Below are 121,896 nucleotides of genomic sequence, written 5' to 3'. Positions count from 1 at the left end.
CTTCTTTCATAAGAGCATTAAAACCGATTTTTTTTTCCAAAACCCTTGACACTGACAGTCATTATCTATCCTTCCCTTTTCGGTCATTCGCTGCATATACTATGTAGACTGGAGTATTTAGCCTGTGTTGTCGCGTGTTGTCTCATGAAGTGTTGCATAACGTCCTGGCAGAGAGCAGTGTTGGCTGCATCCCTCGCGCAGCATTCAGCCGGTCGTGGGGCGTTAGGAGGTAGATCGTTATCCTGCCATAAAATCTAATGCAGCCTGCTTTTTCTTGCATGTCTTCAGAGTCGTATTTGAAATATTTGCGATCGTGACGATACGGAGCGTTAGTTCAATGGATGCTGCTGGCCATAGATGTTGACGCAGCGTCATCCGGAAGGGGTGTATGCACAGACATCACGGGCTGCTTCTGCGTCTGCAGCCTGTGCCCCGCCCTCACCGACTCCCAGCAGCATCACCGGCAGCTGCTGTCACAAACGGGAGAAATAGGTTCACCGCTTACCGATCCTGGCGGGGGGGGCGTCGTGTTTTCTCAATGCTTATCGTGGTAGGCTTCGTCAATTTGCAAGTAGCCTCCAAAAATATTAATATAGGCCTATGAGACCCTGTCGAGTGGCAATATCCAGCGTGTCTGCTGTTATTTTACCCGGACTGATTCGCGCGTTACAGCCTCAGTAGTGTGATCGCCTCATCTCTGTTGCTCTCGGAGGTTGTAAGAGGTTTTTTTTTTCGAAGGGCATCATTGAGCGACACGGTGCGACAACGATGTGCACGTTTGACGGCTACACTAAGCAAGTGGGAGGGAACCTGTATCTGCTGCTGTAGTCATTGAGTTTTTTTAGAGTTCCGAGCCATATCCAGGGTTCAAGCTCTCTGCTTCAGCGCCTGGCTTGAGCCTGCAACGTCATGAGTTGATCGCGTCTGACAGATGTTACTGTGTTGCAGTTGCACAGGCGTACGTACTCCGCTTGTTCTCGCTGTTTTGGGGATGATTCTGTGAAAAACACAGCTCATTTCATAAATGTTTAGTCCTCGCTTTGTGCTCGTGCTGATTGCAACCTTCTTGTAGTCTTCGCGTTTACATAAAATGATACCTGGATCTGCCGCATCAATGCTACCGTCTGCAGAAGCGGCGAAATTGTACCAGACCAATTACGTCCGCAACTCCCGAACCATCGGACTCTTGTGGGCCATCTTCACTATCCTGTTCGGCATCGTGAACGTGATTATCTTCTCACAGCCCTATTGGATTGGGGATGGCATGGATACGCCGCAGGTCGGCTACTTCGGCCTCTTTCACTTCTGCGTCGGAGACGGAATCGCCAGAGAGCTGGACTGCCAGGGCAGCTTCACCGAGTTCGCGGCTATCCCCTCCACTGCGTTCAAGGCCGCCTCCTTCATCGTTGGAATGTCCATGATGCTGATCGTCACCTGTATCGCCTGCTTCAGTCTCTTCTTCCTCCTCAGCACCTCAACCGTGTATAAGATCTGTGGCTGGATGCAAGCAGCATCAGGTAAGAACCTTTAAGTCCCCCCTTAAGTGGAACAGAGACTTTGAAAGGAGGTTCAGAAGATAGTTTTCATTACTGATAAATGTAGGGAGAGCACACACTTTCATATACTCACTATAGCTTCACTAAATAGCCTACTTTTCCATGGAAAATACAAATTTTCCAAAGATATTTTGACAAGATCCCATCAAATGAGTGTCTCTGGGCCCTCATTTTTTGTAGAGACATTGCTTTTTTTAAAAATACCTTAAAATACCAACCACTTGGATTGATTTGAATCTGAATGAAGAGTTCATTTGATCAAATTAATTTTCAATGGGTGCAGCAAAAACTGCAGATAATCCCATAGTGTCCTGTAGATGTCAGCCAACACTGCTGAGCAGGCAGTGCTGTCCATGGTGCTGAATGGGTAAGGAGGAGACGAGGGCCACTACCTAATTAACAGGGCTACAGGTGTAGTCACGTTGAGGTAAAAACTGAGGACCAGTATTGGACAACAGCTATGTATCAGCAGTTATGTTGAGGAAAGGGTTTGCACTAAATTAATAAATTGGATGGGTGCATTTCAAGTTCTTATCCTGTGTTTGAATTATGATGGGGAAAAAGGCCCATGTTTACAGTAGCATAAAATGTAGACCCTTCAGAGTAATATCAGTGGTTGCTTTACATAAGAGCAACCAACCAATGTAATTCTGATGTCAATCTATCACAATGCATCTTTGTTGCTGATCAAAACCATTTCTCCTAATACATCAGCATAGTACATAAGCAGTGCAAACCTCTCAGAAGCGTGTATCTCTTTTCCTTATTGCAATGCATGAACATTAATTCGATTTCTTCTTTTTTTACTGACACCAGCGCTGGTAACAGATGATAAATTATCAAATGTGGAATTGTTTTCATAAGAACACAACATGGTGTATACGCTTATTCACATGAGAAAGCTGTTAAAACAATACCTTAAAGATGAAGCTGAATACAATACAAACGGACTTTCTGCCACCAGGTGTGTTTGTGCGGTAGCTTTGGGAGAGTTGAGGTGGTTTTAAATCTCATAGAGGTCAGTGGTCCTGCTGCAGACAACATTTTGTCACTGTTACTGTAGGCTAATGTCATCTAGTGTGAGCGGAGGCCTCCGTCAATCTGAAAGGAGTCCAGGCGCTGCCAAACATCAGTCCGCTCAGCTACACCTCTAGCCATCGCAGCCAGCTTCATGTTTGCAACCAAGGCAAATGAGGTGGGATTTTATTTTGGAACAACTCCAGCTCAGTGTGTTATGTTGGGCTGCATTAATGCAACAGGCCTGTCTAATGAGGAGACCGCCGGGGCTTTGGGCTTCTGTAGCTAGGAGATGAAAGAGAAAGCCAAGAGGAGAGACCCTGACCATAGAGAGCTGACACAGGGAGGCCTAATGAGCGAGCCTGGCTGCTTAGCGCTGTCAAACTTCATCATGCTTAGTCCAAGGTTACACTCATGCTGCCTTCCCTTACTAGCTCTGTGGAGGACAGGGGGCCCACTGGCATCTGTAATGGGCCCCTTACTGTCAGCTAATGTTTGGATAGGAAGGTGCAAATCATCAATATAACAGGGAAAAACTGCAGGCCAGGCAGGTTGTTTTTTTGTGTATGAGAGAATGAGAGCAAGTGAGCGAGAAAACATTATCTTTATTCTGTTGTTTCTGCATTTTCCATTTTCCTTCTAGAAACATTTTTTGCTGAAAGAAATGTAAGTCACATCTCATTGGCACAATGGGTCAGCCTGAGCTTGTTGTCGCTCATCCCTGATGAATGACACACAGTCAGTATTCCAAGCACTGCTCTCTGCTTCAGCATTAACCATTTGGTCGTTGTTGTTTTCTCATTGTAATGCTTCATTTAATCCTTTTCTTTAGCTTGTTTTTTTGTCTCCGATGCAGGTTTATGTGATGCAGAAAAAAAATCAGCCTATCACAGTCCCACCCCTCATTGGGCTATGTGTACATGCTAACTCATTATCAAGGTCATGCAAGTGTTGGCTGCCTGTAAGTTATTTAAGAGATACACTGTGTGCCACTCTGGCAGTAGCGTTCACAGCTCCCCTTGGGCTGAGGTCAGAAGTTTGTGATTAAACACTAAACAACAAACAACTAATTCACGCCATTGCACAGAGCGCCTCATGAGGGAAGCAGTCAGTGAGAGCATGCACATAATTCCTGCCATCTCCAGGAATAGCTTTTAGTTTTCCGTGAAGCTCAGGTAAAAGGACTGCATGTCTGATGAGAAAGCAAAACCACCAGGACACATTAGAGCTCTGGAAACGTCTACCTCAGCCAAACAAAGTGGAGTGCAGAATGCCTCCATCTTGCCCTAGATGGACTTGTATCCTTCTTTTACTTTCCGCTTGGGAGCTATTTCTGTATGTGCATCTGCTCAAGTCTATGTCAGGCAGATGTAAGTGTGCGCTTTTTTTCCGCTGAACTGGGCACAGCAACAAACATAATGCCCAAGCTTCCTATACCTTATTGATTTCTGCTATACCCGCATACAATTTCACCTCTCTGTGCATCTCCACCCATTTCTCTTCTTCATTTTGACCTCATTGTATCGCTACTTTCCTTTTTTTTTTCCATAAACACTCTTCCACTTTTCTCCCTTCTTTTCTCTTCATTATCGTGTTCTGGGGAGCACAAAATGTGCTGTCCATTTCTCTCTCCATCCTTCATGTCCCGTAACTGCAGTTCTTCAGGGGTCTGCACGCCAATTAACTAAGAAGTCTTTGAGGTCAGAGATAATTACTGCACCGTTTTACAACCCGTCTACCTACTCGTTATGTCAGCTGCAGCCTTTTCTTTATGCGATGAGACTGTTCCCTCTCACAAAACATATGAGTCATACCTGTGAATAAGCAAGACATAAGCTTTGTAAAGTCAGCAGACCAAATAAGCTGTCTGAGGGTGGCCTATTTGGATAGATTGAGACTGGAATGTTTTCAAAGGGGCTGCATTTGTGTAGGGACCTGATTTCTGTTCTTTTTGTCTTCATCTTTTGTTTATTTTGTTTATTTTTGCTCTGCTCTGTTGGTTTGGGCTGGTTGTTGTTTTTCCCCAAAAAATAATTAGGAAAGATAAGATTGACTTTAAAATTCATACGAAAAGCAGAATTACAATGTTGCACCCTGAAACATCCTTGGCTTATTCTTTGATGTCTTTGGTAGTTGATACCTAAGGGATGACTGTTTCACGTTGTGCACAAGCTTTTACTTTCTGCCGCATTTGCATGACTTCCTCCAATTTGTCTAATGAGCTGCTCTTGGCAAGTGAGTATCTGATGGCAGCCTGATCCAAAACTGACCATAGTTTCTGTGTCAATGCCATTTGGCAGTGTGTTGTAATAAACACACCTCTAATTTTTGTTATATTATTGGGGGATTTTTAAATCATATTAGATTCATGGAGATGGTCAAGATGCTGCCATGCATACATTCTTTTAGGAATTTACCTTTTTAAATGAATTCATTTTGACTTATGTGTGCAAGGAATAGCACGGATATAAGAATACAAAAAAAAGTCATGGTTGAGGTCCGTTAAGCTCCGTTTGGTGTCAAGCTGCTGGTTCTAAAACTCTGGATGAGAGAAGAGCCTTTGATTATTTTATTTTATTATAACACCTATGCTGACATAGCCTACAGGAAAAAGAGCAACATCACACATTTTATATATTCACGTTAAATGCATTTTATTTGCTCAGATTAGCTGAGTGAGGCTCAGTAACTTTATTCAAAAGTTGGTTAACATGCCTAGTCCACCCCTTAGGGTTCATTACCCTGCCCTTTTTAGCAATCTGTAAGCAGTTGAAATATTTTTTCTTACATTTGCTCTTACAATAACTGTCTCACTGACTTGGCGGTTGACTTTCATTGAAAAATCAAACAAAGTCTGAGGGCGAGCATGTTGTCTTGAAACTCACTTATTAATAAATCCTTCAAACGGGAGCTTCTTGGTGTGCGGCTCTTGTTTGCTTCTCTTCATCTTACTTTCTTTGCACAGTTCACAAATCGTATTAAAAATAGGGCTGCCAACGATAGTTTCAATTGCCAATTAATCACTGGTCATTGATTTCAATTAAACACGGGGGTTGACTTGTCAGAAAATAGAGGAGAGACATCTTCGAATTTCCAATTTTTCGGACCAATAGTTCATGAGCTTACTGTCACATAAGACAAAGTTGAAAGGCAATCGTATCGTGAGCCTTGGAGAGTTTGGCGTTAATTGCTTGCAAAAAATGTGAGTATTTGATTAAATGTAAAATGATTGCTAGAATACTTTCTTGTAACCATCAAACAAATGCGTAATGTTCATGGTTTCCGAGACAACTTAGAACATACGATTTAGACCTTACTGACCTTATAGTGACATAAAGCTAATCATATGAAACGAGCTCCTAGACTACACACAGTCCTTCACACTACCTGAATATGCATTAACTAATATATATATGTATGTAAATGAGGATGCCGCAGCTACAAATACAACCTTAACAAGATAGAGATAAAGTTGGATGAAGATCAAACCGGAGCATTCAACACTTCAAAACTTAATCGACTGCCATTAGTGAGAGGGCAGTTGGAAGATAATAGGGGACCAGAGATGACAATAACGAAAGGAAAGACCGTGGGAAATAACATATGAGAGAGAAGTATGCATTGTAAAGACAGACAGAGGAAACTAAATGTGCAGAGACAACAAACAGAGTTCAGAGAAGACACACTGATTCTCTGGGTCACCTCTGTCTTTCCCTCAATGTATCATTATCAGTGTTTCTCTCTGGCTGGCTCTCACTCTCATGCTCCATTAGCTCCATTGAGAGGCTTGTTCTGAAGGGAGCATTAAAGCCTAGTTGAATGCAGAAGTGGAAAGTGGTCGAGTTCGGCGTGCAAGCAGCCGTCACAGAGCTGTATGCATTTCACTGCAGCAGATACGGACCTGTGTGCTCCATGCCCTTCACTATCAATGCTGCAAATGAGGCCTTTAGTCTGGATACCTAGCAGGTCTTTAAAAACATAATAGAGCTTGACTGAGGTTGATTCTGTTGCTTTTGCCTGTTGCTGTGCTTCTTGTGTTTGTGTTGTTTGCAGCCTGCACTGCAGACTAACATGCAGTGAATTTGGTAGAAATATCAAAGGCATATCCTTTGTATGATCGCAGATATGACCTTCCCTGCCCCTGAGTAATCATTAACTTTCTGCCGCATGCATCTCCCTGAAGCTTCCAAACAACAATATGATACAGCAAATATTAGCATATAAATGAACACTGCTGTCAAAATGCAAAAGATTGTTGACTTTAATTTGATGAAGGCGCTCTAAAGCTCTGTCCATAATTGCCTCAATCTGGGAGTCATAAACAATGAAAAATGTCCCCCTATAAATTTAATATGGCTGAAACTTTCAACACATATTTTGATCTTTATTAACTTGTTCAGCTTTTTGTCATTCATCCGTAATTGACATGCTGCATCTTTACTGCATTTAAGTCAAGCACAAATATGGCTTTTTTCTGCATATTTTCACATACAGTAGATTGTGTTTCTTTAAAGATTTAAGTCATCAGTGCCGGAGAAATATGAATTCATAGTTAAGTTCACTTCATTTGGTTTGAGTTTGAAATATTGTGAAAAACCAAGCAACGCAGTGAAGGAAAGTTATTCCGACATGCTCTTGATTTTTTTTTGTGAAAACTGTCTCTACATCTTCCCCGATCTCCACCATTTTATAAAACCTCTCTGATGATGTTTATTTTATGGTTATGGTTTCTTTAAAAACAAAACATATTTGGGCTGTAAATTGAATGTGTGTTAACGTCCTCTCTTTAAAAATGGATAGCTAGAACTGCAGTCTATGACAGGACCTTATTCTTACCTTGGGCATTTCGTTATTTGACAGCAGTCTGTGCTAGTTTAAAGCCTGCCAGTTATCATCATCATGTTAGAAACAGTCTGATGTATCCAGTCAGTCATGTTGCTGCAGCTATACGTGCAAAGAGAGAAGTAATGTCTCTCTGCAGCACATCAAGTTAGATGCCCAGTGGGGTAGAACTGTGTAACCCAAAAAAAAAAAACATGCATGAGGACTGTCTGCTATTAATACAGGAAGATGCACCAGTGCTATTAACTTAAAAACAAATACTGACATAGAAAACCTTATTTCTGTGTCCCATGTGTACCAATGAGAGAATGTAAACGTATTATACGTATACGTATACAGATACGTATAATAATGTAGTATTAATGTAAGAAACATCACTTCTGAGAGATTAAAGAAGCATAATTCTCTGCAGATTTATTCTCTGGTCTTTGAATAGGCCTCTGAGATCTTTGGCTGATATCTACACTGGTTGTCTGCTGGTACAAGTCAGTGGTGGTGAAGAGGTAAAGAGAAGTGATGACAGCTGGTTCAGGATAATTGCAGAGCCGATCTGTATTCTCAGCGGGTCTTTTTTAGGGCAGATCTACCTGAATGTGCTGACCTACTACTTTTTTTTGGTATCAGATAAAGTGGATACACTAATACTTGCACAAGCTACACATGGGGATGATCTTCCAGGGTACAAACCTCTTGCTGTGGCTCTCCGAGATATGTCAATGAATCTACCTTTTTCACAAGTTTTCTGTCGTCTACACGGATAATCTGAACCACCCACCAGCATATTGCTCACTGGACAGCAGGAGACAAGGAGGATGTTGGATTTCTACACACACACACCATCACATATATTGCATCCACATGCATAGGTATTTGCCTAGATATACTCTTCATATGTTTTTTAAAGTCATTCAATTTCATGGTCAGGTGATATAAATAGCTGCACATGCTGTTTCCTTAATGTTTTATTTTAAAATTCTCGTTTATGGATGCAGAGGGTCTTGTGGGTCTAAGAACCTTTTAAACATGTTTTTTTTACTTCAAACCAAACAAATAAATTCTGATCAATTAGCACCCACCTAGTGAGTTTGGGTGTAGCTCTGTGGAATACAAATGATTAATGCCAGCGAAGTAATCATCATGCCTCCCCCTGTGTTTTGTGTCCCTGTAGCCCCTGCAGGACTATAGATTTAACAAAGTTAATCCCTGCGATTTCAGAAGTCGCCTGGCTCAGTCCAGAGCTTGGCTGTGATGGCCGGTAATTTATTCCACAGGGGGAGGACGGGGAGGGACAGCTAGGACACTGTGACAAATGAAAAAAAACTTTCTAGGACACAGGAACAGTGACATCAGTTCACATATGGGGTATGACCTATGTATTATTATTTGTATTGTAGCTTAGTACATTTGATTTAGTACTTTCCTTCATAAGAATTTTCGGGTAGTCATTTAATACAACAGAACTAATTACATAATGATATTTAATGAGGTTCATATATATGAATATGTGACTGGGCACAATTTCATTTTTATGTATACCAAGTTTTTTATAGTTTTAAACTTTGTTTAGTTTAATCTCAATGAAAATGTTAATGGAATCATTGTATACATCCCCTTTTTAAAAAATCTGAGCTTTAATATAATATGTTTTGAAAACTGAATTTGCAAAACTTAAAAAAAAAACATAATTAATTTCTGGCTTCATTTCTCTGCAGTAGTTTTGCAATAGACTTTTGCCCTGAAAGCATATTTTACTGAAATGGTGGCTGGAGGGAGAATTCACAATATCTTACATTTTACTTTAACAACTGTTTAAATTTTCCTGTTTTCCTGTAAAATGTTGTTGTTACTATGGCATCGTGGGTCGGTGCTCTGCTGCAGCCCCTCTCAGCCTGTCCCAGGTGAAAACTCTTTGTTACTGTCCACAGAGAGACTGCAGCCCTGCCTAAGCTGTGGCTGTTTGCCTCCATCATCCCTGGACGGGTGGCCCATAGTCAGAATTTCTACAGAGAATTCAAAAGGCTCTTTTGATCCTCATTGCCCTTGCCAATCTTTATCCTCTGTGGAGGTACAGGCAGCATCTAAACCTGTTACATAAGCCCTTCACCCCACCCCGACTCCCTCCTGCTACACTCACTGCGGTTTATACAGCTCTCCTCCCTCCATTCCTCCCCTTTTAACTCTCTACCTCTGCACCCCTACGCTGGTTTTAACCTGAAGTGCTACTTTTATTATAGATTATATACACTTCTGCGTCAACTTTATATCACTCGAGTGTCATCACTTGATGATTTTAGAGCACACCGTGTCCTTGCATCTGTATGTTCTGTTTCAACTGAAACATTCACAGCTTGCTCTCCTTTGTAACACCCACTTCAATGTGTAAAAGGAGCACGGATTTCACAGGATGGTCTGTTTGGACACTAAGTGTCTGAGCACGAACGCTGCAGGAATATCTACGGAGGAGCAAAGTGTGCAGAATTTAAGATAAAGCTTTTAAAGAAGACATAAATCAGTCTAATGATGTAGATAAATAGAAAATAAAGAAAACATTTAATTAAATATTTCATGACGTTTAGATTTGAAATAGCTTTGTTAGGTTACTGAAATATCTGACAAAGTAGCCAACTAATATCGATTTTATAAATGTATAGATATTTAGATATTGTTTCCAAGTTAGATAACTCGATGGATGGATAGACGACTAGATGTATATATTAGAATTTTGTTATTCATTCACAGTATTTTAGGTTAATTGTTAAAATATACAGTTACAGTGTAACAGTTTTGTAGCTAGCTAAGCCATCTGACAAAGCTAACATCAGTTTGCCAACTAATAGAGGTTTATAAATGTAGAGCTCATTGTTTCCAATTGCTAACACATACTGCATGTAACTGTTAACTAGGCCTAGCTAACTAAAAGTAAATGATAAATTGATAGACTGATAGATGTGCAGATCAGGATTTTGTTATTCATTAACAGTATTTGAGGTTAATTGTTGTTAAACATTCACACAGTTACTGTGTAACAGTTATGTAGCTAGCTAAGCCAGCTGACAAAGCTAACATGAGCTTGCTAGTATAGCCTGCTAGTTTAATGTGATTTCTTCTTAATCTAAAGGATATTTGTAGTGATATTTATTTTGTGGTCACTGGGATTTTAAAATACTTACACATGTCAACTGTCAATAACAAAATGATGACAAAAATGTTGCTAGCTTGCCAATAATATTTAGATGGATGGATAGAACATATATGCACTCAGTATGTTACAATAAATTGGGCAGAATCATATTGTGAACCGAGCTTCACAAATCATATGGTATTGTTGGTTGAGTAAATCGTTACATCCCTACTAATCCGGTTTAACAGTTTTTTAGCTCCCTGAACCACCTGACAATGCTAACATTAGACTACTGACGTCATAGTCATTAAAAGTTCTGAAGAACATTGCGGGGAAATTTTTTGAAAGACACACTCTTTGATAGCAGGTGTAACAAAGTCCTGTTGTTTATTAAATTGACTGAACAGAAGTTTCAGTACTTGCGTGTGGGTGATGACAGAGACAATTCGTTCTTTTCATCTTCTCCCGTTGGAGAAGGGTCTTTGTTAGCATCTATCCAGGATTTATACATCAGACTTGTTCTGAAGCTGTACCTACAGGTAGACTTGTATATGATATGTACAAGTGGAGAGATTATTTGCAGGGTCGCAGGAGTGATCTTTTTTTTTTTTGTGAAGTCTTGTCCTGGCACAAAATCAAAATGTTTTGTTGAAACAAGCCATTTCTTGCTCATCCCATCCTTTGAATTGAGTTGGTAGGTAAGCCGCGGGCATTATGTACTCATGGTGCAGAAAATTGCTGAAGACGTTGACAGAGCGAGAGACAGAGGATGCCTGGAAGCTTTCTGCTCCCCTTCAGCCATCACCAAGTTTTGCCAGCAACTGAAGCAGAAATAGATTTGGAGTGTAGACAGCTCATCTCAAGATGCATGTTCCTCCTTTTCCAGGGGAAATAGTTGGAACCAGTTTTTAAAGTTTCTCTTGCTCTACTTTCCATCAAGTCTTTGACACTTTGGAAATATTTTTCAGAAAACTGATTTGAATGTGTGTCCAATATACTGTCTAACTCTCCTGCCTAAGCTGTGAGAAACTGCGACTCTAACTCTTATGTATTTCTCATTATTATACTCTCACGGTCACATGAGCTGATATAATGACATATGATGAGTTCAGTAATGTCCTCCATTTATAACCATTTCCCTTTGTTGTTTCTTAACCCCATAAACCTCTTGGACCCTATGGACCATGAATCAGACTAAAGTGGCGACACATTTTTGCACTCCACTTGGTTCCAATATAGAGATAACTCTTGTTTAATTGGCCCTTTTATCTATATGCAGTTATGGCACGTCATTTTAATGGCCGTTGGCTATCCTTGGTTCTTTTTTGGTCATCTTTGAGCCTGAAACAAGTATTCATTTTCTTATTAATTGTCTGGCATGAATGCCCTAACTTAATTCAAGTCTGGACTGGCCATGGGAAAGAAAAGATTAATTAGTCTCATTCTATACCCTGATTATTTAACTACACACAGATCACTGAATAAGCTCTGTAGGTGAACCAGGGACTAGATTTTCTGCAGTATTTAGGGATTAGACATATAAGTGGAACATCCATGTAATTATAGAGGACTGCATGGATTTCTGATGACAACATCTAGAGCTCAAATTGCAGGATGAGCCCATAGATACTACTGCAAAATGCAAATGTACTAACACCAGAATAACTTGGGAGCCTACAGAGAGTGAGCATGCAAATGTGAAGATCAAACCATGATGACACGCTCCCTTGGCAGCAGAGCGAGATGAAAGAGTTTAGACTTTCACTGTCTCAAATTAGGTACTAAAATCCATTTGGATTGTGGCAGATAATCATGTGCAATCCTGGAAAATACTAGACCGGCATCGCTTGACCTATTTACTGACACAAATTATTCTGGATTCTAGTTTTTGATTTCCATCAAGTTTCTTTTAAATGGGGCAAAGCAACAATGCTACAAAGAATCCAAAACAGTTTTACCTTGAAATTTAAGATGGCCTGGGATCCTGTTTGATTAAAAGAAACTTGAAAAGGGCGTCCAGAGTATCCCTCCATAATATGCAAAAGCTTTGATGTGACCATGCACATTCGAACATCTGGATGTGAAAAAATGTAGCTATGTACAAAAAATATAGCCTAATATATAAATAAAATCTGGTAAAGTAAATATAAAACAACGTGTTCAATTAGAAACCATCAATGGCATATTGACTTAACAGGAATAAAGTGAGATTAAAGATCAATTGGCAACTCACATTGTGGTTGTCATTTTTCTTCCTGACTTGCCTGGCTTGGTTTGTAGGGAAAGAGGGAGTCACAGGCCTGAGGGCAGGCTTTTATAATGTTGAGGGGAATGGCTTGGTCAGGTGTGGTACAGTATGGTGATGCAGGTAGGTTGGAGGCTTGTGCTATATCAGTAGCCATCTTGGTTGAGGGAGTAGCAACATTCACTTCTGCAAGAGCAAAATAAAACATATTGCCTCACGGATTCACTTGAGATAGAAGATACTGCAACAATTTATAACCCAACAATATTGGGTAAATAAAGATAATCAATACAATCAATCAAGACCGTCTTATCTTAATACCAATATGGACATACAAGGCATTCACAAACATGCGTCATTCACACAAAGCTGTCAACGACACTTGTTTTGCAGAATTTTTGACAAAATTTTGAATAAAGGTAAACAATATTCGAGCCAAATGCAAACAAAGAACTACAATGGGGTAACAGAAACTGTAAGCAGGTCACTACATACAGAGCTCCTCGGCAGTAAATATATTTTTCTTATTCTAAATTAAAATTCAGTGAGAAGAATGCTTCATTAGATCATTTTGTATTTTTCAGCCCATTTAGTACAAAAACGCTGAATCACCGAATGGTACTATGACGCACGCCTCTGAGCAAGCAGTGTTTTGTTTTAAGCTCTTAGTGTCGGTTTATCCAAGTGTTTGCAGGAAAAAACCCAACACCCAGTATTCTTTTATAAAAGTCTGAAAAAATACTGCTCTATGTTGTCAAACCATTCAAACCTGCAGAATCTGTTTAGGGCCTTGAAACTTTGGGCTATTATTCCACTCCCACCTCTTTCCCCACAATGTGGTGTTTGGACGTGCCTGCTTTTCTCCAGTCTCAGCAATGTGAGTCATCCAAGCACCCAGCCACACTGTCACACAGTGCCTCAGCACTAGCAACAATCTCACTCTGCCCGGAGCTTTACGTGGAGAACAGCAACGTAGACAACAAGCATCAGAGACGTAGCACGTCTTCAGGGGCGGTAGATCACATTACTCAACCAATGAAGAACAATCACAGACTGGTGTTTTGTTCCATTTGGAGGTGAGTAATAATGTTACTGTCTTTTTCTATCTCTCCATTTTCCTGTGCTGCATTTTGTAAGATAGAGACTGTAGAAGGAACCCTTTGAAATGAACGAGGAGGACTTTTCCCAAATTCAGGTCACTATTTCACCTGTGGGAGTGTAAGATTAGCTGTAACATTAAAGCAAACTTACCTATGCATATTCATTAGAAGCCCCACAGGGATAAACACTCAAAGCATCGGTGCTGCATTTCTTTTCTGAGCTGATTTTTTAGCTTTCACCTTAAATGTCACGTTGCCTGCTGTGGGCTTTCTTACAGAGAGGCTGATGAATTCAGTAAACACAACCTTTTATTCATCAGCACTAAGATGTGTCACATTGAGAAGTGACTAATGCTGTTCAGCACTTAAGCTACTGTGCATATTCTACACAAAGAGGTTCAGTCTTTACAGTACATGTCTGTGCGCATGTGTTTTGTGTGTGTGAGGTATGACTGGATGCATCGAGCAGTGTGGGATGTGTGTATGTATAAATTGGCTTGTTAAAGCTGTTTAAACGAGGAGAGGCAAAAATGGCATGCATAAAGGACACTGGGAGATCAAAAATGTGAATCCATTTTCATGGCAGCTTGGATGTGCTGCTGATGTACCAGTGGTGAAAAGAGCAGGAAAAACACATGACTACGTACTTCCACCTGCCACCCAGAGCAATCAATGACATGCCAAGATACTGAAAACACAGTACAACGTCAAAAAGCACGCATTCCTTCAGTGCAGTGCTCAGTATGTGTGATTTAATTTTCTTTGTTTGCAAACAAGATGCATGAATCCAATCACCGTGCTTCTTTAGAGGACACGTTGGACCTGCAGTCACCTGCAGTTTACATAGATGACACAAAGGGATTATGTGTGGCAAATTCTTTCTGTGTTGATGGGATTAAGTTGTCTCTTTGGTAGAACGAGTTTTCTTCTGACCAATCTACTGCCATCACCATCCTGTACCATCTGCCCGTCTGTCCCAGAATCTGCCCTATACCTACAGCCTCTTACATAAACCTCTGTTAGCCAACAAGCTTTTCTCAGTCCAGTTTTCCACTCCTATGATGCCAGTGTTTGCAGAGATAGAGAGCAGAGAGGTGTGTCTGCGCGAGAAAAAGAAAGAAACGAGTAAACACTGAGAATAGCTCCGGCCAGGGGCTGCAGCATATGGTGGCCAGGGCTCATGACGTGAGCGTGGTGCTGGGTATACTCGCTGGCGGCCACACCGAGGCCACATGAGCTCTGTCTCTAAAACCCTCTCCTCTGCCTCTCTATGTTTATATCCCTGCCTCGCCCTGCCTCAGAATCTGTCTGTCCTCCCTCTGTGCCTGTAGGAGACAGCAGGAGAGAGACGGAGAGAAGGGCGAAGCTGAAAGGGTCGGATAATGCCGTCAGTTAATATTTGGTCTCTGCTCCGACTGACAGCTGCATTCTGTCAGGTGTGCTGCTATTTCTGCAGCCGGCATCCGGAGGAGCGGAGCCGTTGTTACTGCAGCAGGAGGTTCTGCTCCATTGCAGTGTGAGTGAGTGAGTGAAGCCAGCAGACACAGATAAAGTGATCATGTTTTTGTAGGATACACTCTTCTGTAAGTCCCTCTATTAAGCATTTCCAAGGACTATATGAAATGTTTATAAATTATTTTTAACACACTATTTTGCAGTCTTAAGCAGCTATAAGGTCATTCAAATATTTATAGATATTTATTTTTTTGTCAAATTATAACTTCTCTTAATGCATATTTCATATAATATCAGAAGCATGTGCCTTGATTATCCTAACTTATCAGTTCATAGAGGCCTCCACTGATGGTATCCTAACAAGAAGTTGTAGACATTGAAGAAATTCATGAATAAATACATGTATCTGCCTACATCCACAATATTGATTAGTATTAACCTTTATTAACTGTTTTTATGCTGCTTATAAATTAACCATATCATGGGACTTAATTACCAGCATCTTATATATATTTTCCTATTGAAACTATAAAAGATACTCACTGTTTTTTTTCTACACTTGTATCTTCATCTGAATCTTTGAATAACCTATTAACTGTTAAGTTCATCAAATTTAAGAAAAAAATAAAAGAAGCCAATCATGTTTTCCAATGTTGATGACCTCAGAGATTTTGTCACAAAGATTTTCAATTGATAGGGATTTTCAACAGAAATTCACAGTCAATTGAGTAAATGAGATGAGTGAGCTAATCAACATAAAACAAAATATATATAAACGTATTATCAATTTTAGTGTCATACTTAACTTTTCTGGTGACAGTTTTCCTTATTTTAAATGAATTCATCATGCACATAGGCCAAAAATGTTCAGGAAATGTTCAACAACCTGACTTCATGCACCGTGTGAACCCTTCTTTTCTGTTGCTGACACGGGCACACACTGACTGTGTACGCAGTGAATTTGGATTAAGCTCCTCATTATGTAAGGGGATGCAGTGATGAGCCTGTTGAATTGTGATGTTGTGTAGTTATGGATTAGTTGTCACCAGGCTTACTGTTACTGTGCATGGAGGGGACATGTGCTCCTCCTCAAACCACAAGCTGCTTCTGGAAACAGGAGCGGCATATGTGGCACCCTCTGTTGGTTTAATCCTTGCTGGTGCATTCCTCAGAGAAAAACAAGTGCAGCAGCAGGCTTTGGGGTAGACATATCAGTAGTGACTAGGAAAAGATATCTTACTGCTCTTGTATCTCTTGTTCTCTTTTGGTATCCCTCCCCTGATGATATCAGCTTTTGTCGGTGTACACCTAATTTATTCGTCTTTTTCCTGCATCCTCAGTCTCTCTCTCTCTCTCTCTCTCTCTCTCTCTCTCTCTCTCTCTCTCTCTCTCTCTCTCTCTCTCTCTCTCTCCTCCCGAAGCTCTATGTAATATTCATGACGCCGCTGAATTCAGCCAAAGGCGTGCAGGAGACACCCAGAAGGATCTGGAAAAGCTTTTGTTGTCTTTGTAGTAAACGCATCATGAGGGAGAGAGGAGAGAAATGGGAGGAAAATGTTATTTGGTCCTCTGTGTCACTCCCTCTGTGAAGTGAAAGCTGTTACATAAACCTCCATGATATACACAGCATTCATGCTGATCCATTCTTTTTTGTTCCGAAGTGAAAATGTTATTGATGCCAGTGCAGATCTATTCATGATTGCCCATTCCCCAAATTCCCAAATGCAGGGACACCCAGAGGATGCACGCACAGCTTCACCCTCAGGTCACCAGATAACATGACAGATGACCGATGAGTTCATCTTTTCAGCACCACATGCAGCTCTCTAAAAGAGCAGATGCAGAGGGCACTTCTATTGTCATATTATATTTGTAAAAAGCTTTGTATTTTTCAATTTCATATACATTTTACTACTTGTCTGTTGCTCTTTCTAGGCAGCATCCTCTTTAGTTTTGGATCTTTTTTAACTCTATTCTATAAAGGGATGAGCCTACAGGGAATTATCACTTGTGCTTAATATAGCTTTACAGTGACTTTCAGCTGGATGTTTACCCGTCTTGCCCAATAACGTAACTGTTTGCAATTATTCTCATCGTCTCAAAGTTACATTTTCAGCCACAGCAGATCACTGTTCTCAGCAGAAAATCTTGAAAGAACTTCCTAAAAAGCCTGTTCCATTACTCAAAGGGGAATAACTACAAATACAGATACCAATATTTGCCTGGGGAGTTGGTGATGACCAAAACCCAAATGAATGTCATCATATTAAATGAAATTATAATTTCAACTGATTAAAATAAAAAATACAGTTATGGCAAGTTAAAAGCATTGATTCAAGCGGATGTAGCCAATGTGACGTCATAAATTGGTTTGTGAAGCCCATTTTGAGGCTTGAGCTCAAAATTTAGGACGTGACCTTTTTGGGTTTTTTAACCATATTTGAATGTTGGATGTACATCATTACGTGTTTATCCTGATTATGAGGTTTACTGTTGTAACAACAAGTCATACAAAGGTTGCTAATCCTCATAGCATATCCTGATTAATCACCGTTGAACCGGCCTGGCCCATGTGGTCAAATCAAGAAGAACTGATGGAGCTCAAATTGTTGAAAATGTTAATGCTGGTTCTGTTAGAAAGACACACAGTGCTATGACGGGTCAGGGATGTTATGTTGGCAAAAACGGGACCTACTCAATATTGGCAGCTGGTCATAATTTTATGGCTGATAATTATTTGGAAATGTTTTTTTAAGTTAATAAAATCACTTACAAGCATCTGGTTTCATACAATGTGGCGTGTTTTTGCAACTAGTGGTGTTTCCCCCCTGGTGGTCATTAGAAATAATGCAGGATGAAGGAGCTTTTGCCTTGTCTTTTAAAACCACAATTTAAACTTCATCCACTCCTTATTTACAGTCTTTTGTTAAAATAGAGACTTACCAAATGTGACTTAAAGTTAGGGTCTATAAAACCAAAATAACATCAGTGCACACTACACTAAAAAACTATTCGATAGCCACTATTAGTTTTTGTTAGCGGGTGGTCTTCTTCCTTCTACTGACTGAATCAAACCTCTTCTTGAGTTGTCACAACCGTTTCTTTAGCCTCATCTGTTTTTCAAACACGTTGCATTTCCTTAAATAGAGTCAGCGATATTTTCCCTGTTCCACTTTAAAGCAAATATTTAAAGGTGGTTTGATTCAGCAGCACTCCAAAGTCAACCACTGTGTTTGTTTATGTGTCAATAAGTTTGACATCAGAGAATTGTTAGCAAGAGGTGAAGAGGCAGCAGACAGACTGATGCAGGTAGAAGTTGACCTGTTCACTGTCTGCTCCCTCACTCATCACAATGTTTTTGTCAAGCCCTCAGTGACGCTCACTCAGGAGCTGAATCATGTACTAGAAGACGTTTGACAGACTGGTCTGCTCTACTGCATAAAGCGCTGCGGTGGGCTGAGTGCCACTGGATCTTGTGAGGCCGTATCACAACCTGTCAGGGCCCAGATGAGTCTTGGTCGAGTGAAAAGAAACTGGATCTTTATTCGAAGGTGCTGCCTTCAAAGGAAATTGGATACAAGCCATTGTCATTCATAAAATCTGTTATTGCAGTAGTATATTCTGCAGATTTGCTCATTTTTTTCCTCACATAGCTAAAAAAAAAAAAAAAAAGCATATAAAGGAATACTGTATTTCACAAAAAGCATTAAAACATCTGCAGTTGAAAATTCCATCGCAGCGCTCCTCCATCCGTCTGAATAAGTACACGAGTCCTTGCTCTTTCAGCCTCCGTGTGGACATGAATTTGTTATGACATTAAGAGCCATGGGGTGGGAGCGAGTCTTCTGGATGCTCTGCACGGTGAGGTATGCAGTTTGTCTGCAGCAGATATTGCTCTGTAATCTTCCTCTCACTCACTTTCTGAAACCTCTCTCAACACCCTCCTGATGTCTCCAGCACTTTTACACATTCACTGCAGCACTACTGTAACAAACTGCAGTGTGTTGCCTATGTGGGCAGCCTACGTATGCGTACAAGAAGACTATAGAAAAAGTCAAATAAGGACACTATCACTCAAATTATGTGTTGAATATGCTACTATCAAAAGCAGCACACAAGACCTTAAAAATGCAGATTGCATGCTTGCATTGCAAAATAAACCCATGTGTTTTGGGGATAAATAAGTGGGGAGAATGTTTTATTATTAATGTGCAATGCTCTCTGGATTACTGTGCAGTCAGCTTCTTTTTCCAAGTCGTAACGCTGCTCTGCTACAGCACCAACTCCGAGCAGAACTTCATCCAAATTGAAGATGAGAGAGAATATTCCCCCTTGAGCAAAAGCTGAGAATGAGGAGTGCTTTGTTGAAATTCAAAGAGAGGGGGAAAATGGGCTTTGGTTTTGCTTGTGCTTTTTTTTTTGCCGCAGCATCCCCTCAGAGAAGAATCTCTTTTAAACCGAAGATGAGAGAGATCAAACACGAAGATGAGGGGGACTTAACCCCCGAGCGGGAGCTGGTATAATGACATTAGCACTATTTAAAATCTAAGAGGGAGAGAGTTTCCAAACAAGCAAAGTATATGTGAATGGGAGGAAATACAAGGATGTTTTTTTTGGGACAGGTCATATTGTCAGAGCTGTTACTACACAGTTGCTGTTGGTGCATCTCACTCTTGCAATGGTTGTTTGTTTACTACAGTTTTTACTGCCAAACCACTGTCACTCATTGTGTCTTAACATTTCCTTCCTGCTTATATGGGAAAAAAATTAAAATGTGACAAATGTTATAAAACAGCAACAAGAGACTGACGCTCTTGACTCAATCATTCCTCTTCCTTAGCTTCCATTCCCCCCAAAATTCTCATAACCCCTGACCTCCTTTGCAACACTACACTCTTCCCCAGATCATTATTGGTCATGCATGCTCCTTCCTAATTTGAACAACCCTCTTGTCCTTCTTTCTCTCGTTCTCTAGGTGTGTGTCTGGTGCTGGGCTGTATGATCTATCCTGATGGGTGGGACAGCGAAGAGGTGAGGCGGATGTGCGGTGAGCAGACGGACAAATACAGCCTGGGAGCATGCTCAGTGCGTTGGGCCTACATCTTGGCGATTATGGGTATTCTGGACGCCCTCATCCTGTCCTTCCTGGCCTTCGTCCTGGGGAACCGGCAGGACGGACTGATGACCGAAGAGCTGCTTGCTGAGAGCAAGGGTGAGACTGTGCCATCTAGTCTGATGAATGTTATATTTTATGAATCTCTTTTTGGAAATTTATTCTCCTCTTGTACTTTACACTGGAAGTCAGAGCCCGGGTCAGAGCAGCCCTCAGAGAGCATGCTGGGATTTATTATCTTAAACTTCAACAAGGATACACCTTGCTTACTGAGGAACTTTATGTGATTCCTTTTGGGTTTGTCAAATTCTTCACAGAAATCACATGTTAAGAAAAACAATCTAACTTGAATTGTAAAATCATTGTCACTTTTTTTTAACCATTCTTATTTTTGCTGAGTTGTAACAGTTGCACTGTCAATACAGTATGCACATTACTGGACTGGCAGAAGCATGCACTTAAAGAGAATGAGAATACTTTTTGCTTCCTATAGCAACATCCTCCTCTTTTATCACCACTTTGAGCCGGACTAAAAATAGAAAGTGTGCACTCATTAGGGTTGTGATAAAACATTCCCTGGTCTGGCAAACACATTAAATGAGCTGAATTTGTGAAAGGATCACTTTCAGAGTGCCTAAAGCCAAAGTTGCTGACGTAATGAGCTTTTGATGCAGGCTCCAAAAAACACAACTTAATTTAGGAAGCTTCAGATGAATTGGCACACAACCATAACGACTGCTTCAGAGTTATGTTTGATCTACTACAATAACCAGCTGCCATTTATGAGCAGCACGTAGACTTAATTTTAAACCCTAATAAGACCATTTTCCCGCTTTACAAAAAAAATGGTATTACAATCTTCATCTGAAGTTATACTAATCAATTGTCATTTTCAAGTGCCTAATCTTTTACAATTACTGTCCAGTATTTTAAATGTGACGATGCAAAATTGGGGCTAGCTTTAAATAAATCATAACAGACTAAAAGGGTTGATGTAAAGTGGGTGGTCATGATGTGTTCACATGTTGTATATTTGGTAAGTGTGAAAATTTGATTTCCAGACAAGGTGCAATCCCACTATAAGGTGAAAATACATTTAAATGATTATCTATCAGTATCATTCCTGCACTTCACAGATCTGCTTCACACTCTACTATGACTGTGCAATGATCCAAGGACAACTGAAATGTGAAAGACCTGTCATAAAGATTCAGGGAATGTGATGTTTTAGTCATGGAAAAGCCCCAGCCCTTTGCACAGGTGTCCATGCATAAGTAATAGTGCATCACTGCCACAGGTCTACAGTGATTTACCATTAAAGGGTTGGGATTGAGGCATGTCTCCCAGTGGGAAATGGAAAAACTATGTCCATGCCCTGTAGTTTGTAACTGAACCAGACAAGCATGGATGACCCATAAAACAACGCCTGAAAGAAAGAATGTGAATGAAGGAGAGAAAATAATAAGTCTTATATTTGAAATTGGCATTATGTACCAAAGGAAAGCCACTTTCTTTGAAGAGAAACACATTTTTATTATCACCATGGTGCCACTTTTAACCATCTGTGATTGTAGCTGTTGCTGTCTTCTACAGAGTCATTCTCAGAGTTGTGTGCCGTTTTCAACATAACTCTGATGACTTTGGAGTAGCAAATGTGAGATAAAAGGACAAGATGAAAGCTCAATGGATTGACAATGTCATAAAAGAGTAAAACTTGAATGGGATTATCAGCAGCAGCACAGGTCAATAAACAGCCTCATTGTGCAGTCTGATGAAATGCCTCAGTTCAGGGCGCTGAGAATGTATCATTTATGAATAATTCATGAAATTATTACAGCTAGAGAGACTTTTAATATTTAGCTCATCTCTGGTGCCATCTACTGGTGATTACATGCCACACAACCAGCCTTTTTTGAAGGATGCTTGTGTTTGGCAATGTGTGAACACAGGAGTCTATTAATAGTATGACCTTGAAAATTGTGTTGTTGCGTTGTTTTCATATTTGTCTCTGTGTTTTTGTTTTTTGCAGAGGGAGGCAACGCCTAACCAAATCTTTAGGTAAGGACAAGAGATGCATGATAAATGATATATGTTGAATAGAAGAGGACCATTATGAAGGCCTTGCGTAATGGTCTTAAATATTTGACTGCAATCTGCAGTGTAACAGTAAAACAAAGGAACACTGCATTTTACTCGTCAGTCAGATCCTCTCAGCAAGAAATCTCAGAAAAATATTAATTAAGAAGGTAAAAGAGAAAGGACGTAGTTTTTACCACACATTTTTTGCATTATAGCAGAGACTTTTTCCCAAATTATTAATTAAGATGAGAGGGCTAGTCTTTGGTGGATCTACCAACCCCTTTGGCATGTGAAATGTGACCCCAAAAAGGGGAGTGGGGGGGGGGGGGGCGTTTGTGATTCACAGTCCATTACACCTGTGAACTAATTAGTTTAATAATGTACTCCGTAAACTGATCATGTGTTGTGTTATGTAAAAACATACAACAAAGAAAATAAATTATGTATTGGTGTTCAATGTGCATTATTTACCTTTGATTTGTAGTAAGAGTTCAAAGTACAACATAGTATCATATGGAAATACTAAATGACCTGGACCTGAATCTTTGCATGTTTTTTTTTCTCATTGTTTCCTTCTTCTTCAGGTTCCTAAACCCCATGTGTCCATTGTCATAAAGTACCTGTCCTTCAACATCAGCTAAGAGAAGGGAGGCGTTCATGCCTGTGAAGAAGAAGAATACCATGGAACCAGCCAGCCTGCCTTTCACATCTCCCAAAAAAACCCAGTGTAACCTTCCCTTCAGGTCCAGCCATCTTGCTTGCAGTCCCTTCATCATCTCCAGCACTTTGACAGAGCCCAATGCACTTTTACCCCCCCCCCCCCCCCCCCCCCCCCCCAACCCCCCTGCTTCTGCAGAGATCCACCTTGCACTACATGTCATACACTATAACAGGGGCAGAGACTGTTTTCAAGAATATGGACCACCCACTACCCACTACCTACCTGAGAAGGCACAGGGATGACATCATATACCTGCAGTACGAGCACACAAACACACTCTCACACAAACACACACACAAACACACACACACACACACACACACACACACACACACACACACACACACATTCAAATGCACTCACATGCACAAACACAACCCTAAACACATAGCCTACACATGCATTACATTCAGACAAAAAATGTCATCAAAAAACTCTGTAATTACAAGTATTAAACTATGTTAACACTTAGCCGTGTGTACCACCGTCAGAATGTGTGTCATGTACGTTTTATTTGTGAAAAGAAGAAACTGCTCATTTTCAGATTATATCAGGTTAATGTAAATCTATTGTGTTTCATATGTAACGTCTGACAATGAAATGAAAGTCTTAGTTTCTTCTTTGCCCATACTCTCTGTTTTTTCCTCTTCATTTACAAGTACAAAATATATTTAACACTGTTTTATAAAATATTATCACCCGAAAGAGGTCAAAGCTTGTATTACAAAGTATGTACAGTGAATATTAAAGATGTTCTAGGAATTTTAACGAAATCCATTCAACGGCCTGCTAGCTAACTTTGCACAGCGCTTCAGTTTGAGAAGAAATCAATATTTTATAGTCTGTGGTAACTATCTACACTGTGATGGGGGCTATTAGGACTGAGTGCTGCAGGACTCGTAGCTGCTGTGTGAATGTGCTACAGTATGTGTGTGCGTGTTGGAAAGTGTGTGCGCGTGTGAGAGTTTCTGCACATATGTGAGGGTTTGAATGTGTTGCCTGCATTAGTTCGTTGGGCTATAGAGAACAGATATGCCGGCCTCACACACACTTGTGTACATAAATCAGTCCGTCTGTGTGTTTGCTTCTTTGACTTCCTTTCTCTCTTTGTTTTGTTGGGACATACAGGGTAGACTCATGACGTGGTATCTATAATGATCAGTGTGACTGAGGAGGGAGGCAGTTGTATTGGATCGGTAAAGCTTGTCCCGGCCTCATCTGTGGATATATTCATGTGTAAATAAATATTCTATAGATTCAAAACAGTTTAAAATACAGAGGAGAATTAACTTAGAGCAATTTAAGAGATTCATTTAAAGATATATGACACTTAATAAAGATTTTCACTGTAAAAATGCTGTTGTCATGTTGTTTTCATTTTGACAGAAATCAGGCATAAAGATAAAAGTAGTGGTAATGTTCAGCCTATAAAATAAAAGTGCACATGGTGACTGTGATGTCACACATCAGTGTGTCGAGTCGACTGCTGTTTTCAAGTCTCTGCATGTAGTTTGGCACTGTTGCAAATATGATTATTTTAGAAGAAGTGACCGTATTTGGTCAAAAGAATGAAAGAAGGGAGAAGAAGGCTGGGAAAACACAAATGTATTTATTTTATTTATTGAGCGCTTATATATATTTAAATGTAATATTTAAATGATTAATTTATTTTCATTTTGATGCAGGTTCATTATTTTCATTCTTGCATTTAAAGGGCACACGGTTTAAATAAAGCTGTCTTGTGACGGGCCACTATGCTCATATTTTCATGCAACACAAGTAAGAGAACACAGTTTCTTTGAGAGATAGCATGTCTTTGAGATTATGAAAGATTAACCTCTGACTCACATGTCACAATAGCCTTTATATCCAAGTCACATGTAAAGACCACCTTAAAGACAGGAATGTTGTGAGTGTGACAATAACACAATTGATGCTTAAGTTCATAATGGCAAAATCCAATTTCTGTGTTTCAATGTTTTTATCATTTGTGTGGTTGTGTGTGGTTCATTGTCCCCATAAATACAGGGGGTGATGGAGAATAAAGGCATGCATTTACTTTATATTCAGTGGTAGGTTAAATGTAAAGTTTTAACTTAAAATTAGTGAATGTAAAAAAGGAATTCCTTTGAAGGATTATTGACCTTATTTCGACTGCCACTGTACTTAATGAAGCTATTTTAGAAAAGGGAAGAGGTGAATGAATAGTTGTACTCGTTCAAGTTGATCCGTGGAACTATTTGAGAATTTTCATATTTGTGTGGTGAAAAGTGCAAATGTAATTGACAACCAATAAAAAAAAAGTTAAATAGGCTTACAGAACAGATGGCACTCATACTTATGCTAGTTATGCTTCAAAAACACTCTTAACTGAATTGCTTTTTGGCATTACCCATCAGTTTTCACAATTAGCATGCTTCCCAGCCTGTTCTTTAACATTACAGCTCCAGATAACTCTGTTGGCAAAGTACAAAGAGAATCCCAGTTTGTGTTTGTCCTGTGATGACGGCACATCCAACTCTCTGTATAGACACTACCATTGCACAAGCTTTGACCACAACAAAGTATGAACATTACCAAGTAGTTTTAAACTTAAGGGTATGCACATCACAGAAAATGACTTTTATATTGTGTAATACTCTTTGAATATCTTTTATTGTTTCCTCGCTGGTGTGACTTGTAGGCCAGCCCCAACCCAAGTGTTCTGAAAGCGATAACCTACTTCTATAGGCTTATTTTCCCTATTTAAAATGTATCTGAACTAGTGTTTCATTAGTGTAAAGACAAAGTGTGTCAGGGTCTTTGCTTAGCCTGATTTGTATAATCTTCCAGGGACTTCAGGGAGTGGTAGAAATCCTGACAACTATGGGCCACAGGAACCTTTTAGTTCCTTGAAAAGAAGCACCTAATGACCTTTAGTCGAAAAAGGGCTGTAGAGGATGGAAAGAGGTAATTTTGAGACTATTTCCTTATAAATCAACATATCTACTAATTCATTAGCTAAAAGCAACAGATTGTTTCAGCATATAGCCACTTCCTAGTTAACATATACCATTAGCTAAAAATGTAGCCTACCCCATCGCTGTGTTATTAGGTCCACACAGTAAACTTGCTTTTGAGTTTTGAGGTTATAAATTTATTGAAAAAGAGACAAAAAAATCTTGGCAGAAGTTTCTCTGTCTTGGTTGTCCAGAGAGAGAGATAAGAAAGAGAGAGAGAGGAAGCCAAAGCTCTGAAAAGGAAAAGAACAGTATGCACACATGGCCAGGGTCGTCACAGATGTTTAAATGTATAACCATAATAACCCTATGACAAGTTAATATCAGCATTCAGTGTATTTCTGGTTAAAGTAGGCCTGTAGCTTCATAGGGGCTGAATGCTTATGAAGCTGTTGTGTAGTGCAGGGTTTCGCAAACCTTTCAGCTCGCAGCCCCCAAAATAAGGGTGCCAGAGACTGGAGACCCCCTCTGTCCCTGAAGGTGGTTAAGGTAGCCTATTTAAAGGTAGAGCACATAGCCACACCCAGGCTCTAATAATCCTATCCAAAACTGGTTACAAAAGAACAACACAGAGACTGTATAGACTTCTTTTTACAGTCTATGGTATAGACTGAGATAGACTGTAAGGGCCTCCTCCATCTGTGAAAATTCTGGCACATGGCATTATCTAGGCCAGGGGTGGGCAACTGGCGGCCCGGGGGTCACATGCGGCCCTCGTCAACCCTCAATGTGGCCCTCAGGTCAATTTTTATATATCAAAACATGAAGAAAACTTGACAAAATCTGCCATGAAATCATGAAAACCAGAAATATGTCCATAATAATATTAGATCACTGGTATATGTTGAGATAAATTTGAGACATAATCGACTGTAATCGTTTTTGTATTCTACAATTTGGCCCTCTGGCAGTGAGAATTGAATGAATGTGGCTCCTTGCTGTGACCAAAGTTGGCCCATCCCTGATCTAGGCTATGGTAAAAACACCACCAGTGTAAAAAAACAGCAAAACAAATAAAGTATAAAAGCCTACTTTTGGAATACTTTAAGTAGGCTACAATTCGTTCTGTTTCCGGAAGAAAGTTTTGAAGAGTCGTTTTTGACTTTTGGTAGGCCTGTATTATCTCATTACTTACCAGGCACATGTACCTTTAAGAACAAGCTCTGCAGGGAGGTGGAGCGGGATTCAAACACGAAGCCCCGCCCTCCCCTCCGCCGCCCGGAAACAGATAGATACCAAACATCAGCCAGAAAAACAAAATGGGGGCATCGTTGGACACCCCAGCCAGGTGTCCTCTCTGCAACGAGCTGACAGGGGAACCGGTCACTCTGAAATGTAACCACCAGTTCTGCCAGCGATGTATCGGTGATTTGTGGAGTGTAACCCCAAACGGGCCGTACCACTGTCCGGAGTGGAAGTGTAAAACTGTGTATCAGACTCTTCCGTTTGGGGACAGTTTGACACGGATACCAAACACCAGCCGACGAGCCAAACCTCGCAGCACAGCAGGTAACTCGAAACATTATTATTATTATCATTATTATTATTATCATTATTATTGTTGTTATTATCATTATTATTGTTATTATTGTTATTATTATTGTTATTACTACCTGGTAAACTAACGTTGGCTTTGTAACCTTATGACGGGGGTCAAAAGTGAAGGTGTGACGTCATGTATTTAAGCAGGATATAAACATTTCAATATCGTCATTTGGTTTCTACTTACTTTGTAACCTTTTGGTATTTTTTTATTGAATTTACCATAAAAATAAAGTAATACAAAAATAGAGTTAATATGGCTAATATCAATTGAAAATGCCATTTTATCCAGGCCCATCTGGTGTTACGAAAATCTAATCTGAGATCTAAGACATATGCTTACAATGACCTCATTGAGTGGATCGGAGAAATGCAATTTCAACAAATCACCAAGCTAGTTAGTGACATGCTTAACGTACCCTTAGGGACACTGCTCAGTCTGAACTTACATCTGAGTGTAAACATGCTGGACAGTGTTTGCATTATTGTCTCAACACTGCAAAGTCCACCTTCCTGCACTAACCAGTTTTTCTATGTTTGTGTCCTTTTTTTTTGTGTGTGTAAGGCTCATCCAGTAATGATGACCAGAGCACGTTCAGCTCACTACTGGGGAGGCCCTCAATCACCAGCCGACTCCTTGGGAAGAGAAAGGCCAGCACCCCTGCACCAGAGCAACCTGACACAAAGCGGTCCACCGTGGAAGCTCCCTGTGAGTTGCGCAACGACACAGAGACTCCCTCTACTTCCTTTTCCGGTGAAACTGATGTAGCAAGATCCAAGAAAGCAGTGTGGCCTGTGTCGTCACAGTCTGGGCAGGGGGATGGGACATCTTCAAGTGTCAACTCTGACAGCAAGGGAGGGCCTTCACTTGTTGTACTTCCTGCAGGTGATGAGCCACATGACACCCCAATACTGCAGAACAAGCATAAACCAGTAGAAGAAATCGTATTAGATGACTCTGACACCTCCAACGAGCTAGATATATGTGATTCACCTCCTCTCGCAACTCCTAAGAAAGACACACATGTGACCGGAATTCAAGCATATCCAAAGAAACCTGCCAACTCTGATTCCTTCCCTGGGGTCTCAACTCCAGGTAAAGAAAAGCCTCTGGAGAAAAATGTCAGCAAATTGTCTCCAGTATTTGCAAAACATCCTGCAACTGCTCCGGGATCTCCAGGTTGTGTTGGCGTCTTCCCCAGGTTGGAGAGCAGAAATACTGGCCCTGTGCGCTGCCATTATTGCCCAAAAACTGGGTATCAGTCCGCTGTGAAGACCTGTCTGGTGTGTGGTGCTTCCATGTGTAAGGAGCACCTGCGACCCCATCTGGACTCCCCTGTCTTCCAGAATCACACCCTGGTTCCTCCCATGGACGACATTTCTTCCTGGAGGTGTCAGGAGCACCAAGAGATCAACCGTATCTACTGTCGGCAGTGTGCAGTGTGTGTGTGCACAGTGTGTACTGTCATAGGCTCACACCGCGACCACGTCTGCATCAGCATCAGGGAGGCAGAGAGAGAGCTGAGGGTGGGTGGTAACTTTACAGCACCTTACATACGAAAGATACAAAGTTACCGCTGCTCTAGTTCTGAATGATGTAAACTAGCAACAAAAAAGTGCTTTTTTTTTTTTAAAGACACAATATCAAATAATATAATTTTTTTTTTAAATTGTGTGCGCCTTTCTCCAGGGGAACCTGAAGGAGGAGATCAAGCAGCTACAAGAGTCTGAAGAGGAAGTGAAGAACAAAGTGTCTGAACTCACACAGAAGAAGGAAACCTTTAGAGTAAGAGTTTACCTTTTAGTTCTCACTAAATCCCACATGTATTCATTGCTAACCATTAAATGTATTTTTTTCCCCTCACTACTAAACATGGTGATGTGCATATTTCAAGTAATGATTTATCTGCACATTTAGGAGGGGGTAAAGTAACAGTATGACTGATTTAGCTGTGCTAATATATTGGGATTGAAGATTTGTTGTTAAGCCGATATAATCAACTGCAAAAGTGTTACAAATGCAGCCGCCTGTGCCTCGCTCACTGCATTATTTCTGCCTTAAAAGACTAAAAATGTCTCATACTATAACTCTTTAAAAAGTTTAATCTGTTACTAAAGCAGATTATTTGATCAATAACTAATTTAGGGTTGAATATGACATCTGCATGGAACACCTGGTATCAGGAGTTGTAGGTATGATTGGACATTAAAATTACAAAAGCAATCTTTAACAAAGTTGGGATGTTTAACAATGATTGTACGATAATATTTATTGAGATGTCCTTTTTCACATTTATTTTCTGTTTGCTCAGTGACCAACATATAACCATCAGTGTCCTCTTTCTTAAATGCAATGTAAAGAGCCTCTTAGGAACCAACTTTATTACACCATGTTGATTTAAATTGTGTCCGTCCAGGTGGTGTTAAGTGAGGCTCGAGCGGGGGTGCAGCAGCAGTATGGGGCCATCAGAGAGGCCCTGGATCAGGAGGAGCAATCTACTCTTAACTGTGTGTCAAAGGAGGAGAGTCGGGTTCTGGGGGGATTAGAGGAGAAACTCGGTCACCTCCAGGGCTCCCTGCAGTCAATCCAGCAGGGCCTCCACACGCTGGAGGGGCTGGCTGATGCCAAGGGAGACGAGCGCATTCAGGACCAGGCCTTTATCATGGTGTGTTGGAAGTCAGGAGAACAACTTGTCTATTTTCTTTTTTTTTTTACTAAAATACAAGATATTTTGAGAGTTTATGGACAGTGAACACTAACACAGATTTTTTTATCTCTCACTTGACAGGAATACAGCAAGGTAGCCCAGCTGTAAGTGACCTCCTCTTCTACTTTACCCTGTTTATTTTTGTATTTGTCAGATACAAGTACAGTGAAAGTACTGTCCAATGCACTATAAACTTCTCTCATCAAAAGGTAATTTGAACAACTGTTTAAAGCTGCTAGTGGATATTTTCATATGAGTATGAGGCTGATCCACATCTGCTTTTTCAGGTGGATCGTGGTTTATAAAGGGAAAGTAGGGAATGCACTGTTTTGTCAATTTGAATATTTGTTGCTGCCAATTTCATATTTTACTTTCAGTATGTATTCTACGCACTGTTAACAAATAAGACCCACAGACATGTTTTGAATTGGGACGGTTTTGATGGCTGTATTCAAATCCTGAATTGTCCTTTAACTGGCAGGTGTGTGACTTTCAGGGTAGTTTATGGAAATGAATGGGTAATATTCAAAATAGAGACACAATATCAACTGTGTGAATTTTTAAAATGCTGTCAAACAAAATGATAACAACAAATTTATGTTGGGGTTATGGCCGAAAATCTCAAGACAGGGTTATCTTAAAACCTTTGAAATTAAACATAACTACCAGCATGGATAGAGACTACAATGGATACAGGGGAATTTTTATGAAAACATTTAAGAAATGAAAAGTATCTTCCCCTTTAGCTGCAGACTTTTTACATTTTGAGTGTGTTTTTTGTGATTCACTTTCTACTCCGAAGCTTTTTGCAGCTTAATGATCATTTCTAAGTATGCTTGTTTGCTCATCTGTTTATGCATCCTTTACTTACATTGTTCTGTGCTAATTTGATTTCATCTGCTCGTTTCTGGGCAACAAGTGCTGCTGTCACCTTGTCATGTTAAACTGCCCCCTATAACATTTTAAAATGTCATCAATGAATTGGAAGTTTCATCGTCACTCTACACTTTTGCATCAGGGCGAGTAGCATGGGGAGCTGTGTGGACCAGTTGGGGGCTCCCGAGGAGGTGGATGGGGCCAGGCTGAATTGTCTTCAGAGGTGGACTGAGAAGCGTCTGGACACAGTCGTCATCACTCTGCCGGGGAAAGATAGAGACCTCTACAGACTGCTCTGTGAGACAAAGTGTTTCCTTGTCTCCACACCTGTTTACTTTGCTCTCACTGATGAATCACAGCTAATTACACCAAAGCACTCAATGCATTCTGTCGACACAAAGGTGGCATACTCAATTAGTGTTAATCTTCTGATCTAAATTCCTCTTGATTTTCTATCCTGCGTACAGATGGTACTGTCCCTCTCTTGGATGCAGACACGGCTCATCCCAAGCTGCAGCTGTCTGATAACAACAGGAAGGTGATGTACAGTGACGCCCAGCAAGTCTTCACAGAACACGAGGCCCGCTTCAGCTCCTTTCCGCAGGTCTTGTCCTCCTGCAGCCTGGAGAGGGGTCGCTGGTACTGGGAGGTGAAGGTGTCCGTGGATGAAGGCCGCTGGAAGGTGGGGCTGTGTGAGGGTCAGATAGAGAGGAAGGGCCAAAAGGACAACTCTCGTCTGGGCTTCAACTCGTGCTCCTGGTGCCTGGCCTGCGACAGGAAGAAGGTGGAGGCTCTGCACAATAAGGCGGCTGTCCCTGTGGATGCAGATGAGCTGCAGAGGGTAGGAGTGTTCCTTGACTTTGAAGACGGTGTTGTGTCTTTTTTCAATGTGACACCAGGGGGCAGACTAGCTTTGATGCACTCCTTCACGCACAAGTTTACTGAGCCTCTTTACCCAGCCTTCTCTGTATCTAAAACAAGCCTGGCTGTATGTGATCTGTTTCAGTCATAGCTCATACAACACTGGAAGTCATTTCTGCTGGAAATTTACAGAAATCATATAAGCGCTGTGCCTTTAAAAAACAAAAAAATCTTTCAAATATGCCAGTTTTAAAAATCCTCTTTGAATTTTAAAAACAGCTTTGTGCTTCATTTGATATTACTGGACCATGCAAGTATTACTGAACATCATGCACTATACAAGGAGGCAGCATTTACATTCCATATTTTTGGTATCAGGATTTTAATTTTTATATGCATTTTTAACTTTAGATTGCCTCTGTTCAAATTTACAAATTGTTTCTTTGACATCTTTTCTCCTTTGATGACTCTTTGTCTTTTTACAGCAATAAATGTCAAAGTTTCAAAAAGAAGTCAAACCTGCTCTCCTTAATGCTTTCTATTTTTTAGAAACTATCAATGCAACACGTGAGGTTACTAAAAGGTCAGTGGATTTACCCTCAGCAGATGACAGTTGCTGTGCTAACTTTGAACTCTCACTGCCTTCACTGCATTTTAGCTTTACAAACTCTTAAAGCTTCAACGGTTGCTTCAATTGCACTCCTCCTTACAAAGTCTGAGGCTTATTTGTGTTTAAAGGGGGTCTGTGTGCTTGACGTCATTTAGGAGGGATCAAAGTGGTGTTTACATAAACTAGTACTGGTTGAGCACCAGTGTGCCAGTTGTTCAGGAAAATACTGGACATGGATCAAGATTGGTCCAAACTTGTTTTCTCATTGAGCAGCTTAAAATCCTGCTAGAATTAAAAGTAGTATTTGTTCTTTTGGAAATGAGTGAATGAAAGACTAAATAGAGCAGAGGAGAAAAACACTTTGTAAACTGCAAGGTCTAAACAACACCTGCAATTACTTTTCCATTCTTTAATAAATACCTTCTTCCTTTGGCAGACTTTAATTTGGCAGGATTTCAGACACTTGAGTAACCCGAATCTACGAATCCACGCAGGTGCAGCAGTCAACCGTGGCAACAATTTCACACTTGCAGCCGCATGATCCAAAGGTAGTCAGAAACCCTCTGTGGGTTTTGCTTCCTTTCTTTCTTCCCCCAGCTGGCAGGAGAAGGCAGGATGCAAGACATGCCTGAGAAAGAGAGAGAGGAGGGGGCTGTAACCGTCAGGGACTCGGGGCAATTAAATTCTACTCTTCCTGTCCATCCAATGGTGTTTTTTTTTTTTTTTTTATAGAAATGTAACCCTTAAATGAAACGAGCTCAGGGCGTATAGAAAGATGGTGTCAATGGAATAAATTGTACGTGATGGAGTATTGAGACCTCTGACCTGATGCATTGGCTACTAATGACACATCAAATCAAGAGACAGGCTCTTTATTAGTGATCCTGTAAGACTCCCATATGCTAAAGGTAACCTGCCAAGTTTCTACTTGTCAAAATGTCCTTTCAAAATAGCATCCCCTACCTATTACTGGCTGGGGCAGTGACATGCAGTGTGCACTCAGAGGGATTTGCAAAGAATCAAATGCTTAAATTAGCATGATGGTGGCTTGGTGTACGGTGATGTATTACTCTGAGGATGTTTCTCGCCTTGCGGCTGAAAATTTCAGTTACGAAGATGGGAAGCTGTTAGAAAAATAATAGTCAATTTAAAATACCGTTTCTTTCTACTGGTGCTCTCTCAGGCAGATACAAACTGTTGTGAAAAAAACATTAGGGGGAGAAGCACAGGTAGCTGGTGCTATTTGCTTTTTTTTTTTTTTTTAATCAATACGTAATTAAGGGGATTCTAAACTCAAGCACCTGCTCAGATTAGTCCTGTATTAATTTTGCATCTGCAGGAATTGCAGGTCTCCTGAGGTGGATTCATACTGGGGCAGTACAGCAAGTATGTCAAAGTGGGTCTCATTTGCAAAAAGCTTTCCAAGTCAGCGCTCTCCTTTAGATTGCATGCTTTTATCTCAATTCATTGTCTTCAAGATGGAAAGTGGAGTGGCATGAAATTACAGAGGTCAGAGATTTTCAAAGAGTAACTCAGCGGCAAGCCTTCCATTAAGACGGTCTCCTTCAGTGTAGACTTTCTGATTTGTCGTTGACCTCGTGTCAGACTGCTCAGAGGCCGAGCAAGTTCAAGTTTACTTTTGTATTTTATTGAATAGACCATTTGATGACAGCCCCTGAATATTTAAGTTTGCTTTCCTGTATGGGTTAAGAAATAGTGACTGTGTAGCACAGACTGCTGTTCCTCCTTGCATGAGGACGTCAAAACAATTAGCATTACTCCATTCGAGAATCTGTCCTGAGCGAAGATCTACCGTCTGGAAAGAAATTACCTGAAATTTGGTCAATCGTAAGTTGAATGTGTACACAATATTTTGCAACAGGTTTTCCCGGGTCAAATTCAGCAAAGACACATTTCATCTCTGGATACTATCTTGGTTTGAAAAGGGGACAAAATCTGTTTTTTTTTCCCATGCAGCAGATGCATGTTAGAAAAAAACAAACTTCAGGGACTAAACTCAATCAAATGTATATGATAGACACACGCTGTACTAATTACAATTAAAAGAAAGAAAATATAAGTGATTACTTGAAATAATTATCTATTTTACCAGAGAGGAAATGTCTCTCATCTATATTTTAACATAACAAATCCTCCATTTACTTTCATTGAAATGATGTCAGCAGCCCCTGCAGCTCCCTAGTTGTGTAATAGAGCCTGCTACCAGAGCGATGCAGTAATTGGATATGCTAATTTGTGCACATCATTAAAAGGCACATACTTTATTAACTGTGTGACAGGACAACATCTTCCCCCACAAATCCACTCAGGGTCCAATCTACCAGCCTCTAACAGGAGGAGAAATGTTAGTAGTCACGCTAAACAAACCTGCTAAATGATATTAAAGTTTTTGAAATATCACTGTTGTCACAAGCCTCTTAATGAAACTATTTATTGATACTTGTCGAAATGTTTACACAGGTTTTTCAAACCACACTAACATGAGAACTATTTACCTATATTAGAAACGGGGCTTCTTCTATCTTTAATTGATCCATACAGGAGTACATTTAAATATTGGATAATTTGTATTATCAGCATTAACAATGGAAAAACCACATTGTAAAATCATGTTATCACACAAACACATTTAGTCTGTGTTGGCAAATTTGAATTACATATTGATGCATAGATCTTTATATTTGTTTTATCCTCAGATTAGGACAAATTCACAAAGGAGATCCACCATGTTGTCTTTGGGTGACATATTCCACCGGTAAAGAAAGCAAGTGTTGTTCCAGCAGTGTATTTGAAAAGGCCACCTTTTGCATTAAAATACATTTTTTTTAATCATCATTCATGTCACACTCAACATCTCAAAGACTTTCTGTGCTAAAGGGAGGAATGTAAATAAGTGATGTCAAATCTAAGAAGCATTTCAACAACAATCCACCCACCAAACCCCTTTAGATTTCTGGTAAGATTTTGTTGTGATTTTTTTTTACAATACCACATATTATAGTGCAAAAACATAAACAATGACTCTGTCCTTTCTAATGATGCATCAATGTATGTTCTGTGAAACACCTCAGTAATGTAAGTACTCGACTTGTCCAAGTACCATCAGCATTTTGCTCAATTTATACATACACACACACACACATCATGCCCTGAGGCCATATCCGTTGTTGGCATGGCAACAGGTGAGCTCAGGTTAGTGGGGATTCTGACGTGTGTGACCCAAACACCTGCCAGTCTTGGCACGGTGTGTGGAAATCTGAAACACAAGAAGTGATGGGCCTATTGTTGAGTGACATTCCTATTCCTTTTCTTTCACCTTTCCCCAGGCAAATCAATTTACTCTCAAATGTACCAGAAAGAAAAGAAAAAAAAACACCTCATGACTTTCATGAGTGAAGCTATCTCTGTATCCCTTCAGCCAGCCGCTGGTTTGATTAAATCCAATTTGAAGAGAAAAAAAGTCTCCCATCTTTTTGCACTCATGTGATTAGAGTCTGTCCTGGAAATGTGCAATTACTAAACACCTGAAAACATTAAACTAAGATTGCTGATTGAACAATTCATGGTGCAGTGTAAACACTTGAATTACAGTTTGTAATTTGTTCGTGGCAAAGTGTCTCTCCTCTGATGCCACTAAGTTACGTTGCCCTTCATCCATTAACATGTCAACACAATGATTCAGAGCAAACAGCAGCATCTATATCATACACTGTGTGCTGTCAGCTGTACGGTGCCTGTCTGTCTCTGCCTCCTCCTACTCCTCCTACACTCATACTGTACCCACCCCCACTCCTTCCTCGAGTGCCTTTAGCGTTATTTATTTATTTATTTGTCTGTCCTACTGCTCTTTCACTTGGCCCTTCTGAAGGGAAGGTCAGAGTGCAGGACCAGTGTCCTCCAGGACTTGGCTGGGATTCAGGGTCTTTTTCAAGGACATGTTAGCAGAGATTCTCGAGAGGGTGAGCCTTAGTTACATACTGTATATTTGATGTCTTTCTGCCCTGTAGCGTCTAATCATCTCGACTTTGACAGTGGACCAGTGTGAGCGTGACTGCACACCTCTTCTCTGTGGTCACCAACACAAAACAATCACTACATTACAAATACGCTCCAGGAAATTCCTGGCAAAGATCATTTTGTTCTTAAAACCATCATGTAATAAAGTCTAATCTTGTTTTTTGTTCTACATAAATGAATTACCTGGAATGAAATAACTTTTTGTCGATTGAATTACTCAGAGTTTGTGATAACTCTTCAAAGAAGGTTTCAAGCACATAGACCCCCTGGACTGCTGGGATCAAATATATACGTATGTCTCAACCTGGCTTTGCAATAAAATTTGTATAACTTTCATTATTTCATTGTTTTTGAAAATAATCCTTTTATCCAATCAAAAGATATACATAGTGTTGTTTAATAATCATTTTCAGGGCTAAATACTTTATGTTGGATTTATCCCACAAGGTTATAAAGATTGACTCAACCACTGAACCATCGGGAAATAAAAAATATTCTCTGTCAAACCTTCTGTGCTTTTTTCTTAACTTTTTGGCTCACTTCAGATCTCCCATGGGACTCCCCTATGACCTTACTTGGAGTCAACTCAAATGTTTTTTATAGCGATGAACTGAATCAGTTCTTGGAGCTAATCGTCCTGCAACTTCAATTTTTACACACACACACACACACACACACACACACACACACACATACTCGATGGTGTCTCATCCTGTCAAGAGGTCACTGTTTTCTACACAGAAATAAAGTCACCAGAGAATCCAATCTATTTTAGGATACTTATCTCTGTACTGCAGTGCAGTGATGTTGGATTGTTTTGAATCCTTCCTTTGTTTCAATGTTCCTTATGTCTGACCCTCATCATCAGATTCTCTGTCTGAAACCACACAGACTGAAATGCCATACTCAGATTACAGCAGAACAGTTACTGTGTTTGAAGGAATAGTTTAGCTTTTTTTGCAGCTGGAATTCTTCTCCCCATATTTCTCTGCCAAATAACGTCAGCGATCAGGTGGTTAGCTTAGCTTAGCGCTACGATTGAAAACCGGGGGAAACAGCCAGATTTGGTCTGTACTGTTTTAACCAGAAATCAGCCTTTTAACATAGTGATTTAGTGTCATTTTGACCTATATTTGTACATTAAAGGTATACGATATGAGTTTCAATCCAAGCTTTCAACATAGTCATTTAAGTTTTTCTAAATGTTCCTTAAATTGTGCTTAAACTGAGCGGGGTTAAGGCGGTTCAAAGATGTATGATCAAATTATGAGCGTAGTCATGCTTCAGCTTATTGAACATTTACAACCAGCAATGAACAATCACTAATAGACATGTTTACAGTGTTGCCAGGGTGTTAAGTGATGTAGTTTAGCTTTCTATTTACTAAGGCCACAGGGGGGAGTTCAATTAGGTCATAATACAGCATTACAGACATTATGGCATTCACAGCTTTGAGAACAAATAGGGGCATATCCGCCAACGCTGCATGTGGTAACTGCTACCATATGGATACTAAAGCATGCTGTAGCTCATCATTCTGTTTTAATTCTGCTGTATGAATGAACAACTTCATATTTTTTAGAGGGGAGAAAAGATGTAACAGTGAAAAGAAGACAGTCCAAGCACTGATATACACAGTTTTGCTTGTGCAGTCAATAACCGGCTCATTTGCATTGGTTTAATAATGTTTCAGAGCGCCACAGGGGTAATGATCAACGAAGCAGGATTATATCAACAGCCCGCCTCACTGTGCGTACAACTTCTGTTTTTGGAGGTAAACAAAATACTTTAGGAATACCATTTGGGTTTTTGAGTATGTCCCTAAGTATTTCATCCACCTAAACTATCAAAATGTCAATCAGGAGAGCTTTCGACCCCAAGCAGATGCACAGGCGCTGAACCATTATGGACTAGTAATCGCCTGACATTTCCAAACACAGCAGCTTTGTGACCGCAAGATGAAGGCCTGACACCATCAATTCTTACCCCACTGCAATCAGGCCTTTTCAGTGCCAAAGTATTGCATCCTCAGTGTAATCATCCAACATTTTCATTTCCCCCTTCCCCTCCTCCTCGGCCTGCTCTGAGCTGTCTGGAATGTTTTTCTCTCGCTGATGGAGACGAGGGCTTTACGCCTTCCCAGTAATTGATATATTTCTTTTTGAGCCGGCTGAAGGAAAAAATATTCGGTATGAATCATGATGTCATTGCTATTTTTAATAAATGCTAATAATAACAATTGCACATATTGCAGTCAGGGCATGATTGCTCCAGGTGTCTCCAAAGCTACAAATCATTATTGTGTGCATGGGTTGTTTTATTGTCTTTTTAATGAGCGGGTCGTTATTTTGGCAGATGCTATTTCTGTGTGAGAAGAAAGCCTTGATATATATACCGTATATATTCTGCGATAGTTCCAGATGATTCCCCCAAATCCCTCAAATGAAGCATCCTCATTAAAAATATCTTCAACGCTTTCACTGTTTATCTCATGTTAACTTGAACTTTGTGTTGGCCTATAATACATTTACACAGTTCGCTCACTCTGTTTTCTTCTCATGCTGTTGTTTGTCTCCCCTGAGCTTTCCCTGACATGTTTTATTCACATCTTAAATTCAGTCTCATTGTGAAACGTGGATAAAGTCTGTGTCCCTGTGGGGGAGCCGGCTGGCTCATTTAAACCCTTATTTTACATAAGCTTCACTACAAAATATCTCCTTGTATAAACTAGGAAGGTGTTTGATGTAACAAGATCAAACTGTATTACAATAGTGTTACCTGATTTTAGGCATCTCTCTTTTACAGTACAAGGATTAAACAAAAGTTTCCCTTCAGCATACTTTCATCATGATTATAGTTCAGGTGGTGTTTGCCACAAGATTTCATTGAAGTACAATAAGGTCCCTTGAAGTGCATCAGACGGGATATTCTTTGTTGAAACGATATAATTCACCCAGCACTTATCAAACAAAACACTTATTTTGCCTCCCTAAATCACCAAAAAGGACTGAAACAGAGAGGACTGTTCTATGGGTGCTGCAGATTTGCTACATACGTATGATAACCTTTCAGAGCACAACTAGAATCGTCCTTCCAGTATCGTTAATACAGCCAGTAAAATAATTGGCACTCAGCAGCTTCCCTTGTCAGATATCTGGGACAGACACATTTGGAGAAAACAAGGTCGATCTCGTTCACCTCTGATCATCCTCTCTTGGAGGAATTTGATCTTCTCCCCTCTGGTCGGAGGTACAGGCTGCCAGAGGCCAACAGCAACATACACAAACTTTAATTTGTTCCTCGTGCAATTAATGCACTTAATCTTCTTTAATCATTGACACTTTCAAGCAGCACTATAGCACTTTGTTTATACTGCTACCATTCCAGTGAAACTTTTGACCAACAGTGACACTTTTTATTTTTCTTGGTTGTATTCCCTCAGGTTGTGTTGCACTATCCCTATGTCTTTTCATCCATTGTGTTTTTTTGTCCACTGCTGTAAACAACAGTCTGAACTGAACTGATAACTACAACCAAATGAAATCCTTGTTTCTGATATTGATTTAGCTCCTCCTAAGGATTGTTCTAAAACACTCTCCAACATGCCCACAATGACATCAGTCATTTTGGTCAGGAGCTCTCTATTGTTTTAGCAGTTGGGAGGGACCCCTCTAAAATCCTTGTGATCAGCCTATTCTTTAAACACAGTTGACAGAGACTGTTCTAGCTCATAGAAGATAATGAGAACCTTCCTATGAAGTTATGTATGGTGATTGGTTCAGAAATAAGTCTACACTGATTGGAATAACACATGAGCCAAAACGTTGAGAATTATTAATAAGTAAAACAAGCTGACAGTGACCTCTAGATGGCACATATCCTCAGTTATTATAATAAACATGTGACAGAAAACACAACAAGCTATCTTGTTTTTTAAGTTATTGTTTGTCCCTAACTATAAGAATCTTTTTTTTTTCACTTCAGCATGGTATCGGCTGGGCTGCATATGGATAAAAGGCCTCTTATGTAGTTCCCAGGGCAGATCTCCAATGAGCAGTATACCTCAGAGCGAGTCCACAGAACTGCATAGTCTGCAGTTTGCTGTTTACATTTTACTATGTAGCCTACTCTTTCTTCAACAATAACCTTATGTCTCACTGTTATATTGTTTCCAAATTTATTCCATTGTTTTTCATTTTGTAACAGTGACAAAAAAAGGGCACTAGAACTTGAATTTGGCATATTTTTAACCGAAAAGTATATCGGAAGTAGTCCTTTCAGCAAACATTCTCATAATTTCATCCAAAATACTGTTTGAGTCAGAGATGATAAAGACATTGTTGGCCTGAAATAACATTTTCAAGAAGCTCATCACATTGACTTTGCCTTTAGCTTTGAGTGTGCTCCAAAAGAGGACATATCCTGCTCCATATAGATCAAGTGTAACTGGGGGGAAGAGACGGGTGTTCTCTTCAGCCCGGAGAGCAAGGGCAAAATCTCATATACCAGAATATATAAATACACTTACACACAAGGAACGTGATGATGCTGGTTTTTGGGAAATGAGACCTTGTCTGTGCTCATATGATCCCTGGTCTCTTACCACACTAGAGTCAGCAGACAGCATGGCTCCTTATAGAGGGAGTCTCATACATTAGTTTGAATGAAAATTGGCATTTATGCCTCTGAGATGCTTCATGTTGTATGTTCAGTTAAGCACAGAAAAAAAAAGAATGCCAATAAGGACCATTAACGGGCAAATGTTCCATCTTTCTTAAATTGAAGGGGACGTGACCCTCCTGTCCCCTTTGGCAATTATGTTCTTGCTGGCGTGCTGTGATAGACTTCAAGAGTGTCAGCCAGGGGTCTTGTTTCACCTCCTGCTGGGGAGGAGGGACAGAAAAAGTACTCTCAGTCCTCTATGTTCTCATCAATGCAGCGGCCACCCTGTCAGCAGGATATGAGACCAATCAATGTGCTCCTTTACATGAGAACATCTCTGATGAGCTGAGGATATATAAACCACTCTAGGTTGTATATCAAGGCAGCAGATGAGACTGATGCAGACTTCAAGTGGCTCCTGATTCACTCACTCTTGAAAATAAACCAGTTTGAATTCATTCACTCTGAGATGAACAGCACAAACCTAGACTGAGGAAATGTTTTGAAGCAGTAATGTTTTTGTGCCCATTGCAGGTCCTTCATCACCCTTTTTTTTGCACTTGAAGAGTTGAATTTATTGTGATTTGAAGAGTTATCTGCATTTATTTTTTCCATTTCCTATATGTGTGCACTTGTGGGCTTTGTGATTGATTGTTGAGATGTAATCACTGACAAAGACAACCCTGTTCACCTGCAAACAGCTTCAGATCTATTGCCTTGGTCCAGACCTTTAAATCCACAAACTCCTGTAAGATGTATTCTCTCTTTGAGACACTAAAGAGTAATCTCTTGGGTTAAATGAGCCATTGAGCCGATAAGAGCTGCTGGGAGACTAGCAATTCACCCGTCACTTAGCAACTGTCAAGCTGTTTTTCTGACCCATTAAGAATTAATTCAAATGAAAACCCAATTCTACAGACGGCATGATAAATATCAGCCGACATTAAAGTTAGTTTTGTATTTTCACTGCTCAACAGTTACAACACCAGGAAAACTTTTATGTTGGCGTAATAGAACATAAGTTTTAAATATAATTAATCCAGATCAACCAATATAACATTGGTCTCCACTGATTGTGTAAGTGAAATGAAATACTCATCCACAATGGAATTCAATGGAGGCAAAGTCAGACAGAAGATGACGCCGTATTTTAAAAGTAGATGGCCAGGAATTTACACAATTATATTATATATATTATATGTCATATAATTAGGGCTCTATGTAAATCATTTTTTAAATTCCTGCTGCTTAACCCCTGTGGGTCACCGTTCAGGATGTTTTCCAAATGGCTTGATTGTATTGAAATTTAGGGGCTGTCAAAACAATGTGATCATTTCGATGAATTAAACACAGAAAGAATAACGCTAATAATAATGCTAATTAATTTAACTCTGACGTCACTGATCCTTCAGCAGCGTTGAAAACTTGATGAAAACACAAGCCAAAAGTTCCCTGGGCTTTTGGTTTTTATTATTTTATCAATCTGAGAGATCAACACCACCCGGGATCGAATAATAATGGAGTCTGCCCCTCAGTCTCTCCCTCCTGTGCCTGTCTGCCTCTCCCGAGAAACACACACACACACAAAGGTACAGAGACATACTGAGATATGTCCAAACTTTGAATTCATCAATGTGAAAATTGATTCCCGTTGAACCATACTTACATACATACAGTACTTCTTATTGAATTTTATATACAATTAGCTGTCGCCATAGTAGTATAGTCACACATTATCAAGCGGTGTTGTTCTATAGCGCATTGCACTGAGCACAGATTATTCTACATGAGCAGTGGGCAACAGAAAGCGGTTGTGAAAGAGATTCAGAGGTAAGATGAAGCTTCTAGATGTGTAAGTCTCTGAGGTAAAGCAGGGTCAGTGGATGTGTTTGGAAACTGATGGAAAGAAGAAAAATAGCTGGGGGGAACAGTTGAGCATGGAAGCAGTCAGGTTTAGACGCATGCTTGAAGCAATTGATGATGTAATCCCATCTCCCAACAAGTATTGAAAAAGCTTCCAACAAGTTTTTTTTTTTTTTTTTTTAAGGTATAACTTCAATTTGGCAAATTTGGTCAGGATATGAAAATAAAGCATTGTCACATTGATAACTTGCCAGAAAACACAAGCGAGGACTGAAGTGTATTGAAACAGATACTGGAAGACAAACTAAAAAATTAACTCACTGCATGTGAAAAATAAACAAGATTTAATGAGTCAGTCAGCAAAGATTTTGAACAGGCATGATGTAGAGAAGCTGATGGGAGGGAATGGGGAATAAGAGCAGGGCTGCAGTTACTGTAAAAATGATTGCCTTCAGGAACTTTTTCTCAAATTTTCTCACATTTTTCTCATCGACCATGCAGATCCATGTTGTGAGATCAAAGACAGATGTGGTGTAGAATTCATTACTTGTTTGGAAAGGATAAAAGCAATGTTAAGATAATCCAACAGCACATACACAAGGCTCTGTAAATATGCCACAACAGATGTAGTGACATTGCTGTCACTGTGAAAATAGAAAGTTTTGGAAATGTTCTATCAATCTTAAATTCTTCTACCTATGCATTCTAACCATGTTGTTTCAGACAGGCTGTATATATGCAGAAAGAGTGGAGAGTCATTAGTTGTATAGGTATTACAGTAAAAAATTAATATAAACTACCAGTCACAAAAATGAACCAGAATGGTTGCCACATAGAAAAAAATTGTCCACACTCACCCTTCTGTGCAGATATAATGCATGAAGCCCAATATGTTATTATTCTATGAAAAATAATAGATATAAGATCAGTTGTTCTTGCACACGGACTAATGGTAATCCACTTTAAATATAGCTGCTGAAGGAAACTGCAGCACTGTGTCATTTCCTTTACTTCATGAAGCATGGTCCAATTAACCCAATGGAAAAGTACTTTTAATAAGGAGCCTTTAAATCCCTTTGTTAGTATTAGTAGTTAGACCCTCAAGGTTATTTCATGGAACACTCATTATCATGGTAATGTTTAACAAAGAGGAGACAATGGAAACACTGATAAGCACAATGCAGAACAAATGACAACCATAAAAATGCAGGAACACACATACGTAGGACTTCTGTCCACAGAGTGAATGCCTCAGTGCATGCTGGGATTGTTACCTTGTATAACTGCAATCATATGTCAGCACTTTGTTTACCTCGTCATATGGGTGCTGATCATGGTTGATCATTTGCCCTTTTAAAAAAAAAAAATTGAATTCACGATTGACAAATAAATACAGACACAGATTTACAGAAACAAACTAAACGATGGACACAATTCTGAATGAAATAAATTACACAGTCTGTATCTGGAGATTGGGTCCTTGAACTGATTGGGGTAGTGTATGTTATTTTATTAAGTAAAGGAGTTGAAGCTATGCTTAAGTGTGTGTTATGTGAGGACCAGAATGGTGTTGGCTGTCATGGGTTCCAGTGGATTTATGATTCCTTATACCCCTTGCACCGCTTCAAGTAATACATCATTTAACATGAATACAGCTTTCTATAGGAATTCCAGCCCACCTGCCCAATTAAGCAGAGTATTGATCATTCATTATACAATTGTAATACCAATAGCATGAGAACGGCAACAATTGATGTGTTATTGGTGAGCAATATCTGTTATTTCCAGCACTTGGATTCTCTCTAGGCTTGTTTGCCGGATGACAACGTACTGTAGTGATGATGTTGAAATGATGTGTTCACTTTGCACCCATCTGAGTGTGTTTCAACAAGACTAAGTGGCTGCAGCTCTATTGCTCTGTAAAGACCAGGTCAAGCTTAAGAGTATCTAGTCTTTTTGTCGGAGAGAGTACAGTAGGAGTAAAAGGTAGCTTTAGCTTAAATGTGAGATTTTAATGGCTGGAGAAGTGTCTGAATGTGTATGTGGGCACAGTGGCATAATGGCAATGGTTACACGTAAAGACAGTACAGCTGAGGCTTATGGGATTGTCAGGGGTTTTGCAGGTTAAAAAAAATGTACAAAATGATTTGATTAAAGTACAAGAATAAAAATGAAGGGTTTTTTCCAAATCTGCAACAACTAATGCCTAATAGTAAACTTTAAACAGAATAACTACACTGTGATAACTTCTCTACTTGTCAAGAGAAACAAGACAGTGTTGATTTTGGCTGGGGCCTTTCCATGTGGAGATTGAATGTTCTGACTTGTCCCCACAGGAGTATTGCCATTGCTTTTTGAAATGCCATAATGTATAGGAAGTTCATTAACCCCGAAAAAAAGCATTGCACTGCAGTCCAGTGGTGTTGCAGTTAGGACTGACGCATCACAGCAAGAGATTGAGGATCCTGAGCAGGGCCTCACCCTGTGTAGGTTGAATTTTCACGTCTTTTAATCCCGTCATGTCAGGTAATGGTTCAGACTGCAACCTCACAGCACGCTGGTTCATGGATAGATTACCAGCAGGGTATTCTCTTGTGGAGATTAAATTTGCCGGAGTCTTGACCACTTTGAATTGCCATAATGTATGGAAGAATTATGGGAGAATTCACAGAAGCAGGGCAGTGGTGTTGTATTTAGGATTTAAGCATCACGGAATGATTCTGGGTTCAAATCCCATGCAGAGACTTTCCCAGTGAAGGTTGAGTATTTTGGCTTGCTCACACCAACGTGTGGATCACACTTTGAAAATGCTGTTTGTGTTATTGCAACTGAAATAGAGGATACTTCTCTATATGTCCTGAAATGTTTGGTGTTTGTATGAACTAACATAACTTCAGATGCCTCACACTTTCACTCTTAAGTTTATTGAGCCACCATGTTCAGGATGTAACACAGTTTTAGTTCTTTAAAGCTTTTAACGGGCCATAAGCGTAATGGAGGTGTGGTAATATAAGAACTTTCAATGAACTTCTGTTAACAATGAAATACCTGGAAGTTATCAGACAATCCTTTTTTTGTCTCCTGCTGGCCGTATTCATTAATGAACTTTGCATAACGTATTTCATACATGTAGAAGGTCTAAACGATTGATTTGTTTCATGCATGATTTTTTTATTTCAGTTAATGTCCTTAACTATTTAAATTAACTATCATCTGAAGACAAATGTTGCTACCATATGATACTATGGCTTTATTTTATTTAAAATTCAACAGAAAGTAACTGAAAACCTGAAAACCTGAAAACAAACCACTGAGGTTTTGCTGCTGTGAGGCCAGGACAGAGAGTGAACCAATCAGAAGGCCCCACATAAATAGACTCAGCCTAAATGTCCACAGGTGCTTGCAGCCAGGTGACATCACCAGAAGTCACCAGAGGAAGCATCAAAATAAAACAAGAAACAATTTTGATGTGACAATAATCTGCCCTAAACAATAGTCTGACTAGCTTTTGGAGACATAGTAGATCAGTATATTTGTGGTACTAAACATAATACAATATCTCATCAAACACTGCAAGTCTGAATGAATGAATGAATATTTTATTTTTGTGTCAGGCCATTTACATGACCCATCCCAACATTGAATTATTCAGCCACATTAGCTGAGAATCAATCAAATGTTCCAGCTTGTCATTTTGCCAACATTACAGCAGCACCATTAACATGAACATGAACCACGCTCCAAATAATAACACTCCAAGAGATAAGAAACAAACAATACCAACACATCCCCCCCCCTCCCCAACACAAGGCACAATACACCAATACAAACAAAACAAATAAATCTACTTCATCATAGACTATCCCTTTCAAACCGTTGGCACATGATCCAGTTCATTAACCAATACATCACTTGATAAATAGACTCTGAGACATTCCATCTGTCATAAGTCACTTTTCTCCTCCTTTCCCAAGTCTGTCTTTTTAAAATATTCAAGCAGAGTGCAGTTTTTGTTCATGCTGCAGCGTGTTAGGCAGTCTATCTGTGTTGTTGTATTCCTCAAGGATGAAAGATCATGTAAATGAACGTGCTGCTGTGTGCAAGAAGTCAGTCTTTCCAGAGGGTGGATATTGTGTTGATTCAGAAGGAAATCCTGCAAAGCCCAGACTATAGTCTATTTGTGGTAATTTCATGTTGGTGTTACAGGAGTGATTTTGAAGAATTAAACTTGCATTCACGTGTTCAAAAGGTTCAAACACTGTTGGTGCTTTCTAGAAAATCAGATTATACCACAGTCATCACAAGTTATTATCATTGCTTCTCACAAAAACATGTTTGCACTTCTTATTAAAGCTTCACATTTCCTGTTTTCTTTTTCTTTATTCCACAACAGCCCTGGATAACCCTTCAGCTTTGAGACCTTTATGTCTTATACATCAAATAAAATCTGATTAGGCTCCTGTTCAGTCAACTATTCCGCGTCTTACCTCCCAGTGTGAGAGGTAAATAGCCCTAAATTGTAAATTAAGCCTATGTTTGGGTTAATGATTTTCTCCTGCTTGGAACGAATAAGAGCCAGGTTCTTTAAATAGCTCTTGGCTGAGGCAAAGAGGAAATTTAATTATACTTGAAAGAAGGGGAACCTTTGTTTCCATAAAAAGAGCAGCTTAGGTGCTAAATATTTATTTGAATCCCACGTCGAATTAAAATGTGCCAAAGCCACGGAGAGATCCTTCATGTCAAATTACTATTTCCATTTGCCTAATCAGTTATACGATCTCTGTGCAGTGTGTAGGACGCACATTTCCTGAGTGTTTCCTGACAACAACACCTTGCTTCTGCATGAAAAAGATATTTATCTGCTCCTATTTTTTTGTCTCCTCTTAGTTACCTTTGCTGGAAGTTATTCAGTGGTGAGATTATTCTGTTGTGTCCCCCTGAATATTATTGGATCTGCAGGTTCTCTTTAATTCTCTCCAGCTTTGGCTTGGGAAAAATAATAATGATTAATCTCAATGGAAAGGATGAGCCGTGGAAATGATTACCTGGCTGTGCATTCGTCCAGTTCTGCGTATAAGTCAATTGGAGGTCAGGTCGATAAGCCTGCATGCATGCAAAGTGCAGGGGAGAGAGAGGGACTGCATTTCAAATAATACTTCACCTTTGCCTCCTTCCACTTTAAGTAAATGTTGGGCTAAAGCCACATGGCCTCATGGGAGATTCTCTTTGATAAAAACAGCCAAGCAACAGCTGACTTCTGCTCAGACTCAGTCTGGTCTTCTGTGGTCTGTCAATTTGAAAACATAGCCATATTTTATTTTAAAGAAAGATCATGTTTTATGTTCTCTGGCAGATGCCATAGGTCCCCCCTCTGTTTAGGTAGCTTTCATATGTATCTGGCTCTCTTCTGACCAATCACACTGAAGATGTCTGCAAAGAGGAGGGCTGCTGAGGCATATTTCTTTTTCTAAATAACCAAGATGGCTGCCACAGATGTGCAACTTTCTGAATAAGTTATCACGTCAGTATGACATGAACTGGATCCTTGATTAAATATTCCAGGATGTCATTCAGCCAAAATCAAAGAGCTATTACTCCAAGAAAAAATCTATATACTGTACATATAAACCCAAGATGCAAAACACAAACTCAAACAAAACCAGACATATAAATAAAGTTCACCTGAATACATCACTTCCAAAAAGTACTTTTGAACTAATCAACCAATGCAATCTACCAATACAGCCTGAGAAATGTGTTTGTTATAAATTACTTCTCGCCTCCTCTCCCATGCTTTAAAGAGATATTCAGACAAAGAAAAACAATATCTAACATGTACTCACCGTGCTATGTTGAGCAAAAAGAGCAGAAAAACACATTCAATGAGACTCAATTATTGTAACGGTGTAAGATGAGCTCTTCCTGTGGTGATTGGACAGTTCTGTGTATTTTTCCTTGTTTGGCGCTTGTGTTTTTGTTCTTTCAGAGGCTGGGTGTGGCTTATTGGCTGCTGGAGCTCTCTGCAATCACTCACCTGTTCGTCATCTGTAATCACCAGCTGCAGCATTTCTACCCTGGTTCAACTCTCCCAAGCTGCCAGATTATTTCCGCCTACACCGTGGTAGATCGGCTTCACAGTATCAGTAAACTTTTTGTGCTTTGGATACCTGTCACTAATTATTCCCTTGTCTTCTTTTTTTCCCCAGTGCCTCCAACCACCGAGCTCCAGCGCCTCACCACCCAGCCTCTTATTCAAGCCTCACCAGCCTTCACCAGCCTCACTTCAATAAATACCCCTTTACCCACCACCCTGTTTTCCGGTCTTGCTTTTGGGTCCACTTAAAAACCTTTAAGATCATAACACTTCCAAAGGCACCAGGTATCAGCTCATTATATTTACCCTGATCGTGGGTTCAACGCTACTAATTTTACATACATAAAATATCTTTATTTAGTGTTACTTCAGATATCCTCATCCCAGTTCAATAAATCAATCAACAAGCTGCTTGTAGAAAACACATTTTAGAGAAGAAATACATTTAAAAAAAAAGGAAGAGAGGGAGACGGAAATGGAAAAGCCATATTTATCTGATGATGGATTAGTTAGCCTGTGGCAGTGCGTGCGTGCAGCAGTAAGGCGTTTATATTATTACAGAGCAGGAATATTTAAGCCTTGACGCAGCTGGTTAGTCTGAATTAGTTTGGTCTCCTTTGGAAAAACAGGACCTTTGACTGATTCATACAGCTAACTTTAATGATAACAGTAATTCTGGACTAGAATAGAAAGCTTTAACCCCTCTGGTTTACTTGTCGAAAAACACACTAAATACTCGTCCCTTCATTTTCACTAATGTTTAACCCTCTTGTGAAATTTAATCATGTTTTCTACCAAGTCTGCTTTACCACATCCTTACAGGTGGTATTGTTGGCTGTCAACAGTATCTACTGTTCTTTTTCTTTTCCTGCCACTGTCTTTGATCGCTTACCGATTTCCTGTTGTGATGACTGGTTTCAGTTTCCTCAGACCTGTTGTGGAAAACCCAAAATAATCCATTCCTTGAAACGAAAGAATTATCACAATCTTGCTCTCAAGCAGCAAATCATGCTTTCCAAAGGCAAAGGTAGGATTAAGGGGATATGATTTTTATAACATTTTGATGACATGAGATTAGCATATGCAAGAGATATCTGAGTGCTTAAAAAACATCCTGCAAGATGAGCCCAGCAGGGGAATTTAGGACTAATGCCTGCAGGACTCTTTAACAGGATTAACTGAAGTGATGGGATGACTGTAATGGAGCTGCTATTGAGGAGTTTAGTAGCCTATGGATTAGATCTGTAACTCATTTTAAGTATTATATAGGAATTCTAAATATATACAGTGTATATAAATATATATATATATATATATATATATATACAGTATTTCTTCTTTTTTTTTAAAGAGTTTTCTTTTGGGCCTTTATGCCTTTATTTAGGGAAAGGCGGTAAAAAAATTAGAAGCATAGAAAATATGTCTATCTACTGGGTGACATGTGGAACGGATCCACAGGTTGGACTTGAACCCTGGCTGCCCACTTTCAGAACTTAATACGGAGCTGTACACCGGGCATGCAAACTAACCACTAGGCCACCGGCACCCACTCTGAAACATTATGTCAGTATGAATTAAACCCGATATTGGTGGAAAGCCTTATCACTGTTGCGCACTCCAAACGCCTTGTTGACTTGACATCCTACATAAAAACCTATAATAAAAAAAAACAACCTTATAACAGCTTCCTGCCTTCATCCTCAATAATCCAACACCACGGTCCAGACAATCATATCTGAGAATAGACCAGGCAACAGGCAAGAAATTGACTTTTGTGATGTTCAAACCAATTACGTGTCTACGAGTCGGGGGTGGAAGAAGAATGTTATTTGTTTGACAGGTTTGAGTGTGGGTGAAGACAAAGCACAGATGCCTCCCACATATCCGCCCCTTTCTTGGAATCCATATTATCTCTGTCATTGCTCAGATTGTCTGCAGCATGTTTCTGTGGCAGCAGGATGGAAAAAAAAAATAATGCCATTATAAATATTTCTATAGTGAGCGAAAATAAACACATTAGTCTCGAACCCACATCCAACCAAACCAGAATTCAGTCCACACTACCACCATCTACATCTCGCTCTTACATGAAACTCTGCAAGAATTTAAGTGAAATCACCTGATTGAGTTGTTTATTTTTTAGCATTTCTATTATTGTTTTTTGTTTAGCTGCAATGGCTATATAATAAGATGAAGATGTTTTCAGCTAAGATTTGCTTATAACATATTTTCTGTTCTGATGTGATATAATTCCGCTTTTATTGCCAATTGTTGAGTTCTGAGTTTATTGATTTATCTTTTTCATCAAATACTGTGTTTTGATTTCCTGATATGCTTCTTCATACCACATGTATTCAAATTGCCTTTTGTATCTCCCATTGCTGGCTTCTACTTAGATCTGATACTTATTCTCTCTTTTACTCTTATTTTAACCCTTCGTTTTGTTGTTGTTGTTGATTCAGTCCAATTTTTTGCTTTCACTTTATTCCCCTTGACACAGATCATCATGAATTGCTCTTATTGGTTCATAATAAATAACTAAAGATTCAATAATCGAAAATCCTTCCTGTCTGTAAGGGCCCAAAAAATCTTTGCTCTTCTGACACCAGACCTTACCCTCCTCTCTCTCTCTCTCGCTCTCTCTCTCAGTCACTAAATTCCCCCTGCTTGCATTTCACCTGTGACATCCACCCACTGCCATTATCTGTCCCTCTCAAATGTCACAGTTTCAAGGCCCAATATCCTGATAAAGCTCTGAAGGTTGGATGTCATAATCATGCATGGGGGCGAAAATGCCACTGAAACATGTCCACAGCCTGGATTCAAGCCTCTCAATTAAAAAACAAATCTTATCTTTTAATAAATATCTTGTGTAATAGATCAACATTTGAAAGGTAGAAATAGAAACTATTACTGAAAACTGACTTGGCTAGCAAGACAATAACATTCCAGCACAACTGTCACAACAATCATCACTCTGTTAAGTCTGTTATGTGTCAGTGAATCTTTTCCTCGAAAGATCATCATCTTAATGACAGAAAACATAACACTGAACAAGCTGAGTGTTGCCAGCTCCTGGATAACAGCCTTAATAAGTCATACGTGTACACAGAGGCGCTGCCTGTCAACAGGCAAGGCAGGCAACTGCTTGGGTCCCCAGGCCAGTGGGGGGGGGGGGAGGAAAATTCATTGGAAGGGGCCCCAAGTGAACCTTTGCCTAGGGCCCCAACAGACCCTAGAATCGCCCCTCCGTGTACATTCCTACATGTGCAAATAAACAATACCAAATATGTAAAGACGCTCAAGTTGAATGAAATGACCTTGAAGTACAATGTTAAGTAGCTTTAATATCTACTTTGTAAACAATGTCTGATTAAAAACGACATTTTTACAAGGCGTTGGCTATTTTACTATTTCTACAATATAATCCAGCCATCTTTTTTTGTGCTTTCAAATACAAAAATGGCACCAGAGAAATGTGTATAATGAGCAAATAATTACAAAGGCCGCTGACCAAACTCCGCTAACCTTATGGCAAAGCAGATTCATCTTATATTCCTATGGAAGCAGCAATACACAGCTACTGCTAGCTAGCAATAGCCTGTCAGTTGTAGCTAACATTAGCACGAGGCACACAGCCCATGACACAAGAAGCTAACTCTAGTTCCCAATACAAACTTGTGATTTTATCTGGATTAGATCTGACATTCGTCTTCTTCACCATCCTACTCATTGTCATTATTATCCTTTATCTTTGGCTACATAATGTCTCCACCAATTAATGAATGAATTAAATGCTAATACGGTTCAAGATTCAAGATTGAAACAGAATCTTGAAACTTAAATCTTGAACCATGTTTAGCGAATAGCGTCCTCTTTGCTGGAATTAGCAGTCAGTGATCACCGCCTCTGCCGATTTCATCAACTCTGCCTCATTCCTCATCAAAAACATTTGTAACGTTGTCCATGACCTGTCGATTAGCTAAAACTATTTGTATGAATACTCCTAGACTAGAACCAGATAGAGTTACATTCGTTTATGTAGTGCCATGCACATGCAGTCACACAATATAACCCCATCAACCAATTCACACACCGTGCAGCAAAGGTCAGTGGTCATCACCAAATGGATTACTGGAACGTCATTAAGTTAACCTCATTAAAGTTATTTAACATGTAATTAAATCAAAAACATGATTCTATATAGTCTATGCAGTGAGTAGTCGTGTACAGTATGAACTCGGCCCTCTGCTATTTACTAAACTTGCTACTGAAATCCCTCATTTAATCATGTGATGCTTTAATGTTTTTTTTTATCTTCTGTCCTGTATGTTTGTTTGTATAATGTTTTATGCTCTCAATGCAAGGCAAATTCCCCAAAGGTTTCATTCATTCATTCGGTATACTGTTGGTTTTGCTCAATGTCTCTGTGTGCATATGACACTTTTGCTCCATAGATTTATTTTATACACTGCCATTGAATAATTCTATTTAGTTGAACAACAAAATGTGACACCTCGTTGTCCTCACATGACCGTTTAGCAGCAAATGCAATGCTGTCTTTTTCTTGGAGGATATTCTTAATGAATCATATGGGCTCTAATAAATAAATCTGAATATTAAATTGTGATTTTCTCCATGGTCAAGGTGTCAGAATAGATCAGACACACAAGAAGTATATCATTTGGCCTCCATCTTTGGTTGTAGTATAGCCTGTGTGATGTTTCTTTACTATAAAGCTGTTCCATTTCACACATGGTATTTCATCCTGGTGCTAGCCTCTGTGCACCTTTTTCCTCCCACACCTTTCATTCTGCTGTTGCCAGCAAATCCTCAGAAGGCCTTCCGCCAACATTCAGCACCTGCAGAGCCGAGGCACTTGTTTTATTAGCACCTGCATGAGTATCCTCGATCCTGTTACAGAGGCAATTAAAGACAAATAACCATGCCCTTTTCCAGCTCAGGCTCTGAGGACGAAATGGGGAGAGAGAGGGCTGTTAAACTTTAATTGTTTGTAACTATTAAGGAGGCTTGGTGTTGTAATACTGGGCAGACACTAACGAAGCAGATGGATAGTAGCTCATTGAATGTTCATTTGTTTTCTAAATAGAAAGAGAAAGACATGAAGATATAAAAGCTAATTAAACTAATTAAAATTGGTCAGTGACTGATGCCCACTTGTTTCTTATCTGCACAACAACCCAATACAAATGAGGATTCTCACACCCCTGTGTTAAAGTTCATAAATCCACAACTTCAGTGATTGAAAACCCGAGTCTGGTTAGGATAGATCAAGTACATTATTTTCCAAGCTGCAGCCTTTTAGTACGCTTTATTTAGCCCTTCACAATCCCAGTCATTCCCTTAACAAAAGGGTCACAAGATACTATAAATCTCTAGGATTTGTAAGATGATTAATGAGGTAGAAAAGAAAGAAGAAATATTTCACCCACACACATTTGTATTTCTCTTGTCTTCAACCCTTGTTTTTTTAAATGAATGAATGTCTATTTTGGCCTTGAGTGTTTTAAGCATTTATTGAGCTACACTAATCATCCATGTAACTGCTTTATCTGAGTTGGGACATCTAGGCCTATAGATGTTGAGGTACAAGGCGTCGCAACTGTGCATCTGTGAATGTATAATGCTAAAACCTGCAGTGGATTATACCACAGTAAATATACTCAATTCTGTACAAAAGAGACAAGTATTACGGTAGAGACAATCCTGTGTGCGCTTTCATGTGAGCGCAGGTTATTACGGTAATGCACAGCTCCCTTGGATTGTTTGCTGCTGCTCCAGGGTTTGTGAAAGCACGAAGCTGTGAGATGAGCCTCCACACTGCTCTCTGTACTCACACACAGACTGTAATAAGGGCTAACATTACACTCTGAAGCAAACTCTGGAGACCACTCTGCCTCACGCTGTAAGTTTACACACATTTTCTATGCTTTTTTTTTTATTTTTTTATACCGCCTTTCCCTCGAACATGCGCCTATTTTCCTTCAGGTTCTTCAAGCTGTATTTGTTATCTTTCAACGTCTTCTAGAGTTATCTGCTCGCTAAAATATAAGACTTCTTGCGAGGCGCAATTTGGGTAGTTTATCGACTCTTCCTGGTATGAAATATTTTATTTAATCTATTTTTTTTTTTTTTGGTAGCAGTAGTTAGTGCATGTCCCTGAAGTGTGGGTCACATTAAAGAAGCCCGGGAAGTGTAGTTTGGCGTGGTTGACAGCTCTGTCAAATTCACCGATAAAGAGAAAAAATGTCCTTGCGTCACAGAAGCGTGCACAGTCATTAATTCTCTATTTTTTCATTGTTTATCCACATAACTGTGTTACGTCTGAGCTGGTTCACACAGCCCAGCAGCTCAAGTAATGTTGCAGCCAAAGGTTAACATGAACGAGCAACTTATTACCCTTACTTATTAGACTGGAAAAAGGAAAATTTCCCCCTTTCATTTAACACAACACAAGTTAGTATTTTGCAGTCTGTTCTGATTGGTTTGACCGAGCCCTACATTTTAGTTGACCCTCAGTCATTATTCCCAGATTTAGATTGTATGTGTGAAAATACATTTTAAAATAGTACATTGTCCAAAGGGAAAGGTGGGCGTTTGCTGCAAAATAGGTAAACGTGGACTAACCGGTATAGATAGACAAAACATGTCTGGTATGTGATGTGATAATTTGTTATTTGGAGCACAACTTAAAGTGATTTTTTTTAAAGAAAATATCTGTGTCAGCTGCTTTTACTACAGAAATACACAGAATCCTGTTATGTTTATACTAAAGTGAAAGGCGTTTACATCAGTGAATACAGTTTACACAAAAGTGACCTGTTGAACGCAAAGCTAATGAAGTGTGTTGAAATAGCTGCTGTGAGGGATTTATCATTCGTGGTGGGAGTCTGCTTAGCACCTGGCAGTTCAGGTTTGTGTTTGTGTGTTAGGACTTGTCCCAGGTGTATTTCAGTAATGCTGCGCTCACTCAGAGTTTACAGTCCTTTGTCAGCAATAGCTTACTGTTTAGTAGTCTGGAGGAGGTGTCTCGGCCCTATTTCCTGAAGGTATTATTCACTAGATGGCTAATATATCAGCTTTTTTTCCCCCAACATTCAAACACTGAATTGTTGAGTGTTAAAGGAGCAAGAGCAGACCATGAACTGTCTTATTTCTCATAAAAACCAAACCTCTGCTGCTGAATGCAGACTTGTGCATCAACATGCCCAAATTTGTAATGCTACAAGCATTTCAACACGCAACAAAACCTAGCCCAAGATACTGGTGTGGGTCAAACAGAAGCCAATAAAAACATGAGGGAGGAAGGGACATGGTGGCTATTGCATTCCTGATATACCATTATGTTATCCCCAAGCATTAAGCCTCGCATATAGCCTATTTTCATGAATCAAGACGTATTCCCTTGGCAGCAGCATGTTGAACTGTTTTTTCTCCAATAGCTTTGTGATCAGGCATCAAGATGTCAGTCATCCAGGCTCTGTGGGCGGGCAGGGGGTGGAATTGTGGGGGAAACAGGAAAGATAAAACAAGGCTTCCTTCTCTGTCCATAGTGTCCATTGTGATAAAGTCTTTAGCCCTGTGCATAATGAGTTAAATATACTGTATGCGGAGTGGGCAGCATCGTTGTGTTTTGAAGAAACCACGTTATGTAGCCATTAGCGGTTTTTCTGGATGGGTTGTCATGTCATTGTCAACAATGTAAGCAACCATTGGATATGGCCCTGTTAGTACATTAGCACTCTACTTTCTGCTCAGAAGAGAATCTTGCAAATGGGTCAGATCTAGCTTCATGATGACCTTTTTAGTCAGTTTTCTTTTTCCATGAACGCTTGTGACTGAAGGATACTGTCACCCCAGCTAACCCTTGCACTATTTCAGCTTTTGTTGCAAAACTCTTCTCACTAATGGCTCCCAGGCAGAACACCAGTATGGTTCACTGGTGCAATTAACACTGGTACATATTCTTACAACTGTAATTGTTACCTGTCTCACCAGTGGAAATGTACAATTGTTTCATATTCAGGGGATTAGAGACTGCCAACGTACGATTGAAGGAGGATGTAAAACTATGTTTCCTACAAAAAATATTTAAAAATATGAATTGTAATAACTTCTTAGCTTTTGAATATGTCTACATACTCTCATCCAGTTGGATAGAGGGTTAAGATGTGCTTTGAGGCTGAAGTAATTCCTGGAGAGTTCAGCTGTAGCATGTAGATGGTTAAGCGTAGTTTTTATGAAGAGGCACTGAGCAGTACAGCCCTGGGCAGTCCCACAGGTCCTTTACTATTGGCATGCTTCATGCTGAGTATCCAGAGCAGATGGGCAGCGCTTTTTCTTTTAACCCCTGAGTGATTGCTTAAAACAATCAATCAGCAACACAGTCCAAGAATTTCACAGCAAACATGATAATAATAATGTTGCGAAAATAATCTTTTAGTTAAACTGTACGGATTATTGCAGGCCATAAAAGTTGGAGGGTAGTATTTTTGCCACCGGAAGCTCTTAAGCACAAAGTGGTTTTCTAAAGAATTATTGGATGACAACATGAATAAGATGGATCTCTAGGGACTACTGTGTACCCACAATACTGTTCTGCCAAGGAGGATGACTCTCTTCTCCAGCATTTCATTTCCTACTGTCTGTTGTGACAGTGGGATGGCCATAGGCTTTAATTATGACCCTTTGGCAGATGTGTTTGTTATTTCCAGTGCACAAGATTAGAGAAGCTCAGACCATATGTTGCTTTTCAGACTTTGTCATTTTATGTTGGTGGTAGGCTGCCCAACTCATTATTTATGTCCAGGAAAGACAGAAAAGCTATTATTTTGCTAAATTGTGGCAACACACAAGGGATGATTCTTTTTTTTGTGTATACCTTACAAGTGCTTGCTCTTTAGGCAGTTCTAGCTGTCCACACAAACTCAGCTTGTCTTTGATAAACCCTCTTCTTCATACACCACAGTGGTACAACATCTGGTGATTAGAAATGCACCATTCCAACTTTTTAAGGTCTGATACCAATCCAATACCTGGGAATCTGCCGATATTTATACAGATCCAATCCAATGCGGGTATCGGATACCTGTATTCCTCACTACGTGGATGAGAGTGGGAATGTTGCCTGAAGCCTTCGATATCAAATACTCTTTACGGGCGCATGTCTTTACAAAGAAAGGACAAAGTGCTTTTATCATCTTCTGAGCCTGTTTAGAAGTCGAGGGGAATTTTAACTGTGAAGCGTCATTCTGTGCTGGCTGGGACGGCACACACTGTCCACTGTCTTAATGTCATAGTTCCGGGTTTCTGCAGTGAATATTTAGCCTGTACCACTGCACCGTGAGGTAACGTCATAGCTCCAGGTATCTGCGATTAAAGCTCATAGCTTTTACATTCATTAACTCTGCTGACACGTGTTTTCGTACATTCTTGAAGAAGCCAGGCAGAATGCCTTTAGATATATTTAACACGATGGCACACTGAACTGTCATCTCTGGAAGTCTATGCTGCCGTGGACTGCTTCGTTTGAGTTTGGTTTTATGGATCGGCCTCGTGGATCAGCTCCATGGATCGGCCTGTTGTCATCGATAACCTAGATATTCGGGTCAGGAGCGGATCAATACCAGGATCTGAGCAGTGCATCCCTAGTGGTGGTATCTTGGTAGTCTTTTTGTTGCTTTTATGGGACTACTTTGTTCTTTATGTTTCACACAAGTTATTTAAAGGAAGTACTTCATATATTCATTGTCACAACTGTTACTTTCTTTTAACAGGTAACTATAGGGTCCCTAAACGATATTGGAAGAATCATCTTCTTCAATTGGGATTAGGAGCGAGGTGTGAAGTCCACATTTTATAGGACCTGGATTCAGTAAGTTATTTCCAAATCACTGATTTTTCTTTAAGTCCCCCAAAATGAGGAATAGTTGATACCAGGCTGTGCTGGTCAGCTGTCCCTAAAGCCATACTGAGAAGACTGGTTGATTATTTGAGGTCTTTATGTATTCATGCTCACAGTGAAGCATTGGGATTTTTTTTTTGCTGTATATGTGTTTTTTTCTCTCTTGGTTTCACATTTCAACCCATGCCACTTGTACAAAGTCCCCTTTCAGTTCTCTTCAGCAGCACTCATATATCAGGTCTCACAGTTTCAACACTTTTTGGATCTAACTGTCTGCTCAAAGCCTTCGCTATGCAAGTTTCTTTTCAGTCTTTTAACTTAATTTACTTATTCCATAAAGCCGTTTAAACACATCAGCCATTCATAATTTGGCTCCCAATTAACGTAAAACTGTTGCTATAGTCACCATAGTCTGTACAAAAGATGAATTAGTCTCAGTGAAGTCACCCACTGGTTACTGTAGGGGAGCCCAACGATGGCAGTCGACACATTTAAAATGCTGTCTAAACCCAACTTTCAGTCAGCCTAGAAACAGGCAAAGAGTTAGAGCTGAGGCATGCCTTAAGCCGCGTGCGACCCTGCTTGCAGTCATATCAGTCATGCCCCTAATTATGCATAACTACTTTCCTTCATAATATCATACAGTGTGTTCCAATAAAGCATGTACTATTCAGACCTAAATCGTTTTTTGTACCAGGCTATAAACATGCCAGTCTCAATTGCTGAACTGAAACGTTTTTTTGCACTTCCACATTGTCTTCATTTTTCAATACTTGAGATGGCCACTTCATTATAACAAATTATAGATCAATTAGAGTGGACGGTCTGTCTAGAGCAGGGGTGTCCAAAGTGCGGCCCGAGGGCCATTTGCGGCCCTTGAGGGGATTTTTTGCGGCCCGTGATTTCAAATGAAGACTCAGAAGATTTTGGCCCGATGCCTTGATTAAGATTGGCACATTATCTTATTTTTCTTTTTCATGTTAACAAGGGCTGAACAATATTCCTAAAATAGAAAATGTTCAGTAACATGTATGTTGTTGTTTTAAATCTACAGCTTTTACTATTTTCCACATTTTTTTGTAAACTATGAAAAAAAACGTATGCCAAGTTTTTGCAAACAATGGTTGTTTAACCATTTAATGACCTGAGCTAAATGCAGAAAGCTTTTCCAAAAAACTTAACCACGTTACAGGCTTGATTCTGAGAAAAAAACAAATAAAGTAGAACGAAGAAATCAAAATATTTGATTTCCTTTTTTTAAAGGGTTTCTTTAGAGAGCCTTTTGATTCTGATCTACAAAGCCTTACTATTTTTTCAACTATATTTTAAAAAACAAAACCTGTGGCCCGCGAGCAATTCTAACACGACAATTTTGGCCCGCAAGAAAAAAAGTTTGGACACCACTGATCTAGAGGTTTCTTCACTGAAGCAGCTGATTTGGTAAATTCTTTTCATATTTTGTTAACTTGTGTTAACATTAACATAAGAATTATAGAATTGCTGCTACTGATCCTAGTGTGATGATTGTTTTCTCAAATATTAGCTTAATGAATTGGTCTGGAAGAAAAGCCAGGTCTATATTAAATTGCTGCTTTTTTCACCAAAAGCACTCAAATATGATCAATTTACTCCCAAAGAGGACAAAGAAAACTGATAAATATTGAGAAGTAATACGCTGGAGGCAGAGTATTTTAGACGTATGTTTTTTTTAAGCGATCAGAATAATTACCGGTAACTGATTGTTGCTGATTCATTACCAGTAGATTGACAAATCGCCTAACTAGACTCAGATTTAAACATGTATTTTTTTAAAAAGGCATACTAAGAAGAAGACAATGACCAAAACCAAAAGTTTGTGAAAATTGTCAAATATGTTTGAAATAGACATTCAGCAGCAGCTTGGGCTTTCATCAGAACAGATGTCAGTGCTCCAACTTGGCAGTCCTTTGTTCAACAATGTATCTGCAAAGTGCCTTTTCCTGTTCTGATGATTTAAAGCTAAAGCTGACAATCTCTTTCCTATGACCCAGTTCAGAAATAGTTCTTATCTGAGGTTTGTATGTTTGGTACAATACTGTCCTCAGACCCTACCTGGAAAAATTCAGTAATACCAAGACTGGTTATCAGTGCTCACTCTGGGCCTGAGGTGTTCAGTCCCGTGCTAAGGCAGAGTGTGCATGTTCTCTTTCAAAAAGTCAGCGGCCGGCTTGTTAAATGAAGTGTTTCCTACACAGACGGTACCTGGGCAGGCCGCCAGAGTATATTTTTATTTAATTTTTCATTTATTCATCAAAATGCTGCATGCCCACGAGAGTGAGCAGGAGAGAGAGTGCGCGCGCGAGACAGTGCAGATGCTTGCGAGGACCTCACGGCCCTCTCAACTCCTGCGAGATGAGCAAAACCTAGAGTTCAGAATCACACCTCTAGTGTGAAACTATACAGTGTCCAAATTGTTCATATCATCTTCTTTTAACTTTACTCAATTTAAGAAGTTAAAAAAAAACATAATACTGGGTACTGGGAAATACTTTAAGTATCACAACAGGGGAAACGGATCACACTTGATGACATTGTTATCTAAAGTGCTATAAGTGCAGGAGGAGGCGTTTGTTGACGGCATCCCAACACAGCCCCGAAAAGAAAAGTGTGAGTAAGACTTCAGGGTTAGTGTCACAGGAGATGGCAGCCTAAGAACCAGCAGAACTCAAAATAGTCCCAATGTACACCAAAACTTGAATTCAACATCAAGTAAATGGAGTAATGAGCTGGGATAACCGACAGAGAAACTGTTTCTTGCTTTACATCTGGCTATTAGTTTTGTGGCCTTGGGGCCCGCTTCATGGTGTGTTTGTTTGAGAAATCTCTTTGTTTCCCCCCCCCCCCCCACTCCATCTCCCAGTATCTCATTCACTGTATTGTTTTTCTTGGCTTCTTTAATCTTCTGAAGTAACCCTGGAATATTTAAATCTTTATGTTGTTCTAAGATTATGAGATCTCAAACCTTTTTCTGAAATAATTCTGTCCTAGTATTTTTAACATATGCTTATCTGGATATTAGTTTCCCCCCTGCTTTCTAAGCATCCCAGAGGAGTGTGGAGTATACTTCCCCGCTGTCGTTCTCTTCCTTGCATGAATTTATTTCTTTTTTTATCTCTTCTACAAATCCTTCATTTAAAATGCTGGCATTCATTCGCAAAGTTGTGTTTTTCCTCCTACTGTCTATTTTAATTATTGCTTTAAAAGAAGAATTCAATACAAACTTCAGAGAGGTATTTCCTGTATTTCTCGGGTAATTTCGAGCAGTCTTCTGTTTTTTCCTTTTTGGAGTAGGTTGGCTTCTCTGTCGGTTATCCAGATTTACTTGATGTTGAATTCAAGTCTTAGTTTACCTGGGACTACAGTATCTTTGAGTTCTGCTGGTTCTTAGGCTGCCATCTCCTGTGACACTAACCCTGAAGTCTTACTCACACTTCTTTTTCGTTGTTGTGTTGCGATGCCACATCAACAAACACCTCATCCTGCACTTATATGGCACTTTTGAGAACAATGTGTTCAAGTGTGATCCGTTTTCCCACTAGTACCTTGAGATGCTGGCTGCAGTTGGCGAGGAAAGGAAAAAGGCAAATGTATGCAGACATAGCAGCTGGAACAGTAAACATGCGGCTGCGGTACCCATGCAGGTGATCCGAGGTTTGGTGTAGGGATTGAAAATCAAGTCCTAAGAGCTCAAATGTAAAAAACAAAGAATCTTGTGTTACATTCAATGTAATGAAAAAGGAGAAAAAACATTGAACATTAAATTATTTAAAATAATGGTATTTACTAAAGTTTAGCAAAAAATAAATAAACATAAAAAAAACACTTTTCTTATACAGTTATTCATTTAAATGGTTGTTGGTTTTGACAGGATTTCTGACAAAAATTACCAGAGAAGTGAGAAACGTTCTGCTTTTGAAGTTAAATGTTTTGCTGTAAATAGATTCTAAAAAAGAAATGGACGCAGTCACAAACAGGCTCTTGCCATGAAAATGACATAAGGGTAATTGGACCACAAGACAAATGCAACCTTTGTCCTGATTAGATGTCTGCCTCATCATGTTGGAACATCAGCCATCCCCTTCAAGCATTGATTTGCCACTGGCTAAGGTTGATTCCATCGTTTGTTTCTGTGTAAACTCAGCTGAGCCCTCATGACATTTATGGTACTACGTGAAAACCTGATTAGCAAGCTGTGTGGGTGTCTACACATTTACCAAGAAACAGTTTTTACATATCTGAAGATAAGGTAACAATATAGAGTGACAAAAATATGATGGAAATGTCAAAGTTAACATACAGTATATATATTAACACAAACACATTGTCGCATTTAATTGCAAAAAAAACTTTATAAAGAAGAGATCTTATTACATTAATGTCTTAACAGATTGCTACCAATGTGGACTATTAACTAAATTCTGCCCATGCCACACGGTTGAAGTAACAAGTTCTGATGTAATCTTATAAGGCTTGAGTGAATTAAGAGCAAAGGGGGGAGGGGGGGGGGGGGGGGGGTTCTCTTGATCAAAAGCTGTACACACACATCTAGACATAGTTCAGAGGCGTGTTTGAAGAAGTGAAGAAAATCTGCTGCAAGCTGTGGTCCAGGCTAAAACAGAACCCATTGACAAACAAATACTTTATTTTTAGGCATGTCTGCATACTTAAAAAGTGGGCTGTTTCTTCTATTTCTTGCATGCTGCTGGCATGGTTCCACTTCCTGAACAGGGACATAATGTGCACAAGAGGAGATGTAATGACTTCTCTTGGGTGAATGATAGGAATCCTGTTGCCTGTCATGTGATTATTTTGCATTTTGCACATATTGAAGACTTAGCAGTTTCTTTGCTATTTGTCTGATTATGAAACAAGTTAATGTTTTTTTGTGGTATTTTTTAATTTAGCTTTTAATGTTTTGTATTTGATTCAGACAAGAGGAAGGAGACTTTTTCGGGAGGTTTTTACATGCAGTGTTCCGAGAATCGATTTTCTGTCACACATAACCTTTATTATTTGCACTCTGTCTGCTGTGTGGGAGAATGATAGACGAACCAATCTCATAGTCTGAATAGTAACAAGAATGGTATGTGCCTGTGTTGGTATAGACAAACAGTCATGTGTTGTACTGTTTGTGGAAGATGCTCTGCTTACTGATGGGGGGAATTGATTTGGATGTTTCTGTCATCGCGTCAGAGCTTAGTAACAAAGAAACAAGGACAGTCTAATGAAAATTGGTTCTGTGTTTTAGACAGAGGGTTTGCTATGAGCTTAGAGAAGAGTTGGCTTGGTAGAATAGGCCTCATAATGTGAACAGCCTTACCCTGACCATGGTGGTAATATTACTTTAATGTATGCGCTTGGTGAAATTAACAGACTAGATGAAGAAGGAAGTCTTGCATAAAACATGTGGCAATATTTCAAAGTTTATTGGAGAGTTAGGGGCTGGTTATACAAAGACAGATTTGGATTATGGCTTAGTAATAAAAAAGAAAAGAAGGTTGTTGTCTAAATTTGTCTGCTGTAAAAAGCAGTTATAAAGAAGAATAATGGAATGGTTGACCAAGTCACCACACCCAACTGCCCTGCTAAGTTTACTATTTTACTTTACAAATGTAAGTTAAGTAGTTAAATTATCATATAATTAATCATTTTAAGTAAAATAGAGCATTACACTAATCCTTCTGTGTTCAGCGGTCGGTCAGTGGTAGAGTCAGTGGTCTCACAACTGGAAAATTGGGGAAACGATCCCCAGCTCCTTCATTTGCATGCCAAAGAGTTCTTGGTCAAGTCAGTGAGCCCCAAATTGCTTTTGATTTTAAGGCAGTGGCACGTGAATATATTATTTGGATTGATTAATACAGGGGTGGGTGGTAAACTTGTATCAATAATGGCAAAAAAAAAAAAAAAGAAATGGAAACATATACAGTATATAAAAAATAATAATACTGGTATTGGTAGTTCTGAGAAAAAACATAAACATGGCTAATTTGCAATTCTGCCATTATTGGTTTAAACATGTTTGTTTGTAGTGCACACACAAGGCAACACCAGTTGCACAACCTGTCAGCCAGAGTGGACGGTAAAAAAGGTATTAGACAGTCAAAGCAGAGCAAGCTGTCTCACACACTCACTGACCAAAGGGTTCTTCTTCCTCTTGTTTACGTCAGTGTTTACGTCAGTGTTCACGTTGAAAGGGAATTGTGGCACAGTAGTCAGTAATTTGCATTCTCCCCCCTCCAATTTTCAGCAAAGAACAGCATTAAGTGGGTGTGCTCCCTTGCAGTGTGTCTCTTTCTGTCTGTCTTGGGCTTTAACATTGACAATGTGCTGGAATGGATTTGAATATCCCTTACAACGGGCCTACCTGCTGGCCGCGTATTTCAACTGATCATTTGCTTGTCCATTATTACCATATTATCTTCTTTTGCAAAGAACGAAGCTCAGCCGTCATCAGGTTTTGGTACATTCATATTGATTCCGCGACTGCATAATATTGTTGTCCCTGTCTGTAAATTAACTTTGCGTTCTGGCGTAGTGGAAGCTCCATATAGACCACAGTCATACGTGCACACACACAGCACTGCTCTCCCCCGCTGGCTCCGCTGAAAGCGATTGGATCACTTCGTCCCCCAATTACGCCTCCGCGACATTCAGGTTGAAGGCGAATCACAGGGGGATACATATCGCAGTTTGAAACAGCAGTCTGAATAGGGCTACTGAAACTCCCTTCAGTGTTGTTGAAAATCTTTGCTAATTGCAGCTATGCTACCTTAGCTCAGTTAATTTAATGATAAACTTATTTCATCTCTGACCAATCCTTCACAGTTAAAGTCCGACATTTAACAATCACTAAAACATTAACAATAAGGAACAAGGGTTATTGTTCTTTATCCTGGACTTCTTCTGTCTCTCCAGCCAGTTTAAAAGATTAAAAGTTAACCTAAAATGTCACAGATGATGAAGTTCACCTAGACGAGGTCATTACTTTGTTTGTTGACTGTAAAGATTTATGGAGGTAGCCGGCCCAGTGCAATTGCTGTCTCATTTGTTTGGATAGTCTCTTTATTGCTCTAGTAGTGTGAGCTGTAGAAAAAAGTGATTTGTCAAACTGGCCAGAAGGAAGATGAAATGTCAACACCTTGGGTCATGTTGCTCTTGGAACACAAAACGTTAAAATTATCTTTAAGTGTGAAAAAAAAACAAAAAAACAAGCTGCAGTAAAAGAGGCCAATTTACTGTCACATCTTTCTGTATACCGACAACATAGAAATTGTTGATTTTGTGTGCTCCTGGCTTAATTCTAACAGACTGAACAGCTCCCACTAATGCCAATGTGGTTGGATGTTACTGTAGACCCCTCTTGTTGGCTCATTCACATTTTATAGGCAATAAAAGAGTCTTTATTGTTCTGCTTATATATGTTTGTTTGTGCATCCATTACCACCTCAGTGTCAACAATGACGGGAATGGGTTCACACAACAAGCGGTAACATTTTCAGGAGGGGAGTTAAAAACACAGAAGAAAGAAATGCAAACATATAATTTAGTGAACCGCTGCAGATGCAGGGATTAAAGTTCTCCGTCGCTGCGGCGGATTTCCGTCAATTTCAAAATTGTAATATTTTTAGTCAGTGTCAATCGGACAAAAAAAAGTGGAGCAGAATGTGGGTTAGTGACAAACGTCCTGAATCCCGTGTTACCTTTACAGCTTCCACACTCCGAACCGTAGTTGGGAGCGAGCTGGTCTCATGCTAATAACTTGGCTCGTAGCAGGTAACTTGCATCTAGTGGTCCGAGGTAACAGCGCCGAAGAACTGAACAGCGAGGCGGTGGTTGCAGCAATGAACTCGGGCTTTATTACTTCACAGTGGTACACATTCACGGGCATAAAAGGCACTTTGCTTGCTAGCGTTCGGCTGGAGAATGGACTGCGCTACCGTCACGTTCACACCGTAGACTCAGACTGATTACCAACGCTACACACTTTTGTTTACACTACCCAGAACACACCTGTCCCACACTACGTCACACATATGCATTTTCCCAGTAAGCCGCCAGGGGGGGCTGAGATTGCAACACCTGTAACACAAGTGTAGTTTTGCGTCTGTGCATTTCAATGTACAGTCAGAACTTTTATCTGCTACGTTAAGTCCGCTCTGTGTGAGGCTTTTATTGTGGTAGCGAACATCAGCGTGCACCGCTTTTTTTTTTATGCTCAGGTGTGCAATTTATTTACCAGACCAAAGAAAAAAATACCTGAGAATTAACAATCCACGTAACATGAGGGAGTTTACGGTTAAAGTTTTATCACCTGCAGCCAGAGCAGACAGTCGCCGAGTGCTCCGCTACCGGACACACGCCGTAACGCGCGTCAACACAACAGGTGACACAACACATTACCCACACAGAGCAACGCGACATGAATCACATTTAAACTGGACCATTTGACAACACAATTCCTACATGTTATATTAGCTTAACAAGCTAGCACTAGTTTACTTTTTTTACTTTTAACGACTGAGTGGGTGAAAGTTATAAAATACAGTACTGCATAAGTTCATGCATAAGAAGCCTTCTTGTACTTAATAAACATATACTTCTTACTCTACTGAATTTATAGAAAATCTTAAATTTGTTTGCTAGTTACTTCTCAGATTCAGATTTATAATGCAAAATAGGATGAAAACACTATTTTTAAAAATATCTTTATTATATGTCCTGGGAATTCACAAGGTATCCATCTGTAGGCTGTGTGTGCAATAACTCAAGTAGGATTAGCTCCAACTGAAGCAATGACACCAAATGAGGAACACATTTATGCATTAAATATATATATGTATATATAAATAATATTCTGTAAAAGGTACATTTTTGCAAAGTAACTATTTTTCCTCTGTTACTCGAGACTAAAATCTGATACGTTTGTACTCTAACTTCTGTTACTTGTTTGAGGGTATGTCTGTGTTGTTACTTTAGGCTGCTTAAGGTTAAGAACAGAGTAGGTGTCTTATTTAGTATCAAAACAAGGTCCTCATTTATCATGATCTAATCTCAAAATGCTCCAAAAAGCTTCATTTGAATGTTAGAATCCCCCCAGAACCCCCTAACTTCATTTACTTTTCAGAGTTTCGCTTCTTTAAAGTTTTGTATAGAACAACTGCTGCACCTGTTAATTTATATAGGCATAAAATTCACCTGGCTGTAGGTCAAATTTGTTAATAACAAGCAAGCTCATATCTGTCAGCCTAGATCTTGAGCTTCAAAAAAGAGAAATGTGTCAGTTTTATTCCTTAGATAGAAAACACCTATTCAAATTGTTGTTTTTTAGTTGTTTAATACGTTGAGAATTTTCAGTTACATTTTTTTGTTGTTGCTTTAATCCCTATAGATGCCATTATGAATAAAATGTTTGAAATTTAAGGATCTCATCCTGACCTTTTAACAAGCAATAATGTGAACAGATCCTCGGAGACACAGATTGAACCTTCAAATGAGTGCTCTTCGTCATCCAGCAGGGCTGCCTAGCAACCAGGTAGCACTTCACCAAGCAAGACAAGCTGAGCAAGGAGTGACCTAGTCGTGGGCTTGTAGTAGGATTTTGAAATCTAGGGGATCAATGCTCTTGGTGGGTAGTTTATAAATGTTTAATTGATTGTTAAAATTGTATTTATTTTCTTCTCAGTCATTAAGAGGGTTAAGAAAGAGAAAAATAGGTTTCCAAAATCCTGTAGATTAAATTTATCTAGAAACAATAAAACATGTCCTCTCTAATCACTGAAATTCCTCATAAAAGGTTTTTTATTTTAAGGTGTTGATCAATGTTCAGCAGTATCAACAGATTAAAATAAAAAGGAGAGTGAGACAGAGAGATTACAACTGAATAAGAAGAGAGATTGACTGAGAACCATATTGGGTTTGCTTACTTTACTTCTAAAAAATAAATAATGTGTCGTCCTTTTAGATTTAGGAGTGAAGGAGTTTCAGTGTAATCAAATCCCGAATCAAGGATTTTAAATTCAGAAACCCAGAGTGTGCTCACACTTTCGTCTCTCCCTTGACCTCCACAGGTTCAAAAATGTCAAAAATGTCATCATAACTACTCATTACCCGTTGCAATCTACTCATTAAATAGCTACACAGAATTCTCACATCTCTCACCAGATGCACTCGTAGACACAAAACAACCCCCAACCATAATAATTTGGTAATTCACTTCAGCATAATTCATTTCACAGAACTTTAAAAGGCTCCTTTGTTTCTGTTACTGAATGCATTTTAAGGATATAAAGGGACTATCTAGGATTTAAAGATAGTAATACTTTTTAGTGATACTCACAAGCCAGAAGCACATTTAGCAGTAAACCACAATTGTTGAAATGTAACTCACCTTAATCCACAGAGGGGTCATAACAAAATTATTTTTACTGTTGTGGTGTTTTGTGTTGTGATGGGTCACTTGAGCACTCTTAATTCTCTTAATAATATGTCAGCAGCTTTTTTTTTTTGTTGGGGGGGGGGGAGAGATAATTGGATGTTCAGAGTTGTATCCACTAATAACAATTTATTGTGCATCATCAAAGCCTGCCTCATTAGATCATCTAATTTATCTTAGCTGAATGTTACCCTGGACAACAAGTATTTGACATTTGGTATTTCTTGCTACCTGTGAGTCCACAACACAGCTATAGAGCCTTCATTTTTCCTGACATAATTCTGCAGAGACATGTACTTACATTTTACCGTGTACACCTATGAAATATTCAGTCTAAATTGTTAGACTGCATTAGCATAGCTACAGTAGGTTAACCTTATACTAATGTGAGTGTAAATATATTGTTTAGTAATTTAAGTCTTTTAGCTATCTTCAGATTTTGAGCAATTTAAATCAGGATTTTTTTTCAGCTTCAATTGATGTTTAATTACAAAAGCAACACTAACATTTTCTTCTGCTTTCTAGTATAAGCCTCTTTGCGATTGTAATTCGTCACATCTTAAAATTATAGTGGCAGTGCAATAATGAGATGTTGCAGACGTGAGTAAATCAATAATAAGCCTTACTGCCAGTCAGAGCATAACAGTAAAACAATAATTATACAGCAGTAGTAATTATAACTGACTGTTTATTAGAGCAGTGTGTGACATTACCTCGGACACAGAGCTTTGAAGCTTTGTGTCAGCTAGTTGGTGTGCATTTTTGACGGCAGAACCTCATTCTTGTCTATTGCTCAACATGTGGGCTGAATTCCTGCTGAGCTCTGATGGTTTTGCTCCTTGGAGAAGATCATTCACCTCGCAGCTGCACATCTGTATTCTAATTGTCAGCACTGCTTTGCCTTCACCACGCCTTTGCTGCTTCAATGTAGGCTACACGTTGAGCCTGCCCTGTAGATATGGCTCCAGAGACAGAAATGCCTTTCAATCACTGGCAGGTCTTAGTGATTTCATACTACTAGAAAACCTATCCTCACAGTCGCATGTCCCACATAAGGTCCTATGTAACACATGGTTAAAAATAAGCCACTACACACTATACATTGTGTTTCTGCTTGGTCAAAGGGATGTTGAGTCAAAATGCAAACACTGTTTTTGTTGTGAAATATAACAACACTTTTCTCTGGAGTTTGAATAGCTCGGGTTCTTATATTACTCCAATGATAGACATTTACACAATCTCTACACTTTGAATGCATGCACTATAGCTCCCAAGAGCTAAGAGTTAAGAGTACGTTTGACTAGATTTACAAATTTGCACTAGTCAAAACACCACTGTGACAGATGTAGTCGTAACAATTCATAACTGTGATAATGACTACTGAGATACTCTGCTTTGTATGTCATTTTGACTCCCTAAAGATTTTCAGTAACCACTCTTAGCAGTCTTACATAATCACCCCAGAGCTGGCCAGCCAACCAGGGGGTGATTTCCATTGCTGCAGTGTGATGTAATAACTGTATATTAGACAGGGAAACTCCAATTCCCAAGCATCATTAGGACTAGTTTGTTCTGTGGTAAGTGTCCCCAGATGATTTAACAGTATTAATCTGTTCAACTCAGCACAGTAATCCATTGATGGTTGAGAATGCTCATAATGACTCAGTGTACAGTTTCCAGAGTTGCATTGGTGGTCTGTTCTGACTCTAGATAGAAATTGGTCGTCTTCTCAATTGTCCGTTGTTCATCGCCAGCTGTCATGGCCACTGCTGTCTGTGATCATTTGTTCTCACTGCCATTTCGCCACAACTGACCATTATTAGTCATTTTCAATTTATCCAAAGCCATCATCTGTCAGGCCGGGAAACTATTGCTTAAGTTGATATGTAGAAACTTATATTCACTTCTAGGTATATTATACCTCATACTTAATACGTTTAAAACGTTTAAAACATTTAAAACTCTTCAAATTTGTCCGTTAGCATTTTTGTTTTCACAACATAGCATAGGGATTCTGTCTTGTGTTTCAATTTCGTATTATACAATTTTTCTTACAGACACATGCTTTGTACAACAAAAGCTCCAGTGTTTGTAATCATCCCAGAGTGGCGCTGATTCAACCCTTGGTAAACGTTTTCTACTGATGTTTTGTATTGCCTTTTGCTCTTGAAGCAACCATGAAGCACCAACACCAAATGTGTCAGGGTGTCATAACACCCCAGGTGTCAACATTATGTTAAAGCCTTACTGTGGTTTAATTTACTGCTCTGAGCAATGCATAGGTTGAGCTGTAATGACTTTGTCGAAGCTTTAATGAGGTCCCATTCCTCCCCTGCCATCTTAAATGACTCTTAATGCCCCGCAGTACACAATGAAAGCCTTTCGCTAGTGCATCTTTATATCTTGTGTTGTTCCTTGCACTGATTTTGTCCTTTGATCGTTGGCATTTTTGGCTAATACTGGCCCCTTGTAACTGGTCCAACACCCCTTTAATAGGTCTACCACATTATTCCTCCATACACGTAACGGTGTGTGTTCAGTCTGAACTGTCTCCTCTGTGGTCAGAGGTAACTATGGAAGACACAATATCCTTGATAATACTTTATATATAACACAGTGTGTCACAACAGTGTGTCACAACAGAATATAAAAGCAAACAGAAAATAAAAAAGCAGACTATTAGAAAATGAAATCGCAGAATAAAAGCTTTTTTTTGTATAGAGATCATTAGTAGAGAAATAAAACGAGGGCCTGACTGATCTTTCAAAGTCTGGGGGCTCTGACGCCGAACACAGTTATTGTGCTGAAGTATTCCGCAGGGTAATCCATACCATCAACACCAACCATTAGAGTGAATTCATCAGGGAATAATTCTGAGTGGGCACAAGAGACAGACATTCATTGAGGATGATCTGCTCACGTTTGTTGCTACAGTCTGTTGAGCAGAGTGGTTGTGTGCATCGTCGACTCTTGAAGTGATGCTGCTACATACTCTAAACGTGTTGATGAGGGGATTAAGTTACTACACAGCAACCGTGCCACATGTTATTTATGGAAAGAGGAGGAGATGAGCAGGCTGGAGAGTCTGCTTTCTTATTTTGAGTAACACATTTGTTCACAGTTGCTCCTGAACACCCACACACGGCTTTCTTTCTACAATACAATTATTTTTTGTCGGGACATCTTTGTGGTCCCTCTCTCGGGGACTTTGCACCTTTCCCTTGAGATATTCGTCCTATGTTTGGCAGCTTTTCATTTCCACAGCACATGTTCTGTGCCAAAACCCTGGCAACGGAACAGAAAGCATTGTATGCTTTGCATATCATTTCTGGTACAAAACTCTCAGGTCTTTGTTCATTTTTTTTTTTTTTTACTACTGGTGGACTAACATGGCCTCTTCCCAATGTAAATTAGGTTTTTTATGTTCTGTACCACAGGCTGGCAATTTGTTGATGTTCTGCAAAGACATGCTCAGTCACTGGAATGAGAAACCCTATTTCTTCAGACCACATCAATAACAGGCGTTACAGCACACTTCCTTGATACACTTGCTAGTATCTCTTTCTGAAATCCTCCAGGCTATTTTATGCATCACATCACAATTTGACACATGCAGTGTTTTCAAGTACTTTGAAGATAAACGTTTTTTTTTTGTAAGGAATAGAATGTCGATATTCTCTAAAGCACTACATCAACCGCTCGCTTTTTCCTGAAATGTATGGAGTGGGTGTTCTCTATTTTCATCTGTTTTTTTTATCTGCCATGTCCTTGAACATGCTTAAAACAGGAAAAAGGATTAATAGGATAGAATTAACCTCCGTTTACATTACTTAATTCATATCTGTCTTTTAAAAATATATTCATACATAATAATGTCCTATCATGACATACTAATACTTATCAAATAAATGAGGTTTGTCAGGCTGAGATGGGTAGTGATCTGGAGGTAATGTTGACTAATCATTTGATTTCCCCTGGCTTACTGGTCCTTTCACCAACAGCAACGTTTATTCAAACTACTTGTACACTGGTTCCATTTAATGTGGCTCACTTCAATAGTTGCAATGTAAGAGAATTTAAATTAGACTATTGAACTATAGAGTGATGCATCTTTATTTCAAATACTTTCATATTCTATGTTTAATGTAAATGATAGTCAAAGTACCGGTAATTGTATTCATAGCATTAAACTGCCAGAGTACAAATACATTTTGACACTTTAGTTTGGCAGAAAGCAAATTTAATTCTGCCCATACCGAGGAAAAAAACAATTCATTGTTTCCATTGACTTGGTACCTACTTGTAACTTTTATTTGCAACATAATGACAAATAAATACTTCAAGCGGATCTAGGCAATAAGATGTTCAACATTGTGGAGAAACTGGAATCCTGTGTTTTTAGTTTAACAACTGTCGAGGTACATTTGATCTATGCAAGCCTTAGTTTTGATGTTTCTTTGTTAATATGATTTGTTTACCTCTGGATGTACAGAGCAACATTAGAGGGTAAGCGTGGTATTCAGAGCCTTAAGCCAGAGTTTTAAATGTCACAAAGCTGTCTCTCATTTAACATTAATTATTTTCCATACAAAATTCCATGGCGGAGATATACATGTTCTTAGATTTAAAAACATATAAATTGTTTTTTTTAATCCTGCCAGAGCTGTTTAGTTATACAGCATGTCATTGATACTGTGAGAGGATGATCGTCCATGCAGTTAAGTCAGGTTAGGTGGGCTGCAGCTACAGACACTGTGGATTGTGTTTTTAGGGCCTTGTTTTATTCTTTCAAGTTTTTCTCACATGGCTGGTTTTGCAACGACAACGCAGCCAAATAATAAAATTAAAGTAGGTTATTTATCACAGATTGTATGCAGTATCTCAGGTTATATAAATCCATAGAGTGATACTTTACTTTGAGTGACAAAAGTGAAATTCAGCTTTTCTTTTAATAACTGACAGTAATTAATTTTCTTACACAACTCATATCTGTTACACCTATTCAGAAATGACAACTGGCTCTATATTTGATGGATGCTGTTAAAAGACAGCTACATTATCAACCAGTTTGTCTTCTTTGAGCTTTAAAGCAACAGCTTAGTTGTTGTCTCTTGAAGTCTTCAATGCCCTCAAGGAAGCGTGTCTTCACTCCAGTCCACATAATATACATCAACGATTGTTCATTACCCAAAATGTCACCTACAACAGAACCGAGAAGCCAGCAGAGTCCCTGGTGGCTCTCAGCTAAGAACTCATCATCAGAGGTTGTTTCAATCACGAAAGATGTTTGCATTAATGAAGAAGCCATTGCAGGTTGCTAGGCAACTCTATCAGCATTGCTCTGGTGAGTCAAGGAGCACTGGCTGCGGGGATTCAGACATGGATGTTTTTTTAGCATGGGGGAGAAATGTGTGACATAACAGCTCAGCCAGTGAGGTGTGTCTGGCTCACTGGTTTGTTGCAGATTGTGGTGGGGTGCTAATGGAGGTGGAGATCAGGTTCCAAAGTCATTACCTCCTAGCTAACACCTCCTTTATGAATCGTTAAATTAACAACTTTATTCTTAACGATCTTAACCCTCTTCACTCTCTTTTGTTACTCTGCCAATACAAAAAAAAAGAGACTTTACCATTTTTCTTTGCCCCCATTTGCTCTACATTATGTAGTGTGTACAGGATGCAGCGTTTTATAACTGAGGGTTATTGTAAAAAACAGTGCGAGTTGTTCTACAGCAGTAGTTTTGTATGCTTATGAAATAATCACGTCTCAAATAATGCAGCATAATAAAACATATTCAATTTCAATTGTAATTTTTGCCCATGAGTGCAGGATGAGTCATCAGACATCTGAAATACAAAATAAGGTATTTAATACTTTATATAAATATATTTGGCTGATAATAGAAGATAAATGAACATTTAACACGGGACTAAAACCAGGAAATGTATTTTTCATTTCCTGGGTACTTTGAAAACACTTCATAACAAGCAAACATTGAAATTAGTGAAAACATCTGCCTCTTATTTTACTTCCCTTAATGTTTATCCCTTGCATACATTACTCAAGGCACATCTTCAGGATCTCAGTCCCTGCTGTTACACCGTGTCCTAAGAGCATTCGAGCGTTGGATATCGTGTTGCATCGTGCACAATGGGACACTCTCTGACACACTGCATCACTCGACGGTATACTTCTTTGCTCTGTGAATTTCAGTTTCCCCTTACAAACGTTATTACCGTACGTGGTGCTTTTGTATTGATTTCGCGATGAGCTGAATTTCTCCAGTGTAAACAAAAGTCAAAACACAACATTTCAATCATGGATGCAACACTATCTCTCTTTTTTTTTCTTTTTTTTAAATATTTATTTTTGGGCTTTTGTGCCTTTAATGGAGAGATAGGACAGTGGATAGAGTCGGAAACCAGGGAGAGACATGCGGGAAAGAGGCCACGGGCGGGAAGCGAGCCCGGGCCGCCCGCTTGAGACGACAGCCTCAATACATGGGGCGCTCGCCCTAACCATTGCGCCACCAGCGCGCCCCATCTCTCTTTTTTTTAAGTCAACTTTATTTATATAGCACTTTTTTTTAAAGCTAACATACTAACAACTCTGTTTAGTTAGAAAAAGTGAAAGGAAATCAAAAGTTTCCTGTTATACATACCAGTGCCTTGTAGAGTCCCCTCCTCACTCATCCCTCGTTCTTGACTATGCGAGCAATAGTAATGACCGCCTCGTTACACTTTTTCGCAATGTGTCACTTGCAGGTTGTTAGGACACCTTATAACTTAAATAGAAAACAATGAAATCCAGCTGATTTTGTTGCCGGTGCTCGCTTGCATCGCATGGTGTTAAGACACAGTGTTAAAAAAAAAAAAATGTTCTGCATGAGTACCAAACTATTTTCCTCCTTTTTTTTTCCCTTCTGTGGTGCCTCTTCCTGTTGATAGTGTCAGAAAGAGAAAGTCTAGGGAGTCCTTGTCTGAGCGGGAGTCCATCTGGAATGTTTGACAACAGAAGCCTGAACACATGCTGGTTCACCTTCACTGACCTCTTAATCCTACGTATGCATGCCAATTCATGGGAGTGTTTTCAAGCCAAGTCTTCCCATATGTTTTCTGTAGACAGAAATGTACTATCTTTCGAGTTCCCAGCTGTTTGTTCATTCAGTCCAAATGGTCTTTTGTGCTTAATACATGAAGATTGATTGATAATACCTAACTGTAGTTAGAACTCAGTATTGCATATTGTGTTCCTCCAGCAGCCAGAAATGTCAAAGATATTAAACTCATTGTCATGAGCAGCAAAATGTATCTTGAATGCTTCATTAAGCAAATGATTTATATTTTTACAAGGTTATTGACTACATTGATAAATCACAGTAGTGATGAATTGAACAACCATTGGAAATTGTTGTATGAATTCCAATGGATGCATTTGGGATCTTTGTGTCAACTCAATGTATTTTTAGCAAATTACTCTTACAAATACAAGCTGTGCATTTTGACATCGTTAAAGAAACCATCCATATTTTCTATCGTCACATGAAGCCCACCTCATGACTCTGTATGTGGTGACAAATGTCCTGATAGGTGGAAAACTGATCACTTTGTGATTACAATGCTAGCTTTACTCCTTTCCTGCAGACGAAGCTCTCTGTCAGAGATGCTGTCTCCACACTTAGAGTGTAGTTCAATAAAAGCTCTTGTTTGACTCCTCTAGAAAGTTGCCCTGTGGAGTTGCCATCAATTGTTAGACAGGCTGACCCATTGTATGTATGTGTCTACATGCCTCTTTGCCTCTAGTTGAACCACATTTGCAGTTACATTATTGAGTCGAAGGTGATCATCATGATCTAAGCTATTGCTCGTCCCCATTGACCCCACAAGCACTTTTAATTAACAGTGATCACGAGGACCACTGCTCTGTATCCTACTATCACAGTTGATACAGTGGGAGGCAGAAACATACACATACATGGCTTGTAGATGCTTGTTGCTAAGATTGTTTTTGATTTATAGGATAAAGCTTGTAAGAATGTCTAGATCATTAATAGTGTTCATTAAAACATTGAATCTCGATAGTCCAAATTATTAATAACAAAAAGCAAATATGACAGGAAAAACTGTTTTAGTCTGGTGGTTTAGAAAATGTTTCAGACGTGTTAGCGATCAGCGTTTCTTTTCTTCACCGTTTTTTGGGTTATGAAATTCTTTTTAGTATTACACGAGTGCTAAACAAAGCTGACTGGCCGGGTAGGGTAGCTGGAGTCTGTTTTAATCACAGCAGCATGTGAGGATAAAAATAAATCATGCTGAGAGCTTGAAGCAGGAGAAAAACTCAAATAGAAAAAAAATTGCTGTTGAAAAAATACTGTAAGTGTTGAATCCACTGAGTTATTATTTCAAACAAGACATTAATGTGCTTATAGCCAGTGTTAGGGCGTTATATGTTTACATTATAGGCTGACATGTCACTTAACATGTCACATGTCATCAGTGAAACCTGATGGTTATGTAGAATGAGACCCTCATTCAGTAAAGCCAGCTTTATTTACGTGAGTGTGTGTGTGTGTGTGTCACACCCCCTGTCTCTCTGAGCAGACACCCATGTCTGTTGGCCTCCAGCAGACCTAGAGGACAGCTGCTTATAGCTCAGTTTAAGATTGTATGGGTTGCAGAATGTGCAATTATTATAAGTAAATCCTCAAGGGGATTATGGGTAGATTGGTAGATACTAGGGGTGCAATGTTTTGCAGAGGTCATGGACTGGTATGTAGCACGGTCAAGTTCTTCAAAAAAGAGGCAACAAAAAGTCCCAGATGCATAATTATGTGTTTCTGTCATTTATTTTGAACTGACAGCACTGCAGGTTACAGTTTGTTTCATCTATTGTCCTTAAAATGTATCTGTGATAGTCAGTGCAGCCTGTAGTGTGTTACAGACAATTATGAAAAATAATAAGTAACATAGAAATGAATAACCTCACTTGAAAATGTAAAATAAATACAATGGTCAGTAGAAGACAAAATTAGATGCTGCATCATATTTATAATTCATGATTTTTGCAGTCACATAGCTTGGACATGTTTCGGATGTCATATCACTCTTTTCTGTGTTTGTTTTGTTGTGTGTGCTTCTTAGTTTTTTGTCTACTAGTAGATAATGTTGTGTGTCATTGCCTTTTATCTCCACTCAGACATATTCTTTGTACGTCTGGATGCAAAAACTGTGACGTCTGAAACATGACAGTACAGGTTGATTACAAATACCTTTACAGCCCTAGGGGGAAGGGTGTGAATTTTGAAAAGCGAAGCGGACTAGTAACAGAATTAGCTCCAATTATTTATTGGCTTCTTGTATGTTACCTATTTTTCCATTTTGTTTCTGCAATCTCTTAATCTAATGCATTCATTTGTTTCCACCCATCAGTATTACCAATCACTGCTTTTATTTTTTTAAACTTGTTTCTCAGGTGTGTACACCATGACGTCTAAACCTCACCCTCCTCTGATGAAGAAGCACAGTCAGACAGACCTGATAAGTCGTCTGAAGAGCCGGAAGATCCTTGGAGTCGGCGGTGAGGATGATGATGGCGAAGTGCACCGCTCAAAGGTCAGATGCTTAACACGATTTTATACTCTTGTCATTCATAATTATTACAGGCAGTATTACAGACAAAGTCAAGTAGCATGTACATTAGCACAACAACAGTTAAACCCTTATCATCAGTGAAATAGATAACAATGCTGCAAGGTATTAGCAGAAATGACATTTAACCACCACTGCATTCATTAACCCCGTGAAGAGCTATGGATTCCTTTTAAAAGCCACAACAGGCCCGTAATAAGCTCATCACTCTTGTAACATTTCCATTGTGTGCATTTGCTCCTTCTGCTTCGGTGAATGTAGATCACATAATCTCATGAGCTCCCAAAGCTCCACAGAGATGCAGCTGGCTCCCCTGGGAGAGACTCCCTGCCTCTTGTGTTCTCTCCCTTCCTCACATGTATTTGCACATTCATATAGGCTGTGAATCATGGTGTGTAAACCAAAAACACAACAGACAAATGCTAGTTCATGCCACAAAACAAAACAAAAAAACACTTCTCATACTCATGCTTGTTGATGCACAGTTGCAGACTGGCAGTAAATAATTATTTTCAGAAGGCTCAAATATCAGGATTCAGATGATTTCCCCCTTATCAGATTGCTTTAAAAATGATCATAGGAAGAGCACACTGTGCCTCACTGAAATATTAATAAGGCATGTGTGTGGGAGACGGGAACAGAACAGAAGGGAGCTGGCTTACGGTGGTGGCTGATAGTTTGTTATGAGCTGCAGGCCCCCTTTTCTCAACCCTTCTTCGTGTTTGTTTTCTCTCCCAATGTTTTAGCAAGGAGCCCCAACCCAGACATCTGCCACTCTGTCCCTTTCAAGAAGCATACTTGTGAATACTTCATAACAAGAAATGTTTAATGCCTTACCATTACTGCATATAAAGTTTGTGTAATAGAAATTAGATACAGTTTGTAAAGACTGAGTGGGATACAGAAATGGGCAACAGGCCTTGCAGAACAACTCAGTGCTTTGGCTAATGTAGTGTTGGTAGGGCTGCACATTCAATCCTAGTTTCAACTTTATAGGATTTATATTTTACTAGTAAAAATGAAGCAATATTGATACCTGTTTTGTTACCCTGACAACAAAAATAGAAACCATAGACACCAACAGTATATTGGGTAATTTCTTGTTTTTAATTACCAAAAGTTTCAAGTTAACTCTTGCTCTCTCTCTCTCTCTCCTTCGCTCGAGGCTGTTGGTAAAAAAATCTGACGAAAGATTGGAAGTGTTTTAAAAGCTTTGGTACTGTGTGATACTATTGATTATTAATAATAATAACAAACTTATCATTTCAAAACATGGGGTGTAGAAAAGTAGCTAAGTATCAGAAAGTTTGACAAACCTAATTACACTTTGAGCAGTCATCATCAACACCTAGTGAAATTTTGGATTTATCACAGTAAATGTGTACATCTAATTTTTTCACTAAAAGGAAACATACAATACTGAAAATAATATATATGGCTGAAAAAGAAACAGCCAATAAAAGGGCATATGGGTTACAAAAAAAACAAAATATTATCTCACCTCAAGGATGATATGAACCGCACATTCCCAGTATAAATAATCTGTACAGTGGTACGAGTACAAGTTCAACCTGACACAGCCTACAAACAACTTAATCACCATTTTCTAGATCAAAATACAACCAAACTGCCCTGCGTCACAAGATGACATTATGGCAGTAAAAATATGGCAGTAGCAATTAATGGGAGCTTCAGCCTTGGCAAATGGTGGACGGCTGCTTAGACATGAACATTTGCCAGGCATTGTGGGCATGAATTTGTAGAAATATTAGTTTGACTGACTAGGTATTCTGGTGCCAATTAGCGTTATCAACAACTTTAGTTGTTAAGTCGGCTAATTGCACACATCCCTATTAGAGACTGGGAGTTCTAGCTAATAGGGACTCTTGAATATTTGTTTTTTATGGAACAACGCAATTGCAGCTTTCATATTTTTTTAGGCTTGGTCTATGTGTTGTTTGAATTGTACGCTTCCATAGTCAGCTGTGGAATTGGTCCAAATTTAGAAATGAAGTATTGCTCTCACAATGTAATTGTTCCCTTCTTCAGGTGGATTGTACTGTTATCCTTGAGCTGTTCTATTTATCCTTACCACAAGTGTTTGTGGTAAAGACACCCTTGGGAGCTAAGGTTAGCTGCACAGCACGAGTTGGTTTGGAGGGGAAACAGTTGGCTTTATTCCCGTGGTCGCTGTAAACAAAGGAGGGAAGTGCTCCTGTCTCTTCCTGCCTTTTTTGACTGCGTGGAGATAAGAATACTGTTCCTATTAATTAAGGTCATGTAGCAACAAGCTCTGAAAGCACAATTTCAAGATTGCATGAACAATAAAATGTTCAGCCCCATCTGTCTTATGGGACTGCACAAATTGGCATTATACATCGATATCCATCAGATAGAAAAGAAACATATTCAATTATCACATTTTAGGTTTGCAGATAATAGACTCTACTTCTCCTGTATATTTTTCATTTCCTCTGGCTGAAAAGTTGCCCTTTGTTTTACCTTTGTTACTGTATGTAGTTGACTGACTGACTGATGACAAGGTGAGGCTGTCGGAGGGGGTATTAAGAGTCTGCAGTGAACAACATTGTGTTGTTTTTTTCTCTTTTCCTGTTTCACCCTCTATCCACGGCTGCCTTCCGTTTTGCTCAAATTCTAGGCCAGTCCTCAGCCATCAGTTTGACGTTTGGTTCCCTTTGAGTATTTCTCATGCTAGTCATGAATATTTATGTGTTCCTGTCGAAAACAGCCCCTGAAACCAAAGGCACAGGAAGGCTGATTCACCTGAACATTTGATCACAGCTGGCACAGACAGATTCATTTACAGCCACATCAGCCTCTCTGCAGAGAGAGATGTAATGGGTGTAGTCTGCAACTCTTAACGTTTTCAGGACATTTACTTCAAGGACTTATTTTTAAGATTGTCATTTTGCAGTTAAAGAAGGGCCACTTAGTTATAAGTTATCATATTCAACCTTTTTAGATATTACCTTATGTCATAAAGATACCTTATTTTTCAATTCCATTATTTGATTGACATTTGTTTTTTTAAATGTTACAGCTCCAGTGCTCTTTCGATATTGAAGATACAATAAGCAGAATTTTTACACTAACATATCTAAATGAATTAAACATTGACTAAACCTATGCGATATATTTGTTTGTAGCCATACATTACCTCAAATATTTACAACAGTTATGAAAGCCAGAGAAATCCTTCATTTTATAGTACTAACAACATGTTTATCGTTGCCGTGGAAACACCAGATGTTACATCAAAGACCGCCACATAAGGAAGTGGGAACTGCTACTGAAAGCTGCCATACTGTTGCTGTATGTGCTGCTGTGATAAAAAAATTATACTTAGACACATTAACTCAGTGGTAAATGTTTTCTCTTCCTCATGACTGTCTCGCCCGTTCGTCTTGACTACCGTCAACTCAACAGCGGTGGGGGATGGAGTAGTAATTACTCCCTTGATTCCCTGCAAGCCTCAACATCATCTTTTGTTATTGTTTTGATTGACAGGTTCTGGCGGCGGAATGTACAAACAAACATTTTAATATTTGGAAATACTCAAAGGCAGAACAATTGAAAACCCTTGTTTTGATATTTATTATACATTGCATGAAATAATTTAGTTTCTGTCAGTTTGACAATCCACTGTCTCATTAAGCAAACCAATTTTTGCAAAGTTGTAGTGAATTCCTTGGAAAGGGTGCTTGTGAGAAAGTAATTCATTTTCTCTGCCTTAATGGTTTCATGCATCAGTGTTTATTTAGTTTTAGTAATAATAGTTCTTACTGCAGCACAACAACAGTATTTTAGCCTAGAGATGTTGAATAATGAATGGGACTCATTGATTTTAAGGGAGTTGGAGGACTTGTAGGCTTTGGGTGAGGAATAAAACGTCCTTTCTTTTCATTTATCTGTGGGTTATTGTCAGCTCATGCAGAAAAAAACTTGTGTCTTTGTTGTCTGTGTGGTTTGTACTGGACGCTTTATATCCCCCTTGTACCTGTGTGTATTAAATAGTTTTAAAAGCAAAGTATGAATCTGATTTTGTCACCATATGGCAAATTTATAATACCCAACATCGCCATATATTTTTATAATGTGTGTGTATTTATAAATATACATGTGAAGCGTGTCTCTCTATTTTAGCTGTTTAAAGCATTTTTACTTCTCTAGAAACTTTGTGCATGCTTTTATATTTAAAGACACTAAAATCCTTCTGAGATTCAGAGTTGATGTTGCATAACCTACAGCGCTCCGACCTGCTGGTTTTTAAATGTGTTATGGGCGAGTCCTTCATTGCACTACAGAACTTGTTCAATTACATCCTCTATGCAAATATTATTATTATGACAATCTACGGATGTAACAGTATTTCTTGCTACTAGATAGCAGACAAGACAAAAACAATCAAATATTGCCAGATACTGATGAACAACACAAATAGCACAATGAACATCATGCATCATTTTAACAGTGCCATGTTGTGAAGCTCGAGACGACCAAAAAATATCTTTAGGTATAATCTGTATCCATGTATATATTCCCAGTTCCTTAAAACGAATCGATTGGTTATCAAATCTGTTGTTCATTACATGCTTCTGGGTAATGACTAATAATCCAATTGGATGTAAGTTCCATCCCTATATTATACCTGTCATCAGACAGGTATAGATGAAGATCTCATGGTCAATTACAGCATTCTACACTGTTAATCATAGTAGATCCCTGTTGTAAATATAAGACTGCTTCTTTGTACACACAGTTCTGATCGTGAACTCTGGAGAGCGTAGGAAAAAGAAGTGTAATTCTTTTGACATCAGCCTGTTGACAATGGCAAAATAGTCCGCCTTCAGTCCTGCTCACCTTTTCTCACTTTATGTTTGTGTCTTATGGAGAGATCCATGTGAATAAATGAGCACTAATGAAGCCTTGATCAGCATGTTCTATAGCTGTGATAATAAGACATGCTTATCCCAAGGGTTACGTTCAATACGTCACATTTTTCTCCCAATAAATGCTTCAGGCTCTGAGAATTATAAATTGAGCTGTGTTGTACTCGTGCTCCTTGGATTAGGTCAAATTGTAACAAATGCGGCTTTCCCTCTGCTACGAGCTTGATTGTTGATTTACAGCCAAAGTTTACAGCAAGTTGTTCTCATGACGTACCCAGTTTATTTATAGGGGGGTGAAAAAGGAGGGGAAGACATTATTTTATAAATATGTTACTCTTTAAAGCTCTGTTCAGTGAGTTCATTTTCAGTAACTCTATAAAAATGTGTTGACACTGTTGAAACTGTTGATACACCTCCATTGAGAGCACTTTATACTAGTTTATATGGTTCTTTGTTGTCAGGCTGTCATAACAGATCTCTGTTAAGATGGCGTTATTGCTACAGATTTATCCTTCTCATAACTCATGTGCTTTTCCTTCTGTCTTGCCTTCTTTGCTCACAGATCAGCCAGATGCTCGGAAATGAGATGAAGTTTGCGGTGCGAGAGCCTGTCGGGCTGAGGTGAGATTTGAACTGCTCAGAAAAGCTCACAGTTAACACAACAGACTGTGTGAGGTCATCTCTGTGTCACTTCTAGAGAAGTTCCACATCTCTAAACTCTGGGGCGGTGAATGTACTAGAGACGATGTTGAAATTCATATTGCCTCTTCCGTTACTGATGTTTAGTTCAATTCTTCTTTTTAATTCTAATGTGTCTGTATTTTCATATAAGCTCTCTAACAGGTGACTTCTTCTGCCCAATAAAAATCCTACTCTCTAAATCAGCAGTTATGTTTACTGGCTTGCCAGCATTTCATTGGTACGTGGCACATTATTTGCAGATGGGCTGATGTTTGTGAACAGGGTCGATACTACTGGCTGCTACTAAGGTTCACCTGATGCATCCTTAGAATTGACTATTTGTTGCAGTAAGGATGAATTTGGTCATGTAATGTCTTTCTTCCTAGGATGTGGATGCTAATATCTGCAGTGGGTTTCACAGTTATGGGCCTGATGGTGAGTTTCCTTTAAATTACTGAAAAAGTCAATGAATATTCATCAATACAGAGATTTTTGCACAGCTATGAAAAAGAAAGAAAACTCTCATTTTAGAAATAGAAACAATGGTGTTACACAAACGGGGCTGTGAGTTACTGTAGATTCATAGAGTCCATTTCCAGCTTATCAATGAGGGACATCTGGAGAAACAGTACAGTCTTTGTCGGCCCTACCTCAATGCTCAATATTCTCTCTGCACAAGGCATCCACAGTTGCTCTAATTCACAGGCTGCTGCTTTTTGGGGACAGTTGTGAAGGAAATTATGACAGACTTGTGTTGTGCTTTTTTCATTCCCACACAGGCCCTCGTGTTTCCAAACCAGCTATATGAGGTTGTTTTTGAGGAGGAGCTCTCCACGACTAACATCTCTGTCCGTCTATATGGAGGAGCATTGCTCAGTAAGTTTCTACCTTTCTACCTCTAAAGTGCCAAATTATCATGCTCCAATATGCATAGGTGAAGTACATTGTATATGAAGTAGCTATGCCATCAGGTAGTATATTTACTATCATGAAAATAATGCTGACACATAACATTTGAATACATACGCTTACAGGCAAAGAAAACAGTTCAACTGCCCTTATTGTGAAAATGTCTTCTTCTACATTTTCAATGTACACTCACCCTCTGTACAACAAGCTCTCTTCCTGCTGCAAAAGTGTGTGTGTGTATGTGAGACTATGAATGGGGTTGAAACACAGAAAGAAGCTGGCTCACTCAATCCAGCATTAAATTGGGTTCGACACTTATTGATGATTCAGATACCAGGTAATTGTAGCATTTTAAATCTGCTTGCCTTTGTGAGAAGTGTGCCATTACTTTAATGGCTTTTGCAATTTGGGGAGTCAGTCACGAAGTCGGTGATTACAGGGATTTGTGATAATAATAATGTGAGAGGCAGGTATGATGGGTTATGATGAAGTTGAAAAAAACAACGGCCCGAGGGAAAGTCTTGGCATGTACTTTTACTATTTCGCCAGGGGACTTTTTGTTAAATCAGGTTATTACAGTGTCAGAAAGTCAGCGCCTAGAACGTCTGTAACCACAGCAAAGCAATATCTATCTAAAGCCTGATTTATACTTCTGGTCAATTCTACGACGTAGCTACACTGAAGTGGCTTACATCGTCATGAGCACTACATACAGGATATGTGCGTTGGTGTGTCTGCGTAACTCTGTAATACTCAACATACAAATGTTAGCTGGCAGTGCAAATTCTGTGCGAGTTATATTGCCATTTTCCGGTTCTGCCTTATTCTCTGCTTGTTTGTGTAAAGGAAACCATGAAGACTGACACCCGAGCGTATTATGTTTGAGTTGGAACTGATAAACGTTGTGCAGCAGTTGCTTATACTGCAATTATTGAGAAAAAAAGAAAAGAGAGGAGATATCGGAGGGGACGAAATGCACAGCCACTGAAATCAGTTAAGGCAAATGCCGGGATTTTTTTTTTGCAGTCGTTTGGCCACTGAGAGATATGGGTGAGGAAATGCACTTAGATATTTTCACATTTAGTAGATTTGACCAGTTGGTTCATCGTCTGCAGCCTTTTATCTCACACCAGGGTACACACAATATGCACAGGGCGTGCAGTCAGTACATTTTTGAGGAGTTGCTCTACAGGCTATTCACATGGGCGCAGGGCTATGCTAACCTAACGGCTTATGTTATGTCATAGATTTGACGTAGAAGTATAAATCAGACTCAACAAATATTTGCAATCTGGTGGTTGAACTTTTAACCTCAACATTTTTCAGTGTAAATTGATGTGCCATTGTTTCTTAAACAGATGCATGTTCCCCAAATGAGCCATAACACTTTCTCTATTACAGGTTCTGACTGACAGCAATATTTAAACATCACTAATGCACAAATATTAATATGTATTTATTTTGGGGTAACTTTTTGCTGTGGGCTGTCTCATTTTGTTATATGTTTAAAACTTGCAAATGGTGTCATCAAAAGGTTGCGAGTGGCTCTAAAAGGTTACAAATGAAAACCTGGCAAACTTTACTGTTGAATCGTGTCATACATATTCTCATTCCCCCTACTCACAAGATGTTCATAACAAGAAGGAATCCCACTGCGCACTGCCTTGTACTCATATCTTGCTAAAAATGTAAAATCTGGTACAAGGGAAAAAAAAACATGCTGTATGACTTCTGCGTAGCCTGAGGCGAGAAACTGTATAACCACACGGCACTGTGGAGACGGATATGAATAAAGCAGCTTTCAATCTCATAAAGCCAGCAAAAGATGGCTTCTTTATTTTAAATGTCAACAGGGCTGTGGGGATTAACAGAGAAACAGGATGATGTCTTACAAGACAAGAAGCAGTAAATGGGGCAAAGGATGGGGTCTCATCTGCCACACAGATGGAACCTGGCGGGCTGATGATTCAGTCCATCGGCCCTCCCACCTTTCTTTCCATCCATGCTTCCATCCATCAGTGTGTGTGTCGGGTGGTTAGCAATGATATTCAGGAATTTAACTGGAAGAATGGCAGGGAATGAAATGACTGCACACAGGCTTTTATCAGAATCAATGAGTCGGAGCATTCAACAGAATCAATAGGCAAATTATCACTGCATGCACATGGCATCACAGATAATGGCTGCAAAAAAAAAAAAAACACTCTCTAAGTGGATTTGTTTGTGGAAGTGCCCTTGAAAGTTTATCAGTCTTTTTTTTTGAGCCTCCCCTTTTTTCTGATTTCATTCCCATGCCCCTGAACCTTTTACTTCCCTTTGAATGCCCTCTTTTCCAGGCCTGGCCCTCATCATGTGGAATGGTCTCTACACAGTAGAGAAAATCATCATCCAGTGGACTCTGCTCAGTGAAGCCTGCTACTTTGCTGTCCAGTTTCTAGGTGATTAAACTTGCAGTTGTTATCTCCCCCCCCCCCCCCCCCATTTCGATGGTGACTTTGTGTGCAGTCTAACCATTAGTTTGAAAGTTTCCCAGAGAATTTGAAAATGTTTGTGTTGATACTGCCCTCTTGTGTTATGAGTGTAGGATCACAGCCTTGGATAAATCAAAAGATAGGTTCTCCCTTTTTCAAGTCTGTCTTGCAACACTCTCCTCATATGCCTTTATGTAAAAATGAACAATTTTTGTTCCACAACAGACAGCAATGCACCTTTAGTAGGGATGCACAGACTTGATGTCTTCAGTTTCCCAGCTTTCGTTATCGTTTAATACGAGGAAACAACCAGATACCAATGTACAAAAAATGTTCAATGCAACATCAACTTTGACTATAATATTGCTTTCCTAACTTGATGAGATCAACATAATGATTACATTTAAAATACTTGTAAAATAATTGTGAAATAAAAAATTATATAGTTCAAATAAAACTTAATTAACTGGATAAATACAAAACGTTCAAAAACAACAGATATCAAAATTCTTAATCAACGCATACTGCAGTTTGAATCCATAAAAAAGAAAACAGGAGCTGACCAACTGGCTCCTTTTATGCTGGCAGGTTAGCTCCCTCTTTCTTCCGATGACACTTCTATAAATCTAAACCAGTCTGTCATCTGCAGCAACAGATACATATTTCAATGCACATACTTTTACATAATTTGAGCTTTGTTTCAAGGCCGACCTGAAAATATACAACAATCTTTCAAGATCCACTTTCCAGAGATAAATATCACAAATCAAACACTTTGCCTCTTGATTAATTTTAAAAATATGTATTCAGCTTTTGAATGTTGTTCTTTGGTTTCAGTGACATCCATCACCTTAATGGAGATTGGCATCCTGCCCAATGCTGCTTTGCTGCTGCTCCTCAGCCGAGTGCTCTTCCTGGTGGTCACCATGGCTTACTACTACCACCTGGGCCGTAAACCCAAGAAGATCTGAGCGGACTGTGCGACACTTCCAGGGAGGGGACATCTGAGTACAGATCACAAACATGGGGTTAGAAGGTTTGGGATATGAATTGATCAGGGTTTGGAGCATTACTTTTCCAGTGTATGCCCCCCCCCCCCACCACCACCTCCACCACCACCACCAACATGGGACCTACCTTATATTAACCCCCAGTATTCAATGGATAAGCACAGCGTCACATTCCAGTCTCTACTACCAGAACGACAAAACCTCATAGTGAAAGTGAATTACTCTTTCACTGGGCTGTGAGGTCAAGCCCCTCTTGAGACACATTCCTCTAATTATACAGAAGAAGCGAGCAGTCTGTTGTGCATTGTGTCACTAGGTTATATGATTTTATTTGAACAGTACAGAGTCATTTCACACATCAGACTGTGTTTTATGTACACAAAAATGATTTCCAAATTCAGTATTAAGTGTTAGCTGACTATTTATTCTGAATCACACTCAAGGACCATGCTATGTGCTACTCTTTGTTTTCTGCTTGTAGCTGTGGGTGTTAACTTGTACTGTATGAATGCCAAAGTCAAGCCTGAACATCTGTACTCTTGTATCCCTGACAGTTGTCCAGTGCACACATCGAATGGAAAAATGTGTTCAATTCAGGTCCAGGCAGTTGAGCTAAACTTAGCACACAATCCAACTGCTAAAGGTAACTTATACTCAATAATGCCAAACAATAGTTTCAGATTTAACTTCCCCAAAAGCAATTGGTGAATCCAAACATTTTTCTGTGACATGAGTGATTTCTTTCTTTTATTCCTTGAGATATCATTTAAGAAACTTCTACCAAAGTGAATAGGACATGTTTTGTACCGCGAATTTAAGCTACAGAGATTAATACATTTAATGTTGATAAAAGAACATGTACACTGACTTGTAGAAAAGAAGCAGCTTACTTCTGTCCCTGTTGTGTGTACACTGTAAGGCAGGACTTTGACCTGAGCAATCTTACAGAAAGTTTCCAACGTTCTGACCTTTACTGCAAAGCTAGTTTCACAAGCCGAGCATGTCAGTGTGCAGAGCAAACAAACCTGAGGATTCTCTTCTGTGATGTAGCACAGTTTCTTTTTTCTTTTTTTCTTTTTTTACAAACACCATATCCGTAGCCTTGCCTTAAAACTACTTAAAGAACACTGCATCCTAATTCTCTTGTATATATGTAAATAATAGTATTTCCTATGACGTGGTGTTCTTGTGGGCCGAACAGGGAACTTGTTCAGTATTAGTTAAATGATTTTCTCTTTCTCTTGGCATGTGTTGTTTTTTTTTGTACCTATTTAAGTGAATTTGTGTTTTTGATGTCTTGCATGCGAAATTATCCAGCTAAAGAAATAGCTTCAACTGTGTAGCGAGCTGCCACCATCTAGAACACAAATAGCAATGAATGGTAACATAAACTAGAATTGGTGAAGAGCCCAAACAATTGAACACTTGATTTAAAAGGCAGTTTAACTCAACATGCTTTGAATCATGTAATCCAACACTCGATAGACATGCACCAAATTGATATATTAAGTACATTTTCTACCTCCCGATACTAGCCACTCCCCTCAGATACATACATCCAACTTCAAAGGCGGTGCCAGCGGTGATAATTTGTCAACTCTGATTTCTGCGGAACAGGCACAAAGCCTCCTAAAGATAGCTGACCCATTTTGTAAATTTAACTTGAAACATCATTTTGAAACAAGAAACACACTGTAGGTCTCCTCCAAAGGTGGTCCATGTTGTCGCAAATGACCACGTTGAGTCCTGCCCTAAAAGGGAGTGGTCCTGAGGTCAGAGTGATTGATGGTTTGCAGTGGGGAGTCCAGTGCTGCAGGCAGATGTGCTTGTTAACTCGGACGATATTTCAGTTCAGATAGGGAACGTGAAACATGGGTGAGGTCTCCTGTACTCCTCAAAGTTGTAATTACCCTTTTTTCCAGTGTTTAATTAGATATAGCTCTCCTGACTGACATTGTGTGCCCCAACCTACTGCTCAGTCCTGACTAGCATAGTAATTACGGAGTTCAAGAGAAATGTCTTTCCATTTCCGTCAATACAGCTAGCCTCAAATCATCTGCCTCACGAAACGTTCAAAGCAGCTTATTTTCGTAGAGATGGGCAGTTTTTTGGGGGGACGTGCAGAGGAAGGGAGGCACAGAAACAGGTCTTTCATCCTCCTGGTTCTCTGACGTCAAAAAGTCCAAACTTTACATTGGTAACTTGGTAAGTTGAGCTATTTATTCCTACTGCTATAGATCCAACATATGGTGTCCTGTTGTGAATAGCATACAAGGTCAAACTGTTTCAAGTTGTAGCAATGTGTTTTTAATGTATATATGTGCTATATTGTACTTTAGGAAATGAATTGTTATGGATTTCCACCATTTAGAAATAAAGAACACAATTGTTTATTTTGAAGACTTCAAAAGTTTTGTTCAAATGTGTGTTCACTTTTCTTTCTGACATATTGGGGATGCAACTAACTTTTATTTTCACTCCAGGTCAATGTTCTGATTATTTGCTCAAGTAATAATTAAATGTTGGGCTTCTAAAATATGAGGAAAGAAGGAGTAAACAAATTTCAAACAATTACAATTTTGTAAAACCTGTGATACATTAAATTTTTTATGTTTTTTAGAAGCACTCGTAAACACACATGAAAGTAAATACATAAAAACAGCAAAACCTCAATCTAGTATTAAACAAAAATAATCTTCAAAGCTTTGAAATAAACTTTTTTATGGATAATAAAACTTCAAAATGTTTACATGTGATGGCATTTTAAGGAAAAAACATTAAGCAGCTTCATTGAAATATCTACTGGAATCATTTACATTTTAGTGGTTCTGTTTAGGTAAAGGAAAAGTTGACAAATTAAACATACCGGTAATGAAATACCTTTCATACAGGAAATGCAATGGTTGATTTAAGCTTTCCCAGCAGGTACACACATAGTGTAGTTCATGCTAGTCAAATAGAACAGCCTACTGTAGTAATCGATCAATCTTTATTCATACAGCTCCAATTCTTAACAAACGTTATCTCAAGACCGTACTCTGTTTTATTATTTGTTGTATTATTGTTATAATTTACAAAGACCCAACATGAATCCACTATGAGCACAGCTCTAAGCAACATTTAGCAAAGTTACAGTGGCAAGAAAAAAAAAAGGCCTTAAAGAGGCAGAAACCTTGAGCAGGAGCAGACTCATGTGGAACAGCCTTCTGCCGAAACAGTGTTGGGGTTGGAAAGTGGAAATTGTAGTTCTCTGTACCCTCTGCCTACCTGAAGAAAGTTGAGACACGACTAAAACTTGCCATTCAACAAACCGTCTCATGCCATCAGCCACAAAGCATTACTTAGTTTGAACATGTCTGAACAACAAACAAGAAAAAAAACCAGATCTGTCATGTGATCCCACCCTTTGTTTAGTGTTTTCTGTTTGGCCATGTCGAACATGTCACAACATGAACATTTTCATGGTTAACCAAAACATGTAGTAAAATGAACCTGGTTGGTTTAGCCTACATCATTTCCCTGGCTAGCTTTTACCACCCACAGTGCTCTCGCTCACACTGCAAGAAGGTAGAAAGAGGTGATTGTGTGGCACAGTAAGTGTGTGTGAGTGTGTGTGCGCGGTTCAAGGCAAAAAGCTCCCATGTGTCACTGTTTACGTATTCTCCCCATACTTTCCACTTAATAAACTGAGCTCTGGTTCATGTCTCAAGACATGTTGGTAGACGGGATAACAAAAGGATCATTTAAAAGGCGGTCTAAATCATTTTTGTAATGGTTACCCAGCAGCAGTTTATGATCAAAATAAATAAAACTGGATCATGTCTCGCACTTTGCAGTATGTAATGGTAGACACGTGGCAATATCTGTTTAAAAAAACATTTTGTGATAACAGAAAAAGCCTTGTACGCTTATGGCAACAAGAGATGTTTACCTCAACTTAGCTTATATGTCTTTTCTTCTTTGTCAACCGAACAATAATAAGTATTCCATGAGTCCTGATATCCAGTAAACAGCACATGGACGTTTTACTATATGTATCTAAATATGTATATAGTCAGATTCAGGGGTTCTGAATCCCATTAATTTACTTTATCCAAACAGTCTGTGTCTGTATCTTGGAACCAAGCAGGCGACCAAAACAACTTCCAATGGAAAAATGTAAACAAATAGATAAACGTACATGGTGGTGACATGTAGACATACAAAAAGTAGCGAGGGTAAACTAAGACGTTAATGTTACTTGCAGACAACTGAAAATGAATTAGAAAATAATCGTGTAAAAAGTAATGTCACACTCAAGGTTGTGCTGTTGAACTGAATATTTGCACAGTTGTGATTATTTTCAACATGTGGCCACACGGCATAAGAAGTTTTTGGGACAGCTGACTGCACTTATATAAAACGATATCTGACAAAACTATTTTAATTACAGCTGATTATTGTTGGCATCATATTATCTGATGGGGTCAGTAAAAGTTTGTCTGAAAATAAACTTCAGATAAAACACCTCTGAGGTCTCTGTGGGAGACTACAGTTGTTGGGCTGTTCAGGGCAGGAGGGGGTTAAACATTAAGTGAGCACGTCTGCCGCACGGTGGGGGTGTGACACTTACCCATACACACTCTCTCTCACACACACACACACACACACACATGCAGATAGACTGACATGCACAGTTCTTGTTTCTCACCAAAGACAGTTTAGTCACACAGCAAGCAGGACAGAAGACCGACTCAACTGGGACCATCTGCGGAGGAGAAGTCAAAGTAAGTTTTAGCGTTTTTTGGGGAAGTTTACGTCGGCCTATCTTACGTCTGCAAACACTATTACAAGATTAACAACGATAATATCAGTATCATTAGCCGCCGTCTGCTTGACTTAAAAACAGTACTTTGTAGCCCCAGAAAAGCCTTTAGGACAACATTTCTGCGAGACCAACTAACTGAAAATGTACTCTCAAGTCACAGCTGTTAGTTTTGTTGGCTGAAGAGACGTCAGGTTATAGTCGAAGATAAAACCGAAAGTCTGTAAAATGATTAACCGAACATAAGTTATTTGTTTTTGTTAACTGTCGTTAAAGTGTTGCAAGTATCATAACTAAGACATAATCATTTGAAAAGTGTTACAATAAGTCGAAAGAAGTCCAAATATGCTCTTATTTTGTTTGTTGAAGATTAAAAAAAAAAAACATTAATATAATAACAGCCGACTAAAAAACTACAAACATGCCTGCATTGGTAACTTCTTACTTTAGTGTAACACAGCTCCTTATTTAACAAAGCCTTGGTTTTGTACAGCTATCTTCTGTGTATCTTCACAGGAAAGGTTTAAGACATTTAAACGTGTTTGTAGGAGGGCTTCACAGTAAAGGAGTTACTTACTGCGAAGAAGCAACAACATCCCGTTACCACAGTCATCATCGGTGCAAGCTTTTTGAGCAATATTGTGGTTTACAAGCAGAAATTCACAAGGTCAGTGTCTACAGATGTGTCAGATATTTGGAGATGAGTTAGGAGATTGAAAGGTTTTCATTTGTAGCCTTTAAGTTCTAAAAGGCCTAAAATGAAAATTATGTGAGGAGTTTAGTTTGCTGTTCAGGAAACCACATCCTCCAATGCTGCTCCGTATGGGCAAAACAAATTGAGCTATAATACATAAAAAAAGTGTTTTCAGCATCTATTAGAGGCTGGTTGGTTGCACTGGAAACACAAGTTACTTTTTTTTTCTTCTTCTTCTGTGACGTATTCTAGCTGAACAAACATCCCTATTGCTGAGAGCTAATGTTTGAATAACATCTCCAAAGCCACATCTTCTTCTTTCTGTTTTGTATCACAAGACAAATACTGGGATACTGGAAAGCTTTTGTTGTAATTTAGCTGTTAGTAACATGATTTTCCTGTCCTAATCGTTGGTTAAAGACAAAACGACGATTATCATGAGCACACATGTGGCAGTTGGAGGTCAAACCAGTTCTGCTCTCATGGGTTATGTTACCACAGATGCGTTGTCATTTCCTTTGAATGGTGGGAAGATATCTGGCACTAAACCTCTGTTAGGGATTTCACATTTTTATGCCGTACACGACGTACATTATTTGAGTTTTCCCATCAATGTAAAAAAAAAAAAGGGAAATTCCCTCCTTGGCACAGAATTGGTTGAGGCTTACCATCTGATGAAGCAATTTATTTGGTGAAACATTTGTCTAGACTCGAGTAAGCATGATCCAAACGGATGAAAAGCAACATAGTCATTTACACCAATTGCTATTTTTAGAAATGCACGTATGGTCAAGTGATTAACCATATCGTAACCAAAGTTTGCCTGTTCAGTAAAGTGCTAGTAAGCTACATGCTATCTGTACAGAGGGATAACCCACATAGCTGCAGATGTCAGAGCTGGATTCAGACGTGGTATTAAGGGCTTTAGTTCGATGATAGTGCAGGCAGGTTCATGCCAGCGTGGTGATATGTAAATGGGTCATGTATGATTATAGTCAGGGGGACGTGGTGGGAGATAGAGTTTGGCAGTTCGCCTGAATTTCTGTGTGACACAAGGCTATAGTTGATCCATGCTGGGTCCATTACCAACACAGTCGATGCCATCTGCCACTAATGCTGTTTTCATAATCACGTCTGCACCCCATGCATTCTTTGGTGGCTTTTTGTATGATAAACAAAAAATCTCAATCCAACACCTCCTTTAGACCCCCCCCCCCCCCCCCCCCCCCCCCCCACACACTTTTTCATGATATCTGATCACACATTGTGCAGAACCACAGAGAGGTACATTTGGGGTACAAAGGGAAAAACGTTCTTTCTGAGGTCACAGAGTTTTGAAAATCCCAGGTAGATCATTTGTAGCTCTCTAAAGTTTTCTTTTTTTTGCTCATGGTTTTTTACAGTATAACCCTGAGTTTTCTCTTTTTCTGCTGTCCTATTTCAGACCAACTACAATTTTGGGGATGCTGGCAACATTATAAACACTAGCTGCTATAAAAGTTTATTATAACACTACTAACTTCGAATCTCAGTTTGGCACTGCTTTGAATTTCCATTCCACTTTCCGGGCTCAAGTTTTTACCTCGGAAAAGATTTGTCATTTTCTGTCAGGGAGTCCAGTGTGATTGAGTTTGTCAAGATGTGTTTTGCGAAGATAATCAATAAAACAGTGTGAGCTCTTATGAAAGCCCTGCAAAAAAAACAAAAAACCAACAGCACCGAAATGTATTTATGGTCTCGCTGGGCTTTGCTGCTTCAGAATGAATTGGGCTCGCCCCGTTCGCCTGTTTAATTTGTTCTTTGAAGGATAAAATAAGCAACAGTGATTCATTGTTGGAAATTGTTTGCAGATGGACGGGGCTCAATCAACAAACAATGGTTGTCATAACTAAGCCTTTTTTAATCTTCACTGCTGTTCACTATCTAGACATAAAGACCAACAATCTCCTTAAGGATTAAGTACTCTGCAGGGTATCTGGTGTGTTGTACTGTGTCCAGTTTTGTAAACATGATTTTGTGTTGGCATTTAGGCTGTCAAGTACATTTAATAGCCCAGTATACATTTGGAGTTGTGTCTTTAACAGGCCTCATTTACAGATAGTGAAGGATATTCAGAATGTATTTGTCCATGTCTGCCTGAAGACACTGACAGATAAACACCATGACGACATTTTTAGACATGTTTTGTTTTTTAAACAAGCTGCTACATATTTAAATTTACGGTAGGCTCCATTTAATTTCCTGTCGTTGATGCACGCTGAAGCGAGATGGCACGGAAATCATTGCTTTGCGTCACAAAACAACAGATTGGGAAGATAAAAAGTTTAGCTGTAAGATATGGCAACATATGAGAGATGTTATTTGACTATGTTTCCTGCAGTGCAACTCGAAAGTTATGTAACTCATAGTGCAACATATTTGTTTATTTGGAAAGTTATGGCTTACGTAATGAAAAATTGCAATATTTACTTACCAAGCCAGCAGTCTCTCTGCAACAACACACTATTCATATATTACTCATTACTCAATAGGAATAAACATTAACAGTTAACATAGTTGAAATTAGTTGACATAGTTAAAAATAGAACTACATACAAAGTATTATAGGTCTCAGCATTGGGAAGAGAGTACAGTTTTAGAGTAAAATAGACGGGCAGAAGAGAACAGACTGTCATCTGATACACGGGGAGTTGTCTTTTGTAGGATATTTTCAGACTCCTCAAATAACCACAATGCATGGTTGTATTTTCAGTGCTGTGTGTGAAGGAAAAGGTCTGGATGTGGTAAATATTTTCTTTGGACTCTTGGAGCCCAGGCTGAATCATGCTGCCAGAGAGTGTCCCTACTGTATGTGTGGTGCTGGTCTGGCCTACAGGTGTTTTCCTTGTAGGAAAATGTTACTCATAGAAAAGCCACTGAACATAGTCATGTGTACATTCTGTCTACATGGAAAACACTCATTTAAATGACTAAGAGCTGATTGTAAAACAATGCAGGTGTCAGTGTAGCATGCCCTTAACTAAGATATGATACAGCTACGGTTCACAACAGTGTTGTGTTGTCTGGCAACTGGTTATATAACATGAGCAAAAACATGTAACTATTTCGAGATCTGGTTTGAAATAGGCTGCTCTTGGGAATGAAGCCTGAAATAGTTAACTACAGTTGAGTAGACAATACTTTAACCGAGCTTCTTCACTGTCAGTAAAAACAGTTCAGCCTAGTTCCTCTCTGTATGTGATAACAATAGCATGGCCTAACCACATGTTGTCATGGTCTCTCCACAACGGGCCATCATGACCTCACCACTCATCTCTTTGTGGTGGTCTTCCCTCCAATTCTGTCTCTCCAGGGTGGTTCCTCTTGTTTGTGGAGAATGAAACTGTATTCGCTAACAGACTTTACAAAAGCGTATACAATTCTTTCATAAAACCCAGCATTTAAAGACAACAGGCCAATTGGCGTCTTAAAGTGGGGATTAGAGCAGATGGGGAGCCGTTTAAGACTGGAGAAAAGTGGCTCTTGAAAAACGAATTAGGCAGGAGTTGTAGCTTTTGAAGATTAAAGCCGTGTTTAATCAGGAACCCGACTGTGCAGATTGTCTTGCGTCCTTGTGTCCTGGCTCACGTTTACTATTACACCAAGGCTGTCTCGAGGCTTGGTTTTTTTTTTTTTTCCCTTCAACTTTTCTCCATCTTATGTTTGCCTTTTCGTTCTTATCTTAAACGCCCACTTCATATTGTGATATTGCCATCTGGTGCTTGATTTAACCAATAAATTGTGTTTACTTTTTGTCTTCCAGAAGCGCAGCCATGGGAAAAGGATGCATCACGGTCACCAAGTACTTTCTATTTCTCTTCAACCTCCTTTTCTTTGTAAGTAATCACATTTCTTCATCACTTCTCACTGCCAGACTGTCAAATGACTTCCCCTATGCCAGCCTCTCTGTTTAGACACACAGATACTCAGTAAGCTACGCTCTTTCAGAATCAGACACTTATGACGCATTGAGAACCACCAACAGCGGTTTTTACTTGACTTGGCGTCCTGCACCAGAGGGTGAAAGACTTTACAGAGTACCTCAGCACAGCCAGGTCTAAACATCAACAGATGGTTTCTGGTTGTTTCCTCGTCTCTCACACCAGCCTCAGCATAAAGTCCAGGGGTTGATATTACCCCAGACTCCTAAAAAACCCCTCTGCGAGGATGTCCAGACCTTTCCAATAAGACTGTGGCTGTAAACCTGACGCAGACCTTTTTGATGTGAACACTCGACTGGTGTCTAATCGGAAGCGTGTGTGTCTGTGTCCGTGTGGACAGATTAGACTATAGCTGAGGTTTGGGGGAAGCCAGGAAGTGGTGGGTAATAATGGTTGCTCGGAGCTGTACAGGCTCTCTAAATGAACAACTCTCAGCCAGAACTTTAATGACTGTTGTGGTGCTGGGGAGGTGTAGAGGTCCAAAAGGGAGGGGGGGGGGGGGGGGGGGGGGGGGCGCTGGTGAAAGAGCCTCTAATCTATGGAAGTTGCCCCCTCTAAGGTGCCCCACAGCTTCTAAACAAGGGCTCTCTTAATTACATAGAAGTTCTTAACTTCATAACATCATTACAAGGTCAAACTGACGATTTTCTTAGACTTTCAGACGCCTGTGACAAAATGTTCCGGTCTAGTGATCATTTTTCTCTTTACAGATTGTCTTGACCCAGTTATCCTCACTTTACAATGTTCAGTTTTCTGGATGAGAATGATCGATAGATCAGTGGCTGAATAAGCCTTCTTTGTGAGGGGAAAGAAAAAGCAGCAGAGTTTGTCTCTCGATCCTCTCCACATCCTCTTTCCTCCTGCACATATCTCGGAGAGAAAGAGCCAAGCAGAAGACTTTGGAGCTGATTAATCCCAGATGGGACAGACTGAAGAAGCAAAAAAAAAAATCTTTCTGTTTACAAGACACCAGCACAGATTCTGTTTCACTCTCATGTAAGATTTGTTCCTGATTCCTTTTTTAAATTATTTTCCCTCCACAGGTCTTCGGAGCATTGATCATGGGCTTTGGCCTGTGGGTCCTCTTTGATAACCAGAGCTTCATCGCTGTTCTACGTAAGTCTTGTCTTGTCACCCACACCCACACACACACACAGAAACACACCCTCAGTCCTTCTGCCACGTCCTTGAGTGGACAGTTCAGCTGGTCTGAGTACAGCCGTAATAAAAATACAGATTGGACTGAAACCTCCAGCCTCCCCTGCATACTTTATGTGGATTTTATTGTTCCCCAGGAACCACAAAGGGATGTTCGCGCACAACCAAAAAATGTGACTCACAGAGGAAACTTAATGACTTCCTCAGCCATTTACACACTTTTTTTTTATTTTATGCAAACACATAATGATATACACATTTATGGATCCAGGGGCAAGGATTAGTCAGGGAGAGGTTAAATTCTCACGGTTATTAAAAGGTCTCAAGTTATATCTCACGTTGGGAAATGTCAGCATTATTAACCCTCCATGGTCCACAGAATAGGACTTTTAACTCCCCAGATGGAAGGCGTGCCTTAGACAGAAGCTCCCACCTGCACAGATGTTGACGCAGATCTACTTTTCAGTCACGGTGCGACGAAATAAGAGACAAAAAACAAGCCTCCAATGTGCATTCTCCAGAGAGCCAAAGTTATCAGCACTGTCATAGACAACACCATGACTTACTTAGGATATCTAATGCACAGACAGTTGAGAAATTGAAATGAAATCCAGTCCCTGCCTCGCCTGAAGAGAACGCTGAACCACGGATGGAAACTCTTAGCTGCCATAAATCTTGTTATAAAAGCTTTCAGTGTATTCATCCCAGATGGAGCTTTGCCGAGAGCAGCAGTGAAGCTTTCTTCCAAAATCAGTTGTTAAAGAAGAATTCTTTCAATTTCTTATCTGGCAGGTTCTAGATGAGCTGGAGGTCAACTACAGTTTTCTTTAAAAATGAGAATGTGATACTCATTTCTGGTCTGAGATAAGTTTAGGATATGGGTACACTGAAACGCTGAAACCCTCAATGTTTAATTTTGAATCTACGAGCAGCTAATTTGATGATAAAGCAACATGTTAGACATTCTCCAAGCAAGAAGTCCAAATTCATGTCTATTTTCGGCTTTACATTTGTTCATTTTTTTTTTTAGCTTTCTTTTGAGATTGAGATTTGAGATACGTATAGGACAGAGGATAGAGTCAGAAATCAGGGAGAGAGAGAGTGGGGAATGACATCCCCCATGTCAAAAGGAGCCCCAGGAACCTGGGCTGCTCGCTTGGAGGACTGTAGCCTCCGTACATGCGGCACACGCACTAACCACTCCCCTACAGGCGCCCCAAGCTTTTATTAAAATTGGAGGGTTCGCTTTTTTTCATCGCTGTCTACCATAGCAAACAGAATGTCTTGGTTTTGATCTAGAAAACAAAACTTGCAGATTAATCGATGGTGGAATTGCTCATTATTTGTAACTTTTTAAGCCTGTGTTAGCAGTCTGTAACTATGAAGCTTTTTGTTTATTAAATAAAGAGCAGTCTCTTGGGGCCGGCAGAGCTACAGAAATCTATATTTAGGCTGCAGTTCTGTTCTGCTTTGACTAATGACTTACCAAAAGGCTGTGTTTGTGATGAAGAACATCCAGATCTGACCTTGTGTCCTAAACTTGTCTGGCTGAGTCTTGTCCTCCTCTGGCTCATATTTCTGCTCTTAAGGTCACCCACTGCTCAGGGATGAATCCCCACAAGGTTAATTTTGAGCTGAGTTTGCTTATCTTTAGAACATAGGAGCATTACAGAATCCATCATCCCTGCCAGTCCCATTGTTATTATAATCCAGCTGTTGGTCCAGAGATAGCAGAGATCCTGCTCTTCTGATACCCTGAGGATATCCCTCCTCCTGTGGGGCTCGATGACCTTCTCTCCTCCGTGTATTTTTGTTCCCTGTACCCATGATGGGTCAACCTCGACTCCTGCTGGATTTCTAACCCCTTTTGAAACATCTTACACCCCTGCAGAGGAACAAAAACCAAAGCTGGAGGCCACTGTTGTTTATTGACTCTGTGTGTTCTCCTCAGAAGTTGTAGCATTGCCTGACCATAAACAGGATCTGTATGTTTTCAGTTTCCATTCTTTATGAGTTGTATTAATAGAGGCCTCTGCAGATGTCCTAGTAGCTTCAGGCAGGGGAGCTTTGACAATGTTTTGGTTTCAGGCCCCCTCCTGTTTCAGTAAGAAGGCCATTTTCCAGTCCATGAACACCCCTCTGAAACAATACAGTGCTGTTAAATATTTAGCTCAGGGACACGATGCCTTGAGTTTATCCTGCTGGCACTTGACTTGGCTAAAACACAGCTTGCTTATGTTTAAACAAAAGTCAGCCTTGGAAGGAGGACTGTGAGCTGGAAAGAGCACCAGAAGCAGAGTTTGGAAATATTCAGCGGAGTAATCAAGAAACTTTCCAAAATCACGAACGGAGAAAGGAGAGACTTGGAAAGGGAATTCTCTTTGGGCTGCTTAAACCTTTTTAAAAAAAAAAAATCTATGAAAAGTTGTTTCTGTGTTACTCTTGTGTTACGTCTATACATAATGTCACTTTTCTTCAGCTGCATTTAGGCTGAGTGTGTGGCTCAGCTCATGTTTACAAGAGGATCCACAATATAAAACAGTCCTCCTCCTCCCTCTGCAGATTTCACGGAGGGCTCTGTAATTGTTGCCTCTTTAAATGGAAATTTCCATGGAAACCACCTGAGGAACTGTTCTAGAATATGTAGCAGAGACTTTAATGGAAATAAGCCATAGTGTAATGCAGAACAGCACACAAACCAAGTGAGCACATGCTGACTTCAGAAAAAAAGTACATGTGAGATTACCACAGAACACAGATGCTCTGTGGCTTCACAGCATAGCGGTTGTAAACTTCGATACATCTGGCAGACTGAGAGGAAACATGCATATCTATATTTATATATAGATACAAGTCACCTTGAACATATTTTAATGTAAGCTAGTACTGATAGGTATATATTATAAGGAGTCAATGCAAATATTAGATATATTACCTTAACAAGCCAAGAATATCAGAAGAATTAAAACTCAGGAAGTGGTCACAGTGGAGAAGTGTTTTGAGGTTGAATTAGGACTAGACGATATTTCCTTTAACTCCAGGGTGAGTGTTTCTGTACTGGAACAATAAGTGGGCTGCAAGGAAACTTCACATACACATTAAACTCAACCATGTTTCCTATAGTCACAGAAAACCGTCCTTTGATCCGTACACACGGGGGGAAAAAAACTATCTTGATGTTCATTAACTCTGCAGCACATTTGCTAACCGGCACGAAAAGCATGACAGCATTACACCTATTTTAACCTTTCTTTATGCTCTCCCTGTGTGTTTCAGGACTGTTTTTAAGATCTGTTTGTAATGGAATAGCGTCTTCTTATCTTGTTGATCTCCTGCAGTTTTACAATCCAGTTAGAGCACATTGGTCGACCAACCACTCCCTCGTAGAAGTCCCCAGATCAAGACTCGAAAATAGAAGATAGAGGAGATAGACCTATCGCAGTTGCTGCAGATTACAGCAGATTACTTATTATAATAACAAATAAGACAGATAGGAACTACTCAGTCACCTGACATTTTTCAAAGACGGTACATCTTTTCTCGATGGCCTTCAATTCCATTAGAGCTCCACCCTTTCTATTTATTTGTACTGTTGTACTTTATTGTTTTATTATTATTTTTATTATTCTGCCTAATGTCAGGTGACTGAGTAGTTCCTATCTGTCTTATTTTGAGGCTAGTTATCTGTCAGGAAATCAAAGTATGAGCAGAAAGATGTAGCACACAGTCAAAGGTGAGCACTGACTCTTGCATAACTGCTTTGTCTTTGCTAGATATGGACCTGTGATGCCATTAAGCAGTTTATTTCAGGCACTGATTTCATTTTCATTTCATTTATTTATTTAAAGGACAGTGCACATTAATCAACATTGCCAGTGTTAGCCAGCAGGCTAATTTTCAACTGTAGTCCTTTGACAAGATGTTAAGCTAGACACAGGAAGAGGTGGTCTTGATCTGTCTGTGTTGTTTTCTCACTCACTCTTAACAGTCACAACTTTAAACATATCATCCAGCTTCCCTAACTCTGCTGCATGTTCTTAAGGAACCTTTGGACATCTGTTGCTTTTGTGTGTGTGTGTGTGTGTATATGTATGTGTTCACGTGTGTTTGAGTCAGACTGAAATAAATCCTGTGAACATAGTGCTGGATTTAGTACGTACAGTTCACTTGTCTGCCTCCCTTTAAATGCTACCCTGCAGCCACATCAAAACATTGCATATGTTGACCAAAGTTCCTTTAGCTTCCAATTATTGTCCAACCACGACACCATGCGCTGCTCTGGTAACATGTGTAGAGTTGCATGTAATGACGTCTCTGTACAAGTGTACGTGTGTTTAGTGTCTGTATAATAAGTAAGTATTTATTTTAAGTAAAGCAACAGTTATAGACATACCAGATATGTTTTTCTGTGAGGCTTAGAGAGCGAAACCAAAAGTTATTTCGGTCACTGCGATATGAAACAGAGACCGGCAAATCGCAGAGGCAAATATTGAGCCTGAAGATCTGGAAAGAAAAAAAACAATTTTTTACTTGATTATCAACAGAGGTATTATAACTTTTCCACTTCTCATTTGAACCCTTGATTGAATATAGAATAGGGTGTCCTACTGGCTAGAAGTCAGTATGATCAACTGTTAATTAAGGCAAAAATGTAGAAAAGTCCAAATAACACAACACAAACAACAACAACAACAACAACAACAACAACAACAAACGTGTAATTTATTAAACTGTTTTGTTTACTAAATTCACTGTAAATGTTTATACATTATATATTTGTAGCTACAGTTTTAGTTTAGTGTGATTAACATGTTGTTTTTTCATTCTTGATTTAAAGAATGAAATGTTGTTATTGTTGTGTATTTGTGTGTAATCTTGTGTAGGGATTTATCTTATACAATTGGGACATGTTAGGGAAAAGGCTCTGCTGCCTTAAAGATTGTTCTTCAGGATCATGAAACAGCCTGCATCCTGTGATTGTATGTGTACGTGAGGTAGTATGTAAAGACTCCAAAGTAAGGTGGTGCTACATCAGGAAGTGTTTTTTTAAGTAGCAGCAAGCAGCTTTATGTCAGTGTATGTACAGTCGTGAAGTTTTACACGGCGGGATTGCACTTGGAAAGTGTTGTCACAGTTCATATCCATTGTGCGTCTGCCAAAGTGCTTACTGTATATAGTGATAACTGTGTGAAGCATCTACAGCTAACATGATGAGGGAATCTGGAATAACTTCAGAGCAGATAGTCTGAGTTAGCAGGCCAAGAAGCAACATTTAGATATATTCATGGAGCAGCAATAGAGGAGCTGCTGTGTTGGTCTGCATCCTCACAGAATGGATAGGAGCGAGTTATCTGATAGGTCTGGAAGCTTTTTTTGCTTGGACCAGGAATTTTTCGGAGCTGGAGCTATTTCACAGAGCTCAGATCCTGGCTTCATCTGCAGACCGAGCTCTGCCTCTCTGGAGCTCCTCCAGTTCCAGATAACTTACAGCCACATAATGGCTCCAGTTTATCTCCTCTCCAACCTTCCAATCTTCCATTTCAATCCCTGCCTCCTCCTCCTCCTCCTCCTCCTCCTGCTGCTGGAGCTCTGCCGCTCTACATACCAAAGAGGGAAATCAATTAATCTCGCTCCACATTGAATTGTCTTGGTCCTACTCTCTCTGGTGGCTTATTAAGATAATCATTTGTGGGTAGAAAAGCATCAGAACGATTCAGAGGAGGCACTGTGATTTATTTTTGGCTCATTGCTATCATCTGTAAGAAATAAAAATTGCATATGAAGGAGCTGCTTTTATTTGCAGGTTAAAACAGAAGACAAACCCGAGCAGAGATTAGGGCCCTGCTTCTCTTCAACAAAACAATGTCTTTCAGTGCGTTTTGGCTTCTGAGAGAATAATTTGACTTGAGTTTACCAAAGACATCCAATTAACAAACTGTTGTTACTCTTCCTTCTTTGTGCGTTCTTAATGTCTGTTTCTGTCTCTTATCTCCAGAGGAATCATCGGACACAGTGAAGGTGGCTTCCTACATCCTCATCGGAGTGGGCTCCCTGTCTATGGCCATGGGCTTCTTCGGCTGCATAGGAGCCATCTATGAAGTTCGCTGTCTGCTGGGTCTGGTGAGGAGTTACATTCACTTGAATCTGAAGTGCTAACATGCTGCTGCTTGGTTTTATTTTCTAAAAGGGACACATGGGGTTAATCAACTTTAACCAAGGCTAGATGAGGCAGTTTAAAAGAGCAACATGTTTGATCTTATATCTGACCACAGACAGTCATACGACTCAAATGAAAGACTTGGGTTCGTAAAAAAAAAGGCATAAACGCTTCCAGAATAATATTTTTCATTGAAATGTTTTGCCTGTCTTGTACTACAGAGATGTTTTTTGTAACTCTCTTTTCCCAAAACATACCACCTTAATGCACCTGTTTGACATCCCACGTTTGGCTAAGAACACACGAGAGAGCCCCCCGTCCACAACAAAGCCCTTTCTCATTTCTGCCCATGTGTTTTGGTCGGGGACCTGTAACATGTGTGGATTTGCAGAGGGGAGGGGGGGGGGGGGGGATGACAGGGATAAACACACCCGGGATGTAGGGGGGTACAATAAGAGTGCGGATGGGTGCATGACCTCGACAGCGTTAAACCTGCTAGGGGTTAACTGAAGAGCTGCTGTGACCTACTTCTCCCTGTGACAGTAACCAGCTGGTGGAGGACATCCACCCCTACTCACCCTCCCCCATCACACTCACACACATACAGTACACACACACACTCAACCGAACAATGAAGCAGAAAAAAATCTCAAACACACAATCAAATTCAGTTCACTTCAGTTTATTGCCATTTGCAGTATAAAAACATTGGAAAAAAAATGTGCAAGAGGAAATTGTCATCACCTTATTAAGTTGATGATCTTGTTGGAAAACAGTTGCTTATTTTCACATCCATCATTTATGGAGCTACTACAGCATTATTTCATTTCTTTAAATTCATTCTTCTATTCACCTGATTTATTTTAAGTCTTTCTTTTAAGTCTGTAGTTGGTTTCTTCCAGCTCTTCAGTAGCTAACTGAGCCACAATGTTCACCAGTTAGTATCTCAGCTTTGTCTGTCAGCAGGTCAGATTCACATAGGTAGTGTGCGGTGAGTTTTCAGAGTTGTTGTTTTTTTTGGTTCTTCAGTAAAGAAAGGTGGAGGCGAAAAAAGGCTAACACTCACAAGAGAGGCTGGTAAAGCGAAGGAGAGCCACTGCTTTCACATCACACTTCGATACATTCAATTAGAAATATTTTCAAATGTTTCTTTTCATTTTTCCATCATCTAGAAAAGGTTACTGGTACTTATTTTCTGCAATTCTCTTGATGTATAAAAAGGTCATTGTAAATGTTGTTATCATGACACTTTGCCTTTATGCCCTGCAGTACTTTACCTGCCTGCTGCTCATCCTCATCGCCCAGGTCACTGCTGGAGTTCTCATTTACTTCCAAAGGGATCGGGTAAGTCTCCAGCTCTGATTTTACTTACTCCCTTTTCAGACTGCTTTTTTTTTTGTGCCGTAACTAAGCTCAGCCGTCATCACGTGCACATACATACATATTGATAACGGGACGGTGTAATACTGGTGTCCCAGTCGTGAGATTCACATTGAGTCTTGGCTTTGTGGAAGTACGGCACAGCAGGAGCTCCACATGGATACTGTCGGACATGCACGCACACAGCTTTGCGCTAGACGGCTGTCTCTGCTACTACCTCTGAAGACGGTAAAGAGGGGGGGGGATCACTTCGTCCCCCTGAAGGCAAAACGTCACAAGGACGTAAATATCGTGGCTTGAAACGACAGTCTGAATACGCCTCTATTTAACTTTTATCTGTAATTTGTCAGCTGTAGCAGTAGTAGTTTTTCCTCTTTTTTTTCTCTCTTTACTAATTTAATCTTCTTCCACCCTGTAACCCCTTCCTCTCGTTCCCTCCCCCCCCTCCCCCCATCCCCTTAACTCCTGCTGGGGCGCACTTCATGTTTGAGCCTCACCTTCACAGCTGTAAGTGGGTTTATTTAGCTAAACCTGTTTGGGAGCCCCCTGCTTCCTGTGATGAAACACACATGCGTATATCAACAAATAGAAAGTGACAGGATGTCATTTGTTGCATAAGCTAGATGACGCAGGTGGACTAAAGGAGATGTGCGACTTCTACAGAGGAAGCAGAAAGCAGGCTCTCAAACAGAAATTTCCATCGCCGTCTCAGTTCCCCTGTGGGTTATTATTTTATTTTTAAGAAGGAGAGGGGAAACAAATCCATGGGGATTAAGTGAAGCTCAAGCCACAGCCAAACACAAATTAAATTAGTATGTCTTACACTATCACAGCTTAGACGGTAATTATCACCCAAGGGACACAAATCATTTTATACTGAAGTGTCTGATAAAACAGTGCCCTCTACAGGCAGGGCGAGGGAATTGAACATGTTTTGGTCTTTGCTCCAGTGCAGCCTGATTATTAAAAAAAAACAAAAAACACACAACTGCACTACTGTTTAAAGCCTTTTGACAGACAGACAGATAAATACATAAATAAATAAATAAGCCCTCGAGGATGACTGGAATGAGGATTAGAGAACAAGTCAAACTGGTCACAACAAACTACATTTCATCGCTGTGCACTGTGTTGATGATTTTGAATATTTCAAGTAAACTAAGACTGAATGTTATTTGTTTTCATTAAACTGTCCTGCGTCTTTTGCTAAATAAATAATTTAAAACCAAGTGGATTATCTAAAGATAAAAACACATGGTCACAGAGGCACAAACTGACTGCTTTTCTCAGCCAAATCTAGAAATCCCACTTGATAGTGTTGTGAATTTTCTTCTCTATGACGTATGATAAACTGAGTGTTTTTAGTTTGAGGACAAAGCTGGACGTCTGAGGGTGTCAGTCTTTGACTTTTCTAACACTTTTCTAACGTTTATATCGACCAAACATCAAATACCTCATGCAAGAAGGTCATTTACGGATTTATGACAATGAAAAGTATATTAAGTTGCAGCCTTTGGGATGATTCTAAAACTTCCTGCTGGGTTTTTCCTCTGAAATATGTTCTAACGTATCAAAAACGAAAGCAGCTTAAATAATAGAACTAGCCAAGTGTGTTTGTAGAGGGAGTGTTGTGTTTTGACGCACTGACCTTTTAGGACCAGTTTGATACTCTGAACATAAAATTACACTCGTGGGACTCAGGATAGGTGGTGGCTGTGGTTACCCTTTCAGCTGTTAGCCCTTCAGCATTTCTTTGTGTGTTCATGTGTGTGTTTTGTGTGCCTCTGAGAGCATGTGTGCTTGTACTCTGCAGCCTGTAGACCTGCTCCCTGTGTTTAAGGCTCACCACAGTGCAGGGTGGTGTCCTTTCCCAGAATAGGGTTTGGCTCTCACTCATCTCCAGTCGAGCTCTGAAGATGCATCGCTGCAGCAGCTCTGTGGTCGTTGCAAACACAAACACAGAGGCATGCTGCTGCTAAGATGTATTTATGCAATGTTTCAGCCTTGCATGAGATCTCACAGGGGCAATACCACCCTATGTGTTTCTCAAGGAAACATTAAGTTCAGATGGTGAGCATACATTTGAAATATTTAGTAGGAGCAGAGTTTTCTTTCTAAATGCTCTCTTTCCTCCCTGCAACCACGATTTATTTCTATTCAGCTCAACCTGTCGACTCCTTTAATGGCTTGCAAACAAACATAAACTAAATCTATGCATGCATATCTATAATAGTCAGCTAAAAACAGTGACCCACATCGGTGTGAAAAACAAAACTTTGCAATGTTCATCATGTATTTTTTTTTATCTCTTTTGCAGTTGAAAAATGAGATGTCCAACATCATAAAGGGCATGATCATCAACTACACTGGGGAGAACAGGACCACAGAGCACACCTGGGACTACATTCAGAGGACGGTGGGTACACACACACACACACACACACACACACACACACACACACACACACACACACACACACACACACACTAATGTTTTTCAGTCGTAGACAACATCCAGTCTTTATTTTTCCACTGGAATAACAATTTAAAGGTATAAACTAAATAAATGAACTAAATCTGTTGTAATAAAGGCGACAGCACAGTGTAGAGTAGAGGCTTCAAAACATACGCAGACAGCAGCAGGTTGTATTTACAGAGTTGTAATCTGAAGTGACTCTTACAGTGAGGTGAGTGTTTTTATTTTTAGAATGGGTGTCCCCAGTGTGAAATGAGCTTCAACCCTTCAAAACTACTCGCATCTTATTTTCATTGTACAAAGTAATACATAACGTGTGCAGCTGCATCAACACAATTTCACCTTACCGTATAAGCATGTTTGCTGATGACTTTTTCAAATCTTAAATCTCAATTCTTTGAGGAAAAAGGAACTCCATTATCTTTATCGTTTTGTGCAGCAGAGGAAGGAAATCTCAGAAACTCGGCAGACAAAACCGAAACTACTTTCCCAATCAGTCTCTTGTCAGGGTGTGCAAGATTTTTTTTGTTTTTGTTTTTGTTTTTGTCTTTTAAAGTAACTGTATCATTAAGCTATTTGCAGCGTTTGCAAATAAATCCAAGACTGAAGCGAGCTGGAATCAGATTGTTCCATGCTCTTATCGAGTTTATGCATTTTCTTCACTATCTGCTTCCTCCTTCACTTTCTCTCGCTTTCCTGCCAAGCCTCTTTCCCCCAAAAACAACAGCCAAGAAGACATCAGTCTGCACAAAAAAGAAAGAACGTATTTACTGCCAATAAGTTTCCTAGTTATTCCTGAATCATCTTTTTCAAAATAATTTTTAGTCTCCACCCGCCGTTTGTGTGTTTTATAATGTCTTTGAATCCATCCTCTACTCTTCTCTTGATCTCTTAATCATTTTTTAATCTCCTCCCTCTCTTTCATATCACCAGATGAAGTGCTGTGGATGGAACGGCCCAGGCAACTGGTCTGAGAACAACCTGATCAAGAACAGCACCCAGAACCTGTACTCGTGTTCATGTCGTAATGAGGACCTGCCTGGCTCGGAGATCAAGGAAGTGGGCCTGTGTGAGCACCTGTCCACAGATTTACCCATTCATGAAACGGTACATAGCGCTACAATCTTAAATTCTGTCTCTGCATGAGGGTGAAATTCCTTTTAAGAAGTTACAGCTGTGGATTTAGTGATGAAGACAAAAAAAAACTGCTTTGTTTTTTAGAGTAGTGTAAAGCTGCGAGTGGTTGTGAAATGTCTCCAAACATCCCTCCTGGGTTCATGATTTATGTAGTCTCTCACTCACTCTGGCTGTGTGTGAAACTGCTGTTCAGAGCAGCTGCAGCCTCTCTGTGCCATACCAACTGCTTTTTCTCTAGGAGGTATTTCATCCATCAATTCCTTTTTTTTTTTTTTTTGCGCTGCCAGTTATTCAATTTAAGTAAATGAACAAGCAGTATTTATTCTCAACTCAGACATTTTGGATATCACTTAAAGCCCTTTTTGGTTTATGTCAATTTTGGCGCCCCCTGTGGACAAAGCAGTCGCTCTTATCTCTTTGCTATCTACTCCTGTACATGTGGAAGTAGTGTCTTTTTAACAAAATCTCTTCTTGGTATCTTTTAAAAGTCAAATGTAAACAAAGAATGTTGCGGCAGCTTGCTGTTAAATTGCCTCATCTGGAAACAGAACCTTACAGGCCTTATCTAAGAAATAATGAGTCTTCTTGACGGTGGCCTTGTGTGTGGAAGTATCAGTCTTAATAAGTCTATTTCATAACCAGCTAAAAACTTCTCCCAGCAGTTTTAAAGAAGCTGTTTCTGCTTCTTTCCTTTTGCCGTCTTTATGTTATAACCGAAACGTCAACTCTTTTTTAGCTTTAACTTTTTGCTTTTCATCTCCAGTGATGTTAGCAACAGGGTGTAAGCTCGTGCTTAAACATTTTGACAGTTACAGAAAGTGAGTCAATTCCTTGAAAGTGTGTGAATCATACTTCCACTTTCCCTTTGCAGAAACCCTGTGTTAATAATAATGATCATGAAATTGGCACTCACCCATGGAATTACACAGCCGGTGTGAAAGACTAACTCTATGTCAAAGGTTCAAAGGTTCAAACAACATTTAATACTGTTCAGTATCAAGACACAAGTGGTAAAATGACTTGATAGATATTACAGATCACAATTTAAAATCTACAGCTGTGAAAATTCCTGAACATTTCTCCCTGAGATGTCGAGGAGTTGACTGATCTGAAGTCGTGTAAAAGTGAATGACTCTATCAAAGAACAGTGTGGTGTGAATGTATTCAGCCACACTTAACCACTTTGATTACCTAACAACATGTGAAATTGAAATGCCACTGCTGAGGTTTACACGTACCCGCGTTATTTCAGCTGGGTGAACAGAACGCCAACGCGCCTGCATTGTTCTCGTGTACGTTACACCTTTCCTCATTTCATTAGTCAGTTTGAGTCGTGGTCTGTAACTCGGTGTGGCACTGTGGTCGCTCCTTTAATCAGCTCTGAATACAAAAAGCTGAGGCGTGTTGTTTGTGCTTTGTGATTTGATCAAACATGAGGAAAGCTCCATTGTTCTGCTGTTTGGTCTGCGTGTTTCAGAAACGTTTCTCTCGCTCTCTCTCTCTCTCTCTCTCTCTCTCTCCGTAGCTCAGCTCAGCTCAGCCGTGTTATTCTTCCCCTCACTGACTCAATCCAAAGCCAACACTTGTGTTTTGAAAAGGCTCTGTTCATGTCCGGCTGGGATCACGTACACATTCATATCACCTCTGAAAGTCGGCCTGCAACCCCGCTCTCCTCATGTCTTTCTCAACCTCTCACTCTTTCTTTTTTTCTTCTTCAGGGCTGTATGACCAGCGTGGAAAAATGGCTCCTGGACAACTGTGGAGTTATTCTGGGGATCTGTGTTGGTGTGGCAGTCATCGAGGTATACGTCTCTCCCCCACTGTAAACTTGAAGGATTACTTCTGATTTTTTTTTTTTTTTATACACCACCAACCATACATCTGTGCTAAAAATTCCTCCTACGGTCATTCAAAGTAAATCTCAGCTTACACAGTCTTTGTTAACAGACTTTTTTAATTTAGTAAAAACCCAACTGGGAGTTTGGAAGGATCATAAATGCCATTTTCATGCCTTTTGTTCGAAAAAGGAAGTCGACATTCATAAAACCCAACCCCCTACTGTTATTCATTTCAGTTTTTATATTGACTAAATAAGAGGAACAAATACAATTAGTAAAGATGAAAAGTTTTACTAATGTGTTATACAGTTTATAGTGTCCCAGTGAGCTGTCTCCTTTTTTTATTTAACAGAGAGACACTACAGTGAGTTATCTGTTAAACAAAAAACATAAAAATTTTTTTTTTGCAGATTTCCCAACATAAAGGTTTTAAACTAAAGCGGAAAGGTTTAACACTTTTGTATAAAGTCTCTGTTTTTGACGTCTAGATTTTATTTTAAGTGAGTACTCCACCTCTGAGCTTAAACTAAATGGACATGTCTGTTTCCTCCAGCTCCTCGGGATGATCCTCTCCATGTGTCTGTGCAAGAGTGTCGTCCAGGAGGATTATACCAAAGTACCGAAGTACTGAAGACTGCTCCAGCTTCACACCAACACACACATGGACAGACTATTTTCTCTCTCTCTCTCTCTCTGTCTCTCTCTCTCTCTCTCTCTCTCTCTCTCTCCTGGTCTCACATGCTTATGAGCACACACACAAATTAAGACAGCTGTCGGCACCATTTGAGCTCCTCTTGCCTTGACAGTTGTTCAAGTTTTTCACGCCCCACATGTCTCACAAACACACACACACACACACACACACACACACACACACACACACACACACACATACATACACACACAACTTGGACCCACAAGTTGCCATTGTTGTCTTATCCTTAGTAATTTAATTTGGTGGAAGCTAGAGAATTCAGAGGTTTGATGCTATGCAAATGTACATTTACGTGTTGTTTTGTTTATGGATGACCTCAATGAAGCGCTTAACATCGTAGTAGAGAGAGCACTTTGGTGATATTTGGTGAGCAGAGAGCTGGAGCAACTTCTGACTCTGGGGCATGGAGATGAGAGCGTGGGGTGGGGGGGTAGAGGGTTAATACCACTTTGTGATCGTTCAGCTGGTATTTTTGGTGCAGAGGGTGGAGGAGAGGCCCGGGGCTGAGCCAGGGCAGGGCTGCTGTGGTGGAGGTTTTGGCTTCTTTCATCAACTCCTTGTACCAAGTAGCCCTGATATTAACCTCCGTTTATACCCACCGTCTCCTCCCTCCTCCCGCTGACCGTCTCTAAATCACGTCTCTGTCCTGCTCTCGGGTGTGTCTGACTGGTACCCAGTAGCTTCCCAAAATGACTAGTTTTGCATGAAGTAAGTGTGTGTATGATGTGTTGAGTGAGTATTTTTGTTCTTTTTATATTCTCATGTCGTCTCTGTTTTTTATTATTATTTTTACAACTGTACATAAGACGTTTGGAAGGGATTACGGCACTTTAGTGCTTGATCAGCAATTTATATGGGAAGGCTGTCACCCACATGTTCTTGTTTTAAGAGTCCTATTGTTCTTCGTTTCCTGCCTGTTGTTTATGATGTTCAGAATATGGCTGCTGCAGCTGCTCGTCAGCAATGTTTTGGTCTGAATCTGAGAAATCGCTAACCCTCAGAGTGAATCTGTCACCAATCCAGCCATATTTTAATTTCTTCAGCATTTTTTTAGCATTGTTAACAGATTACTTACCCTTTATTTAAGTTCCCCATACCGGTTTTGATTTTAAAATATCTTCTATTTTACCCTCATTGCAGTAGCATAAATGGAAGCTGTGTGACCATAATGTATTTTCCCTTCTCGGCATGATTATTTTCCCAGAAGTCATTTTGGCTGGTTTAAATTATCGGCAACACGAGCAGAGGAAAAACCGTCTGCCCAGCAGTGATTGCATATTTCAGAGCAGAAATCCACTCTTCATCAAATCACGCTCGAAATGTTGAAACTAAAATGTTGCTCTGAGTGAGTGTCCTCGCCCCTCTTATCCACCTCTCCATCTCAGTCATCCCACTTCTTTCAAACACACTATTATGGCTGAATTTATGGTTCATTTAATGGATAGATTTGCACTTTTATGTGGTTGGTAGTTTTTCCACGCCATCTCACGCCAGTCATTTAAAATCATCTTCATCATGCTGCAATTACACAAGAGAGCTGAAGCTGGCCATAAAAAAATAAAAGAACATTTGTATCTGTCATAAATACATTCAGCCTCTTTATTTATGCCCTGACAAATTGAAACGCTTATTTAATGTAATAAGAGATGAAGGCTTTTTATTGTGTTAAAATATTTGTACACTTTTACAAAAAAAAAACGACTGTTAGTAGAAAAAATATTTGTGGACCTGTATGCCATGTTTAAAAACACATGATTCTTTTTTTTTTATTGAAAACTATTAATAAATCTGAATCCACTAAAATGTGTTGTATACTTTCTTTATGTTTGTTTTTTTTCCTTATGGGCGGTTGTACAGTAGAAAAAAGCTTGACATATTCACTGATATTTTTATCTATTATTTTACTTTGCACATGTCATCAGTTGTAGTACCGAATGCAACCAGACGATGGCAGTATATATTTAACTGTTACAGGCTCAGAGAGGAAAAGATAGGAATGTGTGTTAGAATTGTTTAAAGAAGATTTCATCAATTGATTAATTATGTTTCTAAAACCTTATTTGTTGAAGCTGCAGGTGTAATTATGGGCTTTATGCAGATTCTAAAGAAATTACTTCTTTCATACTTTCCACACCTCTAAGCCGATTCTTTTTCCCCCTCTCCATTTAGTCTTTGTGTGTTTGTTAATTTAGTCTGACTGGCCTGTGGCTGAGCAGAACAAAGAGCTCCACATCCATTCATGTCACTGTGAGAACAGACTGTTCCTGCTGTAAATACAAAAAAAAAAAAGAGCTCCTTGTGAAACTTTCAGCAATTAGTCCTATCAGGGAGACGCCGGGGGCTCATGATGTCATACCAGTAGGTCACATCGCACCACTGACTCACCTCTTCTGCTCTCATACACCATTGTCTGAGACATTTAACCTTGATATAGTGATGACTGCTTGGGGTTCTCTCAGGTGATGTTTTTCTGTAACCTGACAGAGACACAACTCATCAGGTAGCCCTGCTTATGTTCAGTACTTCAAGTGACCAACGTCAACTTCTAAAGTGTCCATCAGTTACAACATACAAACACATTCACATGTTGCCAACAAAGCAGCGGGGGCAACTCAGGGTTAAGTCTTTCCCAAGATCACATGTGGCTGCAGGAGCTTGGGATCAAGCTTGGATGTCACACTGAAAAGCTTGGGTAAGACCTTAGTATATTTATTATTGATAGTAGTTTGAATATTGTACACTATACACATACTGGGGAAAGTGAGTTTTACTTTCATTAAGTATACCCCTAAATAGATAGATATTTGTCATAGTAAGTTTGATCATTTTAATGGCAACATCTTTCATGCATAGTTGTAATATAAGCCATAAAGCCCCTAGTTATAGTAAGTGATATCTGAATCTACTGTCTTGTGGAAAATTTACAAAAATCAAATATTGAAAACACTTGTTAATTGAAAAACAAATCACCAGATTGATGATGAGGAAAAATAGTCTCTATATAAAATGAATGTTTTTTTTATGTATGCAGGTTATAGTGGAAAAAACAAACTTCTGTCTTTTGGCAGGATGATGCTGTGCTGCTGCTGCTTGGCTCATCAGAACACACACACAAACACACACACACACACACACACACACACACACACACACACACACACACACACACACACACACACACAGGCCTGTGAGGAAGGAACAGCCTCCACAGTTTTTTCCACATAACTGTCAGTCAGGGCAGAGGAAGTGGGACAGATGATGATCCCTCTGAGAGTGAATGAAATAAAAGCATGAATGATGAAGATGTCGAGTCCATGAGTTCAGGAAATGATTTAAAAGAACAGACTGATTTAAAAAGCAGCTCTTTGGTAGTAGATGAAACCTTTGTAACTCTGTGTTTTCTTACTATGGAGCATACACATACTTATTTTACACCTCTGGGGTATGCTCTTCCTCTCAGCATCCTGTTCACATTGTGTCATGAACATGTTCAGTCAGCACCCACTCATGACCCTCACTCACCCCACAGAGGACCCTACCTCCACCTGCAGGCTGACCCATCTGCCAGGCCCCTTCCTCCTCTTACTCACTGGCTTTCCTGTTTTTAATCTCCGTCAGGGATCACACATAAACAACTGACTCGCTCTCACACACACACATATATCAGTCCCATAGATATGAATAATAACAGAACTGTCTGCTGCAGATTACTTTGAAGCTCTAATCAGAAACGAACAGTGTGAGTCACCATGTCTCTGTATGAGATGGAAAGAGGATCAAGCCTGGTCCCATTAGCGATTTAAATTGTTTCTGTGATAGGCTGAGAGGCGACAAGTGGCTGCAGGTCAGCGGGTGTCCCCCGCCTCATTTCCTGCCCGGCAGCTTGTAGAATCCAGGACAGGAGAAGAATGATATTCTGACTCACACTCAGAGGCCCCTTGCTCTGTTTGCCCCTCTCTCTGTCTCTCTCTCTCTCTCTCTGTATCATTCCTCTTGTGGGCTAATTCAGTGTGATAAGGCCGATCCCTCCTCTCCATGTGGCCTCTTTGGCCCTCGGTGGGTAAAATCACTCTGCTGCACCTCCACTGCCTCTGCCAAATACCGGTGAATATCAGCAATTTGAGTCCATGAAAATACTGATTCCACTTCTGTCTGGAGAGACGGAGGAGAGAGAGAGAGAGAGAGAGAAGGAGAGAGAGAAATGTGCTCGTAGAGATGTATTTCTGAGAATATCTGCCTGTGTGTGTGTGTGTAGTGTGATCAGATTTGATTGACAATGACTTCTCCCTTGCAATTTCAAAAAAACAGTCAACATCCATTGTTGCATGGGAAAGGAGGAGACAATTTACGAACAACAGATACATGTGTTAGACTCTATTATGAGATGTGCTGGTTAATGTACTGGATCATGGACGCGATGAACTGAGATGTAGTAGATTTATTTGTTTTGTTTGTATTGGTATATTGTGCCTTGTGTGTTTGGGTGGGGGGGGGGGGCTGCGTTGGTATTGGTTGTATCTTACCTCATGGAGTGTTGTTATTTGGAGCGTGGTTCATGTTCATGGTGCTGCTGTGATGTTGGCTAAATGTCATGCTCGAGCGTTTGATTGATTCTCAGCTAATGTGTCTGAATAATTCCATGTGTGATGAGTCATGTAAATGACCTGACACAAAAATAAAATATTCATTCATTCCTTCATTCACCATTACCCTTTCTTTAATTCCACTTTATGGTTACATCTGGCATAACTATTTTCTGACTTCAAACCTAAAATAAAAAAAATAGAAAACATTAATTTTTTCTTATGAGGGAAAAATTGTTTATCTTAAAGTGTTGATGGTTTCAGGGCTTTTAAGGTAAGAGTCTTACTCAACTGTGTTTTCTACATAGATCACAGACTGCAGAACCATCTGTAATTAACACCTTCAGATGAATACACTTCTTCAGGGCTGTGCTTCAGGTGCTAATTACCTCTCATTGTGTCCATAAATACCTCTCAGTCACACTGTAATATTTATACCAAGTTGAGGCCACAGTAATGTTTTACCAGTTTTACCCAACAGCTATAATGAGTTCTATCTGCGTGTGATGATAGACTGTATACATACCTGCTTGAGCTTGTGTGTTCTTTGTGTTTTAGTGAGAGCTGGGGTCTGATCTGATTGATGGAGAAGGTAAAAGGAGACACAGCTCATCTGATTGAAGCTACAGTCAGCAAGAGGCTTCTCATTAACCTATGATAATGCACCTGTCTCCCTGATAGCTGAGCCTTGCAGCACATTCATTGAGGGTGGCTGTTTTTGCTTCTTCTTCGATTTACTTTTCCTCGCCTGACTTACCTCCCTGCTTTTTCTATCTATTTCTTTTCTTTTCTCTCTTAAGTTCTTCAGCACTCTGGAATTGATAAAAAAAAACATGCTTTGATTTAGCTCTTGTGTTTGGAGGGTTCTTGGTTCTCAACCTCCAAGTTCACAACAATGTATTATAGGATCCTTGTTCACAAAGTGAGAGCACACAGGTTTGGAACAACCATTCCTGTTTTCACAGTTTCTTTTTTTTTTTACAGACAAAAATGCTTTAACCTTTTCAAAATGGCTGGCAGTATGTGCTATGACACAACATATGTCCCCTGAGTCAATTTGTTAGTTGGATGACAGAAATGAATCATATCTTCCTGCTCAGTTTTTCTTTCAGCTCACAATCAGAAGATTGTTTCGGCTCTATTTTCACTTGAAAAATGGTTTGGAAGACTTGAACAATCTGCAGTACTTGTACTTGTGCTTAGCAACTGCTCAACCAGGTTTCACCTATGAAATAAAAAAAAACATGTCTTGTCATGCCTAAAGACTTAAGCGATGTGTAAAGTTAAGTACAGGATTCATCTGTGATGCATCAAATCAAAAGAACTGAACATGTTTAACATGAAGTCATTGTAGCATCATTAGCTGTAAAACTTCTAGAAGTATCAGATTTGAGAATGCGAACAACATATTAGACATCATTTTTAATAGTTTATAACTGTTCATATTTTTATATTAAATGTTTATTAATGTTTACAGTTCACATAATAACTTTTTCATTTGCTAACATAAAAATCTAATCAAATGACAAAAGCACCTTACTACTAATTAACATTAGCTTTGAATCCTGTAACTCTAAATGGCTGTGGTTGAATGCTCATGGTATGTTGTTTTATCTTGGAATGCGTCATATTTAATCTGTATTTTCATTGTACGTTTTCATATTTGATAACTTGAGTCAGACATCCTGGATTATAACAACAATGAGCATATAAATGCAACATGATAACAGTGGAAAAGTTTATAGCTGATTTTGCTAAGAAGGCATTACGCTAGCAATAACTGATGTCGCAACAAATTTGTGATTTGTTTTGGTAATAAAAAAGTTTGAATGTTCATTAAAAAATAGCCTATTTGATCGGCTCAGATGGCTTGACCATGTTGCTTTAAATTTCTATTCTAAATTGGTCACTAGTGAGCTAATGTTAGCTTTCACAGTTGGTTAAATTAGCTATCATCCAACATAAGTTTTCCTCACACTGGCAGGTATCTGTTAAGTCAAAAATGTCAACACTGAAAATGTGGGCTATAGCTTTCATCGATGACTTATTGGCCAACTCACTGTTGTGTTACCCTATTTAGTCATAGCTCATGACTTCATGGACAATTAGTCATACAAACTTTAGAGATACTTTCTTTATGTGCAGTACTTTAATAAACATATTCAGTTGCATTCTATCACTAGTGGAGGTAAATAAAAGGGTTAAAATGTCTCTTACTTAAACATATTTTCAAGAACATGCTTTAACCGCTTTTCTTCAACTTATGAAAAGCTGAGGTAACTGGCTCCAGTAGCTGGTCTCCCATCAAAATGTCTATCTATAAGTCATTTTCACCTCATCATCAGAAAGGCTCCAGCTCCTTCGCCAGATGTCTTCTTTACTCCCTGAAGCAAGTTCCAGTCAGTTTCCTCGCTCTCCAGAGGGCCTGTGTGTGATTTATTTATCCTATCAGCACATTCAGTGCCAGGAACACACCCTGAGAGCACACAGGACTCTGGGAACAACACGGAGTCGAGCCGCTGGAGTGTGTCGAGGACTGAGGATGGATGGTATATGAGTGTGAACCTAAAACTGTGTGTCAGAAATGCTGCACGGGCTGCTTCAGAAGACATAAAGGAAGAGCCAGAGACAGTGTTGAGGGTGTTTAGGTTTGGGGGTGTTTGGGGGAGAGAAGCTTCAGTAGCTCCCATTAGTCACTCTGTCAGATGTTAGAGAGATAGACCAAACTGAGCTGGTCCCGTTTGATCCTGGTCTTTGGAATTCAGATTCCCCAATATTGGCAGGACTTGATCATGATTAAAGAATGAGCATGTGTTGTGTGAGGAATGTCTCCGGCATGACTCTTTGCTTCCAACCTCTAATCTTGTCTGTTTCATCTTACGCCATGCAAATCTCCCTGAGGACGATCAAATATTGGTGTTTTAATGTCTCTGGACGATAGCTGCTGCTTTGTTTGTGTGAGATACCAGCTGCTCTCATTATGGGAAAGAAAATGGTCAATAAAAGAAGAAGAGGAAAACCCCTTCATGAGGTGAGACCTTCCTGTTTTACAGAGCAGCGGGTTTCCTGTCGTGTGACATGCGTGACATCTCTTCGTCCCTGAGGGTTCATCCTCACTAATGGAGGGGAAAAGCTGCACTACATTTTGGAAATGCAAACATCCTGCCACGCTTTTTCTTTTCATCAACACAACCACAAAGATATAAAAGAATTTAAGAGTAGCACTTTGGCATCAACAAATCAAAAAAAAAAAAGAAGATGAAAGCAAGAGCACTCTTGTCATCGTCTTTAGAAATAACTGAACCATGTTCAAGCAACCCCAAATTTTTAGTGTCACTCTGAGCAATGTTTGGTAGTAATTTGGCTGTATTTATCTGCTGAGCTGTCATTAGGAAAAGACAGGCTTTCAGCATGAGTGCCCGTTTATTTCCCCCTTCTAATTGAGTGG

The 121,896-nt window shown here is 39.6% G+C and overlaps 4 protein-coding genes and 1 long non-coding RNA gene across 7 annotated transcripts; all 5 read left to right on the top strand.

Moving 5' to 3' along the window:
* Positions 1-323: 323 nt before the first annotated feature.
* On the top strand, positions 324-23,372 carry LOC132972671 (LHFPL tetraspan subfamily member 3 protein-like). The gene is made up of 4 exons (XM_061035671.1): positions 324-1,517; positions 20,312-20,548; positions 22,479-22,507; positions 23,113-23,372. The coding sequence occupies exons 1-3, from the start codon at positions 1,091-1,093 to the stop codon at positions 22,493-22,495; spliced, it is 681 nt and encodes a 226-aa protein (XP_060891654.1). The 5' UTR covers positions 324-1,090; the 3' UTR covers positions 22,496-22,507; positions 23,113-23,372.
* Positions 23,373-27,480: 4,108 nt separating this feature from the next.
* On the top strand, positions 27,481-32,747 carry si:dkey-29p10.4 (E3 ubiquitin/ISG15 ligase TRIM25). The gene is made up of 7 exons (XM_061035670.1): positions 27,481-27,757; positions 28,356-29,317; positions 29,481-29,576; positions 30,208-30,456; positions 30,580-30,602; positions 31,517-31,671; positions 31,842-32,747. Exons 1-7 carry the CDS (start codon positions 27,508-27,510, stop codon positions 32,384-32,386), a joined length of 2,280 nt encoding a protein of 759 aa, XP_060891653.1. The 5' UTR covers positions 27,481-27,507; the 3' UTR covers positions 32,387-32,747.
* Positions 32,748-49,337: 16,590 nt separating this feature from the next.
* Positions 49,338-49,714, top strand: LOC132973586 (uncharacterized). Its single transcript, XR_009673020.1, has 2 exons — positions 49,338-49,529; positions 49,615-49,714. It is a non-coding gene; the product is annotated as an uncharacterized LOC132973586 (long non-coding RNA).
* Positions 49,715-55,299: 5,585 nt separating this feature from the next.
* On the top strand, positions 55,300-91,926 carry LOC132972669 (tumor protein p53-inducible protein 11-like). Of its 3 annotated transcripts, none has more exons than XM_061035667.1 (8): positions 55,301-55,428; positions 59,300-59,397; positions 79,370-79,509; positions 85,018-85,076; positions 85,523-85,571; positions 85,916-86,012; positions 88,382-88,483; positions 89,354-91,926. In XM_061035667.1, the coding sequence occupies exons 3-8, from the start codon at positions 79,381-79,383 to the stop codon at positions 89,485-89,487; spliced, it is 570 nt and encodes a 189-aa protein (XP_060891650.1). In that variant the 5' UTR covers positions 55,301-55,428; positions 59,300-59,397; positions 79,370-79,380; the 3' UTR covers positions 89,488-91,926. The 3 variants fall into 3 exon arrangements, with proteins under 3 accessions (XP_060891651.1, XP_060891650.1, XP_060891649.1); XM_061035666.1 differs by having other exon boundaries at positions 55,303-55,432; positions 59,307-59,397; XM_061035668.1 differs by lacking the exon at positions 59,300-59,397 and having other exon boundaries at positions 55,300-55,428.
* A 2,213-nt stretch (positions 91,927-94,139) lies between these two features.
* cd82b (CD82 molecule b) lies at positions 94,140-115,677 on the top strand. The gene is made up of 9 exons (XM_061035665.1): positions 94,140-94,292; positions 98,827-98,899; positions 100,048-100,120; positions 106,158-106,282; positions 107,589-107,663; positions 110,017-110,115; positions 111,109-111,282; positions 113,031-113,114; positions 113,704-115,677. Exons 2-9 carry the CDS (start codon positions 98,837-98,839, stop codon positions 113,779-113,781), a joined length of 771 nt encoding a protein of 256 aa, XP_060891648.1. The 5' UTR covers positions 94,140-94,292; positions 98,827-98,836; the 3' UTR covers positions 113,782-115,677.
* The last annotated feature ends 6,219 nt before the right edge of the window (positions 115,678-121,896 follow it).

This window comes from Labrus mixtus, chromosome 4 (genome assembly GCF_963584025.1).
Source record: "Labrus mixtus chromosome 4, fLabMix1.1, whole genome shotgun sequence".
Lineage (NCBI taxonomy): Eukaryota > Metazoa > Chordata > Actinopteri > Labriformes > Labridae > Labrus > Labrus mixtus.
Note: the sequence above shows the minus strand (reverse complement) of the source record. Positions and strands in the feature narration are given on the sequence as shown.

What these genes read in the sequence shown, in the direction of transcription:
- LOC132972671 (XM_061035671.1), top strand. Translation starts at nt 1,091, where the DNA reads ATGATACCTGGATCTGCCGCATCAATGCTACCGTCTGCAGAAGCGGCG. An exon ending in CTGGATGCAAGCAGCATCAG is followed by an intron (nt 1,518 to 20,311) that starts GTAAGAACCTTT and finishes CTCGTTCTCTAG; the next exon opens with GTGTGTGTCTGGTGCTGGGC.
- si:dkey-29p10.4 (XM_061035670.1), top strand. Translation starts at nt 27,508, where the DNA reads ATGGGGGCATCGTTGGACACCCCAGCCAGGTGTCCTCTCTGCAACGAG. An exon ending in AGGCAGAGAGAGAGCTGAGG is followed by an intron (nt 29,318 to 29,480) that starts GTGGGTGGTAAC and finishes GCCTTTCTCCAG; the next exon opens with GGGAACCTGAAGGAGGAGAT. An exon ending in TACAGCAAGGTAGCCCAGCT is followed by an intron (nt 30,603 to 31,516) that starts GTAAGTGACCTC and finishes CTTTTGCATCAG; the next exon opens with GGCGAGTAGCATGGGGAGCT.
- LOC132972669 (XM_061035668.1), top strand. Translation starts at nt 79,381, where the DNA reads ATGACGTCTAAACCTCACCCTCCTCTGATGAAGAAGCACAGTCAGACA. An exon ending in GCGAAGTGCACCGCTCAAAG is followed by an intron (nt 79,510 to 85,017) that starts GTCAGATGCTTA and finishes CTTTGCTCACAG; the next exon opens with ATCAGCCAGATGCTCGGAAA. An exon ending in CGAGAGCCTGTCGGGCTGAG is followed by an intron (nt 85,077 to 85,522) that starts GTGAGATTTGAA and finishes CTTTCTTCCTAG; the next exon opens with GATGTGGATGCTAATATCTG.
- cd82b (XM_061035665.1), top strand. Translation starts at nt 98,837, where the DNA reads ATGGGAAAAGGATGCATCACGGTCACCAAGTACTTTCTATTTCTCTTC. An exon ending in TTTACTTCCAAAGGGATCGG is followed by an intron (nt 107,664 to 110,016) that starts GTAAGTCTCCAG and finishes TCTCTTTTGCAG; the next exon opens with TTGAAAAATGAGATGTCCAA. An exon ending in ATTTACCCATTCATGAAACG is followed by an intron (nt 111,283 to 113,030) that starts GTACATAGCGCT and finishes TTTCTTCTTCAG; the next exon opens with GGCTGTATGACCAGCGTGGA.